Source organism: Oncorhynchus nerka, linkage group LG26 (assembly GCF_034236695.1).
Source record: "Oncorhynchus nerka isolate Pitt River linkage group LG26, Oner_Uvic_2.0, whole genome shotgun sequence".
Taxonomy (NCBI): domain Eukaryota; kingdom Metazoa; phylum Chordata; class Actinopteri; order Salmoniformes; family Salmonidae; genus Oncorhynchus; species Oncorhynchus nerka.
The window spans coordinates 13,134,255-13,276,516 of NC_088421.1; the positions used below are offsets into that span (position 1 = coordinate 13,134,255).

A 142,262-nucleotide genomic window follows, 5' to 3' on the forward strand; every position below is an offset into this window, starting at 1 on the left:
ACTGGCTGCAGTCTCAGAAGCCTGGCTGGAGCGAGGAGGCCTCCAACAGCTCCATCAAGGAGAACGGGAAGCAGATCCACATGCCCACAGACTATGCTGAGGAGATGGTAAGCAATCTCTGTTTTAACCACACCCAGATGGTTATATGACCTTCAACATGCTGTAAGTGACCACAAACCTTCAACATGCTAATATCATCTTGATGATATCTGTTATGCTAGACTGGCAACCACTGTTGGCTTTGTGGTAAGAACTGCAACAGTGACAGGCAGTGGCAGCAGCACATCACCTCAGAAAAACACAGAGAGAAAGTGTTTAACTCTGAAGACGATCAGAACTGCTGGCAGTATCGCTTCCCCACTGGCACCTTCAGAGTTTGCGAGAGGTAAGGTTTCTATGCTAATTCAATGTTTATTTAGGTCACTGGTGCCTAATTTGATTACTGGAAATGGTGTTCTTGGTGACTGACATTTCTGATACTGCATCCATTTCCACAGATACCTTAAAGGCACTTGCACAGAGGAGGAGTTGTGTAAACTGGCTCATGGAAACGAGGAACTAAAGGAATGGACGGAGCGCAGGCAGTTCCTTTTGATGAAACTGGCCAAAGCGAGAAAAGACCATCTTATAGCCCCAAATGACAATGACTTTGGCAAATATAGTTTTCTGCTTAAAGACATAAAGTAATGATTTGATGACAATGATTATGTTGGGATGCAATATATTTTGCAGTGTTAAGTAAAAGAGGTACAGGTTCAGGTAAGCCTTTGGGAGGCTCTAGTCTGTACCATTAAGAGGAGAGATGCAGATCACAGCTTGATTTTAATGGGAAGTACACAGTTGGCCATGTGCTCCAAATGATCATAGCGGTGTTCCTTTTATCACAGATAAAGAGATGCACCATTGCCTTTTACGTAACGTAGCAATCATTGACGCGTCACAAAGATTGCTTGTCATAAAATGGATTGATGTCCTGCTCAGAGAAGCCAAAGCAGGGGTAGACACCATCAGAACAGCTCTTATGTCGAAAGGTCACATAAAAAAAGGCTTGTTTTTGTATTTGAGTTTTTAAGAAAGGTTCCTTTTTGTTTTATATGATTCAGAAGTCTGAAGATTGGAATGTTTTGAAATGGAATTATACATCCTTTCAAAAATTATGTTCACGTAGGTCTTTTTCATTATTTCCATAATTTGTTGCATTTATGCCTGTTGGTTTTGGAATATGCCAACCAACCAAAATAAAATCTTGATTTCTTGTTGCAAGTATTGATTTTGTACTTGTTCATTAGGGTAGCAGCCTAAATGTAGGTTGACATTCTATGCAATGTGCTTAGTTGTCATGAAGTCTAAAATGAAAGACATTTTGCAAAGTTTAATCAATCAGCATGTGGTAGGATGGATACAATGGTTTGTGGAATGACAATAGTCGAGTTCCTGCCTGACGACATTGCAGATGCATGCCAGATCTTACAACTCCTGGATAGGTGTCAGCTAAACACAAAATGGGCCGTTCCTCTGCCCAGGCGTTGCTGACACCGGCCAGATCTTGCAACGCCTGGATAGGTATTTTACGTACCAGCTAACCACACACGATATATACAGAAGTATGGACACCCCTTCAAATTTGTGTATTTGACTATTTCAGCCACACCTGTAGCTGAGAGGTATGTAAAATCAAGCACAAAGCCATATTATCTACATAGGTAAACATTGGCAGTCTTACTGAAGAGCTCAGTGACTTTCAACGTGGCACTGTCATAGGATGCCACCTTTCCAACAAGTCAGTCAAATTTCTGTCCTGCTAGAGCTGCCCCAGTCCAACTAAGTGCTGTTATTGTGAAGTGGAAACGTCTAGGAGCAACAATGGCTCAGCCACAAAGTAGTAGGCCACACTAGCTCACAGAACAGGATCAACGAGTGCTGAAGATGATTTTCTTTAACGTGCTATCTTGCAACACTAACTACCAAGATTCCAAACGGCCTCTGGAAGCAATGTCAGCACAAGAACTGTTCGTCGGGAGCTTCATGAAATGGGTTTCCATGGCCGAGCAGCCGCACACAAGCCTAAGATCACCACGCACGATGCCAAGCATCAGAAGGAGTGGTGTAAAGCTCACCGCCATTGGACTCTGGAGCAGTGGAAACTTGTTCTCTGGAGAGATTAATCACATGTCACCACCTTAGAGTCCGACTGACAAATATGGGCTCGGCGGATCCCAGGAGAACACTCCCTGCCCAAAAACATAGTGCTAACTGTAAAGCTTGGTGGAGGAATAATGGTCTGTGGCTGTTTTCATGGTTCAGGTTAGGCCCCTTAGTTCCAGTGAAGGAAAATATTAATGCTACAGCATACAATGACATTCTAGGCAATTCTTTGCTTCCAACTTTGTGGCAACAGTTTGGGGAAGGCCCTTCCCTGTTTCAGCATGACATTGCCCTCATGCACAAAGCAATGTCCATGGTTTGTTGAGATTGGTGTGAAAGAACTTGACTGACCTGCACAGAGCCCTGATCTCAATCCCATCAAACACCTTTGGAATGAATTGTGAACCCTGACTGTGAGTCAGGCCTAGCATCAATGCCCGACCTCACTAATACACTTGTGGCTGAAGGGAAGCAAGTCCCCGCAGCAATGTTCCAACATCTAGTGGAAAGCCTTCACAGAAGAGAGGCTATTATAGCAGCAAAGGGGGGGACCAACTCCATATTAAAGCCCATGATTTTGGAATGAGATGTTCGACAAGCAGGTGTCCACATAATTTTGGTCATGTTGGTTGATGGCACCATTGGTTGATGCATGCCATGTCTGAGCAGGGGAATGAGACCCATGTAATATACAGTGCCTATAGAAAGTCTCTACACCCTCCTTGGATTTCTTCAAATTTATTGTATTACAAAGTGGGTTGAAAATGGATTTGTTTTTTTACTATGCTCTACATAAAATAATGCTGAGGAGAAATTCTAACATTTACAGATTAATGAAAAATAAAAAACAAATATACACTTCCGTTCAAAAGTTTGGGGTCAATTAGAAATGTCGTTGTTTTTAAAGAAAAGCAAAAAAAAGTGTCCATTTAAAATAGCATCAAATTGATCAGAAATACAGTGTAGACATTGTTGTGAGTGACTTTTGTAGCTGATTTTTAATGGAATATCTACATAGGTGTACAGAGGCCCATTATCGGCAACATTCACTCCTGTGTTCCAATGGCACATTGTGTCAGCTAATACGAGTTTATCAGTTTAAAACGGTAATTGATCATTAAATCAAATTTTAGTTGTCACAAGCGCCGAATACGACAGTGACCTTACAGTGAAATGCTTACTTACAAGCCCTTAACCAACAATGCAGTTTTAAGAAAATAGGGGGGGGCACCACACGGTCAGGTTTCTGACGACCTCCCTTATAGGCTGTCTCATCGTTGTCGGTGATCAGGCCTACCACTGTTGTGTCATCAGCAAACTTAATGATGGCGTTGGAGTTGTGCCTGGCCGTGCAGTCATGAGTGAACAGGGAGTATAGGAGGGTACTGAGCACGTACCTGTGTTGAGGATCAGCGTGGTGGATGTGTTGATACCTACCCTTACCACCTGGGGGTGGCCCGTCAGGAAGTCTAGGATCCAGTTGCAGAGGGAGGTGTTTAGTCCCAGGGTCTTAGCTTAGTGATGAGCTTTGAGGTCACTGGTGTTGAATGCTGAGGTGTAGTCAATGAATAGCATTCTCACATAGGTGTTCCTTTTGTCCAGGTGGGAAAGGGCAGTGTGGAGTGTAATAGAGATTGCGTCATCTTTGGATCTGTTGATGCGGTATGCAAATTGAAGTGGGTCTAGGGTTTCTGGGATAATGGTATTGTGAGCCATAACCAGCCTTTCAATGCATTTCATGGCTACAAAGTGCTACGGGTCAATAGTCATTTAGGCAGGTTACCTTAGTGTTATTGGGCACAGGGACTATGGTGGTCTGCTTGAAACATGTTGGTATTACAGACTCAGAGGTTGAAAATGTCAGTGAAGACACTTGCCAGTTAGTCAGTGCATGCTCGGAATACACGTCCTGGGAATCCATCAGGCCCAGCGGCCTTGTGAATGTTGACCTGTTTAAAGGTCTTAATCACACAGTCATCAGTACCAGCTGATGCTCTCATGCATGTTTCAATGTTACTTGCCTCGAAGTGCGCATAGAAGTTATTTAGCTCGTCTGGTAGGGTCCTGTCACTGGGCAGCTCTCAGTTATGCTTCCCTTTGTAGTCTGTAGTAGTTTGCAAGCTCTGCCACATCCAACGAGCGTCGGAACCGGTGTAGTACAATTCGATCTTAGTCCTGTATTGACGCTTTGCCTGTTTGATGGTTCGTCAGAGGGCATAACGGGATTTCTTATAAGCTTCCGGGTTAGAGTCCTGCTCCTTGAAAGTGGCAGCTCTACCCTTTTAGCTCGTTGCGAATGTTGCCTGTAATCCATGGCTTCTGGTTGGGGTATGTACGTACAGTCACTGTGGGGACGACGTCCTCGATGCACTTATTGATAAAGCTTGTGACTGATGTGGTGTTCTCCTCAATGCTATCGGAAGAATCCCGGAACATGTTCCAGTCTCTGATAGCAAAACAGTCCTGTAGTTCAGCATCTGCTTAATCTGACCACTTTTTTATAGACCGAGTCACAGGTGCTTCCTGCTTTCATTTTTGCTTGTAAGAAGTAATCAGGAGGACAGAGTTATGGTCAGATTTGCCAAATGGAGGGCAAGGGAGAGCTTTGTACGCGTCTCTGTGTGTGGAGTATAGGTGGTCCAGATTTTTTTCCCTCTGGTTGCACATTTCACATGCTGATAGAAATGTGTTAAAAGTGATTTAAGTTTCCCTGCATTAATGTCACCAGCCACCAGGAGCGCAACCACTGGATGAGTGTTTTCCTGTTTGCCTATGGCGGAATACAGCTCATTGAGTGCGGTTTTAGTTTTAACTTCGCTCTGTGGTGGTATGTAGACAGCTACGAAAAATACAGATTAAAACTCTAGGTAGATATTGTGGTCTACAGTTTATCATGAGATACTCTACCTCAGGAGGGAAAACTTTGAGACTTCCTTAGATATTGTGCTCCAGCTGTTGTTTACATAAATGCATAGGCACCCACCCTGTGTCTAACCAATGGTTGCTGTTCTGTCTTGTCGATCGTGTTTATGTTCTTAATGTCGTCGTTCAGCCACTAGTCGGTGCAACATAAGATATTACCGTTTTTAATGTCCCGTTGGTAGGATATAAACTCAGCAAAAAAGAAACCTCCTCTCACTGTCAACTGCGTATATTTTCAGCAAACTTAACATGTATGAACATAAAAAGATTAAACAACTGAGCCATAAACTGAACAAGTTCTACAGACATGTGACTAACAGAAATGGAATAATGTTAGTCTGAACAAAGGGGGGGGGGGGCAAATCAAAAGTAACAGTCAGTATCTGGTGTGGCCACCAGCTACATTAAGTACTGCAGTGCATCTCCTCCTCATGGACTGCACCAAATTTGCCAGTTCTTGCTGTGAGATGTTACCCGAACATTTCTAGGGGGAATGGCCCTAGCCCTCAACCTCCGATCCAACAGGTCTAGAAGGCCAGCATCCCAGAGTCGCCTCTTCACTGTTGAAGTTGAGACAGGTGTTTTGCGGGTACTATTTAATTAAGCTGCCAGTTGAGGACTTGTGAGGCGTCTGTTTCTCAAACTAGACACTAATATACTTGTCCTCTTGCTCAGTTGTGCACCGGTGCCTCCCACTCTTTCTATTCTGGTTAGAGCCAGTTTGGGCAGTTCTGTGAAGGGAGTAGTACATAGCGTTGTACGAGATCTTCAGTTTCTTGGCAATTTCTCGCCTTCATTTAATTTCTCAGAACAAGAATAGACTGACGAGTTTCAGAAGAAAGGTCTTTGTTTCTGGCCATTTTCAGCCTGTAATCAAACCGACAAATGCTGATGCTCCAGATACTCAACTAGTCTAAAGAAGGCCAGTTTTTTATTGCTTCTTTAATCAGGACAACAGTTTTAAGGTGTGCTAACATAATTGCAAAAGGGTTTTCTAGTGATAACTAGCCTTTTAAAATTAGAAACTTGGATTAGCTAATACAATGTGCCATTGGAACACAGGAGTGATGATTGCTGATAATGGGCCTCTGTACGCCTATGTAGATATTCTATAAAAAAAATCTGCCGTTTCCAGCTACAATAGTCATTTACAACAATAACAATGTCTACACTGTTTTTCTGTGTCCCCAAACTTTTGAACGGTAGTGCACATTTTAGATACAGTGCATTCAGAAAGTATTCAGACCCCTTGACTATTTCCACATTTTTTAACATTTCAGCCTTATTCTAAAACTTATTAAATATTTTATAAAAAATAAAAAAATAGAAACATGACATTTACATAAGAATTCAGACCCTTTACTCAGTACTTTGTTGAAGCACCTTTGGCAGCGATTACAGCCTCGAGTCTTCTTGGGTATGGCGCTGCAAGCTTGGCACACCTGTATTTGGGGAGTTTCTCCCATTCTTCTCTGTCAGGTTGGATGGGGAGTGTCACTGGACAGCAATTTTCAGGTCTCCAGAGATGTTCGATCGGGTTGGAGTCCGGGCCCTGGCTGGGCCACTGAAGGACATTCAGAGACTTGTCCCGAAGCCACTCCTGTGTTGTCTTGTCTATGTGCTTAAGGTCGATGTTATGTTGGAAGGTGAACCTTCGCCCCAGTCTGAGGTCCTGAGCGCTCTGGAGTAGGTTTTCATTAAGGATCTCTTTGTACTTTGCGCCAAGCGGGCTGTCGTGCCTTTTACTGAGGAAAAGCTTCTGTCTGGCCACTCTACCATAAAGGCCTGATTGGTGGAGTGCTGCAGAGATGGTTGTCCTTCTGGAAGGTTCTTCCATTTCCACAGAGGAACTCTGGAGCTCTGTCAGAGTGACCATCGAGTTCTTGGTCACCTCCCTGACCAAGACCCTTCTCTCCTGACTGCTCAGTTTGGCCAGGCGGCCAGCTATAGGAAGTGTCTGTGGTTCCAAACTTCTTCCATTTAAGAATGATGGCAGCCACTGTGTTCTTGGGGACCTTCAATGCTGCAGAAATATTTTGTTTTTTGATCTGATATGCACTTCTTCTTCTATGATATAATGGCAGTCAGCAAACCAATGTTAAAGGTGCATGCCCCCACCTTCTGTGCTGGAGTGTGGTCAATCACCATTTGCAACATTTCTAAATCGTCCTACCTTGCTTCCCCTCTGGAACGCTGCTGCTACTCTCTGTTATTATCTATGTATAGTCACTTTAATAACTCTACCCTTATGTACATATTACCTCAACACCAGTGCCCCCACACATTGACTCTGTACCGGTACCACCTGTATATAGCACTGCTATTGTTATTTACTGCTGCTCTTTAATAATTTGTTATTATTATCTCTTACTTTTTTTTTAGGTATTTTCTTAAAACTGCATTGTTGGTTAAGGGCTTGTAAGTAAGCATTTCACTGTAAGGTCACTGTCGTATTCGGCGCATGTGATAAATAACAATTGGTAGACTGTAAACTCTCCTTCCAGACTTACATTAAGCATCTTCAATCCAAAATTAAATCTAGAATCGGCTTCCTACTTCGCAACAAAGCATCCTTCCCTTATGTTGCCAAACATACCCTCGTAAAACTGACTATCCTACCGATCCTTGACTTCAGTGATGTCATTTACAAAACAGCCTCCAACATTCTACTCAGCAAATTGGATGCAGTCTATCACGGTGCCATCCGTTTTGTCTCCAAAGCCCCATATACTACCCGCCACTGCGACCTGTATGCTCTTGTTGGCTGGTCCTCGCTTCATATTCGTCGCCAAACCCACTGGCTCCAGGTCATCTATAAGTCTTTGCTAGGTAATGCCCCGCCTTATCTCAGCTCACTGGTCACCATAGCAGCACCCACCCGTAGCACGTGCTCCAGAAGGTATATTTCACTGGTCACCCCCAAAGCCAATTCCGCGTTTGGCCGCCTTTCCTTCCAGTTCTCTGCTGCCAATGACTGGAACGAATTGCAAAAATCACTGAAGATGGAGACTCATATCTCCCTCACTAACTTTCAGCATCAGTTGTCAGAGCAGCTTACAGATCATTGCACCTGTACATAGCCCATCTGTAAATAGGCCACCCAACTACCTCATGCCCATATTGTTATTTATTTTAATGACTTTTTTTTGCTCCTTTGCACCCCAGTATCTCTACTTGCACGTTCATCTTCTGCACATCTATCACTCCAGTGTTTAATTGCTCAATTGTAATTACTTCGCCACTTACAACCTGTTTATTGCCTTACCTCCCTAATATTACCTCATTTGCACACACTGTATATAGACTTTTCTATTGTGTTATTGACTGTACGTTTGTTTATTTCATGTGTAACTCTGTGTTGTTGTTTGTGTCGCACTGCTTTGCTTTATCTTGACCAGGTCACAGTTGTAAATGAGAACTTGTTCTCTATTGGCCTACCTGGTTAAATAAAGGTGAAATAATACAAAAAAATGTTTAACTCAGTACTTTCAGAAAATAAAAAATAGACCTACTAACTTCTAATAGACCCTCCCCTATCCCCATAATCTCTTCCAACCCTGTTCAACCTCAATGACCCTACACTTCAATATTTCCCTCTCTTCAACATACTTACAACAATTGAACAACAATTTAACCGCCACTGTTTAATTGACCATACACTCCAGACACCAACCATTCACATGTTTGCCAACCAGATGTAATGACGAGAGCAATTGAGCAAACACCACCTTCCTTCCTAATCTGACCTTTGAATCATGGTCCACCGACCTTTCTTTGGAGGGCATATAAATGCTGGCCCTTGTGCTCAGAGTCCCATCTCTTCTGACACACATCTATCAAAATGGCTCTGATCTTACATTTGGCCTCTCCTCTACCCAGTGGCACATTAATATCAATTATATCTCGTTTCAAAGCTCTTTTAGCTAACTGGTCTACAATTTCATCCCCTTCCACACCTGAATGGGAACGTGCTGGGACCCAGTAGAATCTCACAAATACACCCATTCTCTCAATTCTCCATAATAACATTAATACCTCCAATAGTAGGCCACTCCTATTAGATTTACCAGATGATAAACTATTCAATACAGACAGAAAATCTCTGACATACACTTTCAACTGTGGGACTTTAAATAGACAGGTGTGTGCTTTCCAAATCATGTCCAATCAATTGAATTTAGCACAGGTAGACTCCAATCAAGTTGTGGAAACATCTCAAGGGTTATCAATAGAAACAGAATGCACCTGAGCTCAATTTCAAGTCTCATAGCAAAGTGTCTGAATACTTATGTAAATAAGGTATTTCTGTTTTTTATTTGTAATAAATTGGTTAAACATTTCTACAACCCTGTTTTCACTGTGTCATCATGGGGTATTGTGTGTTGATTGATGAGAAATGTTTTATTTAATACATTTTAGAATAAGGCTGTAACGTAACAAAATGGAAAAAGTCAAAGGGACTGAATACTTTCCAAATTCACTGTAAATGTTCACCACCCTTAGTCAATACATTTTACCAACACCTTTGGCAGCGATTACAGCTTTGTGTCTTCTTGGTGAAGTCTAATAAGAGCTTTGCACACCTGTATTGTGCAATATTTGCCCATTATTATTTTTATTATTCTTGAATTCTTTGAATTCCCCTCCCAGTGTCTGGTGTAAAGCAGACTGAAGCAAGTTTCACTCTTAGGTTTTTACCTGTCCTTAGCTCCATCACTTTCGTTTCATTCTGAAAAAACTCAATTTCATATGGTATGTTACGAATTTCAATTCATACAATACGTTATGAATTTGCAAAACGTATATATATATATTTTAAGATGAATGAAAAATAAAAAAAACACCTTTATTAGATAAGTATTCACCACCCTTAGTCAATACATTTTTACAAACACCTTCGGCAGCAATTACAGCTTTGAGTCTTCTTGGTAAAGTCTCATATGAGCTTTGCACACCTGTATTGTGCAATATTTGCCCATTATTCTTTTTAAAGTTCTTCAAGCTCTGTCAAGGTGTTGGGGATCATGGCCAGACAGACATTTTCAAGTCTTGCCATTGATTATTCAGCAGATTTTAGTCACACCTGTAACTTGGCCACTCGGGTACATTCACTGTCTTCTTGGTAAGCAACTCCAGTGTAGATCTGGGTTTGTGTTGTAGGTTCTTGTCCTGCTGAAAGGTGAATTCCTCTCCCAGTGTCTGGTGTAAAGCAGACTGAAGCAGGTTTCCTTTTAGGATTTTGCCTGTGCTTAGCTCCACCCTGTTTTTTTTCATCCTGAAAAACTATTTAGTATGACATGTTACGATTTACAATTGATATGATATTTTACCATTTGCAAATTGTCAATATATTTGATGAATTTGCAAAATGTATAATATGTTACGAATTTGCAAAACTTGTGTTACCAATTCCAATTTGTTATGGATAACATTAGCTAGGTGGTTAATGTTAGCTAGGTGGCTAACGTTAGCTAGGGGTTAGGTTAAAGGGTTAAGGTTAGCTAAAAGAGTTAAGGTCAGGGGAAGGGTTAGATAACATGCTAAGTAATTGCAAAGTAGCTCGAAAGTAGTAGGTAGTTGCAAAGATGCTAATTAGTTAAAATTGTCCGTTATGAGATTCGAACACGCAACATTTTCGTTGCTAGACGTTCGCAGTACACAACCACACTCCTTTCGTGTTCGCCTTAAGTAACCTATCTTATGTAACTATGCCAAACATAACATCTCATACTAATTTGAGTGTCCCATATTTACATTTACTATGTAACGTCTAGTCTGAGACCAGTTTGCTGTAGCTTTTTTAAAATCACCAATGGCCTCATGGTGACATCCTTAAGCAGTTTCATTCCTGTCCTACAGCTCAGTTCAGAAGGACAACTGCATATTCGATGTGTCTGGGTGGTTTAGTACATCATCCACAGTATAATTATTAACTTGATCATGCTTAAAGATCTGTATTAAATGTCTGATTTGTTATTGTTACCCATCTACCAATCACTGCCCTTCTTTATGAGGCTTTTGAAAAGCTCCCTTTGTCCTTGAATCTGTGCTTGAAATTCAATACTTGTCCCAAGGGACCTTACAGATGTTTGTATCGGGGACAGAGGAAGGGGTAGTCATTCAGAAATCATGTCAAACCCTGTAATTTCACACACAAGTTATGTGATTCGTTAAGCCACATTTTACTTTGAACTAATTTAGGCTTGCCTAAACAAAGGGGATGAATACTTATGCAATTACTATATTTTAGTTATTTAATTTAGTAAACATGTGTAGAATTTTATTTTCACTGGCATTATCGATTACTTAATGTAGATTAATGACAAATTACAATTAAATCAACATTTGAAAAAAATTCAATGGGGTGTAGACTTTCTATAGGCACTGTAGTAGGCAGGTCCCCTGCTCAGATGTTGCATGCATCAACCAAAGGTTTCGTGCCACTTCATCGACTGTGTCATCGACTGACAGATTGCTGTAACATATGATGTTGTTAGCTGAAATGTAAAATACCTATTCAGGCGTTGTAGGATCTGGCATGTCAGCAATGCCTGGGCTGAGGAATGCGCCCTGTGTTTTGGGTAGGTACTAACTCTAAACTGCCTTCAGGCTATATGGGAGATGATGAATCATCTCTCTGCACTGGTATGACACTGTAGGCATTGAGCCTCCCAATTAAGTCTATGCATACTGCATATTACTTATGCAGGTGGTCATACTTTTAGTAGTACTTTTAGATGTATACTGTATTTCACAAGCTGCTGAACTCTCAAGACAGAAGTGGGGTCATCTCAAGTTTGTCAGCAAAACTTATTGGAACCAATACTATTACCATTTGTGTAATCATATAAAAATCTACAAATTGTCACATTATTATGATATTTCACCATCGTTTAAACAGCAATAAGAACAACTATCAACAATACATACACCTGTAAGGAATTAATCTAAAGGAATCATAAGACCTATGGACCGATATAACATTTAAAGTGGATTTGTATTTTTTAAAATGTAACCTTTATTTAGCAAGTCAAGAAATGATACAATGGTACATCAAATGACAAAGAGAACAATAGTCTTCACAATGTTATTTACATTTCATAATACTTTATAACATTGTTTCATCAAATATCAACCTACTCAGCTACCATAGAATCTGGCCATCGGGATTTCCTATATTGCAACTGAATATAGAAAATATGTCATTGGCTCTTGGTAGCTTCTTGGCAGGACTCCTCAACCCATGTCAGTTGTAGCAGCTACTCAGTGTTGTAGCTACAAATGAGGACACCTAGGTACGGACCTTGCCAACATTAAAAAAATATATAATAATCTATCATTTTTTTAGGAACAGTTGGGGTTTCAACTTACTGTTGAGAGTTAGAATAGTAAAATACACAAGGTGCAATTTCGAACTTGGTTGTGAATCAGCAGTTTCCCTCTTCTTACATGTCGCTCACTGACTGTCACTCAATTAGCCCATGGCAAAAAAACATTTTAGATTGTTAAATTAGTCTAGCCAGCTATCTAAATGTGTAGTAATCATGGCCAAATTTTTGCTGTTCCTCAAATAGTATTTTAGAGTGCGAACCTCACTAAAACTCAGACCCGGGACCTTGTTGTGCTTGTGAAATGTGATGGTTTATCAAAGAAGAATTGCCCTTTCAATGACTGGTTTTATTTCAGTGGTTATCTGTGCAACCACAGGAGAAAATAGATTATTTAGTAAGTAGCAGCGACAAACAGACATAAACTAGTGAATCACACTTTTTATCTTCGGGCAAATCTGGCATTAAGCAAATTATTAAAATGGCTATTAACTCACATTTGAATACTGAAGGTAAATAAAACCAAGTTCAACTATGCAAAACAAACAAACAAATTAAGCACATTTCAAATCATTTGAGCAACTTGATATTAAGTAAATGGTTTTGTCATCAATTTGTCATACATTCTTCCAACAAGCTCTAAAGAAGGTTTTGCCCACTCATTTGTTCAGAGCGCTGTCTACCGTCACAATTCAGTAGTGGATTGCTGAGGTAACAAAAACTATCAACATCAATCAGATGTACATTTTTGAGTTCAAAATATGTATACTTAAGAAACCTAACAATGAACTGTTCACAACCTCACATCCTGAGATCCACACAATGGAATGAGAAACAAAAATATCACATTTCCTCATAAGACATTGAGCTGCAGTCCGTTTATCATCCTTCAATGGCACGATGAAAGATGATGATCAGCAGGAAATGTGAATGAGGTGATCCTCTTGGTTAATATTAGGTGATGACACAGTTTCTTAATGACACAGTTAAGTGTGATTCTCAGTGCCGTTGTGGGCGAGCTTGGTTTTGTGCTCGACGTGAGGGCCCCTGGTGGAGTACTGTACCATCAGGAAGGGCTCCTTGGTCTCGCCCTCTCCTACAATACTCTCCTCATCTTCAGACTGGCCAATCCGCTGCAGGAGCAGGTAGCACCAACATCCGCAGATGAGAACACTGAGGGCAGCAACAGCAATGAGGATCACTACGATTGTCACCACCCCAGTAGTTGGGCTGTGGTCTGTGATGTACATGTTGCAACGGGAAGGTGACTCAGAGCATTGTGACAGAACAGGGTACTTGACAAGGACAGCGTGGTGTGATCCCTTGCTGATTTTGGTGTCTTACGGTACTGCTTGGGAGACCTGGGGGTCACAAAAAGCAAATTAGGTTGAATATTTAACTCACAAAAATAACAAAATAAACCCTGTGGTCAGTGCTTGTATCTGCACATCTGAATCTGTTTAATGAATTTTCGGCAGACATCTGCTGACTCAACCATAGACCTATGTAATAGGACTCAACACAGAATCTAACCTCCAAATCCACCATAGAAGCAAACGGCTTGAAATAATGTATTGATACAAAATTTAGTTGACAGCCTACCACCCTGTGATAGGTAATCATATATTGTCTATACGCCATATTCTGCATAACAGCGTATGCAATAATGAACTATGAACGGAACGCCCTTTATGCCATCAATGCTAACGCATGTTTCAACTCTGCACGTCGAATCATTGCTCAGTAATACACATTTATGTATGTACATGCATGATACATCGGGTCGGAAGGAGAATTAAGACGCACTAGATGAGATTCCTTACAATTCCATTAAGACAGACGACGCGATTGCGTGTCTTCATCAATGTGCTATGCAGCAACAGCCCTGCCTGTATCAACATATAAAAGCCATGGCTCTTCCTAAAGGAACCGATTTCATTCTAAAAAAATGCTAATGCGGTGTATTAAATACACTAGTAGCTACTCACGAAAGAACTGAACTTCAAGGCCCCTGTTTCAGTGCAGGAAAAGAGACCATGTGATGCACAATATATCGAAACAAATGTAATTTATGCTGTCAATCTCTATTTTAAAGCAACCGTAGTAGCTATATTATATTCATTGACATGTACGTTAAAAAATATATATCACTTGTTTGTCTATGGACACAATTTTGAAAAGTGAAATAGTTATAGCTCATAGATTTGCTGTGTTACCTTCTTGGTCTCATATCAGTCCTAGCTCAATGGTGTCATGCAAATACTGGTAGACGCTCCAGACGCCAAAATATCACGTGATACATACAGGCTGCTTGTTCATGGAAGATGGCTCGAGCTACTGTCAAAGTATTTTTATTATGAACACAAATACAAAAGGAACACAGAAATATACAAACAAGAGTACATAAACCTAACAGACTATTACATATCAAGATTAATTTTCAATTGTTAAATACTTTTATGGTGCGTAAATTGCTTCTTTTTTTTTTTTTTTCAAGAGAGAGATATATAGATCTGTTGTCTTAGGCCTAAATGCCTTTAGGATGAATGAATGAGTGGTTATGCTGCGGAAGAAGTCTTATTTCAGGATGTTTTGATTGAAATCCAGGCACCTTGGAGCGTTCCTAAGTCCATGGTTTTACAAGGGTGTCATTGATTGTATAGGCCCCATTTATTTTCATTCATCACATACAATTGTGTGCTTCTGTAGAATTCACTTAATGGCACTTTTTCAATGTGTATGCATGACATAAGCACAAATAAAATAGATAATGTTACTACCAAATGAGATCATTGTTCATTCTTTAATTTAAATTCTTTGTCTTTTGTTTGAGTTTGTGCTTTCTTGCCCGGACTAGCTTTTTTCCAATCATAATCCTCCTCCAGCTCTTCTGACATGTTTAGTGTAATATATGCATATATTATAAACTGGGTGGTTCGAGCACTGAATGCTGACAGTATACTTAGCCATGGTATATTGACCATATACCAGACCCCCTCGTGCCTTATTGCTTAATTATAGCCTATCATAAACAGTGTTAGGCTATAATATGTGCATATAATGCACTTTCTATCAAAAACGGTGATGGGCACGTACTTCTAGGCTATGATCCATTACCTTTGGCAATGAAATATAGAAACCGCTCAAAACCAGTAGCAATATTTAAATTTTGATAAAAATAAATGAAAACAAACAGGCATTGATATCAACATAATGCTTATGCTTCTTTCTACGTGAGTGTTTGCTGAAGGTCTTCCACCTCCAACTTCCACATTTTTCTGTGAATCGCAGCACGTTCAGAAAGGTCTGCCATCTTTACCGCGCGAATGACAGGTTCTGGAGATAGGGCCTGGATCATCCCCATCACCATGACATAATTACCTGTGTAAAATCAGGGCGTAACAAATCAAAGGTTTTGTTAAATGTTGTACATATTTTAGCTGCAGCTAGAAGGAAAATAAAAGTGCATCTCACCCTGAAGTAGGCATGGGTTGCCCTTGGGAATGTTGTTGACGCCATTGACAACGAATGTCCCCGTCTCATCCAAAAGAAGAACCGTGTTGTGATCGGACCTAACTTCCAGTATTGTCCCTTGCATCCAAACCACAGAGACTACAAGTGCGGTATTTTTCAATTGTCCCAGTCTTTTTATATTAAATTCGAGCTTGCCATTCAATCGGCTATCTTTTCCCTCTCGGAGTTGGCTGGAAAGAACTTTGATAGGAGGACTTTTCTTCTTTTCGCCTGAAATGTGTCCTGAGTCCATGCCATATGCGAGTGAAACCTTTCAAACGAGTTAGTTCCAAAAAATATTTCGTGTGACCTTTGACGTAATTGTGACCAATTTCCGGGATGTTGATTTCAACATTTGTCTTTTGGGTATTGTTTATATATAGACTTGTGTTCCCCCATGTACTTGTTAAATCGATTTGTCGTTAATAATAAAAATACAATAAAATATTTGAACATTTCAAAATAAAAGCACACGTGGTGCTAACACTGGGTATTATCAAAGATTATAACGTGGGTGGTTTGAGCCCTGAATTCTGATTGGCTGAAAGCCATGGTATGGCAGAATGTATACCACTGATATGACAAAACATTTAGTTCTACTGCTCTAATTATACCACACATATTCGTGCATTATTGCTTAATTATACATGACAATGGGAGTCGTTTTTCACAAAGCGACACAGAGGGCTGTCTAGCTCCCGCCTATCATTTCTTTGGATTGGTGGATACATTTCCATGAGGATTGTTGACGTAAACCTCCTGTATTCATTGGATATACTGCTACTAGCCTCATACAAGGAATATGCATAGCTATCTCGAGATAACTCCTATGTGTTTTTTTTCTCAAAGTTGACGGGATGTCACCTGTCCTACTTATATCAGTACACTCCTAACAATTTAAGAAAGTTATATTCGACCAAATAAACCTCACGTAGAAAACAAGCCATTATTTTTTGTTGTTGAACAAATTCGACCATCTCATTGACCTCCATACAAACCTCCTTGCATGGTGGGCGAAACAACGAAAAAACGCCACCAGCTGCAGGGAGAAAGATTTTCCACCGAGTCGGGCCTCTTTTTCTCTGGTATTTTCATTTGCTGATGATGGGCATAGGGAACACACGTTTTTGTCGTACCCATTTGATTTCTTTGATCCTGATTGACCCATGCAGTTTCTTAGGCCTATCACTATTGTGGACCATCAACTGAACAAATTAAAACCATGTTCCGTAAATAATAATAACATTGACGAGCAAATATAAAACTAGAAAATCAAATTGGACGCTTTTTCATTTGAATTGAAAAGTCACATCTTTCTCCCTTTCTTTGAGAAAAGCATTTCTGGCAGATTAAAGTGGCCCTTCTTAGTAAAACCCACAACAGAACACCCTCATATTAATCTGTATTTCTTTCCCATTCCCAACATACAAAATTAAATAAACAAAAAAGTATATATATTTATATATATATATATAAAATGTAGTAGTTGATAAATAACCTACAGTAGTTATATTAATATTAATGATTAACCAATAGAAAATACAATTGGAGCAATGGAGTTGATAAAACACTATATATTATATGGGATATTTATTGCATACTGCACTCATTTGGCTGTCAAATATAATGTCAGCTTTAATGTCTTCTTTAAAAATAGATTACAAAAATAGATGTAATATTAAGACGTGATATGATAATTATGCAATTTGGTCTAAATTATAATGCTTCTCTTGCAATATTATAATCTACATTTGCACTGCAATGAACAAGAGACCAAACAGGAAAAGCAGAGGAGCTGGATATGTGCCTCTGCTCTGGCCTAAAAGATAAGGAGAGAGAGAACAGAATAACAAAGTTAAGTTTTGCATGTCTTCTGTCATTACTGTTACTTTCTGTTCCCCAACACATTCCTATACATTATAAATATAATTATGTTTATGGTACATTACAGATAACTAATGTCCCTCTTTGAAACGAAATGATTTGTAAACTTTCTAATGGAATCACATTTTAAAATGGATTTAGCGCATGCGAAGCATGCTAACCATGAATGTAACATTTGACACCTTACTGGAAGTTGTATTTTTGATGGTGGTGGCAGTATTTGTTGTCATGGGGGTGGTGTTTGAATCCACCCTTCCTCCGGTCAGACTGATACCCAGCTTGTCAAGCTCAGACTGTAACTGCTTTGACACCCAGTTCTGCATTACAGTGGTATTCTCAAAGGTTTTCAGTCTATTTAGGTTGGAGCCGAGGAGTCCAGACACTTCACTCACACTACGAGCCTATTTAGAGGCAGAGAATTACAGAAAAGAATGATAGATGACAATGAATATGAGTCATTGCCATCACAGGTTATTGATGAATGGTATGGTTACGGGAATGAGCACATACCTGGACAGCAGCTGAATCCAAACCAATAAAAGTGTTGATGTCCATGCTAATATTCACCCTAGACAGACTCCGTATGTAGGTGATAATGGCACCTCCTAAAAAAGGGTTACGAACATGGTGAGAATGAGGTCTGGGGTGGCACAAGTGTTCTCTAATGTCACAGCCCGAGTGAACTAAATCTTTTAAATCACATTTATTACAGGATATCCAAGAAACCATTGTCTTTATGTATGTATGAAGAAAAGGGAAACCTTACCCAGGTATGTCTGGTAGGATGTTAGCTGATCTGCAGTGGCGCAGGTTTGGATGAAGTTGATTGGAAAGGCGATCTCAGCTACTGCAAAGAATGCCTTCTTATGTGCTGAGGAACAGCTAGTGATTTCCAGAGCATCTGCATCTCTGTTGTGTTCAGAAGGCACAAGAAAAACACTAACTATGAACACTCAAACAAAAAAAGCATATGAAAATGGTCCAACATTTTAAGGGGCGTTTAGGCCTGGATACTCTGTTGAGGTTAACCACTGCAAGAGCACAACAAAGATAAATGTGAACTGGAGTGACTCGACCACAAGGTGTCTCTCTCACACAGCAAGATCTGTCGATGATCTTACCGGAGACTGTCATTTCTGATGCCTTGCAACACACTGAGGTCCAGTGCGCACAGGTTAGGCCCTCCAATTGAATTCAATTCAGAGGCTCCAAGCAAATTGCCAGCACTTAAGAACTTGGTGACAATAACTTTGGCCTGAAATTGAGAAAGGAAGATGAAAGATACATTTAAATCAAAAAGCCAAAAAGCCAACTCGTTAAAATCTACCAAATGCACATCTTTTAGAAGCAAAATGTTTATCATGTTTTTTTAACACCATTTAAAGACATTGTTGGTGTAAAGTTAAATATCCCTACTTTGTCGGAGTCCCATTCTCCATTGCCATTGTCCATCAGTGCTGCTAGTGTGTCCACTGTAGTGATGTTCCACTTGTTAATCTGCTCCATGGAAGCCACGCGAGACACTGACCCAAGCACCTGAACCTGCTGGTCTGAGAGGCCTTTGGGGTACGCCTAGTGGACAAGACCACACCATAAAGAGCTGTTACTGAATGACCACCTCTTGGCAACCTGTGAGTTTGAAATCTGTTGTGATTTCCTGTTTTGTGTCAGTAAAGTTCTATACCTGGCGTAGCTTCTCCAAAATGACCTTTTGCATGTCATCATCATCTACCTTCTCAGTCAGGCTGGCCAGTTTGTCCATTACTACTTGGGCGCTCAGACAGTGGAATGCGTTATTGCTTATGGTCACTTGAGTAATGTTGCCAAGGGAGTCTGGACATGCATTTACTAAATAGACAAGTATTGAAAAGAAATGTGATCATTCATGTCATAAAGGAGCCTCCACTATTAAAACCACAGAACAGCTATATTGACCTGATATTATTTAAACCTACCAGTGCTTCGTTTGGATCTCAAAGACATGGTGCATTATTTGAACAGCTTCTTCATTTTCCTCTTCATTGTCTTGTTTGTACATAGTCTTTTCATGAATTTCTTCAGGAACTTGCTTTTATTCCACTGTTTCCGTCAAAAGAGAACACATTAAGAAATAAGAAACGCATATAAGGTAAATGAGAGCTTTTCAAATTGAGATGGGTAACAATCTCAAATGATGTCACTCAAATGATGTCATTCAAAAGATAGGGGAGCTTCCTGCCACCCAGGGCCTGTATACTAGGCGGTGTCAGACAAAGGCCCCAAAAAGACTCAAGCTACCCAAGTCATAGACTGTTCTTTCTGCTACCGCACGGCAAGCGGTACCAGAGAGCCAAGTCTAGGTCCAAAAGACTCCTTACCAGCTTCTACCCCCAAGCCATAAGACAGCTGAACAATTAATCAAATGGCCACCCTGACAACACTGCTGATACTTGCTGTTTATTATCTATGCATAGTCACTTTACCCCTACCTACATGTACAAATTACCTTGACTAACCTGTACCCCCGCACATTGACTCGGTAGAGGTACCCCAAATATATATATTTTATGGTTATTTTGTGTTAATTTTTTATTTTATTCATTTCTTTAGTTATTTAGTAAATATTTTCTGAACTCTATTTTCTTAAAACTGCATTATTGGTTAAGGGCTTGTAAGTAAGCATTTCACAGTAAGGTCTACACCTGTTGTATTCTAGAGAGTTTTTCCTAGCCACCATGCTTCTACACCTGCATTGCTTGCTGTTTGGGGTTTTAGGCTGGGTTTCTGTACAGCACCTTGTGACATCAGCCGATGTAAGATGGGCTTTAAAAATAAATGTGATTAATTGATTTGATATTCGACGCATGTTACAAATACAATTTGATTTGAATCCAACATATTGTCAAAGTGCTATGCAATTGTCATGTATAGTATACCGTGCTGATGTGTTTCCAGAAGTTCTCTGTCAAGTACAGTGGAAGAATGTCAAGCTGCTCTAGTTTTTTCAGTCCATGTGCTTGGGTTTCTGAACAGACTGATTAAGAAAAAATCTATAGACAAAAATGCATTCATTCTTCATTTTTTTGTGTATCTACACGAATACAAATCAGCACAGCTCCAATATCAGCAATGTGACATACCCATATGTGGTGTTGCCACTGCAGATACCAGTCTCCATAGCTGTAATCTGCTGATCGGAGAAGTCATTGCAGTTCTTTAGTTTCTCCAGGATGTAAGAGTCAGCGCTCTGAATGTAGTCCTCATCCAGAGCACATGCCATGTTGCCCAGGACCTCGACATTATCTCGACTGAGCTGTGTCCCTTTGATGTTCTGGAATAAATCAAATGTCGTCATTATCACTGCTTTTAAACATTCAGCCAGAAACTTGTGTCTTTCATCTTGAATACATAACTCACCAGGCACTTTTTGGCATTGTTCAGTAGATCAACCTTTCTTCCATCCAACGTGCCGGACAGGACGGAGAAGTCTGCTCGTCCTGTTTCAATGAAGTAGGATCTGCAGTCGGTCTGTTGCATGTTGGTGTAGCTGGAGAAAGATACAAACAGTTTACATTGTCTTTATGGTTCATTTAGAAGGCATTTTCATTTGGTTATGTCAGCGTAAAAAAATAACAGTAAATAGTTCATCTAACATTAGTTACCTTCATTTACAATTTATTTTACAATGTCAGTGACATGACCAACTTACCTGTAATACAACAACATATCTGATGGATAGTTGACAAAATCTTGAGGACTTTCACCTTGATGTTGTTCCACATGCAAGTTAGTTTTAAAACAAAATGTTACTTTCTCATATGTCTGTAAAATAAGCTCCTTGAAAACAGAGAAACATATTCAATATGTATTCAGTTACTGGGTTTCCAGTAACTACGGTCATTCTTGTGTTGAGAGAATACATGCTTGGATTCATGTAGCCATGAAAAATAAATAAAAACAGTTATAATTCGTACAGGCACATTAACAATGTAATCTGGAGGCCTGGCTACCGGTTTTGATTGGCCCTTTAGTTTATGTAGAAAAAGTTGTATTTTTAATATTCACCGGTGTCTCCTTGAGAACCACCTTTCTTCGACCGGCCCTACGTCTGCAAGCTCTGATGAGAGGTTTAATTCTTGTTTTGGTGAAAGTCTGGACACGACAGCAAATGAATCCTTGAAGCACGTACTCAGAAAGGCTACAAAGAAATCAATGCAGTACATTCATTCGAGTTAATACAGGAACTATAAATGTCATCATAACCAATTTTTGTTCAAGTACACAATAAAAATGTATCCCCATGTGAAAATGATACATGTATGATTTCTGCTCAGCTATTGGTCAGGACCAACATTCTCTAAACACTGTTACACTTACTCATCAGGCTCATCCAATCCATTTGCTACTGTATCAAAGAACAGCACAGCCTATAAATGAAACAGAGAGAAACAGAGGTGCAGACACATTTATTGATGTATAATACACATGTTCACCACTGTATAATCGTGTAAATTTTGAAGGTCTACACAGCTTTTGAATACTACAATCCCCTCAATACCTGCTGAGGTTTCCATTTTTTCTTGTTGATGTTCAGAGCAGTGAGTTTGATTTCCAGTTGTTGGGAAATTCAGTAGATTGCTGGGAATGTCAGTTGCCATTTCATCTGGGACATTGACTATCAGTTCCGTTGGTTTCATGTCGACTGTGATGATCTGAATAAGTCATACAAAAACATGTCAAACTTTTAAAATTAATACTGTTATTATGATTGATTACCTTAGATTTTTTCATAACACATTTAAATGAGGCGTGTAGAAATATTGGGAGGGAAATTCATAACGCCTACTTCACATCAGTTAGTCTAGCTACTGTAAGTACATACCTTATTAACATAGATCTGCTGTACAATTGTTGGAGCAGTCAGCATGTTGGTAACACATTTTGGGTAGGCGGATGTTGTCAGAACCTGCTGCTCGGGTATTGCGGTTAGTGTTTGGGTTGGAAGACCTCCCACTAAAGAGCCCAGGTTTATTAGACTGTCGGTTTTGTTTATCTGAAGAAAGAGAACATTAAATTATGAAATATCCTCTACATTGGAAGTAGAGAGGATGGAATGGTTTAAAGCATGAATCATGGTTGTGAATGATGCTCACAACCAATAGGCCACTAGCAATAAACCTATTAAGAAGTGAATCAACTGGAAGTTTTGGGTGATGAGAATCTGTATGATGGACAAGGACTGTCCCAAGTTCCATCCAGAAACACTACTCAGAGTACTCAGGGATTGTAAAATCACACTGGGCGGGGCTTTAGTGATCTGTCCAGTGGTCAGACTTGTGACCTGCGGGCCCAGGGCCGTGATTGATTCCGGACTTTGATCCCGGACGAATTTGGATATTCGATGCCAGTGCGGACGAAATCTGGAAGTAAATGACATCAGCGAAGATTAGGTAACAGTATCACTTAACCAATCAATGGATTATGATCACATGGAAATAATGGCTCATACTGATCCTGATGGTGCTCACCTCTGAGTCCACGTTAGTACAGGGTTGGTTCAGGTTGCCCAGGACAACCACACTCTCTGACTCATTGAGCTTAGAGTAAGCTGAAGCTGGGACAAAACATTGTAAGTGTGGTGGAAGCCTAAAGATATGGGAATAAAACAAAAATATGAAATAAAACACTGAGTAACACTATCTTGGATTAGAATGCCATGCCCAACTTCCCCATAGCGTCATTCAGATTCAATGTAGACTGTTGTCTGTTATCATACCCTTGACATAAATGCAAGAAATAAAGTAAGTTAGTAACATAAAACTAATTATTTTAGTGGCTACTGTTCAAAACTCACTGCAGTGGGAGGAAGTTGGAGTTCTGCAGGAAGATAAGCTCAGTAAAGCGTTTAGTCAGATTTTGAGGAGCTCCGGCGAAATTGAACAACTCAATGTTGACAGGGTTCACGGCAAATAGTTGTAGCTGTAAAAAACAAACAAAAAGATCAACCTTTGGTTATATATGTTTGGTAATATATGATGCCCCTTCATCAAACAGGCAGGTGGATGGGCTTACCGTTGACTCTGAGCCAAATGTGTTGAAGTCTTCAATAGTCACAAAGGTGATGAACACACCAATGTAGTTAAGGAACCAGGCGGTGGAGTTGAGATTTGGGTCAGAGGGACTATAACACTTGGGTGCTGCTGAACCTACAAGTCAGAAATCAATAAATATGTGTTTGATGTGAGAAATCATATACGCTGCCGTTGTATGCAGCTTTAATAAAAGGCATACATCCTTGAGGAATATCTGTCATGAAGCAGAATTTATGCATATTCTTTGGTAACAGACCTTATGTTGAAAAATATCCATTCATGCAATGTGTAAAGTGCAACGATAAATATATGTATAATGTAAACTGGAGTAATCAGCAGTTAGTACTAAAACACTCACTTCCTGTGTTGAGGTAGGTCTTTATGGTGCTGTACGCATCATCTTGAGTTATGGCTGAGCCATTGAAAGTGAGCTTGGATCCCAGTAGATACACACTGTCAAAACCACAGCAGACAGTCGTCAACCTTTTCTTCCTTTTATTCACTTTAAATGATGTAGATATATCTGTGTAATAGCATCAGCAAATGTAAGGTATTTCCAGTGTGGTAGCTTACAGTCTCCTGAAGGGTAAGCAGGAGGCGTTGAGTGTGTCAGAGGACTGGAGCAGGTTTCTGTTGAGGAACTTCAGGTAGTTCCTCAGTCTGTTGTCAAACCAGCGGTCAACCTCAGCCTTGTCATCAGTGGCCAGAGCCAAAGGCCAGACGCAGGGCAGGACTGGACTCTTCACATCATCCGGAAGATTCTCATACAGACAGATAATGATCAAAGTCAAAGGACTGAGAATGCACCATTTAACAGAGTTTTTTCTTTCAGTAAATCCTAAAGGGATACTCAGTGAGTGCTTGAAAATGGTGACCACAATCAGCAGTGTGTGTCCTTATGGTTTCCAGAACTCTGGAGTTATTTTGTTTTTTGTAGTTTCGGAAGATTGTGCAGAGATTAGTCTGCACAATCTTCCTGAGGATGGTGCTGAGCTCTGAGGGATGCATGGTGTTGAGCAGCTGGAAACACAGATAGCATAGGATACACAGTGACTCGAGGCCAGAACACACTTTCCAAAAGTTGAAGTGCAGCTGAAACAAGTTCAATGTACTGTACCTCAGATTCCCGCTGTGGTGGAATAAGGGAGAGGAAGTTGGTCAACTTTGGGAATGTAAAGTTGAGGAAAGATTGTCTCAGGAACATGAAGAAGCTGTCGTTCCTATAGCAATGTAGTGGAGTTGATTCTGCGAACAATGAGATAAGGTAAGTTAATTTGTTCCTCATTTGGTCCAGCATTAAGCCCAAAACTGCAGCCCTCAGACCATGGTATATAAAACCCATTATTCTATATTATCATGTATTTAGGGAGAATTATAGAGAGAAGGATCATGAGAAGTAAAGTGAGATACTACTACTGTTACTGGTAACTCGTACTTTGTTGAGGAAAGATCTACTTGCTACGATTGTAATATGTTGTTATATCACCCAGCTGTCTGGAAAGATTCACCCATTTTAAATGTTAGATGATTTGTCTGCATCTCTTGAACTTTGTTTATTCATTCCTGGGGTCATTTCATGTTTCATGTGCATCTGAGCTATTGCCGTTCAAGCAGGCAAACATACAGCTGGTATGATGAGTTTTGCATGATATGATGACATAAAAAAGTACATAATTTTCCTTAGAAATATAGTGAAGTAAAAGTAAAGTACAGTTACCCCAAAAAAACAACTTAAGTAGTACTTTCAAGTATTTTTACTTAGTACTTCACACCACTGGAGATGATGACTAGGTGAATACCTCTGAGAGGGATGATTATTTGATGCTGGCCAACAGCCTGTGTGCCGTTGGACAGTGATGGTAGGATAGAGTTCAGCAATGCCACTCTGTAGATGACAGAAACCAGAAAGAGCACCCATTGATATGCATTGTCAAGCACAACTAAGAGCAGTAATGTACTGTACACGAAGGTCAGTTGTAAACATGCATCACATTATTAGAAATGATTAGTGTTTCTATAATACACTGTGCTGATCTTACGTTTCTTGGCTGGTGTTGCAGTCTCTGTGTCTGACGATGTTGAAGAGGGGGGGCCACATGCTCCTCTGTTAGATTTGGTAAAAGTGGGCGGAGTCTCTGGCCCAACCACACCAGCACCTCAGGGTCTTTGATGGAGGGATCTGATAGGTTGGCATTGTCAAACACCTGCTGGAGCAGCACCTGACGCACATCCACCGGAAGGTGAAGACCCTGAAGGACAGAAACACATGTGGTGATTGTACTAAGCAAAGGTATATAGGAAATAAGGCAATGGTATAAGAATTGACCATGGACATCAATCATCCATACCTCAACAGCTGGAGAAACGATGTCAAAGAACTCGTCCAGATCTCTGGGAAGCACATGAATCAGTATCATGTGGACATCTCCAAGGTTTCTGAGCTGACCAGGGGTGGAGGCCACCTCCCCCAGCTGTCTGGGGCTCAGCATAGGCAGGACATCCATCTACACAGTGGAATAAGAACATGGATTCAAACTGGTTACAAATGACTATTGGATGAATCCGTAAGTTCAAACGGTCAAAATCATGAACTAGTACCAACCACTGAGAAGTTTCCATGCAGTCGTTTGAGTTCTTCTAGGGGCGCAAAACCAACAAACAGCCCAAAGTACTTTTTAAGCCAGTCAGCGCTGTTGTTGGAGTGGTTGACACAGTTGGGGTCTGAAATAATAAAAAATATTTTCAAAGGTTGGAGAAATATAGCAGTCTTTCTATCCTAACTGATTACAATTCCTTTGTCCTCAACATGCTTAGTAAAATTACATTTTCAGGTATCCTTGATATTACAGAATTATTTAAATGTACCTTCAGTGTCATTGAGCTCAATGAAATCAGTGTAAATCAAAGCTGTCTTTGTCTGTCCATAGCTGAGTAAGCAGGGTTAGGGTTAGCTGGTTGATGACCTAGAGCTTCCACTCTGCGAAGGCAAAGACACCACATTGAAGTACTAGATCAAGTGAGGGCAAATAGTCAACCACATGGAAATAAAATGTATGTTTTCACATACAAAATCTGGTAGGTCCCACAAGTGAAGTTCTTGGTGCTAAGACAGGACAGGAACTCTCTGGAGGCTTGCAGGAGGAAGGGTTGGGGATTCCTCAGGAACCACTTGCGGGTGTTTTTCCTAACCACCGTGCTTCTACTCCTGCATTGCTTGCTGTTTGAGGTTTTAGGCTGGGTTTCAGTACAGCACTTTGAGATATCAGCTGATGTAAGAAGGGCTATATAAATAAATGTGATTTTGATTTGAATAATAACCCATTGAGAGGCCAGCAAAACGTCACTAAAATTATTAGAGAATACCAAAGGGTGATGATCTTTACTGGAAACTTGGAGCCACCTGGGTTAAAGGTCTTTCTCTAGCCATGTCGATGTCAAAAAAATGACTTATTATTCATAGTCTGGAAACGGAAGTATTATTATAACCACTGTAACCATTGTAATATTATCATTATAACATTCACAATTGTAAGTATGTCAAGTACAATGTTTAAATTGATGGTTCTCTGACAACTCCAAGAGATGGTTGCAATATGATATGTTTTTTTATTGCCAGACAACACTGATATGCTCTTATAAGCTGGTTGCTTAATTTACATTTAGTTCAGTATCTGCTCAGTTGATGACCTTATTACTGGCAAAGGTATAACCAGTTAATATCACTACAACGTCAGTCCCAAACAACTTATTTCCGTTATTTGCTTTTAAAGTGTCTGTATATTTTTTGCAGATTTGAAAAAATATACATTTTTAGGCTTTGGAAATTTGAATGGACATTGGCAAATGCAAAGCAAACTTGGACTTCATATGCTTTTCAGTGTTTGTAATATTTATGAAATACTTTAAATAAAATGATGTATTTGAAAGTTGCAGTTACTGGTTCTTATCTGTATATAAATACATTAAGGCCTTTGCATTTCTGAAAAATTATACCCACGGCAGATGATATTGCTATCAACAAGAAATGTAAAAGTGTGACATTGTGGCCCTCTCCTGTAGGAACAGCATAGTGCATCTAAACCAGGGAAGGGCCCTCGGATCAAATTTATTTATTTTTAACTCAGTAGGTGTCTCAAGTTGCTGTTGCAAGCTAGAATGGTAGAATACACTTAAGGTGCAATTTCAAAATTTGGTTGAGCATTAGCAGTTTTTCTCTTGCTATGTCAGTCACTGATTGTCCCTCACATAGCCCATTTCTAACATTTTTTAGATTGGTAAATTAGTCTAGTGGCCAGCTACATTATCTGAACTTAGTAATAATGGTCGATTTACCGTCCGGGAGGCCCCCATTGATTTTGTTAGTCAGTCTCACTCAGTTATAATTTTAAAAACATTTCTCTGTCCACCCTATGGCAAAATGTGTAGAATTACAGGACATTAGCTGTAAAACAGCAAGTTTAACTCTTTGCCCCATTGCAAAATTTGTAGAATTATATTAAAATGTGTTATATAATTGCAAGATCTTGTCTCTGAAATATGACAGAATGTGTAGAATTGCAGCAAACTTGCTTTATAACAGCAACATTTTCTCTATACCCCATGGCAAAATGTGTCATATCCGCTGTCAAGAGGGAGGCTGCTAATGTGGTGGTGGGGGGAGGGGAATCACGAGCAACTGCGGCCCCTCATGATGAGTTCAGATTTTTTGTGGCCCCCATCAGTTGCCCATCCCTGATCTAAACCATGTGATTATACTAATTCCCTTTGCATGTGACAGAGGTCTCATGATAGAATGACACTGGATTGCAGTAATGCTCAATGTCTGGCCTGATGCTGAATAGAAACATATTCTGAATCATCTGTGAGACTATTCCACACCATACCACAGCACACTCTTCTTTTTAAATAATCAACAGAAATCCCCCCTCAACTATAAATGATGATTGTAAATAGCAAAACTTACATGAGTAAGTTTCTTACTACTTTAAGTTATATAGTGATCTACTTCTGCTGAGGGACTCTTCTTAAATTCCATTAGATGTTTAAATAATTTCTGTTAACATGAACATTTATCATGACTACAAGTAAAAACCAATATCTTGAGACCTTTAGAAACTGTGTTCAACTTTGGCAAGTTTGCTTGTGTTGATCCATAGAATAAATAAACATAGGCTACCACATACTAGTCCAGCTTTTTTCTTTTTTTCCTTAAATACAATTTATTACTTTAAGAATAACTGAAAAATGCATCAGCAATCTCTGTACATTTAGTTTTATTGTTTTCCCTTGGGTTTGCTCAATTTTTTATGATGAACTGGGCTGAGGAATATGATGATGCCTCATAGTGCACTTGAAACCCCAAATAATATGATTAGTCCATTGGCATCCTTCAGTTTGCTTCTCTAATATGCTTCAATGTTAAGTTCCTTAGGACTCCTTGTTGTCTCCAGATCCCCATTTTCATATGTTTCTGTTCTAGATCACAGTTTTTCCACTGTCAGTAATAGAGGCACATTAGAAATACTGCCACTTTCCAAGGACTGTGTCTTTGATTGCATCAACAAACTGAATTGGCACCCAGTAGACCCAATACTGAGAGGCTTCTGTTGGACCCAACTGAAACGCCTAGGAAAGTGAATGAGAGAAAATGAATTGCACCATAAATGACAGTAAGATAGCTACTTTTGATAAAATACAAAGTAATGTATGTGTTTATGGAAAAAAACATACATTACATCAACTGTCAATCTGGCTTGTGCAGTTTGTAGTAAGGAAACGTGTTACCATCATGTGATAATCCTCATGGCCTTCAATGGGTTCAGTCACCACATGTTTGATGGAGCCCATTGGGATTTTCTCTGTCCTCTCTGTAGGAGAATGTACACAGATAAGGGTGAGTGCCATAACACTGTTTTACTTATACACAATCCAACTAAACCAAGGGGGCATCTCACCCTTAGTTCCAATCCACAGTTGATCTTGTTCCAGTTTGAAGGTGAGACGAACTTTTCCACCAGATTTGTTGTACATTCCGGCTAAAGGCACTGTTGGTAAGCGTTCCTGTGTAACAAATGAGAGATCACTTGCTGGTCATTAGTGGAAGAACATTCACAACGACCCATCTCCAAGCTCCTGAACGTGATACAGTGTTCCAGTGGAAATATCTGTGAGAAAAATATATAAACAGGATAATATACACCGAGTATACAAAACATTAGGAATACCTGCTTTTTCCATGACACAGACTGACCAGGTGAATCCATGTGAAAGCTATGATCCCTTAATGATGTCACTTGTTAAATCCACTTCATTCAGTGTAGATGAAAGGGAGGAGACAGGTTAAAGAAGGATTTTTATGCCTTGAGACAATTGAGAAATGGATTGTGTATGTGTGCCATTCAGAGGGTGAATAGGGAAGACAAAATATTTAAGTGCCTTTGAATGGGGTATGGTAGTAGGTGCCAGGCACACCGGTTTGTGTAAAGAACTGCAACGCTGCTGGGGTTTTCAATCAGTTTCCCATGTGTATCAAGAATATTCCACTACCCAAAGGACATCTAGCCAACTTGACACAACTGTGGGAATCATTGGAGTCAACATGGGCCAGACACCTTGTAGAGTCCATGCCCCAAAGAATTGAGGCTGTTCTGGGGGCAAGGGATGGGGGGCTGCAACAATATTAAGAAGGTGTTCCTAATGCTTGGTATACTCAGTGTAAAACAACCATTAAAAGCATATTTTCCCAACCATCATTCGGGTTTTGTTGAAAATACTCACCTTTGTTCCTTTAACAGATGGCATTATGTCCTCTGGTTTGCCTTTGTCCAACACCTTTCTGTGTTGCTGAAATTCAATACATTATTATAAGTTCACAGTTGAATAAAAAACATCATAACCTGTGACCATACCTTGGGCAAAGAAGTTGTTTATTTACAAATATGAAACTCAAAGACGTTGAAAAGTCCTACTTTTTGCCGACACAAAGGTTCCTTTTTGTTTTCTTCAGATTTAACTTCCTGCTGAATAACCTCTTTTGGAGTATTTACAGCTAGTACATCATTTATTGTAGATCCAACCACCATTATTTTTGCACCATTTGTAACTTTAATTTCACGTAGTGTCTTATCTTCTGGTAGCAGTCCCTTGTACATCACTTTCTGCATAGCAGGTGGAAGACCTATTAACATAGAGGGAGAGAGAAAAATAGAGAGTGGTTGAGAGACATTAATCAACACTGTGACTGTTATACATATCCAAGTAGTTAGTACGCAAGCCTAAACAACTACTTACCAGTGAGTGAATGGATTCGCTCTTTCAGTTTGGCTCCAGTGCCATCTAAAGGAATCTTGAGATCATACTTATTCTTGTTCCAAATAATCTTTAGATCTACCATCTCCTTTCCTTCATCACTGTCATCTCCATTGCTGACAGTGGGGTCCTGAGTTGAAGAGCTTTCCCCGGCATTATCTGTCCGAGACACAGTTTCCGATACTTCAGCATTTCCTTCGCCAATATTTTCACACAGTGGTTGTGGCTCTTTCAACGTGGCTTCAGTTTCCATTACGACTTCTTCATTTCCTATGAAAGGATAGTGAAAGGCATAGTTTAGCTGAGAATTCTCAACTCCACAAGAATTATCAGTCAGGCACAGCTTTGTCAACACTCAATGTTTGGGAATAGTTTGTCACATTAGGTCATCTCAGCCAAGTAATAACTAGCAAGTATGGCTTCATGCAGCTCGTTTGTTATGACAAAGCAGCTGCAAGCAACTGGCTGGTTGACCTATTTGGTATTCTGTGGGTCGTTTAGCTACGTTAGCTAAATCTGACATCTCACGTGGCTGTTAGCGAGTTACTGTAGCTTATTTGCAAATAGCGCTAACTACCTAGTCATGCTAGCTAAGTTAGCTGACACATCCAAGCTACATTTTCAGTCAGATAAGAGTTGGCTAGCTAGTTAACATAACTTGATAGCTTATAAATGCCTAATATAGTTAAGGCTGATAGCTACAAAATAACATAGCGATAGCTACAACTATTACACGTGTCCTAGGTTTCTAGAATCAAATTACAACTTATGTAACAGTAGCTCTAGTTATTTTGGCTATGTAACAAAATCGAAAGAGCTAACGTTATCTAGCTAAATATGGTTGGCTAGCAGCTAGCCAGTGACCAGGATAACCGGGCGAACCTTGGATTATGAAGAAAATAGGATTTCAAATCCAATTGACATGTTCAATTTGCACCAACACCATAAATACGATTAAATTCCTAAATTAATGATTTGAAAATTGATAAATTGCGCCGCATAGATTTGTGGCAAGCATAGCATTATATTTTCTTCAATACCTACCATCCTGGGTCGCCATGATGATTGTGTACAATATGAAGTGAGACTGCTGGGAAACGGACGCGCTGACGTGTATTGGTCCTACGGGCTTCCATTGCCTGTAAAAGCGTTTGATAAATCTCAACTGTTTGCTTGGTTTCTAATGAAAGTCATTTGGCAGTTGTCCCCCCCACAACAACGACATAAAGCTTGGTCGTATTATATTCGATCACGAGAAACTTCGCTAGCTAGCTATTAGATACATAGCCTACTAACTACAACAATCTACCAAATGTGCTAATGGTAGGGTTATGCTGAATTGGCTCGTGCTGATAACTTATTGACAGAGAGAGCGTGAAGAAGAAAAGTTACCATATGTATTTTTGAAGAAGAGTAGCCGAAAAGTGCTTGTCCAACAACGGCGTGGGTGTCTAGTTAGATTCTATGCTTTTTGTATTTGCTTAGCCATCTCAGAAATGTCTGGTCGACGCAAGAAGTGTAACTGTTGGAATAATCTTATCTCATTGCATTGAGTGCTGTGTAGCGATCTGGGACATCTACCAAGAGGTGGTGCAAGAATAATATAATCATGGCAGACCTCAGGATTTACAACGTTGTCATTCTGGGACTAGGATTTCTGTTCATTTTCACTGCTTTCACCACCTGTGGAAACATTGAAGTAAGTCAAAGAACACACTTTCACTTGTGTGACCTAAACCGAAGTCGTTGCCTAGGCAAACTATATTGACTGGTAATTTGTTTTGTTTGCTAGAGTCAATATCACTGGAGAAAATTCACACCTACCCAATGATATTTCAGATACCAGCAACTTCCTAACTAGCTAATTTATCTGAAATTGACAGCTGTTTGACCTCTCCCCTTCAAATGACCTGTTATGTAGGCTACATACTCGAATTAATCAGAAATATAATACATGTTGTCATTTGACATGTCTGTAATATATTGACTGATCAGTTGTTTTGTTTGCTAAATAGTCAATTTCACTTGAGACAATGGACTGTTACCCATTGATAACTGCTATCTAAATTTGGTAGCTGTTTGATATCTTAAAAGTGGTTACATTAGACATGTTATAATTGTTTATCATTCATGGTACATCAATATTTATATATTTCTTAATTCCATTCTGTTACTTTTAGATCTGTGTGAAATGTTAGGTATCACTGCACTGCTGGAGTTATTAACGCAAGCATTTCGCAACACCCGCAATAACATCTGCTAAATATGTGAATGCGACCAATAAAAATGGATTTGAATTGTTGTCATTTTGCAGTCATGCTTTGCTTTTTTCAAGTCCATTGACTTTGACTCTCAAGTTTAAGAACTTTTACCCCATGATAAATTGCATCAGTTTATTTTCTTGTGCATCTTCCAGCTCACATGATGTCCTCAGCAGTCTTGTCAGTGGTGCATTGTTGGAGGAGTCCTGGGTCAGGCGCATCTTGTGTTTCCAATTTCTTCATCAGTCAATAGATTGTCATGCCAAAGGAATTACTCAAATGAATACATGTAAACGTCAATCTCCACAGGGCACGTAGGTAGTGGTGGCAGCAATATTTGAGAACATATTTTCTATGTTCATATGATTCACATTAATATCCCATTTCTTCTCTATTTTAAAGCAAACCATAGTTAAAAGCCTGGACAATGATACCTTCACTGGAAGTGGTTATCACAGGTGAGTTGGATGGTGTTACCATAGGCAACATATTGGAAAACCACATTATCTCAGCAAAATGAGTGGGGGAGATAATGTGCATCTTTCAGAATCATTGACCCTTATACCAGACACTAAACTTTTTTCTCTGTACTGTTTTCTTTCTGTCCTTGTACAACAGCCTTGGAATCATCTATGGAATTTTTTCATTTTCAAATTTGTTAGCTCCAACTGTTGTTGCAATAATTGGACCACAGTTTACAATGTTTTTCAGTGGAATTCTTTACAGGTGAGTATCATGAATTCTAAAGGAATTACACCCCCCCCATTCATTTTCTATTTGCAGGTCAGTAGTTGGTTGATATTTCTGTCTGAAGTAGTTGTCTAGTTATAACAAGGTCACGTCCTGTTGTTTGTTATGGTTCCATTCTTTTCCATAGTGGTTACATAGCTGTATTCATCACCCCATCAACATGGTCCTTTTACTTCACCTCAGTACTAATCGGCATAGGAGCAGCCAGTAAGTCCGGTTTCATGGGATCTCTCCTTTGTTCCCTCTGCTATCTGGTTAACATTACTACAGAATCTACAGAATCCTTCACATCATTTCATATTGGCACAAATTACATTGAACTGTCATGATTTACATGACAGTTTGGTATAAAGTCATATACACTATATTACAAAGGACTTGTATGTGGACACCCCTTCAAATTAGTAGATCTGTCTTTTCAGCCACACCCGTTGCTGACAGGTGTATAAAATCGAGCACACAGCCATGCAGTCTCCATAGCGAAACATTGGCAATAGAATCATCTTACTGAAGAGCTCAGTGACTTTCAACGTGGCACCGTCATAGGATTCCACATAGTTTGTCAAATGTCTGCCCTGCTAAAGCTGCCCCGGTCAACTGTAAGTGCTGTTATTGTGAAGTGGAAATGTCTAGGAGAAACAACTGCTGAGCCGTGAAGTGGTAGGACACACAAGCTCACAGAACGTGGCTGCCAAGTGCTGGAGCACGTAGTGCATAAAATCATCTGTCCTTGCTTGCAACACCTGGTAGCAACATCAGCACAATAACTGTTCGTCGGGAGCTTCATGAAATGGGTTTCCATGGCCGAGCAGCTGCACACAGGCCTAAGATCACCATGTGCAATGCCAAGTGTCGGCTGGAGTGGTGTAAAGCTCGCTGCCATTGGACTCTGGAGCAGTGGAAACGAGTTCTCTGGAGTGATTAATCACACGTCACCATATGACAATCTGACGGACTAATCTGGGTTTGGCGGATGCCTGGAGAACACTACCTGCCCGAATGCATAGTGTAAAGTTTGGTGGAGGAGGAATAATGGTCTGGGGCTGTTTTTCATGTTTCTGACTATAGACCCTTGAAGAGAAATCTTAACGCTACATCATACAATGACATTTCTGTGCCTCCAACTTTATGGCAACAGTTTGGGGAAGGCACTTTCCTATTTCAGCATGACAATTCCCCAGTGCACAAAGCGAGGTCCATACAGAAATGGTTTGTTGAGATCGGTGTGGAAGAACTTGACTGGCCTGCACAGAGCCCTGACCTCAACCGCAATGAACACCTTTGGGATGAATTGGAATGCTGACTGTGAGCCAGGCCTAATTGCGCCAAACCTCACTCTTGTGGCTGAATGGAAGCAAGTCCCTGCAGCAATGTCCCAACATCTAGTGGAAAGCCTTCATAGAGGAGTGGAGGCTGTTATAGCAGCAAAGGAAGGACCAACTCCCTTTTAATGCCCGTGATTTTGGAATGAAATGTTCGAAGAGTAGGTGTCCACATACTTCTGGTCATGTAGTGTATATTTCACCTCTTTGTGCATATGCCTAATCCAATCCAAAATTCTCTACATGCCTCTGGAGTCTGCTATTCTCTTATGCATGCCATTCATTCCTAACACATTTGTAAACTGAGTTGGACCCATTTTTCTGCTGTCGGAATAATGATTTGTAAGTTGTAAGTGGATCAAATGCCATAGTAATTACACAGTATTATAAACTGTTATCAATATGGGTACGGCAGATCAAATCAAGAAGGAGCACATGACCTGCATGCATGGTAAAGAGTATTGAGTCTGTCTTGTCAGTTGCTGAGCTTTGGACAAAGGTTACCATGGTTATGATGTCTGAAATGGAGCTTGTTAATGATTTACATAAAAGGGAAATGCCGGGGTTATGTTCATTATCTCTGATCGCAAGCAAAGCAAACATTTTACAAATGGGAGAGCTAAATGAGAATTCTTAGAGCAGATGAACCAAATAGTTTGATAATGTTAGTTTGTGCCAAATAAAATAGACACATTTTCCCTGAATAGTTCCCCCCGATAATGCATTTTGATCAATTCAAATGTCATCAAATAGCAACCATCTCTATTCATTACATCTGCAGTTCCTAATCAGCCTCTCTCACTCTTTGTTTGTATCCCTTTCATCAGTGCTTTGGACAGCTCAAGGACACTTCCTTGTGGAGAACTCTGATGCTTCCACCATCAATAGGAACACAGGGATGTTTTGGGCCCTTTTACAGTGCAGGTATATTAATAGTATATTTTAATGGTAGGCTACATAATAATGGCAGTAATTTCCATTATTTGGCGACCTAGAGCAGAAGGTGTAATTGTAACACATTTTTTCTTTTTCAGCATGTTATTTGGCAATCTGTACATTTATTTTGATTGGAATGGAAAGATGGAAATATCAGGTATGTGCATGTGAAGATCATCCAATGGAAAAATATGGAGAAAAGAGAGCTGACATTAATGAAAACTTGCAATTGCATCTTTGTTTTCATTAAGGATATGACTCATACGTCCTTCCAATGTTGCTGCCCTACTTAGTAATGGTGTGTGTTCTCTGTTTGACACTGTTTCTTTTGTTCTTGATGTCCCTCTCAGATAGGAGCAGAAAGACTATCTTTATTGGTCTGCTGGTTACCTCAGTGCTGGGAACACTCAGCTTCCTGGCTCTGAGAAAGACTCTTCCACCAGAGGAGGAGATGCTCAATGAGGAGGAAGGCCAGCCTTTGCTCTCATCTCGCATGATGTTAGTTTCCTAATTAACTGACAGTACTCTCTCACTGTACCCTTATTTCAATGGGAATCTATGGCACTGCGTTTGGTGTCTCTGTTTTAAATGATGGTTATTCATTCTGCTATGAATTTGAATATCACAGTATTGAAAATAAATAATGTATTTGTCTTGCTAATTTGACCATTTTCCATCTTAATGTTTGGCAGGTATAAGCAAAGAGCCAACTCTGCAGTACAAGATGCAAAGTCAGAATTCAGTAAGTCAATGTAGCTTCACAGGCACATTTGTTATTATACAATCAATCATTGATCTATTCCTTTGGGTTAAAGGGCACCTCCGTTACCTTGCTTATGTTGTTTCACTGTTTTACTATCCTGTTAGTCATCTAAAGCAATTTCTTGTGTGTTTCCTTCTCTTCAGAGACAATCCTGCAACTGCTCAAAACCAAAACCATATTGCTTCTGAGCTGTTGCATGGCATACAGTGGTAAGTAGATTGTACTGCACAACCAAAAGTCCAGACATTTCCCTCAGAGGAATAGTGTTTTTACCAGTGTGTTGTCATCGTAGGTCTGGAGCTATCTTTCTACAGTGGTGTGTATGGGACATGTATCGGGGCAACAACAGAGTTTGGAGCGGCAGCTAAAGGCTTGATTGGGATCTCTGGAATCGTGTTGGGGATTGGAGAGATAGTTGGTAGGTTTGTGTTGCCCAGTGTAACTTTTACCCATCACTCTTATGTTGCTGTTAGAATCTAACAAGGAACTAGTTTGACAGTAATCTGATGTGATTTGTCAGGTGGAGGAGTCTTTGGACTAGTATGTAAGAATAACCGCTTCAGACGGACATCTGTGGTCTTCCTGGGGATGGTCGTCCATTTTGTCGCCTTCTACTTGATCTACCTCAACATCCCAGATGATGCCCCTGTGGTTTTAAAAACTAGCACACTGAACAAGCCATATCTGACACCAAGGTATTGCTTTAATATAAACAAAACAATAAAAGCAGGGCTGTATATCGTTTTTATATTAATCAGAAATCATGTCAGTTGAAAATGACCTGTAGTAACCCCCTCACAGTTGAGCGTCTCCTATCTGTTTCCTAGTATCTCTATCGCATTGCTCTGTAGTTTCCTGCTTGGGCTCGGTGACAGCTGTTTCAACACTCAACTGTACAGCATCTTGGGGTGTGTTTATGCTGAGCAAAGCGCGCCTGCTTTTGCCATCTTCAAATTCATCCAGGTAACCCCCGAGAGAGCATGATACAGCTGATCGTTTACTAAAACATATGTACCAGCAACTGATACTGTGGTGCGCTGGGTGTAGTTCATTGCTGTATAGTTGATTAATAACTTATGGCTGTTTAGGTCGATGTACACTACCGGTCAAAAGTTTTAGAACACCTACTCATTCAAGGTTTTTTTTTTGTGTGACTATTTTCTACATTAGAATAATAGAGACTATTTTCTATTAGTAGAATAATAGAGAAGGAATCTCAACTATGAAATAATACATATGGAATCATGTAAACTCAGCGAAAAAGAAACATCCATTTTTCAGGACCCTATCTTTCAAAGATAATTTGTAAAAACGCAAATACTTCACAGATCTTCATTGTAAAGGGTTTAAACACTGTTTCCCATGCTTGTTCAATGAACTATAAACAATTACTGAACATGCACCTGTGGAGCAGTTGTTAAGACACTAACAGCTTGCAGACGGTAGGTAATTAAGGTCACAGTTATGAAAACTTAGGACACTAAAGAGGCCTTTCTACTGACTCTGAAAAACACAAAAAGAAAGATGCCCATGGTCCCTGCTCATCTGCGTGAACGTGCTTTAGGCATGTTGCAAGGAGGCACGAGGACTGCAGATGTGGCCGGGTAAATACATTGCAATGTCCGTACTGTGAGATGCCTAAGACAGCGCTACAGGGAGACAGGGAGACAGAACGGACAGCTGATCATCCTCGCAGTGGCAGACCACGTGTAACAACACCTGCACAGGATCGGTACATCCAAACATCACACCTGCGGGAGAGGCACAGGATGACAACAACTGCCCGAGTTACACCAGGAACGCATAATCCCTCCATCAGTGCTCGGACTGTTCGAGGGCTTGTAGGCCTGTTGTAAGTCAGGTCCTCACCGGACATCACCGGCAACAACGTCGCCTAAGGGCACAAATCCACCATCGCTGGACCAGACAAGACTGGCAAAAAGTGCTCTTCACTGACGAGTCGCGGTTTTGTCTCACCAGGGGTGATGGTTGGATACGCGTTTATCGTCGGAGGAATAAGCGTTACACCGAGGCCTGTACTCTGGAGCGAGATCAATTTGGAGATGGAGGGTCCGTCATGGTCTGGGACCATGTGTCACAGCATCATCGGACTGAGCCTGTTGTCATTGCAGGCAATCTCAACTCTGTGTGTTACAGGGAAGACATCCTCCCTTATGTGGTACCTTTCCTGCAGGCTCCTCCTGACATGACCCTCCAGCATGACAATGCCACCAACCATACTGCTCATTTTATGCGTGATTTCCTGTAAGACAGGAATGTCAGTTTCTGCCATGGCCAGTGAAGAGCCCGGATCTCAATCCTATTGAGCATGTCTGGGACCTGTTAGATCGGAGGTTGAAGGCTAGGGCCATTCCCCCCAGAAATGTCCAGGAACTTACAGGTGCCTTGGTGGAAGAGTGGGGTAACATCTCACAGCAAGAACTGGCAAATCTGGTGCAGTCCATGAGGATGAGATGCATTGCAGTGCCTAATGCAGCTGGTTGCCACACCAGATACTGACTGTTACTTTTGATTTTGACCCCACCTTTGTTCAGGGACACATTATTCCATTTCTGTTAGTCACATGTCTGGAACTTGTTAAGTTTATGTCTCAGTTGTTGAATTTTGTTATGTTCTTACACATGTTAAGTTTGCTGAAAATTAACACAGTTGACAGTGAGAGGACGTTTCTTTTTTGCTGAGTTTAGTAACCAAAAAAGTGTTAAACAAATCAACATATATATTCAAATAGCCACCCTTTGCATTAATGACAGCTTTGCACACACTTGGCATTCTCTCAACTAGCTTCATGAGGTAGTCACCTGGAATGCATTTCAAATAACAGGTTTGTCTTCTTAAATGTTAATTTGTGGAATTTCTTTCCTTCTTAATGTGTTTGAGCCAATCAGTTGTGTTGTGACAAGGTAGGGGGGTATACAGAAGATAGCTCTATTAGGTAAAAGACCATGTCCATATTATGGAAAGAACAGCTCAAAAGAGAAACTACTGTCCATCATTACTTTAAGACATGAAGGTCAGTCAATACGGAACATTTCAAGAACTTTGAAAGTTGCTTCAACTGCAGTCGCAACAACCATCAAGCACTATGATGAAACTGGCTCTCATGAGGACCGCCACAGGAACTTAAGAGCCAGAGTTACCTCTGCTGCAGAGGATAAGTTCATTAGAGTTACCAGCCTCAGAAATTGCAGCCCAAATAAATGCTTCAGAGTTCAAGTAACAGACACCTCAACATCAACAGTTCAGAGGAGACTGTGAATCAGGCCTTCATGGTCGAATTGCTGCGAAGAAAGGACACTAAAGGACACCAAGAATAAGAAGAGACTTGCTTGGGCCAAGAAACATGAGCAATGGACATTAGACCAGTGAGAATTTGTCCTTTGGTCTGGTCCAAATTGGAGATTGTTGGTTCCAACAGCCGTGTCTTTGTGAGACGCAGGTGGGTGAACAGATGATCTCCGCATGAGTGTTTCCCATCGTAAAGCATGGAGGTGGAGGTGTTATGGTGTGGGTGAACAGATGATCTCCGCATGAGTGTTTCCCATCGTAAAGCATGGAGGTGGAGGTGTTATGGTGTGGGTGAACAGATGATCTCTGCATGAGTGTTTCCCATCATAAAGCATGGAGGTGGAGATGTTATGGTGTGGGTGAACAGATGATCTCCGCATGAGTGTTTCCCATCATAAAGCATGGAGGTGGAGGAGTTATGGTGTGGGGGTGCTTTGCTGGTTACACTGTCTGTGATTTATTATTTAACCAGCATGGCTACCACAGCATTCTGCAGCGGTACACCATTCCATCTGGTTTGCGCTTAGTCCAACTATCATTGGTCTTTCAACAGGACAATGACCCAACACACTTCCAGGCTGTGTAAGTGCTATTCTACCAAGAAGGAGAGTGATAAAGTGCTACATCAGATGACCTGGCCTGCACAATCCCCCGACCTCAACCCAATTGAGATGGTTTGGGATGAGTCAACCCGCAGAGTGAAGGAAAAGCAGCCAACAAGTGCTCAGCATATGTGAGAACTCCTTCAAGACTGTTGGAAAAGCATTCCAGCTGGTTGAGAGAATGCCAAGAGTGTGCCAAGCTGTCACCAGGGAAAGGGTGGCTAGTTGAAGAATGAATATTGTCAAATATAAAATATATTTTGATTTGTTTAACACTCTTTTGGTTACACACATTCCATATGTGTTATTTCATAGTTTTGATGTCTTCACTATTATTCTACAATGTAGAAAATAGTAAAAATAAAGAAAACCCCTTTTGAATGAGTAGGTGTTCTAAAACTTTTGACCGGTAGTGTATCCCTTGTGTGGTTATACTGCAAGAATAACTAGAGTGAAGGACGATTGAAGGCCTTCTTGTGTCGGTCTATTTAGCCACTCAAACATGCATTATTGTTATTTTATAGCTGTAGGTACCAATTAGTTTATTACATTAGTGTTCTGTAAGAACTCACAATCTAAGACACAATTCATACATTACTGTGACAGAGTAGTAACACAAAGTCAACTCTTTGTATGACTTTCAACAAGTTTTTGTTTTCTTCTTTCCTTTGCCAGTCCATTTTTGCAGCAGTTGCCTTCTTCTACAGTGGCTACTTGCTGTTGACATGGCAACTGCTCATTATGGTCACCCTGGGTTTCACTGGAACACTCTGCTTCTTCATGGTGGAAAGAATACAGAACTTCTCTGTAGACCTACAACAAGAGCATTAGGGCCCATCATTTCAACACGGGCACAGTCAAATGACTTACATTTCTTGGTTTTTTAACAGGAAAGATATTTTGCACCTTCAATATCTTAGCTTTAACTTATCTTGCACAATACACTAATTATAACATGAGTAAATGTAATTTTTGTAAAAACTTTTCCAATAGGATTGTGTATGTATAATATAAGACGTAACCACTCACCTGATGTATTGGCTGTCTTTATGCATTGCTCTCAGGGTTGTTATTTAAGATAGTCTCATTGTTGCAAATTCTGTGGTAGTGTTATAATACATCATACATTTCATAACGTGATGGAATTGTTTTTAGATGTTTGTTAGAATTTAAGATGCATACTAAACAGAAGAAATGTTAATATTGAGGCTTATATAATGATCTTACTGTTTCAGAAAATATGTTATTAGTGACAAAAACACGCTAGCTATAGTATGTACGGGAAACGATATTGATGTATACCTCTAAATTTAATGCTGTGCTGAAATGTGTATAGATAGACAAAATTGTTCAAATTTAGTCAATGACAATTCTCAACATCCACCATGCCAAAGCTTACAAGAGCTTATCCAGTGATTTAACAAAAAAAACAATATTGCCTTGTAATAATACAATTACTGTACAACTTATTTTCAGTGCCCATAGCATGTAGTAGAGTAGTTAAAAAAATACATAACATTTATGGTATCCTTTTACTTCCATTTCATTATATTTTACATTTTACACTTCAAAATGTTGTCAGTCATGCATACTAAGTGCCTGTTAATGTTTTGGTTGCTTGTATCTGTTTATAAAGACTTTGAAAAAACAAAATTGGTTAAAGTAACCTATTTGCCGTATGAGTCCTCTGTGGCAACGAGAAGGTACAAACACAATCTGATTTTTAAACATTTTAAACCAACAGGTGCGCTAACTTGTGCTTCTTCGGTTAGTTTCTCCCAAAGTGTTGGTAGACGTCACTGGGCAAGTGCAACACTTTCATTTTTACTGGGAATTGAAGTTCTAGATTGCACATTCATTATCAGAGGTTATTGTGTGGGACAACAACGTGCAATACACATTATGCTCAGGAGATGGTGCTAAAATACAACTGTAGGCATCAATTTAGATCAGAATGAAGGAAACATTAACGTTGATCATACAATAAAAAGCAATCTAATTCAACTCACATTTCAACTATTCCTTTCTAAAGACTGTCAGGTTGCACCTATACTGTTGCGGATCTCATTTTCTTATATGCAGGAAACGGATATGTTAACTCAGTCCAAGCAGAGACATTTGCATCCTCATGATAATGCACTTCTCTTTTTTCCCACCATGGCAATAGATTGCGTGTGCTGTTTTCGATTGCAAGTTCTTTCTGATACTGTACGTCATATAAAATGTGTGAAACATACAATGGTGGAAAAAGTACTGAATTGAGTAAAAGTAAAGATTCCTTAATATAAAATGACTCAAGTGAGTCACCCAGAAAAATCCTACTTGAGTAAAAGTAAAAAGTAGAATTTTGGTTTTAAACATACCAAAAGTAAATGTCATTTCTAAAATGTATTTAGGTATCAAAAATAAAAAAAATAAAAGTATAACTGTCACGCCTTGGTCATTGTATTTTGTGTTTTTGTTATATGTTTGGGTAGGCCAGGGTGTGACATGGGTTTATATGTTGTTTTCGTATTGGGGTTTGTATAGTTGGGATCGCGGCTGTTTAGGGGTGTGTCTAGTTATGCTTGGCTGCCTGAGGCGGTTCTCAATCAGAGTCAGGTGCTTGTCGTTGTCTCTGATTGAGAACCGTATTTAGACAGCCTCAGTTTCGCTTTGTATTTTGTGGGTGTTTGTTCCTGTCTCTGTGTTGTAGTCACCAGATAGGCTGTAATTAGTTTCACGTTCTGTTTGTTGTTTTGTATTCTGAGTTATTTCATGTACCGCAGTTCATTCATTAAAGTCATGAGTAACCAACACGCTGCATTTCGGTCCGACTCTCTTTCCACAAACGAAGAACGCCGTTACAGAAACACCCACCACTCACGGACCGAGCAGCGTGTGAACTGGCAGGATCTAAAGGAGGACGTTATGGACAGCAGAAGCATGGATTATACTACGTGGGAAGAAATCGACAGGTGGGCGGCCGACCCAGAGCGAGTGCAGGAGCCCGCCTGGGATTCCCTACAGCAATGCGAAGAGGGCTATAGACGAATGGAGTCGAAAAGGAAAGCACGGCGGCGCAGAGCGAAAACCGAAAGTAACGGGGGAGAGCGCAGAGAGAGAGTGGCTGAGTCAGGAGTCAGACCTGAGCCTACTCTCCCTGTTAATTGTGAGGAGCAGCAATATAAAGACTTCTGGTCTTGGGAGAGGATCTTAGACGGAAAAGGACCCTGGGCGCAGCCGGGAGAATATCGCCGTCCCAAGGAAGAGGCAGCCGGAGATAGGAGCCGACGATACGAGGGAACACGGTTGGCAAGGAAGCCCGTAAAGCAACCCCAAAAAATTATTGGGGGGCGGGGGGGCTAGAAGGGAGAATAGTTATGCCAGGTAGGAAACCTGCGCATACTCCCTGTGCTCACCGTTGGGCTAGAGAGACCGGGCAGGCACCGTGTTATGCTATGGAGCGCACGGTGTTTCCAGTGCGGGTGCAGAGCCAGGTGCGGCACATACCAGCCCTTCCTATTGGCAGGGCTAGAGTGGGCATCGAGCCAGGTAAGCTTGGGCAGGCTCGGTGCTCAAGAGCTCCAGTGCGCCTGCACGGTCCGGTCTATCCAGAGCCACCTCCACACACCAGTCCTCCGGTAGCAGCTCCCCGCACCAGGCTTCCTGTGCGTGTCCTCGATCAAATACCACCAGTTCCAGCACCACGCACCAGGCCTTCAGTGCGCCTCGCCTGTTCAACACAGCCAGAGCCTTCCTTCCCTCCTACGCTGTTGGAGTCTCCCGCCTGTTCAGCGCAGCCAGAGCCTGTATCCTCTCCTGCGCTGCCGGAGCCTCCTGCCTGTTCGGAGCAGCCTGGGCTGCCAGTCTGCAGAGATCTGTCAGTCTGCCAAGTGCTGTCAGTCGGCATGAAGCAGTCAGAGCTGTCAGTCTGCCCAGCGCCGCCAGTGCTCCCCGTCTGCCCAGCGCTGCCAGTGCTCCCAGTCTGCCCAGCGTCGCCAGTGCTCCCAGTCTGCCCAGCGTCGCCAGTGCTCCCAGGATCCGCCAGGATCCGCCAGAAGTGCCAGGATCCGCCAGAAGTGCCAGTCTGCCAGGATCCGCCAGAAGTGCCAGGATCCGCCAGAAGTGCCAGGATCCGCCAGAAGTGCCAGTCTGCCAGGAGCCGCCAGAAGTGCCAGTCTGCCAGGATCTGCCGGTCTGCAGAGAGCTGTCAGCCTGCATGGAGCTGTCAGTCTGCATAGAGCAGCTAGATCCGCCAGTCAGCCATGATCTTCTAGATCGGCCAGACAATCAGTCTCTTCCAGTTCGGCCTGCCAGCCAGGAGTTACCGGAGCCTACTACCTGCCTGAGCTTCATCTATGTACTGGGCGTCCTCTCAGTGCTGGGCGTCCCCTCAGTCCCGGGCTGCCCCTCAGTCCCGGGCTGCCCCTCAGTCCCGGGCTGCCCCTCAGTCCCGGGCTGCCCCTCAGTCCCGGGCTGCCCCTCTGTCCCGGGCTGCCCCTCTGTCCCGGGCTGCCCCTCTGTCCCGGGCTGCTCCTCAGTTATGTGGGGATCTGGGTGAGGACTATTAGGCCATGGTCGGCGGAGAAGGTGGATGATCCCAGGACGCGAAGGGGAGGAACTAGGACATTAATGGAGTGGGGTCCACGTCCCGAGCCAGAACCGCCACCATGGACAGACGCCCACCCGGACCCTCCCTATGCTCTTGAGGTGCGTCCGGGAGTCCGCACCTTAGGGGGGGGGTTCTGTCACGCCTTGGTCATTGTATTTTGTGTTTTTGTTATATGTTTGGGTAGGCCAGGGTGTGACATGGGTTTATGTTTTCGTATTGGGGTTTGTATAGTTGGGTTCGCGGCTGTTTAGGGGTGTGTCTAGTTATGCTTGGCTGCCTGAGGCGGTTCTCAATCAGAGTCAGGTGCTTGTCGTTGTCTCTGATTGAGAACCATATTTAGACAGCCTCAGTTTCGCTTTGTATTTTGTGGGTGTTTGTTCCTGTCTCTGTGTTGTAGTCACCAGATAGGCTGTAATTAGTTTCACGTTCTGTTTGTTGTTTTGTATTCTGAGTTATTTCATGTACCGCAGTTCATTCATTAAAGTCATGAGTAACCAACACGCTGCATTTCGGTCCGACTCTCTTTCCACAAACGAAGAACGCCGTTACAATAACCATTTCAAATTCCTTATATTATGCAAACCAGACGGCACTATTTTCTTGCTTTTTAAATTTACAGTTAGCCAGGGGCACACTCCAACACTCAGACAAGTATTTGTGTTTAGTGAGTCCGCCAGATCAGAGGCAGTAGGGATGACCAGGTATTTTCTCTTTAAGCGGTGAATTAGACAATGTTCCTGTCCTGCTAAGCATTCAAAATGTAACTTTTGGGTGTCAGGGAAAATGTATGGAGTAGAAAATACATTATTTTCTTTAGGAATGTGGTGGAGTAAAAGTTGACAAAAATATAAATAGTAAACTACAGATACCTCAAACGACATAAGTAGTACTTTAAAGTATTTTTACTTAAGTACTTTACACCACTGGGTACATATTAAAGGTGATGCGGACTTTCAGCCGAAAATATTTTCCATTACAAATGCTCACCTTCAAATGCATCTATGTCCAACATTTTATTACACTTGCAACAATTTAGATAGAAAGCCAAAAAGAACCGGATAAAAGGGATTTCATTGTTAGTACTCCATAAAAGTGATGTATATTTTCTCCCTCTAAAAAGGACATTTTAACGTTGATCACTGGCAGGAAGATGTGACATCACTGCAGTTAATTTGTTTTCCAAGCAAGGTTCAAGAGCAGGGCCCATAAATCATAGAGGTGGATGACGACCTTAGAGAAGCACTGGACCAGTGAGGGCGCCATAGGTCCCGCAGTACTTCACAGGTAATTGAGTATTGATTGCATTATAATCAGAATCCTTTGTGCTATTATTTTGTCAATTGTGCAACTTGATGCTTTGCATACAAACATAAAGAAGAATGTGGTATAAGTCCTGAAATGTACATGACCTATTGGAATCTACAAGCGCTCCCCTGGTATTTCTAACACTAACTGGACCGAAGCTTAACGTGCCTGCAACACAGAGAAGTACATAGGTATTTGAGCTATTAAATGGCAATAACAGAAAGTGATGCCCATGACATAACTCAATAAATTCACATTTTCAAGACAACCTTTGAGAGCTGCCTTTTAATCCTCAATAAAATTCAATTTTTCAATCCGGTGAAAAGTCATTTCCATCACTTGCATTTCCTGTCCAAAGCATTCGAAGTATGACGTAGCTGTGAAAATGGCCTTTCACCATCCCCTCCGGTGTCTCCACACTTCTATCTTGGCATTTGTTCAAAACGAGCCGGTCATAAAACCACCACAATACCGTGAAAGAAATTATGCTGAATGCCTCAGTCATTCCAACGGTATACTATTGTTGATGGTTAAACTGTGGCAAACTCCTCACAATTTTCTGCATGATAAACCATCGCTCTGTGTGTCACTAGTCAGGTAATCTTTATTCAAGCTTCACCAGCTCCCACAGAGATGAAGCGAAGCGGCCATGTTCTTAGGAAACTATGCAGTATTTTGTTTTTTTATGTATTATTTCTTACACTGTTACCCCAGGAAATCTGAAGTCTTATTACATACAGCTGGGAGATACTATTGGATATAAGAGCAACGTCAACTTACCAACATTATGACCAGAAATACTACTTTTCCCGAAGCATATCCTCTGTTTGGTCTACCACCCAGGACAATGGATTGGATCCCAGCAGGCGACCCAAAACAAAGGCGCCGCAGAAGGGGCAGACGGAGCCAGGCTCCGTAGATGGGCACATCGCCCACCTCTCCCGAGTGTACTACTTGCCAATGTCCAGTCTCTTGACAACAAGGTAGACGAAATCTGAGCACGGGTTGCCTACCAGAGAGACATCAGAGACTGTAACATTCTTTGTTTCACAAAACATGGCTCACTTGGGATACGTTATCAGAGTCGGTACAGCCACCTGGTTTCTTCACGCATCGCACCGACAGAAACAAACATCTCTCTGGTAAGAAGAAGAAGGGGGTGTATGCCTTATGATTAACGAGACGTGGTGTGATCATATCAACATACAGGAACTCAAGTCCCTTTGTTCACCTGACCTGGAATTCCTCACAATCAAATGCCGACCGCATTATCTACCAAGAGAATTCTCTTCGACTATAATCACAGTCGTGTATATACCCCCCAAGCAGACACCTCAATGGCCCTGAAAGAGCTTAATTGGACTCTATGTAAACTGGAAACCACATATCCTGAGGCTACATTTATTGTAGCTGGGGATTTTAACAAGGCTAATCTGAAAACAAGGCTCCCTAAATTGTTCCAGCATATCGAATGTGCGACCCGGGCCGGCAAAATCCTGGATCATTGTTACTCTATTTCCACGACGCATACAAAGCCCTCCCTCGCCCTCCTTTCGGCCAATCTGACCACGACTCCATTTTGTTGCTCCCAGCCTATAGAAAGAAACTAAAACAGGAAACGCCCGTGCTCAGGTCTGTTCAACGCTGGTCCAACCAATCTGATTCCACGCTTCAAGATTGCTTCAATCACATGGACTGGGATATGTTCTGGATAGCGTCGAACAACAACATTGATGTATACGCTGATTTGGTGAGCGAGTTTATTAGCAAGTGCATCGGGGATGTTGTACCCACGCCGAATATTAAATCCTTCCCCAACCAGAAACCATCGATTGATGGCAGCATTTGCTCAAAACTGAAAGTGCGAACCACTGCTTTTAATCAGGGCAAGGCGACCGGAAACATGACCGAATACATACAGTGTACATATTCCCTCCGCAAGGCAATCAAACAAGCTAAGCATCAGTATAGAGAAAAAGTAGAGTCGCAATTCAACAGCTCAGACACGAGATGTATGTGTCAGGGTCTACAGTCAATCACGGATTACAAAAAGAAAACCAGCCCTGTCGTGGAAATTGATGTCTTACTCCCAGACAAACTAAACAACTTCTTTGCTCGCTTTGAGGACAACACAATGCCACTGACACGGCCCGCTACCAAAACCTGCGGGCTCTCTTTAACCGCAGCCAACGTGAGTAAAACATTTAAACGTGTTAACCCTTGCAAGGCTGCCCAGACGGCATCCCTAGCCGCGTCCTCAGGGCATGCGCAGACCAGCTGGCTGGTGTGTTTAGGACATATTCAATCAATCCCTATCCCAGTCTGCTGTTTCCACATGCTTCAAGAGGACCACCATTGTTCCTGTTCCCAAGAAAGCTAAGGTAACTGAGCTAAACTACTACCGCCACGTAGCACTCACTTCCGTCATGAAGTGCTTTGAGAGAGTAGTCAAGGATCATATCACCTCCACCCTACCTGACACCCTAGACCCACTCCAATTTGCTTACCGCCCAAATAGGTCCACAGACGACGCAATTGCAATCAGACTGAACACTGCCCTAGCCCATCTGGACAAGAGGAATACCTATGTAAGAATGCTGTTCATCGATTACAGTTCAGCATTTAACACCATAGTACCCTCCAAACTCGTCATTAAGCTCGAGACCCTGTGTCTCGACCCCACCCTGTGCAACTGGATCCTGGACTTTCTGACGGGCCGCCCCCAGGTGGTGAAGGTAGGAAACAACATCTCCAAGATCCAGAGATCTTCTGTTGAATCTGACAATTAATATTAATGGTTGTACAGTCGTCTCAAATAAAACTGTGAAGGACCTTGGCGTTACTTTGGACCCTGATCTCTCTTTTGACGAACATATCAAGACTGTTTCAAGGACAGCTTTTTTCCATCTACGTAACATTGCAAAAATCAGAAACTTTCTGTCCAAAAATGATGCAGAAAAATGAATCCATGCTTTTGTTACTTCTAGGTTAAACTACTGCAATGCTCTACTTTCTGTCAGCCTGGATAAAGCACTAAATTAACTTCAGTTAGTGCTACATTTTAATTATTTATTTTATTTATTTCACCTTTATTTAACCATGTAGGCAAGTTGAGAACAAGTTCTCATTTACAATTGCGACCTGGCCAAGATAAAGCAAAGCAGTTCGACACATACAACAACACAGAGTTACAAATGGAGTAAAACAAACATACAGTCAATAATACAGTAGAAACAAGTCTATATATGATGTGAGCAAATGAGGTGAGATAAGGGAGGTAAAGGCAAAAAATGGGCATGGTGGCGAAGTAAATACAATATAGCAAGTAAAACACTGGAATGGTAGATTTGCAGTGTAAGAATGTGCAAAGTAGAAATAAAATAAAGGGGTGCAAAGGAGCAAAATAAATAAATACAGTAGGGAAAGAGGTAGTTGTTTGGGCTGAATTATAGGTGGGCTATGTACAGGTGCAGTAATCTGTGAGCTGCTCTGACAGCTGGTGCTTAAAGCTAGTGAGGGAGATAAGTGTTTCCAGTTTCAGAGATTTTTGTAGTTCTTTCCAGTCATTGGCAGCAGAGAACTGGAAGGAGAGGCGGCTAAAGAAAGAATTGGTTTTGGGGGTGACCAGAGAGATATACCTGCTGGAGTGTGTGCTACAGGTGGGTGATGCTATGGTGACCAGCGAGCTGAGATAATGGGGGACTTTACCTAGCAGGGTCTTGTAGATGACATGGAGCCAGTGGGTTTGGCGACGAGTATGAAGCGAGGGCCAGCCAACGAGAGCGTACAGGTCGCAATGGTGGGTAGTATATGGGGCTTTGGTGACAAAACGGATGGCACTGTGATAGACTGCATCCAATTTGTTGAGTAGGGTATTGGAGGCAATTTTGTAAATGACATCGCCGAAGTTGAGGATTGGTAGGATGGTCAGTTTTACAAGGGTATGTTTGGCAGCATGAGTGAAGGAGGCTTTGTTGCGAAATAGAAAGCCGATTCTAGATTTGATTTTTGATTGGCAATGTTTGATATGAGTCTGGAAGGTAGAAGGTTCGAAGTTCCTCGGCGTACACATCACGGACAAACTGAAATGGTCCACCCACATAGACAGCGTGGTGAAGAAGGCGCAACAGCACCTCTTCAACCTCGGGAGGCTGAAGAAATTTGGCTTGTCACCAAAAATACTCACAAACTTTTACAGATGCATCCCTTCAGGCTGTATTATCGCCTGGTACGGCAACTGCTCCGCCCACAACAGTAAGGCTCTCCAGAGGGTAGTGAGGTCTGCACAACGCATCAACAACCACCCGAGCCACTGCCTGTTCACCCCGCTATCATCCAGAAGGTGAGGTCAGTACAGGTGCATCAAAGCTGGGACCGAACTGAAAAAAAGCTTCTATCTCAAGGCCATCAGACTGTAAAACAGCCATTACTAACATTGAGTGGCTGCTGCCAACATACTGACTCAAATCTCTAGCCACTTTAATAATAAAAAATGGGATGTAATAAATGTATCACTAGTCACTTTAAACAATGCCACTTTATATAATGTTTACATATCCTACATTACTCATCTCATATGTATATACTGTACTCTATACCATCTACTGCATCTAGCCCATGCCGTTCGGCCATTGCTCTTCCATATATTTATATGTACATATTCTTATTCATTCCTTTGTTGTTGTGAAAATGTTATATTACTTGTTAGATATTACTGCATGGTCGGAACTAGAAGCACAAGCATTTCGCTACACTCGCATTAACATCTGCTAACCATGTATGTGACCAATAAAATTTGATTTGAAAGCGCTTTGAAGGGAAAAAAGTCTTTATGTTTTCTACCATAAACACTACAAAACATGAACTTCATCCTCAGAAAATAACCCTAAACAAAGACAATTTTTTTGTTGAACCTGATTCGCAACACATCTATGACATCAGAGGCTGGCTCTACTTTCTGGGAGTGTATTTCCATAGAAGCTGGAAGCGCAGAATAAGGAAGTAGGCCTACCACTTTTTTCATCAGATATTCAACCTCAATGTTTGCATGAGGCTTGTACTGTTAACACTATTTAGCCTATCAAACATCAGATGCAATGAAACTGTCTGACTATTTTACTATTTTGGGAAGCCATTCGAAGAGAAGTCACTTTCAGAGGCTGGAGAATAGTTTGACGACCTTGATGTTTAATCAAGATGTTATTGCTCAGTATTTCAACTGAAGTACACATCCTTATTTTTTTACATCCCAGATGATGAACAACATGCTTCAGACAGATGAGGAAAAGACAAGACATGTTATATCTCTTCAACAATTAACTGTTTGCAGTTTCCCCACACACACACACATGTTTATTTACAGAAGCTGTACATCCAAAATTTGGAATATTTATGGACTTGAGGATACAGCATTTTCATGGCAGAATGGTATTCAAACTGTCTGTATACTATAGAAAAAAACATATATATGAGCTCAAGTCCCCAAAATAAAAAAAATTGTAAAAGAAGTGCAAAAGTGTCTACCGTAGAATCACACACAATGATAAGAGCTGTCATTGTCTATTTGCATGGCTTGGTCTGAACAGAAAGCAGTAAGAAAGGGATTTCCGGGTATCGGATATTGTCCTCCCTGTGAGTTGGACAGGACATTTAGAGGTATGTTCCTCATGGAGCTTTGAGGGATCTCAGTCTCCAAACACTTGTTCAGCAGTTTGTCTGAAACCCACTGATCTGGGCTATTTTGTCCCAGGCTCTGTAAAGTCTGATAATCGACGTCACTCGGGGGGAGGCAGCATCCAGGGCCAGGCAGGCCGTGGTAACATGGATTCACATCGTAAATCAGTGGCTCGCTACTGTCCACATCCTGGAAACCCTTAAGTGGCAGTGGCACATCCATGAAGGCATCAGTTCCTCTCTTATTGTCCTTACCGACCGCCTCACTGAAGCTCTGATATCCAGCAACGACACTGATAACATTGTGAGGTTCGGACACATTGCTGTCATTAGAGCCATAGATCAGACTGGTGTCCTCTGCTGACGTGGTAGTCTCTGAATCATCACTGGTGCCATCACACGGGTGATATGAAAACTCGGTTTGCAAGACGGGTGTACAGTTAGTGGACAAGTTAAGGTCTTGTTGACCAGTACCAAGAAACAGCTGTGGATGGGCATTTTTCAACACTTCAGCCTCACCAGAATGGTAGGAGGAGTTACAAAAGAGCAGAGGCTGCTTAGGAAATGAGGATGTCTTGCTTGTTGTTAACTCTTGAATGGAGTTGAGGGGCACTGAGGGGGAGTAGGTAATATTGTTGTAACAAGACGACCCACAAGAGCCTCCAGACTCACTCATAAAATGAAGAGGATTGTAGTCAGATGAACACACACCAATGTCTCTATTTGGCTCAGGGCAGTTCATTTGTGTGCCATCATCTGTCATAGGAGGGGCTAAGAGCAATGACTGAGGATTCTCGTCCAAAGGAACAAGGCTGGGAAAGACTTTGCTCAGGGCCTCTTGAAGATGGCTAATGATCTGCACATTACTAGGTTCAGGGCTCATGGGACATGTGTGGGCATAACCCAGGGAAGATGATGAGTCAAGCTCTGAGCCACTACCTCTTCCACTGCTCCCATCTACTATTGAGGGGTTTGTCCTGTAGGGAAAAGACAAGCGGGCAACTTTCAGTGAATTAAAGCTTATTTTCATTGCAAGGACTTGACTGCCCACGCGAATAGGACTGAACCCGAAGACATGTTTATAGTGCATCTATAAGCTCACCATGTTTTTCCTTCAGTGTCCATTTTTGAAGAATCAACATAGATGGAGGATAAAGGTATTTTGGGAGGAGACAATACCTGTGGTGGAGAACAAACATCACTAAATGCAAATACACAAATGGAAGGAATTACAGTATGAAAGTAATGAAGGTTTACAGTTTATTTAAACATAGAATATTTAAGCAATAAGGCCTGAGGAGGTTTGGTAAATGGCCAATATACCACGGCTAAGGGCTGTTCTGTTCTGCACAACGCAACGCAGAGTGCCTGGACAAAGCCCGTAGCTGTGGTATGTTGGCCATATAGCTCAAACCACTGAGGTGCCTTATTGCTATTCTAAACTAGTTACGAATGTAACTATTCTAAAATAGTTTATTTATTTATTGTCATACCCATGGTATACAGTCTGATATACCACGGCTTTCAGACAATCAGAATTCAGGGCTCAAACCACACAGTTTATAATTGGAGATAGAGCCTCACCTTAGGCACTCCTGGAACCATATACAAAAGGTCTGGGTTTGAACATTTAGGAATATTATCCCACAACTTGGTTTTGAGTCTGCAGAGGGGGGAAATAGAACGATTTGAAAGCCTATAGGGCCCATATGAAGCTGTATGATAACAAATGTTTGTGGAAACAGACATACTGTCACCTACAGACATGTCAGGACAACTTACCTAACACTGCACCAAAACAAAGCACTTGTGATGATGATAACAGCAATGCAACTGAAAACAATGACAATCTGGAGTACTTTCCGAGATGATGCAGCTGTGGAGCAGAGAAGAATATACAATGAGCTACAAGGTGAAAGTGAAATTAAGGTTTGAAAACCCATGGATGATAAATCTCATTTATTCACTTACGGTTGGTGAATTCCAACTCTTCACTCCAGTCACTGAAACGGCTGCTCATGTCAGTATAGGTTCTGACCTTCAGAGCATAAATGGTGTTTGGCTCCAAGTCTCTGCCAAGTAATTCATGGGAAGTTGTTGAGTCATTTTTGGACACCTGTCGGAACAAAGGAAAGGGCTAGAGGGAATGTTGTCATTGTGATGTGACAGCGAATGGGGGAATGCTGTATATCACCCTCCTTTACCTCATATGTTTCTCCTTTCTTTCTGTAGCTCAATTCGGCAATCAAGTCCTGAGAAAACGGTGCATCATCAGGGTAGTTTGTCTTCCATTTGACCAGGAAATTCCCATTTTCTGTTGGTTTCACCTTTTGGACGGTGGGGGTTTTGGGTTTTACTGTATAGGACAATGACAGGGATGGTTTGACATATCAATCAAATAAACAATGGTTTCATTTCATGCAATATTCTTTATAACAGTAATTCATTTTCAAATAGCAAACTGCATATGTAGATGCAACTCACTGCTGCATTTGATACAGAGGATTTTGGAATTTAGACGCTTCCCAGAATTCCAAAGTGTTGCATTAAACTCCTCCCCAATAACAAGGACCATTGGATCAATAGAGCATCCACATTTGAAAACATCATTGGACCTCTCCTTTTCCTTGAAAGTACAATCATTCTGGCCTCTGGGAAATAAGTTGAATATTAATGCAGATTTGAAATTAAATAGGACTTCTTGGTGAGATTAACATTGACAATAGAAAAACTTAAACAATCATAAACGTACTTATTTTGCGAGCCCAATAATTCCAATGTCATGTAGTATTCAGCACACTTAGACTTGTCAGTTGTAAAATGACAAACCATACTTTTGTCATAATCGTTGAAGCATTGAAGATTTCCGTCACTCATTGCTACAAGTAATTAACAAACAAAAAGCTTGTCAAATGTTAACCACGATCAGGCAAAAATACTGCGGTTAAATCTACTTACATGTTTATAGGCTATAATACAAAAGACTGCTTACCATCATCAGCTATCAAAGTCCCAAAGTTTGTGAATATAATAATCAATAGAAACATTGTTGCTGAATACTTTAGAGTAAACCACACAGTATAATTCAATCTGAAATCGGAAAGAGAAAATGTTTCATGTTAGTGGTTAAATTCCTGCACATTAAAATAGGCTACACGTAGGCTAAATGTGAAGAAGTGACTATTTAATTCAGTAATACGGTTTTTGTGGGTCTGCAGTTGTTGCTTTTGTTAATAGACCTAACTTTCCCACTAGATTCCCTTGATTACATAGAGATATAGCAAATCGAAAGTCACTCACCCACACAATGATATATTATAATTTTGAGGAAGTACTCATTTTTTTTTTAAATAACAAAGAAAAAACAATGAATCTATAAAACAGTATATAGTCTTCATACGATCTACAGTGGTAACAATCATTTGTCACTTTACACAAATAGAAAGAGTTGCTGTTTTGACAACTACGAATTGCTTACTGGAAATTACAAATCCAATAGGACACACCTTTCATGGGAAGTTCGCCCCCCTTCCTTATATGACCATGTCGCACGCACGTACGCTTTGTTTTTGTTTTATGGTTGATTACCAACTTCGAATTCCATCAATGACATCTTAATAATATTGCAATCTTTTTGCAACTTGATCTATTCCCGGGAAGTCCGGTTTCAGATAAAGACAGGGAACACCGAGCCACATAGTTTCCAATCTAAACCATAGCTACTGTACTATGTTTGCCTTTTTGCTTGAGACGCTTTTGGTCTACCAGTCCGCTTGGGGGCGGTAGCACCTTGGCTTCAAGATGGTTTTCCAGAAACACCGTAAACTTAACTACAGAGGAAGAGGTAGATCCGTGCAAGCAGTGATGCCAATTTAGCAATTTTGTTGCTAGATTTAGCAAGTTTTCAGAGTAAGCTGGCAACTTTTTTTTTCAAACAGCACCTAGCAACAAATTATGCCACTTTTAAAAATGTATTTGGAACTTTTAGAAACGTGACTCAAACGCTAAAATACATTTTCCCTCTAAATGACACAAAAACGATTTCTCTCTGTCACAACAAACGTGCCAAAAGTGCATTGTGAGGAACGTCAGCAGCAGGCTTTCAGCTCGTGCACAGCAGCAGGACAGCAGCAATTTCAGCAAATTGCAAATCGTTTTTGGCTGACTGCAGCAGCAGTAGTTTGCGTTCGACAAGACAAACCCAATGAATATAGTTGTTCACAAATGTTTGATCTTGAACAGAACTTACAACATCAATCAACATGTCTCAATCAAAATTGTACAGCCAGAAGTACAGAAAAGAGGGAGTCTGTACCTGAATTTAAAGGGTGGCTGAAGCCAGTAATTGGGGATGATTGTTGGGCATACTGTGCATACTGCAAATGAGATATGCTTGCAAAAATGTATGACATCAAAAAACGTTGTTTTTACAGCAAATGATATAAATAAATCAAAACCGTACAACCCATTTACATTTAAGTCATTTAGCAGACGCTCTTATCCAGAGCGACTTACAAATTGGTGCGTTCACCTTAAGACATCCAGTGGAACAGCCACTTTACAATAGTGCATCTAAATCTTTTAAGGGGGGTGAGAAGGATTACTTTATCCTATCCTAGGTATTCCTGAAAGAGGTGGGGTTTCAGGTGTCTCCGGAAGGTGGTGATTGACTCCGCTGTCCTGGCGTCGTGAGGGAGTTTGTTCCACCATTGGGGGGCCAGAGCAGCGAACAGTTTTGACTGGGCTGCGCGGGAACTGTACTTCCTCAGTGGTAGGGAGGCGAGCAGGCCAGAGGTGGATGAACGCAGTGCCCTTGTTTGGGTGTAGGGCCTGATCAGAGCCTGGAGGTACTGAGGTGCCGTTCCCCTCACAGCTCCGTAGGCAAGCACCATGGTCTTGTAGCGGATGCGAGCTTCAACTGGAAGCGAGCGGAGGAGCGGGGTGACGTGAGAGAACTTGGGAAGGTTGAACACCAGACGGGCTGCGGCGTTCTGGATGAGTTGTAGGGGTTTAATGGCACAGGCAGGGAGACCAGCCAACAGCGAGTTGCAGTAATCCAGACGGGAGATGACAAGTGCCTGGATTAGGACCTGCGCTGCTTCCTGTGTGAGGCAGGGTCGTACTCTGCGGATGTTGTAGAGCATGAACCTACAAGAACGGGCCACCGCCATGATGTTAGTTGAGAACGACAGGGTGTTGTCCAGGATCACGCCAAGGTTCTTAGCGCTCTGGGAGGAGGACACAATGGAGTTGTCAACCGTGATGGCGAGATCATGGAACGGAACCCCACAACGCAATCTACATTATCACAGTTGGTTAACAAAGTGGATAACTGCAAAAGAGCAGAAGCTACTATGGCAATGGCCATGGCCATTGCGGAGCATTGTTCGCTGCTAGCATGCGACCATTTAGGTATGGCTTGCAAAGATGCCTTTTCAGATTCTGTGGCAGCAACAAACTTCCAAATGCACTGCACCAAGTGTACAGAAATGATTAGGGGAGTACTGGCTCCTTATTTTCTCAAAAGAGTAACATCAGATGTGGGGGATGAGAAGTTCAGTCTCCTTTTGGATGAGTCCACTGATGTCAGTGTCTCGAAATACCTGGGTGTGGTGATTCGGTATTTCAATGCTAAAAAAGATCTGGCAATGCCAAATCAATAGCAAAGGCGGTAGTTTAGTTTCTTGAGAAGTGTAACCTTAAAAAAGAGAATCTTCAGGGTATTGGCACTGATAATGCGTCTGTGATGACTGAGGTGCACAACAGGGTGCACAAGATTTTAAAGGAAGTATTCATCCTCTGTGTGTGCCATTCTTTACAATTGGCTGTCAGTGCAGCATCCAAAGAAACCACCCCTAGGAATGTTGAGTACATAATCAGGGAAACCTACAACTGCTTTTCGATTTCCCGAAAACGGTGCAAGGTGTACAAAGCAGTGTATGCCACCATTAATTGTGGCCAGAAATCCGTGCAGATCACCAAAGTGTGTGCCACACGTTGGCTATTGATTGAGCCTCCGGTAACTCGTATATTGAGCCAGTGGGAAGAACTGAAACTCCACTTTGAGTTGACCAAGGCCAGTGAGCATTGCTACATGGAGGATGTGCTCCACTCCATGTACATAGACAAGACGAACTATGTCTGTCTACCTGACATTCTTGTAATTAATCCTGTCCGACGTACAAGTTGCAGTGAAGTCATTTGAGAGAGAGCAAACAGATCCTGTCAAGCTTTTGGACAATCTGGTACACCTCTTAACATCAATTTTTTGCAGAGTAGTCAACCATGTGGCAAAAATTGATGTCCTGAAGGATGCCATTGATGGACATCTCAGTCCATCACCATACCTTGGGTACCTTTTCGAGAGCACGGTGTACCAACTCAGTCTTGCGCCAGAGGACAAAAAGGTCATTCGGAGACAGTGCATCAACTACATTGTTGCTTTAAGCAAGGAGCTGCAAGCAAGGCTCCCAGACAACCTTGAAGCCTTGTGAAACATGGCCTTGTTCAGTGTTAAGGAAATGCTAAAGCACAATAAAGGCACCACTGAAATTATTAAAGTAGCTGAGCTACTGGGATACCAGCCCCAAACAATTGATAAAATTGTTTCCCAATGGAGATACATCCATCTGTTTAGGTGGGACTCAACTGAAAATACAGTCGAGTTTTGGAGTGAAGTCAGTAACTACACGGACTCTTCCGGGTCAAATCCATTTGAAGAACTGTGCAAAGCTACACTTGCTGCCCTCTCCTTGCCACACTCAAATGCGGAGGTTGAACGGCTGTTCAGTCAAATGAGTGTGGTCAAGTCAGTTAAGAAATAGAATGTCACTGCACACTCTCAACTTCATACTCCTGATGCGGTATGGACTGAAGCTGGCTGATGATACCTGTTACCAGCATAAACTACCAAGTGAAGTTCTGCAGCAGTTTGGCACCACAGCAGCGTACAGCCTTAAGGCCACTCCATCCTCTACTGCTGATTCCAGTTCCGTGACAATGCAGTTGGATAGTGAAGATGAAGAGGATTTGCTTGCCAATCTATGATTCATCATATTTACAGTACGTATGCAAGGAGTGGACTTTCTGGAACCGGCGAAGACACACAGCTGATGGTGGCAGTGTGTACTGCAGTGTGTGTGAGAACAGTGGCAATATCTGGAGGAAACCATTGAGCAGCTAGCCAGCCAAGCAGCACAGCAACCTGGAGAGAGCTGGAGAGAGATGCCTAGCGCGCACGTCATTATTTGAGTTAAGTCGCTTGTTCAATAAGATAGCATATATACCATGTTATTAGCTTGTACCTATAATTGTTGATCAGTTAGGTAGCATGTTAACTAACTACCAATACACTGCTTAAAACTATATTTGTTCAGAATGTGTAGGTTTACTTGTTAAAAAGAAAATAAATCAAATGTAATTGTTCAATAATTCAATGTGTTGTGTTTAAAAATAAAAATATGTGATCATATAAAATGTGTTGTGTTTATATTACTTTTATAAATACAAAATATATGATAATAAACAAACAAATCTAAACTAACAAATGTCAAATCATATTTTTCATCGAGATGGCCAGTTAATTTCAGTAAAGTTATTGTGTATGTTACGTTATTACGTAATGACATCACAACGTCATTTAGCAACTTTTAGCAATAAATCGATCCGCCTCTAGCAGCTTCCCTTGAAAATTAGTTGGCAACACTGCGTGCAAGTCTCACGTACAACTCGCGTAAACAAAGCTAGCTAGCTAACTTTTGACAGAATTAGAAGCAGTGATGCTAACTTAGCAATTTTGTTGCTAGATTTAGCAACTTTTCAGACTACCCTGGCAACAAATTGAGCTACTTTCAAAAATGTATTTTGAACATTTAGCAACTTTTGAAAAGTGACTAAAATGCACGCATTTGCCCTCTAAACGACACAAAAACGATTTTCTCTGTCACACTCAGTCACAACACATGTGCCTGGCTGCAAAAGTGCGTTGTGAGTGAGTCAGCAGCAGGCGCTCAGCTCGTGCACATGCAACAGCAGGCCAGCAAGAGCTGATGCAATTAAAGAACCTTAGAGAAAAAGAGATGATGAGCAAGCTTGACAGTTTTCTAAAGAAAGATAATATATCTGAAGAAGAGGAGTCTGTATTCAAGTCTTTACAACTAGAATTAGAACAGCTTTACACGGATCTGACAAAGGGTGCCTTTGTAAGGTCAAGAACAAAATGGATTGAAGAGGGGGAAAGAAACACTAGTTACTTTTTTGCACTTGAAAAGAGAAACTACAAAAGGAAATGTATAACTGCACTCAAAATTAACAATGTTTTATGCAAAGATCCCATTACAATATCATCATTTGTCAATTCCTTTTATGAAAACCTTTACAGTTCTCAATTTCAGGAAGATGGCTGTGAAAGCTACATTTTCCACTTTTCAGAATAATGTCCCTGTAATTGAGGATGATTTCCACTCAATTTGCGATTCACCTGTGTCAATTGAAGAATTAGAGAGGCTCTGAATTCAATGAAGAAAGGGAAATCACCTGGCCCTGACGGCCTGTCAGTTGAATTCTATAGACAGTTTTGGGAGTTACTAGAAGACCCAATTTTTAATGTTTCAAGATTGCATTAAAATTGGGGAAATGGTCTCCACTATGAAACAGGGCCTTATTTCATTGATTCCGAAGCCCGATAAAGACCCTTCTCTCATTGACAATTGGAGACCAATTACTTTATTATATATTTTTGGTTTATGCCAAAAGATTAAAGAAAGGAATAGATACCATTATAAATGAGACTCAGACAGGATTTATGAAGGGCAGTCACATAAGCTCTAACATTCGTTTAGTCTTGGACCTTATAGATTATTCAGATGCAATTGACTCAGATGCGGTTGTCTTATTGTTTTACTTCTGTAAAGCCTTTGACACAATTGAACATTCATTTCTCTTTAGGTCTCTTAAACTTTTTGGATTTGGTGAATATTTTATCAAAGTAATTTGCATGTTTTACAAAATATATAAATAGTTCTGTGTTACTAAACCTTAATACTTCAAAAAGATTCAGTATCAACAGAAGTGTACGATAGGGATGCCCAATTTCACAATTTTATTCATTTTGGTGGTGGAACTTCTATCTCTAGATATTCTGAATAATGCAAATTTGTATGGCTTAACCATTTTTAACAAAGAAATCAAAATTTCCCAACTGGCAGATGATACTATCCTTTCTTAAGAGACAAAGACCAGGTCGCCCATGCCCTTAATGCTATAACTGCATTTTCTATTGCATCAGGATTAAAACTGAATGTTTCCAAATGTGAAATCTCATCTTTATTTGACTCTGATGATAAAAAAATATTAATGTAAAGGACTGTGTTAAATATTTAGGAATACATCTGTCAAAAAACACTTAGTCAGACAACATTTGAAGTTCTCTCCTAAAATTTAGAGAACCAACAATATATTTAATAATTGGCAACAAAGAGATCTTTCTATACTTGGGAGAGTACTTCTGTCCAAGGCAGAGGAGAGGGTCTGTCTCATTTTGTGTACCCCTCATTAACGTTAAGTGTAAATCCTGCTACTTGTAAAGAGATCAATGAGACCTTTCTTGACTTCATCTGGAAAATAAGTCTCACAAACTAAAAAAGTCAGTCCTTTCTAACAAAAGAGCTGAACGCGGTCTAGAAGTGTTGGATTTTCTTTCAAGATAAACTGGTTTAAAAGATGTTTGATCAATACTGATTCAATATGCTATTTCATTCCAAATAATGTGTTTAATAAGTTGGGAGGTCTTCAATATTTACTGAAATGTAATTATATTCCTGAAATTGGCTAAATTGGCCTTAATGGCCTGGAAAATATGTTACCTGCACAATTTTTCCCAACATAAAGCTCTTTTGTGGAATAATTCAGACATAACTGTAAGGAATAAGTCATTGTTCTACCCCAGCTAGCATGAGAGGAATATTGACTTTGTTCTTGATGTTTTCAACAACAAGGGTAATATTCTTACATATGAACAATTTATAACATTGAAAGAGTTTCCAATACCTTTCAGAGAGTTTATTTCTGTGATCAAAGCCGTTCCCGGTGGTCTAACTACACTAATGAAAACTCATCTTAGCTTTGGTAATGATCACAAAGTGTATCCAGAACTCAGATTGGAAGGCGTGGGCTTACTTCAGAGAGCTTGTTGTAATAAATATATAAGACAAATTCTTCATTCACAAAACCAACTTACACCGAGAGGAAAGTTTTTCTGGAACATGCTTATTCCTGACACTGTCTGGAAAAATGCATGGTTAAGGCCTTACAAATATTGTATACTAAACAAAGTTAAGGAAGTGCACTTCAAAATTGTATGTAATTCTATGATATCCACATTTGTGGCTATTGATGATATCTGCATTTTCTGTGAAAAAAACAACAACTTTTACTTTGATGGCAAACTTCAAATTCGACTATTGTGCCTAATCCTTATTATGGCTAGCTTCACAACACATAACCCGGTCCAGTCAAGCCTCACTAGCCAGAATTGAAGCTAGCTGGCTGCTTATAACGTTACCTGTGGGCATCAGGGTTAATTAAGTAGATGGCTAGCTATTTATTTTAATGAACTGAAGTTCAATTTCAATAGGCGAACAACAAGCTATAAGCTACAAGCTATAACTTACAAGGATTCCCAAATCATTGCTAAGAATAATGAAAATGACTGCAGTTTCTACTGCTGGTTGTATTGGTGCTAGCTAGGTACCAAGGTAAAGCTAGCTACCCCAGAAGTTTCGGTGGAACAAACGATGCTTTATTACCAGCGCGGTATTGTAAACACATAGTTTGTGGCCTGTATTTGCTTGTTTGCAGACTTTTTTGTACAGATTTGACAGTGCTACTGTGTCTTTTTTGACACGCAAAAACCCAAACGGCATTCCATAGTCTGTATGTTGTGAAGCTAATAGCAGTGATGCTATTATTGTGTAACTCCGGGAGGGCAACATCTGAAAAAATAGCACACTTGGTAGTGTGTACCGGTGCTCGACCAGTCGGCAAAAGCCAACATCACCCACGACAGAGAACGGTTGATTGTCAAGGGAAATTAATTCCATTATCTTGAATTTAATGGATTTCGCCTTTGAGTTGTCTCGCTGAAATGTTTTTACTCTTTCAAATGACTGCTTGATCCACACAGCAGACATTGTGGGCTAGGTTAGGAATGTTGTGTTGAACGTGTAGCGCAACATTTTAGGTGGCATCATTATGTCATGTACCTACGTTATATAGGTATGCACGGTAGTTTTGACATCGTTTTTTAACATCGGCGTTGAACAAGACATCGGGCCGATACCTATGTTGGCATTTTTAGCTAATATCGTCCGATTCCGATATGTTTACCGATATATCGCGCATGCCTACTAACAACCCCAATATAACCATGTTTATATGCACACAGTATTCCGGATAGTAGCTCATATCCCAGTATTATTCTGGATAAGCTCTTTACATGCACCTTTGCTATCCCGCTCAAGAGTATCCCTGTAACCATAAATATTCCTCCTTTAAATTCATGAGCTCCACTCTTAACTTGATTATCTCAATTTTATTAAGTTACTTTCTAGGGGAGCAATTCTGGGAAGTGTGGCAACTACTTCAATCATTCTTTCAGGCAGTTTAAATGGAAAGCTGTTTGTCCATAATTTGTGCCTGTGGTTCATTAGGTTGTTAAATTAGAATAGTACTGCCTTATTTGAATAAATTATGGACATTACCTCATCTCTGAGTATCTGCAGGAATAATTTGGGAACAATTAAATATACTAATTTGAAAAAGCATACCCTATCAAATTAAATGGGTAACAACTCCATATTTTATATGCAGTAGGAAATGAGCATACACTAACTGCTCCTTCATTTAATTTAGTAATGAGTAGAAGCAAGTGCCAATCATGCAGGTAGCTTGGCATTCAATGTGTGCCATAATCACATTCAAGTGTTGATAGATTGAACACAACTGGCTTTCCTTTGTCATGGATATGAGGTGGGATACTTTTAATTATGTAAAATAGCCATAGTGATAGGCTATTTTCCTCTACTCAAGTTAATTGAGTTCAGCAAACTTCCCATAATTCTTCAATATGAATCGCCGTTGTAAGTTGTGAACTATGTAAATTGAGACTTGTTTCCAACCGTATTCCTTTTTGAATTACCATTGTCACTTAACCATGAATTCGTTTATAGAGTAAGGTGTTTTTAAAGCCATTTGGTGGGTGAGGCTGAGAGGGCTGAAGCAATGAAAGGACAGACATGTTAATGATTGTTTAAGAAGAAAATAACATTCAGACCTAAGTTACAACATATGTGAGCACAGGACTTGCATTTTACAAGACCACTGCAATAACCAAAATTCTGACCAAAAACAACCTGAATCTGGATCCCTCATCGTGGGTCATGACCACCAGAAGCTCACAGAAAAGCTGAGCTCCAAAGAACGCACGTAATGCCAGTGCTTGACTGGGATGAACAAGACCTCCCCAGGCTGCAACACACACTCTAGGTAGGGAGCCTTCACAAACTCTGGGAATCGCACCACGTCTGGACTTTCCACCTCCACCTGCATTAAAGAAAGCTTTGTGTTTAAATGGCAAACACTTGACTAATTTCTCCCATTCAAAGTATGCAGCACTAACAGTTTAGGTAGATCATTTATATGCTAGATTGTTTTTAAGATCATAGACCTGGTGCATGAAGAGATTTAAAATTGAATTTTAACCTGACTAGTGTTGTGTAGGAGCTGCAATTGGTGAGGGTAGAGTTTCTCGGTGTCCTCAGGGGAATACAGACGAATGTACTTTCTCCCAACCACCTGTTACAAAATATGGGACCATGCAGTCACCAAATTATGATTGCCAAAATACAGGATCACATCTCTGGCAGGGTCCAAATTGCTGTGAGTCTGATCCTACTTGCTGGATGTGATAGACTCACCTGAGCCAGGAAGTTCTGTTGAGGATCTTGATGAAGGGGGGACACTGTACCTCCTGGCCCAAACCAAGCGTTTATTGTGATGTCATCTTCATCTCCCTCACCAAGACAACAGTAGTCAGGGATACGGATGTCGTCTTTAAGCTCGGGGACCTTGGAGAAGAGTACATTGAACAAAATAGTGTTTTTGTAAATGAAAAACATGTATGCTTTAAATGTAATTTGTACAATACAAAAATGGAGGCAAGGATTATAGAAGCCCATATCCTACATTTCCAGTAAAATATACATTTATTGTATTTTAGTCTTATAGTGAACAAAAATAACCACAACAATTTCAATGATTTTACTAAGTTACAGATCATTAAAGGAAATCAGGCAATTGAAAAATTCATTAGGACCTAATCTATGGATTTCACATGACTGGCAGGGGCACATCCATGGGTGGGGAGCAAGGCCCAGCTAACCAGAATGAGTTTTTCCCACTAAAGGGCTTTATTACAGACAGAAATACTCCTCAGTTTCATCAGCAATCCTGGTGGCCGGTATCACAAAGCCTAAAACGACATTGGAGGCGGCTAATGGTACAGAAATTAACATTAAATTCTCTGGTAACAGCTCTGGTGGAAATACCTGCATTCAGCATGCCAAATGCATGTTTCCTCAAAACTTGAGACATCTGTGGCATTGTGCTGTGTGACAAAACTGCACATTTTAGAGTGACCATTTGTCCCCAGCACAAGGTGCACCTGTGTAATGATTATGCTGTTAATCAGCTTCTTGATATGCCACATCTGTCAGGTGGATGGATTATCTTTGCAAAGTATAAATAATCACTAAGAGGGATGTAAACAAATTGCTGCACGACATTCGAGAGAAATATGTTCTTTGTGCATGTGAAACATTTCTGGGATATTGTATTTCAGCTCATGAAACCATCGCTTTACGTGTTGTGTTTATATTTTTGTTCAGTATATATCAACACTGACATCCTCACCCAAATGTGTTATGTAAAAAAACAGAACAGGGAAATGACCAACCTGATCAAATAGCTGGTGCTGAGCAAGATATCCCAAACTTGATGCTTCCTAAAGTGAGAGAGAGAGCGGGAATAGGCATTGAGTGAAGAGCATCTATCCTTGGCTAATTCTTGGGGTAATATTTTTCATGAGGAAGTACTTACTTTCACAACAATATAGCGATCGATGAATTCATTGACCGTAAGGAGCGTCTGTGACCATTCCTCATCAGTATATCTTGAGCCCACTTCAACAGGTACAGTCCGACAACCAGCAACAGTTTGCAGGTATTCTATGCTTTGCAAAGGGAAAAAACAAAATCAACAGAGGTGTCTAGGGGACTATAAGAAGGTAAGGGCAAGGGACTAGAGAAGGACACAAAATAAAGAAAAAGGTACCTCCAAGGGTGATTTTTGAAGGCTGGCCAGTGATCTATGATACCCTCTAATATGACTGGCTTTTGGGGATCCAAGTAATCTTTCTTGAAACTCTCCAATGATGGACAGTGTATCCTTGGCACTGCCAGAGCCTGCTTGACAACGGGAACTGACACACAGTCAACCTTCATTTTCTGTTGAGAAGAGAATTTAACATAGCATAAACTAACACAGTTTGACTTGAAGAACAAGCAATATGCAAAGCAAAATAAAATAGCCTAGTAGCCTTTAAGAAAATTATGAGAAAGAACAAAAGGGATATGACACAGGCTCACATTGACTGGTTAGAAAGCAACAGGCCACAACATACACAGTATAAGATATGAAATCCACCTTGGCACTAACTCCTTCACTACGATTCTCCTCATTGGAGTGCCTCTTCCCGATATCATTTTGCAGGATCCTTACAAAGGTTTGTAAAATATTGTCCATGATGGCTGCCCCCATGAGCAGGCCCAAGTCACATGTCCGTATGGCCTCCTGCACTGTAGCTGATGAGGCATCATCACGGCATAGGGCAGCTACTTTGAACAGGCAGCCATATGAATACAAACACCTCCACTCCTTGTCCACATCACGCCATGTTCCTGTGTTGAGCTTCTCCCAGGAAAAGTCCAAGATGATCTGAGCGTTTTGCCTCCATCGACTGCTCCTGGTGTACAGCTGCTGCCTGCAACGTTTCAGCACATCCACCACACTGGGCTCAACTTTTTCACTGAAGTCAAGTGGAAATTCTGCCTCCGTCACAGGCAAAGCAGCAGAGATAGCTGACCACAGTTCCGCCATAGGCTAGTGCTGTGGAATAGAGACAATTGTTAGACCCAATCAAAATGGTAGTGTACAATCCATCTGGTCTGAAAACCACTAACGTTATAACCATACACTTAGTTAGCTGGGGGCTGCCTACCTGCAAAACCTTTGCTACCTGTTAACTCTAATGAATACACAAGACTTCTATTAAAACCACCATTTTCCATATAATTCCTCACGTGTGATATGTCAGTGAATTAAATTTGAAAGACAGAGGTTTTCAGGGAGCGAGTGCGGTAAGAGCAAGAAACAAAGACCCCTATCCCCAAATATTGTTAGAGTGGATCAGATATCTAATGAAATACTGTACGGCTCTTCCACAAACAAACGTATCATCACTGGTCACGTGTTATCTTTAATACCCCGACAATGATATTATAACATGTGGACAAATAAATAGTAAACGCTCTAATAATTTAGATAATGCACAAAACACGTTTAGCTACCGTTATTGACATATGTAGATGTTGGTGTTGCAATAAAATAGCTCCGTGTAGAAAACGAATACATTATTTATGTACCTTGTCGACGTGATGATAGGGTTCGATCATGCAAACAGTAATATCACATTGTTTTGCACGTAGCATAGTTTTCGTAAAAAACAACAACGTTATTAAGCGAAATACATCTATCCTGTCAGCTCCCCTTGCTCCAGTCTGAAGAGTTGACAGTTTGATCTAGCCTCCAGCTGTGCTGACGTCTAGCTCCAGGAGCGGCTTGTGACATAGTAGCCCTGCAGCCGCCAAATGGCGCTGTTATTCTTTATGTATTTTGTAATTTGCTATTGGCTAACCTAATTTAGCAGGTTTAGAAAATATCTAAAAAAGACTGAGCGGACTCATTCGTTTTTACGGGGAAACTACTATACTGTAATTTACCCCAGATTCTCCCATCACCGATAGAACACTGGTTAGTTATAATTATAAACTGGGTGGTTCGAGCCCTGAATGCTGAGTGGCTGACAACTGTGGTATATCAGATCGTATACCACAGGTATGACAAAACATTTATTTTTACTGCTCTAATTACGTTGGTAACCAGTTTATAATAGCAATAAGGCACCTCTGGGTTTTGTGGTATTTGGTCAATATACCACGGCTAAGAACGTGCTTAAGAACAGCCCTTATAGTCATGGTATATTGGCCATATACAACCTCGTGTCTTATTGCTTAAATATATTTGACTGTATCCCTGGTGGTGATGCACGTGCGGGTTGAATATAGAGAAAAAAAATGCATTAAAAAAATCCATAAATGTATCATTCTTGTGCAATTCATGTCTAGGGCCTTCATTTTTTTCTCCTTTATTTTTATCTGGCATTAGTGCTTAAGCTCAAGTTTTAGGGCGTAACTGCAGGCAATCGCCAAATACACAGCAATTGCCAAATGCTATTGGGAACTTGGGCACAAATAGTTAACATCCATCCAATGAGGCAAAAAGGAAAATGTCCGAGTTTAATTCAATAAGAGAAATGCTACAAAATGGAGAGTTGAAAATAAAGAGACGGGCGTGCCAGAACAATGGTATATGTGATGACTGTAAGGCACTTTTCAAATTCCACAGTCACAAGCAACCTTGTCTCAGATTATTTCATATCATTCTGTACGTAAATCTGACATTCTCCAATTAGTATGACATGTTACGTTTTGTATTGTATGTATTATTTTGTGGATGTCTGTTATCCATTTCGTATGAAATTATTATCATATCATTATTATCATATCATATTATTATCATTATATTAGTTATCCTCTTAAGAATTACAATTCTTATTATATGTTACAAATTTGTAAAGTAGCTAAAAAGTAGTAACTTGTTGCAAAGTTGCTAAAATGCTAAAGTTGTCAGTGATGAGATTCGAACTCGCAACCTTTGAGTTTCTAGATGTTCGCATTAGGGGAAGGGTTAGCTAACATGCTAAGTAATTGCAAAGTAGCTAAAAAGTAGAAAGTAGTTGCAAAGTTGCTAAAGTTGTCTGTGATGAGATTGGAACTTGAAACCATTGGTGGTGGAAGAAACGGGTACAAAAGTATCTATATCCACAGTACAACGAGTCCTATATCGACATAACCTGAAAGGCCACTCAGCAAGGAAGAAGCCACTGCACCAAAACCGCCATAAAAAAGACAGACTACGGATTGCAACTGCAGATGGGGACAAACATCGTACTTTTTGGAGAAATGTCCTCTGGTCTGATGAAACAAGAATATAACTGTTTGGCCATAACAACCATAATTTTGTTAGGAGGAAAAAGGGGGATGCTTGCAAGCAAAGAACACCATCCCAACCGTGAAGCACGGGGGTGGCAGCATCCCATTGTGGGGGTGTTTTGCTACAAGAGGGACTGGTGCACTTCACAAAATACTTGGCATCCTGAGGATGGAAAATGATGTGGATATATTGAAGCAACATCTCAAGACATCATCAGGAAGTTATAGCTTGGTTTCAAATGGGTCTTCCAAATGGACAATGACCCCAAGCATACTTCCAAAGTTGTGGCAAAATGGTTTAAGGACATCAAAGTCAAGACATTGGAGTGGCCATCACAAAGCCCTGACCTCAATCATATAGAACATTTGTGGGCAGAGTTGAAAAAGCGTGTGCGGACGAGGAGGCCTACAAACCTTTGTCAGGAGGAATGGGCTAAAAACTTATTGTGGGAAGCTTGTGGAAGGCTACCGGAAACATTTGACCCAAGGCAATGCTACCAAATACTAATTGAATGTATGTAAACTTCTGACCTACTGGGAATGTGATGAAATAAATAAAATCTTAAATAAATCATTCTCTATATTATTATTCTGACATTTAACATTCTTAAAATAAAGTGGTGATCCTAACTGACCTAAGACTGGGATTTTTACTAGGATTCAATGTCAGGAATTGTGAAAAACTGTGTTGCATTAACGCACTGAATGTAGGTAAGAAGTCAAACGCAGGAGAGCAGAGATGTCAATAGCTTATATTTTAATAAGGGCAAGTCCAAAAAAACGATACAGTACAACGCCCAAGACAATGGGAACTAACAGTCCCGTAAGGCGTAAAAACACACGCACGCACGCGAAATACACTGAGGAAAGCCTCCACTAGCAACAAGAAAATAATCCCGCACAAACCTAAGCGGGTAAACAGGGGTAAATATAAACACAGAAATGAAAGCAAATGAAAACCAGGTGTGAATGAACCAAAGACAAAACAAACGGAAAAGGAAACACGGATTGGTGATGGCTAGTAGGCCGGCGACCCCGACCGCTGAGCACCGCCAGAACAGGGAGAGGAACCACCTTCGGTGGAAGTCGTGACAAACTGAGTTTAAACGTATTTGGCTAAGGTGTATGTAAACTTCTGACTTCAACTGTAGGTTTAAATCATATTCTTATTCTGAAGCAAAAAATACCTGACAATGACTTGTGGAGAAGGAGATGAAGGACTGCGGAATGTCATGGAAAAACCATCCCCATAAAAGGCAGTTAGGCTCTTGTGGAAGCCTTATATTCTACATAGGAACGAAAATGATTACGTTTTTAAAAAGTAAGTAGGGTCGTTCAACAAAAAGAGTGCCTTTTGTGTCCCTTTGATATTTTAAGTAGAAATCGTGCACCAATATATAATTTTAAAAGCATGTTATATTACATTTTTTCACATGAATAAAGGCTTGTTAAAGTGCCAAAATGCAACATTCTGACACGTCCCTCCTTCAACCCATTACTTCTAGGAAGGTTTTAACGCACTTAATCACAAACTTTCTCCAAATTTCACCATCATTGTAAAGTCCTAGTTATTTGATTGCTTTTTTGACAGTCATTTCTGAAGACGAGGAGCATCCATGCATGGGATTTCTTTTGGGATTTGAAATTGAATTAATTTAGCATTACTTTACATGCCATTTAATTCCATGCAATAATAATATAATTGTATATTAATAATCCTTCATTTCAAGTGTCATAGTTTGCAAATAATAGCATGGATGACAGTGAAAAATGGAAGGATTTCCCTTTACAAAAACTGAACTTCATGAAAGAAATGTCCTGTTGGTGACATCTTGTCACAGTACACCCACACTGTGTAAACCCAGTCAACCCGTCACTTTCTTACCCAGTCACACCTGCTCACGACCTCCCAGAGCTCTAGCCTCACAAGATCAATCTATCAATGTCGCATCGATTTTATTTGGACTGTTGCAGCCAGGCTTGATTTGGCTGGATAACCTGCACAAACTGTAGCATGCTCAGTGGACTGGAGCAAATTGAAAATAGTTTAACACCGTAAACACTTTTGTTAGATAATTGATTATACATTGTCTGGTTTTACCAGACTGTTTAGGAAATGAATAGCCCAACATTTCATTGGTGACTGGTTTAGGGGAAACGCCAGTCATAGCATTGCCCAAGTTCACAGGAGGCTTCTGAAGGGAAGACTGCACATAATAATGGCTGGAATGGAGCGAATGAAATGGCATCAAACACATGGAAACCATGTATTTGATACCATTACACCTCTTCCGCTCCAGCCATTACCACGACCCTGTCCTCCCCAATTAAGGTGCCACCAACCTCCTGTGCCCAGGTTATATGACCTGCTACTAAAATAGAACCATTGTCAGTGTTTATTCAATACATGCTTTACTTTACTCCACCCGGAAATTACTATACAATTTCCAAAGTGAAATGAATAGAACTTTGTGTGGTTCATGTCTTCATTGTTTGTGATGGCTAATGATCTGCAGATTAGATAAATGTTGATGTCATACTCTATTCACAAGGGAAGTGTGAGACAAATACACAATATTGTTTTGATCTAATGATGTGCATAAATGCTTCAAGTACAAAGTACATGATAAGACAACGCAGAAAAATATGATGCAGATTAGATCAATTCCCCTCTACCCCACTGCTATTATTTTCCAATTAACATCAGAGACTGTAGTCAACAGACCCATGCTTAAAGATGTCCTCCAGTGAGTTTTGAACTTTTTCTGTTGAAAAGTGAGATAGTATACAGTAAAGTACACACACTAAAGGTTAAAAACAATGAGAAAACCAATGTTTTTTTTAGACAAACTTCAGGGAGCAGGGCATTCAAAGAGTTGGTTTGATGGTCAGATGTGATGTCGTCGGCCTCACCCCTTCCTTAAGGACCAGTAGGGAAGCAATAGAGAACATGCTATAGAATATGCTATTTCATCAAACTCCCTCGATCAATGCCCATAAAGTCTATTTTAAGTGGTATGGAGCAGCACAAAATTCAACAAATATTGACAACACAATAGGGAGGATAGTCTCAGCTTGGCTCATCCATTTACAGCCAATAAACTAGAACATTTGTTTAGTCCTTAATTTAGTGGTAATTCCTCCCTTGGTGATTAGTCTGAGTATTAGATGGAAATGGGCCAGCTGCCTGAGACTGGCGATGGGAATGCAGTTAGATGATCTGTGAAGGATTGTGTGTGTGTGAGGAGGCCAGGAGGATAGTTTCACAGCTCTATTGAAAAGACATGCTAAATGAGAGTGGGGTCTCATTATGGTGGAAAGGGCACCAGATGACAAGAAAATCAAACAATCTAATATTAGTGTCGAGTAAAAGCTTGAATGTAGTGATGTAGAAAAGATTAGATTGTAGAAAAGAAGTGTGTTAGAGAGCCTCCCCTCCCCGTGTATCCTCAAGCTGAACTTCAACACACCTGCTGAGACGACCTTGATCTATATATGTGCCAAAGTCCTGTCGTTTCAAAAGCACAGCAATTGAATCAATCATAATGATAAACACGTTAACAATATTGAAAGGACAAGACACTCCATCAATAATTTTGGACACACTGACAAACAGAACATACAGCTCTATCCCGGCAACTCTATGGGGCCTCTAGCTGTAAGCTCTATCCTGGCAACTCTATGGGGCCTGTAGCTGTAAGCTCTATCCGGGCAACTCTATGGGGCCTGTAGCTGTAGGCTCTATCCTGGAAACTCTATGGGGCCTGTAGCTGTTAGCTCTATCCCGGCAACTCTATAGGGCCTGTAGCTGTAGGCTCTTTCCCGTTAACTCTATGGGGCCTGCAGCTGTAGGCTCTATCCCGGCAACTCTATGGGGCCTGTAGCAGTAAGCTCTATCCTGGTAACTCTATTGGGCCTGTAGCTGTAGGCAGAATCCTTGTGGAGATACAGAACACTTTCAACCTGTGTGTTAGAAGTCCTTCTCCATGGCACTCTGTGTTTTTGAAAGAGAAAGCTTGTGCTTCAGGGTGTGTTGCACAGCGTGATTTCATCCACAGAATCATCTCATTGGTTTGACATGCTGGATGAAAGTCTCACCCATTGGAATTGATGGTGAAGTCATTAGTACGTGAAATGCTGAACAATTTGTTTTCACTTCCCTCTATCACTCTTTCATTACATTTACATTACATTTAAGTCATTAAGCAGACGCTCTTATCCAGAGCGACTTACAAATTGCTTGCTTACAATTGCTTGCTAAACAGGCTGAAGATAAATACAACAATACCTATTTGGATGCAAATGCAATGCGTATTTTTGCATCAATTTTCTTCAGACATGATTTATTTCATGCTCTGATTATTATAATATATATAAAATAATTCATGGTAGAGAACAACACAAGTTATTATACCAAATGGGGGATCATCCCAGCAGGTGCTCCAACATTAAATATACACTATATATACAAAGTAAGTGGACACCTGTTACAGACAGGTTTATAAAATTGAGCACACAGCCATGCAATCTCCATAGACAAACATTGACAGTAGAATGGTCTTATTGAAGAGCTCACTGACTTTCAATGTGGCACCGTCACAGGATGCCACCTTTCCAACAAGTTAGTTTGTAAAATTTCTGCCCTGCTTGAGCTGCCCCGGTCAAATGTAAGTGCTGTTATTGTGAAGTGGAAACGTCTAGGAGAAACAACTGCTGAGCCGTGAAGTGGTATGACACACAAGATCACCGAACGTGACCGCCGAGTGCTGAAGCACGTAGTCCATTAAAAGTATTCTGTCCTTGCTTGCAACACTCACTACCGAGTTCCAAACTCTGGTAGCAAAATCAGCACAAGAACTGAGATTCGGGAGCTTCATGAAATGGGTTTCCATGGCCAAGCAGCTGCACACAAGCCTAAGATCACCATATGCAATGCCAAGTGTCGGCTGGAGGGGTGTAAAGCTCGCTGCCATTGGACTCTGGAGCAGTGGAAATAAGTTCTCTGGAGTGATTAATCACACGTCACCATCTGGCAGTCTGACGGACTAATCTGGATTTGGCGGATCCCGGGAGAACACTACCTGCCCGAATGCATAGTGTAAAGTTTGTTGGAGGAGGAATAAAGGTCTAGGGCTGTTTTTCATGTTTCTGGCTAGACCCTTTACTTGAAGAGAAATCTTAACGCTACATCATACAATGACATTCTAGGCAATTCTGTGCCTCCAATTTTGTGGCAGCAGTTTGGGGAAAGCACTTTCCTATTTCAGCATGACAATGCCCCGGTGCACAAAGCGAGGTCCATACAGAAATGGTTTGTTGAGATCGGTGTGGAAGAACTTGACTAGCCTGCACAGAGCCCTCAACCGCAATGAACACCTTTGGGATGAATTGGAATGCTGACTGTGAGCCAGGCCTAACTGCGCCCAACCTCACTCTTGTGGCTGAATGGAAGCAAGTCCCCGCAACAATTACATTTACATTTAAGTCATTTAGCAGACGCTCTTATCCAGAGCGACTTACAACAATGTCCCAACATCTAGTGGAAAGCCTTCCCAGAAGAGTGGAGGCTGTTATAGCAGCAAAGGAAGGACCAACTCCATATTAATGCCCATGATTTTAGAATTAAATGTTCGACGAGTAGGTGTCCACATACTTTTGGTCACGTAGTGTATATTTCACCTCTTTGTGCATATGCCTAATCCAATCCAAAATTCTCTACATGCCTCTGGAGTCTGCTATTCTCTTATGCATGCCATTCATTCCTAACACATTTGTAAACTGAGTTGTACTAATTTTTTTGCTGTCGGAATAATGATTTGTAAGTTGTAAGTGGATCAAATGCCATAGTAATTACACAGTATTATAAACTGTTATCAATATGGGTACGGCAGATCAAATCAAGAAGGAGCACATGACCTGCATGCATGGTAAAGAGTATTGAGTCTGTCTTGTGAGTTGCTGAGCTTTGGACAAAAGTTACCATGGTTATGATGTCTGAAATGGAGCTTGTTAATGATTTACATAAAAGGGAAATGCCGGGGTTATGTTCATTATCTCTGATCGCAAGCAAAGCAAACATTTTACAAACGGGAGAGCTAAATGAGAATTCTTAGAGCAGATGAACCAAATTGTTTGATCATTTTAGTTTGTGCCAAGTAAAATAGACACATTTTCCCTGAATAGTTCCCCCCGATAATGCATTTTGATCAATTCAAATGTCATCAAATAGCAACCATCTCTATTCATTACATGTGCAGTTCCTAATCAGCCTCTCTCACTCTTTGTTTGTATCCCTTTCATCAGTGCTTTGGACAGCTCAAGGACACTTCCTTGTGGAGAACTCTGATGCTTCCACCATCAATAGGAACACAGGGATGTTTTGGGCCCTTTTACAGTGCAGGTATATTAATAGTATATATTAATGGTAGGCTACGTAATAATGGCAGTCATTTCAATTATTTGGTGACCTAGAGCAGAAGGTGTAATTGTAACACATTGTTTTCTTTTTCAGCATGTTATTTGGCAATCTGTCACGGCCGTCTTCCAGGAAGGAATAAGTGGACTAAAGCGCAGAGTGGTGAGCGTACATTACTTTATTTCTAATGTCGCCAACAAAACAATACGACCGTGAGGCTTAAGAGGGCTATAGTGCCACTGACAAAGTCAACTTCCCAAAAATAACAAAGGGGAAAAGGCTGCCTAAGTATGATTCCCAATCAGAGACAACTAAAGACAGCTGTCCCTGATTGAGAACCATACCCGGCCAAAACAAAGAACTAAAGAACATAAATCAAATCAAATCAAATGTATTTATATAGCCCTTCGTATATCAGCTGATATCTCAAAGTGCTGTACAGAAACCCAGCCTAAAACCCCAAACAGCAAGCAATGCAGGTGTAGAAGCACGGTGGCTAGGAAAAACTCCCTAGAAAGGCCAAAACCTAGGAAGAAACCTAGAGAGGAACCAGGCTATGTGGGGTGGCCAGTCCTCTTCTGGCTGTGCCGGGTGGAGATTATAACAGAACATGGCCAAGATGTTCAAATGTTCATAAATGACCAGCATGGTCAATAATAATAAGGCAGAACAATTGAAACTGGAGCAGCAGCACGGCCAGGTGGACTGGGGACAGCAAGGAGTCATCATGTCAGGTAGTCCTGGGGCATGGTCCTAGGGCTCAGGTCCTCCGAGAGAGAGAGAGAAAGAGAGAATTAGAGAGAGCACATGAGGGGTGGCCAGTCCTCTTCTGGCTGTGCCGGGTGGAGATTATAACAGAACATGGCCAAGATGTTCAAATGTTCATAAATGACCAGGATGACTAACATAGAATACAGAACATAGAATGCGCACCCAAATCACACCCTGACCAAACCAAAATAGAGACAAAAAAAGGCTCTCTCAGGTCAGGGCATGACACAATCTTTACATATATTTTGAGTGGAATGGAAGGATAGAAATATCAGGTATGTGCATGTGAAGATCATCCAATGGGAAAATAGAGCTAACATGAATGAAAACTTGCAATTGCATCTTTGTTTTCATTAAGGATATGACTCATACGTCCTTCCAATGTTGTTTCCCTACTTAGTAATGATGTGTGTTCTCTGTTTGACACTGTTTCCTTTGTTCTTGATGTCCCTCTCAGATAGGAGCAGAAAGACTATCTTTATAGGTCTGTGTTACTGTAATTTAATTATGCCAATGTGTTTTCATTAATTGAAAACCCTTAATCTATTTTATGAGAATTTGTAAGATTCTTGTTTGCATAAAATAGACGGAGACCAGCCATTTCAATAATAGGTAACAGAATTTATTCTCGGAGCGCGCTGCCACGTTACCACGAGCAACAGTTTATATACAATAACATGACGTCATTTCATTGCTTAACAGAAACCCCTCCTCTCGACAGGGACAAAGTGAGGTGAAAAGTTCATTCTACCTTACTAACTTACTAACACACTCCCAACTTTTGACCCCTCAACATTATCGATCACCACTTAGCTGACAGTTCTAATTAACAGAAAACCTAGGAATGCACTCACTGTCTTATCCAAAAACCCCAGAGCTCAGTTTCGTCGGTTCAACCATAGGTTAACGACCTTATCTGTTTACACAGTCCACTTCTTTCTTCCTAGTTGGAATGGTGTTCATTAACTTTAATTACTCCTTGTCTGTGTCACACAATCCCATTTTATGAACTCATATTGTTAATCAGATATAATAAAACAGAGTATAAGTTTACTTAGTTACAGTTCTATTTGAAATGGGGATATTGTTTATTCATTTATTCATAATAATTCTAACAGTCTGCTGGTTACCTCAGTGCAGGGAACACTCAGCTTCCTGGCTCTGAGAAAGACTCTTCCACCAGAGGAGGAGATGCTCAATAAGGAGGAAGGCCAGCCTTTGCTCTCATCTCGCATGATGTTAGTTTCCTAATTAATTGACAGTACTCTCTCACTGTACCCTTATTTCAATGGGAATCTATGGCACTGCGTTTGGTGTCTCTGTTTTAAATGATGGTTATTCATTCTGCTATGAATTTGAATATCACAGTATTGAAAATAAATATTGTTTGTCTTGCTAATTTGATAATTTTCCATCTTAATGTTTGGCAGGTATAAGCAAAGAGCGGCAGTACAAGATGCAAAGTCAGAATTCAGTAAGTTAATGTAGCTTCACAGGCACATTTGTTATTACACAATCAATCATTGATCTATTCCTTTGGGTTAAAGGGCACCTCCGTTACCTTGCTTATGTTGTTTCACTGTTTTACTATCCTGTTAGTCATCTAAAGCAATTCCTTGTGTGTTTCCTTCTCTTCAGAGACAATCCTGCAACTGCTCAAAACCAAAACCATATTGCTTCTGAGCTGTTGCACCACCACTAACATTGAGTGGCTGCTGCCAACACACTGACTCAACTCCAGCCACATTAATAATGGGAATTGATGGAAATTGATGTAAAATATATCACTAGCCACTTTAAACAATGCTACTTAATATAATGTTTACATACCCTACATTACTCATCTCATATGTATATGTATATACTGTACTCTATATCATCTACTGCATCTTTATGTAATACATGTATCAGTAGCCACTTTAAACTATGCCACTTTGTTTACATACCCTACATTACTCATCTCATATGTATATACTGTACTCGATACCATCTACTGCATCTTGCCTATGCCGTTCTGTACCATCACTCATTCATATATCTTTATGTACATATTCTTTATCCCTTTACACTTATGTGCATAAGGTAGTAGTTTTGGAATTGTTAGGTTAGATTACTCGTTGGTTATCACTGCATTGTCGGAACTAGAAGCACAAGCATTTCGCTACGCTCGCATTAACATCTGCAAACCATGTGTATGTGACAAATACATTTTATTTTATTTTATTTGAATTAATGAACATGCACTTGTGGAGTAGTTGTTAAGACACTAACAGCTTGCAGACGGTAGGCAATTATGGTCACAGTTATGAAAACTTAGGACACTAAAGAGGTCTTTCTACTGACTCTGAAAAACACCAAAAGAAAGATGCCCATGGTCACTGCTCATCTGCGTGAACGTGCTTTAGGCATGCTGCAAGGAGGCATGAGGACTGCAGATGTGGCCAGGTAAATAAATTGCAATGTCCGTACTGTGAGATGCCTAAGACAGCACTACAGGGAGACTAGACGGACAGCTGATCATCCTCGCAGTGGCAGACCACGTGTAACAATACCTGCACAGGATCGGTACATCCGAACATCATACCTGCGGGACAGGCACAGGATGACAACAACAACTGCCCGAGTTACACCAGGAACGCATAATCCCTCCATCAGTGCTCAGACTGTCCGCAATAGGCTGAGAGAGGCCGGACTGAGGGCTTGTAGGCCTGTTGTAGGCAGGTCCTCACCATACATTTGGAGATGGAGGGTCTGTCATGGTCTGGGGCGGTGTGTCACAGCATCATCGGACTGAGCTTGTTGTCATTGCAGGCAATCTCAACGCTGTGCGTTACAGGTAAGACATTCTCCTCCCTCATGTGGTATCCTTCCTGCAGGCTCATCCTGACATGATCCTCCAGCATGACAATGCCACCAGCCATACTGCTTATTCTGTGCGTGATTACCTGCAAGACAGGAATGTCAGTTTCTGCTATGGCCAGTGAAGAGCCCGGATCTCAATCCCATTGAACATGTCTGGGACCTGTTGGATCGGAGGGTGAGGGCTAGGGCCATTCCTCACAGAAATGTCCGGGACCTTGCAGGTGCCGTGGTGGAAGAGTGGGGTATCATCTCACAGCAAGAACTGGCAAATCTGGTGCAGTCCATGATGAGGAGATGGCCGCCTCGCTTCGTGTTCCTAGGAAACTATGCAGTATTTTGTTTTTTTATGTGTTATTTCTTATAATGTTACCCCAGAAAATCTTAGGTTTTATTACATACAGTCGGGAGGAACTATTGGATATAATAGCAACGTCAACTCACCAACATTACAACCAGGAATACGACTTTCCCGAAGGGGATCCTTGTGCTTGGCCTACCACGCCGTAGAAGGGGCAGACGGAGCGGTCTACTACTCCCCAATGTCCAGTCTCTTGACAACAAGGTAGACAAAATCCGAGCACGGGTAGCATTCCAGAGAGAGACTGTAACGTTCTTTGTTTCACGGAAACATGGCTCACTCAAGACACGCTATCTGAGTTGGTACAGCCACCTGGTTTCTTCACGCATCGCGCCGACAGAAACAAGCAGCTCTCTGGTAAGAAGAAGGGCAGGGGTGTATGCCTTATGATTAACGAGACGTGGTGTGATCATAACGACATACAGGAACTCAAGTCCTTTTTTTCACTTGACTCAGAATTCCACACATAATGCCGACCGCATTATCTACCAAGAGATTTCTCTTCGATCATAATCACAGTCGTGTATATCCCCCCCAAGCAGACACATCGACGGCCCTGAAAGAACTTCATTGGACTCTTTGTAAACTGGAAATTACATATCATGAGGCTGCATTTATTGTAGCTGGGGATTTTAACAAGGCTAATCAGAAAACAAGGCTCCCCAAATTCTATCAGCATATCGATTGTGCTGACTAGGGCTGCCAAAACACTAGATCACTGTTATTCTAACTTCCGCGATGTATATAAGGCCCTCCCCCACCCTCTCTTCGGAAAAGCTGACCACGACTCCATTCTGTTGCTCCCAGCCTATAAACAGAAACTAAAGCAGATTCCAAAGTGGAGTCGCAATTCAACGGCTCAGACACGAGAGGTATGTGGCAGGGTCTACAGTCAATCACGTACTACAAAAGAAAAACCAGGCCTCCCAGGTGGCGCAGTGGTCTAGGGCACTGCATCGCAGCGCTAGCTTTGCCACCAGAGACTCTGGGTTCGCACCCAGGCTCTGTTGCAGCCGGCCACGACCGGGAGGTCCATGGGGTGACGCACAATTGGCCTAGCGTCGTCCGGGTTGGGGATATCCTTGTCTCTTCGCACACCGGTGACTCCTGTGGCTGGCTGGGTGCAGTGCGCGCTAACCATGTTAGCCAGGTGTTTCCTCCAACACATTGGTGCGGCTGGCTTCCGGGTTGGAGGCATGCTGTGTTAAGAAGCAGTGCGGCTTGGTTGGGTTGTGTTTTGGAGGACGCATGGCTTTCGACCTTCCCGTACGGGAGTTGTAGCAATAAGACAAGATAGGAATTACTAACAATTGGATACCACGAAATTGGGGAGAAAAGGAGGTAAAAAAAAACAAAAAAACAGCCCCGTTGTGGACCACGATGCCTTGCTCCTAGACAGACTAAACAACTTTTTTTGCTCGCTTTGAGGACAACACAGTGCCACTGACATGGCTCGCGACCAAAACCTGCATCTTGCCTATGCCGTTCGGGCATCACTCATTCATGTATTTTTATGTACATATTCGTATGAATTCCTTTACACTTGTGTGTATAAGGTAGTTGTTGTGAAATTGTTAGGTTATATTACTTGTTAGATTCTACTGCATGGTCGGAACTAGAAGCACAAGCATTTCGCTACACTCGCATTAACATCTGCTAACCATGTGCATGTGACAAATACATTTGATTTGATTTGCATTACTTAATGCAGCTGGTGGCCACACCAGATACTGACTGTTACTTTTGAATTTGACCCCACCTTTGTTCAGGGACACATTATTCATGGCAACTGCTCATTATGGTCATCCTGGGTTTCACTGGAACACTCTGCTTCTTCATGGTGGAAAGAATACAGAACTTCTCTATAGACCTACAACAAGAGCATTAGGACCCATCATTTCAACACTGGCACAGTCATGTATTTCAGACTTACATTTCTAGGTTTTTTAACAAGAAAGATACTTTGCACCTTCAATGTCTTAGCTTTAACTTATCTTGCACAACACACTAATTATAACTAACGATATTGATGTATACCGGAAAATGTTATGCTGTGTGTATAGATAGACTAAATTTGAACAATTTTGTCTATGACAATTCTCAACATCCACCATGCCAAAGCTTACAGGGGTTATCCAGTGATTAAAAAAAAAACAATATTGCCTTGTAATAATACAATTACTGTACAACTTATTTTCAGTGCCCATAGCATTGTAGTAGAATAGTTTTAAAAATACATCTATATGCATTAACATTTATGGTATCCTTTTACTTCCATTTTTTAATTGTTTTAATTTGACATTTTACACTTCAAAATCTTGTCAGCCATGCATACTAAGAGCCTGTTAATGTTTTGGTTGCTTGTATCTGTTAAATTAAGCAAATTTCTATTTTTCTAAATTTCTATTTAAAAAAAAATGGTTCAAGTAACTTATTTGCCGTATGAGTCCTCTGTGGCAACGAGAAGGTACAAACACAATCTGATTTTTAAACATTTTAAACCAACAGGTGCGCTAACTTGTGCTTCTTCGGTTAGTGTCTCCCAAAGTTTTGGTAGACGTCACTGGGCAAGTGCAACACTTTCATTTTGACTGGGAATTGAAGTTCTAGATTGCACATTCAAAATCAGAGGTTATTGTGTGGGACAACAAACATGCAATACACATTATGCTCAGGAGATGGGGGTAAAATACAACTGTAGGCATCAATTTAGATCAGAATGAAGGAAACATTAACGTTGATCATACAATAAAAAGCACTCTAATTAAACTCACATTTCAACGATTCCTTTCTAAAGACTGTCAGGTTGCACCTATACTGTTGCGGATCTCATTTTCTTATATGCAGGAAACGGATATGTTAACTCAGTCCAAAGCAGAGACATTTGCATCCTCATGATAATGCACTTCTCTTTTTTTCCCACCATGGCAATAGATTGCGTGTGCTGTTTTCGATTGCGAGTTATTTCTGGTACTGCACATTATATAAAATGTGTGATACATACATTGGTGGAAAAAGTACTGAATTGTCATACTTGAGTAAAAGTAAAGATTCCTTAATATAAAATGACTCAAGTGAGTCACCCAGTAAAATCCTACTTGAGTAAAAGTAGAAAGTAATTTGGTTTTAAATATACTTAATAAGTATCAAAAGTAAATGCAATTTCTAAAATGTATTTAGGTATCAAAAATAAAAGTATAACCATTTCAAATTCCTTATATTATGCAAACCAGACGGCACGATTTTCTTGCTTTCTAAATTTACGGTTAGCCAGGGGCACACTCCAACACTCAGACAAAATTTATAAACAAAGCATTTGTGTTTAGTGAGTCCGCCAGATCAGGTGCAGTAGGGATGACCAGGTATTTTCTCTTTAAGCCCGTGAATTAGACAATGTTCCTGTCCTGCTAAGCATTCAAAATGTAATGAGTACTTTTGGGTGTCATGGAAAATGTAGGGAGTAGAAAATACAATATTTTCTTTAGGAATGTAGTGGAGTAAAAGTTGACAAAAATATAAATAGTAAACTACAGATGCCTCAAAAAACTACTTAAGTGTAGTACTTTAAGTAAAAATACTTTAAGTACTTTACACCACTGGGTACATATTAAAGGTGATGCAGACTTTCAGCCTAAAATATTTTCCATTACAAATGCTCACCTTCAAATGCATTTTATGTCCAACATTTTATTACTATTAATTTAGATAGAAAGCCAAAAAGAACCGGATAAAAGGGATTTCATTGTAAGTACTCCATAAAAGTGATGTATATTTTCTCCCTCTAAAAATGACATTTTAACGTTGATCACTGGCAGGAAGATGTGACATCACTGCAGTTAATTTGTTTTCCAAGCAAGGTTCAAGAGCAGGGCCCATAAATCATAGAGGTGGATGACGACCTTAGAGAAGCACTGGACCAGTGAGGGCATCATAGGTCCCGCAGTACTTCACAGGTAATTGAGTATTGATTGCATTATAATCAGAATCCTAAAGTGATCTTCCTTTTTGCTATTTTCTAGTCAATTGTGCAACTTGATGCTTTGCATACAAACATTAAGAGGAATGTGTGGTATAAGTCCTGTAATGTACCTTACCTATTGGAATCTACAAGCGCTCCCCTGGTATTTCTAACACTAACTGGACCAAAGCTTAACGTGCCTGCAACACAGAGAAGTACATAGGTATTTGTGGTATTAAATGGCAATAACAGAAGGTGATGCCCATGACATAATAACTCAATAAATTCACATTTTCAAGACAACCTTTGAGCTGCCTTTTAATCCTCAACAAAATTCAATTTTGCAATGAAGTCCGCGAAAATGAATTTCCATCACTTGCATTGCCTGTCCAAAGCATTCGAAGTATGACATAGCTGTGAATGCCACCATGTATTCCTGCATGCTTGCTCAATATAAGCATGACAAGTTGGCATAGCAGACCTGTGGCTCTGTGAAAATGGCCTTTCACCATCCCCTCAGGTGTCTCCACACTTCTATCTTGGCCTTTGTTCAAAAACAGCCTGTCACAAAATCGCCACAATACCATGAAAGAAATTATGCTGAATGCCTCAGTCATTCCAATCGTATACTATTATTGATGGTTAAACTGTGGCAAACGCCTCTCAATAGTCTGCATGATAAACCATCGCTATATGTGTCACTAGTCAGGTAATCTTTATTCAAGCTTCACCAGTTAAGCGAAGAGCTTTGAAGGGAAAAAAGTGTTTTTGTTTTCTACAATAAACACTACAAACATGAACTACATCCTCAGAAAATAACCCTAAACAAATGTTTTTTTTGTTGATTAACCTGATTCGCAACACATCTATGACATCAGAGGCTGGCTCTACTTTCTGGGCGTGTATTTCCAAGGAAGCTGCAATGTACTTGTTTCAAGGAACAGCGCAGAATAAGGAAGTAGGCCTACCACTTTTTTCATCAGAAATCCAACCTCAATGTTTGCATGTGGCTTGTACTGTTAACACTATTTAGCCTATCAAACATCAGATGCAATGAAACTGTCTGACTATTTTACTATTTTGGGAAGCCATTCGAAGAGAAGTCACTTTCAGAGGCTGGAGAATAGTTTGATGACCTTGATGTTTAATCAAGATGTTATTGCTCAGTATTTCAACTGAAGTACTGATGCTTCAGACAAATGAGGAAAAGACAAGACATGTTATATCTCTTCAACAATTAACTGCTGCAGTTTCCCCACACACACATGTTTATTTACAGAAGCTGTACATCCAAAATGTGGAACTTTTCTGGACTTGAGGCTACAGCATTTTCATGGCAGAATGGTATTCAAACTGTTTGTATACTATAGAAAAAAACATATATATGAGCTCAAGTCCCCAAAATAAAAGAAATTGTAAAGTGCAAAAGTGTCTACCGTAGAATCACACACAATGATAAGAGCTGTCATTGTCTATTTGCATGGCTTGGTCTGAACAGAAAGCAGTAAGAAAGGAATTTCCAGGTATCGGATATTGTCCTCCCTGTTTGGACAGGACATTTAGAGGTATGTTCCTCATGGAGCTTTGAGGGATCTCAGTCTCCAAACACTTGTTCAGCAGTTTGTCTGAAACCCACTGATCTGGGCTATTTTGTCCCAGGCTCTGTAAAGTCTGATAATTGACGTCACTCGGGGGGAGGCAGCATCCAGGGTCAAGCAGGCCGTGGTAACATGGATTCACATCGTAAATCAGTGGCTCGCTACTGTCCACATCCTGGAAACCCTTAAGTGGCAGTGGCACATCCATGAAGGCATCAGTTCCTCTCTTATTGTCCTTACCGACCGCCTCACTGAAGCTCTGATATCCAGCAACGACACTGATAACATTGTGAGGTTCGGACACATTGCTGTCATTAGAGCCATAGATCAGACTGGTGTCCTCTGCTGACGTGGTAGTCTCTGAATCATCACTGGTGCCATCACACGGGTGATATGAAAACTCGGTTTGCAAGAGGGGTGCACAGTTAGTGGACAAGTTAAGGTCTTGTTGACCAGTACCAAGAAACAGCTGTGGATGGGCATTTTTCAACACTTCAGCCTCACCAGAATGGTAGGAGGAGTTACAAAAGAGCAGAGGCTGCTTAGGAAATGAGGATGTCTTGCTTGTTGTTAACTCTTGAATGGAGTTGAGGGGCACTGAGGGGGAGTAGGTAATATTGTTGTAACAAGACGACCCACAAGAGCCTCCAGACTCACTCATGAAATGAAGAGGATTGTAGTCAGATGAACACACACCAATGTCTCTATTTGGCTCAGGGCAGTTCATTTGTGTACCATCATCTGTCATAGGAGGGGCTAAGAGCAATGACTGAGGATTCTCGTCCAAAGGAACAAGGCTGGGAAAGACTTTGCTCAGGGCCTCTTGAAGATGGCTAATGATCTGCACATTACTAGGTTCAGGGCTCATGGGACATGTGTGGGCATAACCCAGGGAAGATGATGAGTCAAGCTCTGAGCCACTACCTCTTCCACTGCTCCCATCTACTATTGAGGGGTTTGTCCTGTAGGGAAAAGACAAGCGGGCAACTTTCAATGAATTAAAGCTTATTTCCATTACAAGGACTTGACTGCCCACGCGAATAGGACTGAACCCGAAGACACCTTTTCATTTTGCTATGTTTATAGTGCATCTATAAGCTCACCTTGTTTTTCCTTCAGTGTCCATTTTTGAAGAATCAACATAGATGGAGGATAAAGGTATTTTGGGAGGAGACAATACCTGTGGTGGAGAACAAACATCACTAAATGCAAATACACAAATGGAAGGAATTGCAGTATGAAAGTAATGAAGGCTTACAGTTTATTTAAACATAGACTATTTAAGCAATAAGTCTTAAGAAATAAATAAATGGCCAAGGTTTAATAAATAAATAAACGGCCAATATACCACGGCTAAGGGCTTTTCTTCTGCACAACGCAACGCGGAGTGACTGGACAAAGCCCTTAGCTGTGGTATATTGGCCATATAGCACAAACCACTGAGGTGCTTTATTGCTATTCTAAACTAGTTATGAATGTAACTATTCTAAAAAAAAAATGTTTTATTGTGTCATATCCATTGTATATGGTCGGATATTCTATGGCTTTCAGACAATCAGAATTCAGGGCTCAAACCACACAGTTTATAATTGGAGATGGAGGCTCACCTTAGGCACTCCTGGAACCATATACAAAAGGTCTGGGTTTGAACATTTAGGAATATTATCCCACCACTTGGTTTTGAGTCTGCAGAGGGGGGAAATAGAACGATTTGAAAGCCTATAGGGCCCATATGAAGCTGTATGATAACAAATGTTTGTGGAAACAGACATACTGTCACCTACAGACATGTCAGGACAACTTACCTAACACTGCACCAAAATAAAGCACTTGTGATGATGATAACAGCAATGCAACTGAAAACAATGGCAATCTGGAGTACTTTCCGAGATGATGCAGCTGTGGAGCAGAGAAGAATATACAATGAGCTACAAGGTGAAAGTGAAATTAAGGTTTGAAAACCCATGGATGATAAATCTAATTTAGTCACTTACGGTTGGTGAATTCCAACTCTTCACTCCAGTCACTGAAACGGCCGTTCCTGTCAGTATAAGTTCTGACCTTCAGAGCATAAATGGTGTTTGGCTCCAAGTCTCTGCCAAGTAATTCATGGGAAGTTGTTGAGTCATTTTTGGACACCTGTCGGAACAAAGGAAAGGGCTAGAGGGAATGTTGTCATTGTGATGTGACAGCGAACGGGGGAATGCTGTATATCACCCTCCTTTACCTCATCTGTTTCTCCTTTCTTTCTGTAGCTCAATTCGGCCATCAAGTCCTGAGAAAACGGTGCATCATCAGGGTAGTTTGTCTTCCATTTGACCAGGAAATTCCCATTTTCTGTTGGTTTCACCTTTTGGACGGTGGGGGTTTTGGGTTTTACTGTATAGGGCAATGACAGGGATGGTTTGACATATCAATCAATTAAACAATGGTTTCATTTCATGCAATATTCTTTATAACAGTAATTCATTTTCAAATAGCAAACTGCATATGTAGATGCAACTCACTGCTGCATTTGATACAGAGGATTTTGGAATTTAGACGCTTCCCAGAATTCCAAAGTGTTGCATTAAACTCCTCCCCAATAACAAGGACCATTGGATCAATAGAGCATCCACATTTGAAAACATCATTGGACCTCTCCTTTTCCTTGAAAGTACAATCATTCTGGCCTCTGGGAAATAAGTTGAATATTAATGCAGATTTGAAATTAAATAGGACTTCTTGGTGAGATTAACATTGACAATAGAAAAACTTAAACAATCATAAACGTACTTATTTTGCGAGCCCAATAATTCCAATGTCATGTAGTATTCAGCACACTTAGACTTGTCAGTTGTAAAATGACAAACCATACTTTTGTCATAATCGTTGAAGCATTGAAGATTTCCGTCACTCATTGCTACAAGTAATTAACAAACAAAAAGCTTGTCAAATGTTAACCACGATCAGGCAAAAATACTGCGGTTAAATCTACTTACATGTTTATAGGCTATAATACAAAAGACTGCTTACCATCATCAGCTATCAAAGTCCCAAAGTTTGTGAATATAATAATCAATAGAAACATTGTTGCTGAATACTTTAGAGTAAACCACACAGTATAATTCAATCTGAAATCGGAAAGAGAAAATGTTTCATGTTAGTGGTTAAATTCCTGCACATTAAAATAGGCTACACGTAGGCTAAATGTGAAGAAGTGACTATTTAATTCAGTAATACGGTTTTTTGTGGGTCTGCAGTTGTTGCTTTTGTTAATAGACCTAACTTTCCCACTAGATTCCCTTGATTACATAGAGATATAGCAAATCGAAAGTCACTCACCCACACAATGATATATTATAATTTTGAGGAAGTACTCATTTTTTTTTTAAATAACAAAGAAAAAACAATGAATCTATAAAACAGTATATAGTCTTCATACGATCTACAGTGGTAACAATCATTTGTCACTTTACACAAATAGAAAGAGTTGCTGTTTTGACAACTACGAATTGCTTACTGGAAATTACAAATCCAATAGGACACACCTTTCATGGGAAGTTCGCCCCCCTTCCTTATATGACCATGTCGCACGCACGTACGCTTTGTTTTTGTTTTATGGTTGATTACCAACTTCGAATTCCATCAATGACATCTTAATAATATTGCAATCTTTTTGCAACTTGATCTATTCCCGGGAAGTCCGGTTTCAGATAAAGACAGGGAACACCGAGCCACATAGTTTCCAATCTAAACCATAGCTACTGTACTATGTTTGCCTTTTTGCTTGAGACGCTTTTGGTCTACCAGTCCGCTTGGGGGCGGTAGCACCTTGGCTTCAAGATGGTTTTCCAGAAACACCGTAAACTTAACTACAGAGGAAGAGGTAGACTCGTGCATGCCTCACGTACAACCCGCGTAAACAAAGGCTAGCTAGCTAACTTTTTACAGAAGTAAAAGGAACCATCATTAACAAAACAGAGCAACGACTGACTTGCCTGGTGAGTGGGGATGCTGTTGTTTGAAGTTTAATATATGTCTTGTATTATATATATATTGTTTTTGCTATACGCTGTGCTGGTCTATTTTGTCCGGAACATTTGCTGACATGTTGTTACTGTTGGTTGCCTAACAATAACTGACTAGCCAAATCAAAGTTTATTGGTCGCGTTGCCTTACACAGTAGCAGATGTTATCGTGGATGCAGCGAAATGCTTGTGTTACTAGCGCCTAACCGTCAAACAAAAAATGTCAAACCACTAACTTTACACAAATAATGAAAAATAAGAAATCACTCATTTCAGAACATCTCCAGACAGTTGGCTAACAATTAATGATCCAAATAAAATGTATTTGTCACATTCACATGGTTAGCAGATGTTAATGCGAGTGTAGCGAAATGCTTGTGCTTCTAGTTCCGACCACAATAAGGATTAGCCACAATAGTGGATTTTGCGGTTGGCTTTCAAAATAAAAGTATGGCATAATTCTACTATTTATATTAATTTGCATCACTGTCAATGACATACTTTTATTTTGAAGGCATACTTCAAATTCCACTATTGTGCCCAATCCTTATTGTGGCTAGCCTCACTAGCCAGATGAAGCTAGCTGGCTGCTTATAACGTTAGCTGTGGGCAACAGTGTTAAGAAGCTGGCTAGCTATTTATTTTCATGAACTGAGGTTCAATTTCAATAGGCAGACAACAAGTGGAAACCTAGCTATTACTTACAAGGATTCCCAAATCATTGCTAAGAATAATGAAAATGACTGCAGTTTCTACTGGTCATTGTTTTCAGGCTGGTTGTATTGGTGCTAGCTAGGTACCAAGCTAAATCTAGCTACACCAGAAGTTTCGGTCAAACAAATTATGCTTTATTACCAACGCGGTATTGTAAACACATCGTTCGTGGCCGGTGTTTGCTTGATTGCAGACTTTTTTGTACAGCTTTGACAGTGCTACTGTGTCTTTTCTTTGACACACACAGACCCAAACAACATTCCATATTCTGTATGTTGTGAAGCTAATAGCAGTGATGCTATTATTGTGTAACTTCTGGAGGGCAACATCTGAAAAATAGCGCACTTGGTAGTGTGTACTGGTGCTCGACCAGTCGGCAAAAGTCAACATCACCCACGACAGAGCGGTTGATTGTCAAGGGCAATGAATTCCATTATCTTGGATTTAATGGATTTCGCCTTTGAGTCGTCTCGCTGAAATGTTTTTTACTCTTTCAAATGACTGCTTGATCCACACAACAGACATTGTGGGCTAGGTTAGGAATGCTGTGTTGCACGTGTAGCGCAACATTTTAGTTGGCGTCATTACGTCATGTACTGTTAGAATTGCGTCAATTGGAATCTGGTATCAGGATAAATATGGCAATGAGTCACCGATTGTAATACTATGTATTTTTTTATTAGCTAAGCAATAAGTGGTACATGCAATTTTCGTCCCACCTCGCAGGGCAAAAACAGAGAACTGACTTGTTCCTGACAAAGATATTATAATATACCCTGATGACAGTAGTTCCGGCTTCCGAGCCGGCCTGTCAGAGTAGAGACTGGGCGTGGTTTAAACTTGCTCAGCCTATTGCAGGCGCTCAGGCGGGTCCCCGCCTCTTGTCGCTTCTGTTGATAGATGTAACGGTTGCTGTGAAGAACAGCCATGCGCTCATGCTCGATACCGTTATCTCGCACCTGGCTCCTGTTCTCTAACAAAAGACCGCTTGTTCTGCAACCCCATGCTCTGAATGTGCCCCCCTCCCCAACTCATTGCACAGTTCCTGTCTTCTGTAGTTTTCCATCACGAGAAAGGGCCATGGCCCTGAAACTGTTAACAATGTTTCAAGTCAGCTATGTTGCATAACACATACATAGATCCACACAAGCCAACAGCAGATAATATTCAATTATATATATGGTAATGGGCTATAGTTGCATAACACAGAAACCTCATAGTACCTACTATAGGTATGCACGGTAGCTTTGACATCGTTTTTTAACATCGGCGTTGAACAAGACATCGGGCCGATACCTATGTTGGCATTTTTAGCTAATATCGTCCGATTCCGATATGTTTACCGATATATCGCGCATGCCTACTAACAACCCCAATATAACCATGTTTATATGCACACAGTATTCCGGATAGTAGCTCATATCCCAGTATTATTCTGGATAAGCTCTTTACATGCACCTTTGATATCCCGCTCAAGAGTATCCCTGTAACCATGAATATTCCTCCTTTAAATTCATAAGAATTAAATGGAATTGTAACTGATATGGACACTGACTGTATGCCTACAACCTCTCACATGTACTAGAGCTTAATATATTATAACTCAGGCAGAATTATGAATTTCTTAAGATGGAAAAACACATTTTTATTTTGTCTAGGGAACAGGAGTGGACAAATGATTTATTTCTTGAAGCATCTCTTGAGAAAATAGCAATGCATGTGTAATGTGATTTCTTTGACATTGTTATGCAAGCAGACAGTATTTTAATGTGTCAGCTAAATAGAATTATTATGGTGGATGGAACTGTGCAGGTAGGGTGCTTTTTGAAGTGATTTGTTTGACAATCAGATGAAAACGTCACAAAACTATGGGGTCAATTTCACGCCATATGTATTGAATTAAAATTAAATAAATCATGAACATGAAAAATAAAGTAGAGAATGTAAACCTATTTTCGGGGATGGGTGTTGAAATCAAAAACCAAACAATTGAAAGCAAAATGTATAGAATTCTAAACAAAAATAAGATGTCAAACGCAAAACCCCAAAACTTGTAAGCAAATAATTTTACCGCGAGAGCAAAACTCTGACAAATGATATTTTTTAAAATTTGAAAACGAATGCAAAAATCTTTGTTAAAATTTCCCAGCAACCAATCCTATTGAATACATTTTGCCTACACTCTTGCCTGCATGTACTACCTTTTTGTTAAGCTACTCGTACCTTTGCTTTCAATGTCTGTTTCTTTGCTTTCACTGCCAGTCTTTTCAATTGCGAGTTTTGGCATTATTTTTCCATGAAGGGCGGGGTTTAGAGGGAGGCATAGACAATGAGTCTCCATTGGTCCGCTAGTTTTGGAGTGACGGTTCGTCTTAACCAAATCAATGATTTGATGTGTCACTGGCTCTACAATTCTATACATTTTGCTTTCAATTGTTTGGTTTTTGATTTTAACATCCATTATTTCACCCGTCCTCAAAAATATGTTTACATTCTCAACTTTATTTTTCATTTTCATTTTTTATTTTGAATTCAATACATATGGCGTGAAATTGACCCCATACACAACACCCATGATATGCAAAACTGAGCTGCAAAAAACAACAGTAAACGGGATAAGATGTTTACATGCCACAGTATCCCATCTAAAATCAGCTTATCCCAAGCATCTTATCCAGGGTTTGTCATGGATATAGGTGCGCATGTTATTGTGGTCTTTGTAATCAATATGCAATCTATGCATTCAGTGCCTTCGGAAAGTATTCAGACCCCTTGACTTTTTCCACATTTTGTTACTTTACAGCCTTATTCTAAAATGGATTAAATAAATACAAATCCTCAGCAATCGACATACAATACGTCATATTGACAAATCAAAAACAGGGTTTTAGAAATTTGAGCAAATGTATTAAAAATAAAAAAACAAATATTCAGACCCTTTGCTATGAGATGTGAAATTGATCGTAGGTGCATCCTGTTTCCTTTGATCATCCTTGAGATGTTTCTGAGCAATCGGGGGAGAAGGGCCTTGGTCAGGGAGGTGAACAAGAAACCGATGGCCACTCTGAGACAGCGCTAGAGTTCCTCTGTGGAGATGGGAGAACCTTCCAGAAGGACAACCATCTCTGCAGCACTTCACCAATCAGGTGGAAGCCACTCCTCAGTAAAAGGCCTACCACAGCCTGCTTAGAGTTCGCCAAAAGGCACCTAAAGACACTCAGACCATGAGAAACATTCCCTGGGCTGATGAAACCAAGATTGAACTCTTTGGCCTGAATGCCAAGCGTCACACATGTTGTATTCGGCGCATGTGACAAATACAATTTGATTTGATGCTGTAATCGCTGCCAAAGTTGTTTCAACAAAGTACTGAGAAAAGGGTCTGAATACTTATGTAAATGTGATTTCAGTTATTTTAAAAATTTAATTAGCAAAAATTTCTAGACCTGTTTTTGCTTTGTCATTATGGGGTTATTGGGTGTATTTAATCTATTTTGTAATAAGGCTGTAACCTAACAAAGTGGACATTGATAACCATCTAGATGTCATCTTGATACATACATAGTCTACTACTCAATAGGAAGGGCATGAACGGCAACAACACCGGGACACAGTGCCCTTCGCTCCTGCTTAACAAGCACTACTGTCCGGCAACGGCATGGGAAGTAGCTACCTAGTAGCCAATATCAGGGTGATAGTCACAGTAAGTACACACATACAACCCATGAAGCAACAGTACACCCATCATCAATCATAAAAATAAAAATAAACTGTCTTCAGTTTAACTGAATGTAAAATTATTTGTTTAAAACAGTGAAATCCGACTCACGACTCATCCTCTGGCTTCAAAACAAAAGTCCAAACTCTCACGGTACTGTAGCTCAAATGTACGGTAGTGGCGTAGTAAGAAACAAAAAATAAATAAACGACACTGCTCAATTAAAACTGTCTGACAACAGAGTTTCTAAACCATGCTCTTCTGTCTTTGGTGTAACCTATAGCAGAGTGCTTTCCACACGCCCACTCCTTTCCTTTCGACACACCCACTCTCCCATACTCCGGTCACCATATTGCGTTCCAGCTACCTCCTTCTCGCAACGTTTGATGTGTTTGTGAGTATCGGTGTGTGTGTGTGTGAGATCTATATACACAACTGAGTGTACAGAACATTAGGAACACCTGCTCTTTCCATTACATAGACTGGCCAGGTGAATCCAGGTGGAAGCTATGATCCCTTGTTAAAGGTGTTCCTAATATTTTGTACAGCCAGTGTGAGTACAGGAGTCTGCGTGTGTATGAGGTGTTTGTGTGAGTTGCGTTGTCTATTACTACCTGAGAGCTACACACAAACCCTGAGCGAGCTAGCTAACATTATTGTTTGACAGCTAGAGATAACTATATTGAACAAAAATATAAATATTTGACTGAATTACACTTCATATAAGGAAATCAGTCAATTGAAATATATTCATTAGGCCCTAATCTAATGGATTTCACATGACTGGGAATAGACGTGCATCTTTTGGCGTGGATCAGAAAACCGGTCAGTATCTGGTGTGACCACCATTTGCCTCATGCAGTGTGACACATCATCTTCGCATAAAGTTAATCAGGCTGTTGATTGTGGAATGTTGTCCCACTCTTCAATGGCTGTGCGAAGTTGTTGGATATTGGCGGGAACTGGAACACGCTGTTGTAGATGTCTATCCTGAGCATCCCAAACATGCTCAACAGGTGACATGTCTGGTGAGTATGCAGGCCATGGATGAACTGGGACATTTCCAGCTTCCAGAAATACAGATTCTTGCGACATGGGGCTGTGCGTTATCACGATGAAACATGAGGCAATGGATGAATGGCATGACAATGGGCCTCAGGATCTCATCACTGTATCTCTGTGCATTCAAATTGCCATTGATAAAAATCCAATTGTGTTTGTTGTCAGTAGCTTATGCCTGTGCATACCATAACCCACAATGGAGCACTCTGTTCATAACGTTGACAGCTCGCCCACACGATGCCGTACACGTGGTCTGCAGTTGTAAGGCCGGTTGGCCGTAATGCCAAATTCTCTAAAACGATGTTGGAAGTGGCTTATGGTACACAAATTAACATTTACATTCTTTGGCAAAAGCTCAGGTGGACATTCCGGCAGTCAGGATCCCAATTGCACGCTCCCTCAGAACTTGAGACATCTGTGGCATTGTGTTCTGACAAACGACATATTTTAGAACGGTATATTATTGTCCCCAGCACAAGGTGCACCTGTGTAATGATCATGCTGTTTAATCCGCTTCTTGATGTCACACTTGTCAGTTGGATTGTCTTGGCAAAGGAGAAATGCTCACTAACAGGGATGTGAACAAGTTTCGGCACAACATTTGAGAGAAATAAGCTTTGTGCGTATGGAACATTTCTGGGATATTTTATTTCAGCTCATGAAACATGGGACCGACACTTTGCATGTTGCGTTTATATTTTTGTTCAGTGTAGCTAACCACTTTCATCTGTGAGCTAACGTCAGCCTGTAATGCAAAGAGGCAAATTGGCTTGTCGATGTGTGTGCCCAAGCACTAGCAATTATTGGTCAACCACATTGTGTGGGGTCCAATGGAATCTCACACCCTCAAGTACTGCTTATCCAAAATCGTTGTTGAATGTTTTCTAGGGCTTTCCTTGCACCATGTCTCGACCACTGGGAGAAAGCCATAAAAGGTTCCTGCAAACTATGATGGTCAATGGGATCATTGATGGTGCCAAGGCAAGGGCTCTCCACCGGCATTGCTGTGAGACACACGGTGGTAAGAACAGCATAGCTGCGTACTATTTTTGCCCCCAGTCCTCTACTCTTAATTTTCTGTATGGTAAACCCTTAAACTCAAAGGTCCAGTTTTCTAGACACAATAGAGATTCTATATTGTAAGTGCCTTTAAGTCCAGGAATAGGCTTAATCTAGGTCTGAGAAACTGGCCAAAAATATTTTTGTTGAGGGCCATTCACATGTACCCCTTTTTATACAGCACACTATGCTCATGATAAACTCGATGAATTCATCGAGGTTATCAATGCCCAGCTGCAGCCCATGTTCATGCAGATCAGAAAAGGGATGTCTGAAGAGGATGGTCTTCAGTACCATGCTTTGGTCAGTGACACTAATCAAATTCATTCACAAAGCTCTTTTACTACTACCATCATGAACTGCTCTAATTTTCCCTGTTGACATCTTCTCCTGTCCAGGTGAACATGGCTGAAACTGATGTGACCAGGATGTCAACTGATTATGCAGACAACGAGTTGGAATTATTTCGAAAAACAGTGAGTATGCTGTTTTTAGTCAATTGTAAATGACTGACAATAAGACTTAAGAATGAAATAAAATTTGAATATCTCTGTAATAACTGGCATGTTCTTATTTTTGTATCTGTTTTTTAGATGGACCTAATTGTGGACTCTGACAATGGAACCGCCTCTTCCACGGACATTCTTAACTGTGCCGACAGCCTCCAGACAAAGAAGCTAAAGAAAAGAGAAACGGAACATGTACTGAACAGGCTTGTTCAGGATAAGTGGCTGAATGAGGTGCTGTCTCTGAAGACAGATTCTATGCATGCAGTTATTGCTTCTTGAGCCACTGATTGACTTGCAATCTGTGTTTGTCTTTTCTTCAGAAAAATGGAGACTACTCTCTCTCCACTCGATGTATAATGGAGATGGAGCAATATATTCGGATGTTGTATCAAGACCAGGTCAAGGTCTGCCATATCTGTCACAATGTGGCCTTGCAGGTAAAGTGATACAATTTAAATTTAAATTGCAGTAAATAAGTTGCATCTTATGTATTCCTCCTGCTAACTAAATTGGACCCCATGTCAAATCCATATTGGTGTAACATCTGCTTTTTTGTCAGATTCCCAAACTCACTTTTCTCAGTCCTCTGCTCTCTGTTCAAACTTGCTAGAAGGTAGAATGTTTAATGTTGCATGTCTAATGTTGCATGTCTAATGTCTGTTTTGTTGGATATGCTTCTCATGAATGGTGTAGTTGCTACTCAAAATATGTTGCCTGAATTTAAATGGGATTGACACCACTGATATAGCCTGGCTTTCTAGGCAATGCATTTGGTTTCATGCATCATTTTTGTAATAATCTGGTCTTTTTACCTCTCAGTGCCAGATGTGTGAAAATCCTACATGTGGCATCAAAATCCACACCCCTTGTGTCGCCAGATACTTCAAAGGAAGGACTGATCCACGATGCCCTGCCTGTGAGGACTTCTGGCCACATGAGATCCCAGGTAATAATGTTGCGCTGATCAAAGAATTGCAACACAAGTGGTACCATGATAGTCTATACAATCTACCATAGTTTGTATAATGGTCTGTGTATACATATCACTTTCATCTGTTTCGACTCAAGACGAAGAAAAAACATATTTACCTATCTAGTCATTCATATAATTTCATTTTCCCTTCTCTATAGATGTGTATAGACCTCCGTCCTCTCAGAGTGAGACTCAGTCAGCAGCCAAAGAGAACACGGCCCCCACCCCCACTCCTCGGTCTACAGCTCAGACCCGGAGGACCAGGAGGTCATAACCTCACGGATGTATGTATAGCTGTCAGAACTTTCAGTGCAATGTCTCCTGTGAGCTCCACTCTTAACTTGATTATCTCAATTTTATTAAGTTACTTTCTAGGGGAGCAATTCTGGGAAGTGTGGCAACTACTTCAATCATTCTTTCAGGCAGTTTAAATGGAAAGATGTTTGTCCATAATTTGTGCCTGTGGTTCATTAGGATGTTAAATTAGAATAGTACTGCCTTATTTGAATACATTATGGACATTACCTCATCTTTGAGTATCTGCAGGAATAATTTGGGAACAATTAAATATGCTAATTTGAAAAAGCATACCCTATCAGATTAAATGGGTAACAACTCCATATTTTATATGCAGTAGGAAATGAGCATACACTAACTGCTCCTTCATTTAATTTAGTAATGAGTAGAAGCAAGTGCCAATCATGCAGGTAGCTTGGCATTCAATGTGTGCCATAATCACATTCAAGTGTTGATAGATTGAACACAACTGGCTTTCCTTTGTCATGGATATGAGGTGGGATACTTTTAATTATGTAAAATAGCCATAGTGATAGGCTATTGTCCTCTACTCAAGTTAATTGAGTTCAGCAAATTTCCCATAATTCTTCAACATGAATCACCGTTGTGAACTATGTAAATTGAGACTTGTTTCCAACCGTATTCCTTTTTGAATTACCATTGTCACTTGACCATGAATTTGTTTATAGAATAAGGTGTTTTTAAAGCCATTTGGTGGGCGAGGCTAAGACGGCTGAAGCAATGAAAGGACAGACATGTTAATGATTGTTTAAGAAGAAAATAACATTCAGACCTAAGTCACAACATACGTGAGCACAGGACTTGCATTTTACAAGACCACTGCAATAACCAAAATTCTGACTAAAAACAACCTGAATCTGGATCCCTCATCATGGGTCATGACCACCAGAAGCTCACAGAAAAGCTGAGCTCCAAAGAACGCACGTAATGCCAGTGCTTGACTGGGATGAACAATACCTCCCCAGGCTGCAACACACACTCTAGGTAGGGAGCCTTCACAAACTCTGGGAATCGCACCACGTCTGGACTTTCCACCTCCACCTGCATTAAAGAAAGCTTTGTGTTTAAATGGCAAACACTTGACTAATTTCTCCCATTCAAAGTGTGCAGCACTAACAGTTTAGGTAGATCATTTATATGCTAGATTGTTTTTAAGATCATAGACCTGGTGCATGGAGAGATTTCAAATGGAATTTTAACCTGACTAGTGTTGTGTAGGAGCTGCAATTGGTGAGGGTAGAGTTTCTCGGTGTCAGGGGAATACAGTCGAATGTACTTTCTCCCAACCACTTGTTACAAAATAGGGGACCATGCAGTCACCAAATTATGATTGCCAAAATACAGTATCACACATATCTCTGGCAGGGTCCAAATTGCTTTGAGTCTGATCCTACTTGCTGGATGTGTTAGACTCACCTGAGCCAGGAAGTTGTGTTGAGGATCTTGATGAAGGGGGGGACACTGTACCTCCTGGCCCAAACCAAGCATTGATTGTGATGTCATCTTCATCACCAAGACAACAGTAGTCAGGGATATGGATGTCATCTTTAAGCTTGGCGACCTTGGAGAAGAGTACATTGAACAAAAGTGTTTTTGTAACTGAAAAACTTGTATGCTTTAAATGTCATTTGTACAATACAAAAATGGAGGCAAGCATTATAGAAGCATGTATCCTACATTTCCAGTAAAATATACATTTGTTGTATTTTAGTCTTATAGTGAACAAAAATAACCACAACAATTTCAAAGATTTTACTAAGTTACAGATCATATAAGGAAGGAAATCAGTCAATTGAAAAATTCATTAGGCCCTAATCTATGGATTTCACATGACTGGCAGGGGCGCAAGGCCCAGCTAGCCAGTTTTTCCCCACTAAAGGGATTTATTCCAGACAAACACTCTTCAGTTTCATCAGCTGTCCTGGTGGCCGGTATCACAAAGTCTAAAACGACGTTGGAGGCGGCTAATGGTACAGAAATTAACATTAAATTATCTGGCAACAGCTCTGGTGGACATACCCGCATTCAGCATGCCAATTGCATGTTTCCTCAAAACGTGAGACATCGGCGGCATTGTGTTGTATGACAAACCTGCACATTTTAGAGTGACCCTTTGTCCCCAGCACAAGGTGCACCTGTGTAATGATTATGCTGTTTAATAAGCTTCTTGATATGCCACATCTGTCAAGTGGATGGATTATATTGGCAAAGTATAACTAATAACTAAGAGGGATGTAAACAAATTGCTGCACAACATTTGAGAGAAATATGTTCTTTGTGCATGTGAAACATTTCTGGGATATTGTATTTCAGCTCATGAAACCATCGCTTTACGTGTTGTGTTTATATTTTTGTTCAGTATATATCAACACTGACATCCTCACACAAATGTGTTATGTAAAAGAACAGAACAGTGAAATGACCAACCTGATCAAATAGCTGGTGCTGAGCAAGATATCCCAAACTTCATGCGTCCTAAAGTGAGAGAGAGAGCGGGAATAGGCATTGAGTGAAGAGCATCTATCCTTGGCTAATTCTTGGGGTAAAATTTTTCATGAGGAAGTACTTACTTTCACAACAATATAGCGATCGATGAATTCATTGACCGTAAGGAGTGTCTGTGACCATTCCTCATCAGTATATCTTGAGCCCACTTCAACAGGTACAGTCCGACAACCAGCAACAGTTTGCAGGTATTCTATGCTTTGCAAAGGGAAAAAACAAAATCAACAGAGGTGTCTAGGGGACTATGAGAAGGTAAGGGCAAGGGACTAGAGAAGGACACAAAATAAAGAAAAAGGTACCTCCAAGGGTGATTTTTGAAGGCTGGCCAGTGATCTATGATACCCTCTAATATGACTGGCTTTTGGGGATCCAAGTAATCTTTCTTGAAACTCTCCAATGATGGACAGTGTATCCTTGGTATTGCCAGAACCTGCTTGACCACTGACACAGTCAACCTTCATTTTCTGTTGAGAAAATAGAATTTAACATAGCATAAAATAACACACAGTTTGACTTGAAGAACAAGCAATATGCAAAGCTAAATAAAATAGCCTAGTAGCCTTTAAGAAAATTATGAGAAAGAACAAAAGGGATATGACACAGGCTCACATTGACTGGTTAGAAAGCAACAGGCCACAACATACACAGTATAAGATATGAAATCCACCTTGGCACTAACTCCTTCACTGGGATTCTACTCATTGGAGTCCCTCTTCCCGATATCATTTTGCAGGATCTGTGAAATTTTGTCCATGATGGCTGCCCCCATGAGCAGGCCCAAGTCACATGTCCGTATGGCCTCCTGCACTGTAGCTGATGAGGCATCATCACGGCATAGGGCAGCTACTTTGAACAGGCAGCCATATGAATACAAACACCTCCACTCCTTGTCCACATCACGCCATGTTCCTGTGTTGAGCTTCTCCCAGGAAAAGGCCAAGATTATCTGAGCGTTTTGCCTCCATCGACCGCTCCCGGTGTACAGCTGCTGCCTGCAACGTTTCAGCACATCCACCACACTGGGCTCAACTTTTTCACTGAAGTCAAGTGGAAAATCTGCCTCTGTCACAGGCAAAGCAGCAGAGATAGCTGACCACAGTTCTGCCATAGACTAGTGCTGTGGAAATAGAGACAATTGTTAGACCCAATCAAAATGGTACAGTGCACAATCCATCTGGTCTGAAACCCACTAATGTTATAACCATACACTTAGTTAGCTGGGGGCTGCCTACCTGCAAAACATTTTCCACCTGTTAACTCTAATGAATACACAAGACTTCTATTAAAACCACAATTTTCCATATAATTCCTCACCTGTGATATGTCAGTGAATTAAATTTGAAAGACAGAGGTTTTCAGGGAGCGAGTGCGGTAAGAGCAAGAAACAAAGACCCCTATACCCAAATATTGTTAGAGTGGATCAGATATCTAATGAAATACTGTATGGCTCGTCCACAAGCAAACGTATAATCACTGGGCACATGTTCTCTTTAATACCCCGACAATAAGATTATAACATGTGGACAAATAAATGGTAAACACATAATGCCCAAAACACTTGCAGTTATCGACATATGTAGATGTTGGTGTTGCAAAAAAATACTTCCGTGTAGAAAACGAATACATTATTTATGTTCCTTGTCGACGTGATGATAGGGTTCGATCATGCAAACAGTAATATCACATTATTTTGCACGAAGCACATTTTTCGTAAAAACAACAACGAAATACATCTATCCTGCCAGCTCCCCTTGCTCCAGTCTGAAGAGTTGACAGTTTGATCTAGCCTCAAGCTGTGCTGACGTCTAGCTCCAGTAGCGGCTAGTGACATAGTAGCCCTGCAGCCGCCAAATGGCGCTGTTATTCTTTATATATTTTGTCATTTGCTATTGGCTAACCTAATTTAGCAGGGTTAGAAAATATCTAAAAAGACGCCTGAGCGTCTTCGTTCGTTTTGACGGGGAAACTAAATTTAGGTTGAAAATACTGTAATTTGCCCCAGATTCTCCATCACGATAGAACAATGTTTAGTTATAATTATAAACTGCGTGGTTCGAGCCCTGAATGCTGAGTGGCTGACAACTGTGGTATATCAGACCGTATACCACGGGTATGAAAAAACATTTATTTTTTACTGCTCTAATTACGTAGGTAACCAGTTTATAATAGCGATAAGGCACCACTGGGTTTTGACTGTGCGGGTTAAATAAAGAGAAAACAATGCATACATTTAAAAAAAAATTTTTTTTATCATTCTTGTGCAATTCATGTCTAGGGCTTTCATTTTTTTCGCCTTTATTTTTTATCTGGCATTAGTGCTTAAACTCAAGTTTTAGGGCGTAACTGTTGGCAATCGCCAAATGCACAGTAATTGCCAAATGCTTTTGGGAACTTGGGCACAAATAGTTAATGTCCATCCAATGATGCAAAAAGGAAAATGTCCGAGTTTAATTCAATAAGAGAAATGCTACAAAATGGAGAGTTGAAAATGAAGAGAAGGGCGTGCCAGAACAATGGTATATGTTATGACTGTAAGGCACTATACAAATTCAACAGTCAAAAGCAACCTTGTCTCAGATTATTTCGTATCATTCTGTACGTAAATCTGACATTCTCCAATTAGTATGACATGTTACATTTCTTATTGTATGTATTAATTTGTGGATGTCATCCATTTCATTTGATATGTTTATCCTATTAAGAATTACAATTTGTATTATATGTTACAAATTTGAAAAGCAGCTAAAAAGTAGTAAGTAGTTGCTAAAATGCTAAAGTTGTCAGTGATGAGATTGGAACACGCACACTTTGAGTTTCTAGATGTTCACATTAGGGGAAGTGTTAGCTAACAGTAGTTGCAAAATAGCTAAAAAGTAGTAGGTAGTTGCTAAAGTTGTCTGTGATGAGATTGGAACTTGAAACCATTGGGTTGCTAGATGTTTGCGTTGATGAGATTCGAACTCCATGCCTTTGGGTTGCTAGACGTTCGTATAATATGCCCCCTTTTTCATTCCATCGATGTGGGCTAGGCTATAACATCGTATCTGATGAGCAAGGGTTTATTTAGTCTTCTAGGGCAACAAGTAATGACAGATGAGAAGCTGCATTTAATTAGAGACAAGTTTATTAACAAATAGCCTACCAAAATGTTGTGGTCTGCGGTTGTGAGGCCAACTGGATGTACCGCCAAATTTTCTAAAACAACGTATCTAAAATGACGTTGGAGGTGTTTTATGGTGGAGAAATTAACACTAAATTCTCTGGCAACAGCTCCGGTGGACATTCCTACAGTAAGCGTGCCAATTGCATGCTCCCACAAAACTTCAGACATTTGTGGCATTGTGTTGTGTGACAAAACTACACATATTAGAATAGCATTTTACTGTCTCCAGCACAAAGTGCACCTGTGAAATGATCATGCTGTTTAATCAGCTTCTTGATATGCCACACCTGTCTGGTGGATGGATTATCTTGGCAAAGGAGAATTGCTCACTAACAGGGATGTAAACACATTTGTACACAAAAGCTTTTTGTACATATGGACAATTTCTGGGTCATTAAAGGTTGGAGTGGAAGTCATTAACCTGTTGCCTCTACTTGGGACGCTTGCGTCCCAACTAGAGCTCTGGAAATGCAAATGCGCTACGCTAAATGCTAATAGTATTAGTTAAAACTCAAAAGTTCATTAAAATACACATGCAGGGTATCAAATTAAAGCTACACTCGTTGTGAATCCAGGCAACAAGTCCGATTTTTAAAATGCTTTTCGGCGACAGCATGAGAAGCTATTATCTGATAGCATGCACCAATACACTACAACAGAAAAGCACAGCAGGGGACGTAAACAAAATAATTAGCATTTCGGCGTTACACAAACCGCACAATAAAATAGAAAACAGTCATTACCTTTCACCATCTTCTTTGTTGGCACTCCTAGATGTCCCATAAACACTATTGGGTCTTTATTTCGATTAAATCGGGCCATATAAAGCCAAGATATCGTTATATGTAGACTGTGTGATAAATGAAAAAAACAGCGATTTCACAACGTAACGTCATTTTTTAAAATTCAAAAAGTAGACGATAAACTTTCACAAAACACTTCGAAATACGTTTGTAATGCTACTTTAGGTATTAGTAAACGTTAATAAGCGATAAAAATCATCCGTAGGTGATGTAAATATCATTAGCTGTCGTCTTGGAAAAAATTTCAGGAGAGAGCTCTTCCGGAATGATCTGGGCGGAGACCGGAGGTAAGCGGTGCCCCTCTTTCGGTTCAACCAAGAATCAAAGATGATTAAATTCACAAGACTCTCGACAACACGGGGATGCTGTGGGAGTTGAATGCTCGGTCTTATCTAATTCGGCTCACTGTTAACAATTGCTGGAAGTGGCGCAAGGATATTTATTTCCATTTTCTGTGATCAGGTTTTCCTGCGCTTTCCGATGTAACGCACGTTATGTAATAGCCACAGTCGTGATTTAACCAGTTTTAAAAACGTCCGAGGGTTTCCTATCCACACATTCTAACCATATGAACGTACTATATTCCTGGCATGAGTAGCAGGGCGCTGAAATGTTGCGCGATTTTTAACAAAATGTTCAAAAAAGTAGAGGGTCGACTGAAGAGGTTAAAACTAGTTTTTCAAACACTCCACACATTTCTTGTTAACAAACTATATTTTTCGCAAGTCGGTTAGGGCATCTACTTTGTACATGACACAAGTAATTATTTCAACAATTGTTGACAGACAGATAATTTAACTTAAAATTCACTGTATCACAATTCCAGTGGGTCAGACCTTTACATACACTAAGTTGACTGTGCCTTTATACAGTTTGGAAAATTCCAGAAAATGATGTCATGGCTTTAGCTTCTGATAGGCTAATTGACATCATTTGAGTCAATTGGAGGTGTACATGTGGAAGTATTTCAAGGTCTACCTACAAATGCAGTGCCTTTTTGCTTGACATCATGGGAAAATCAAAAGAAATCAGCCAAGACCTCAGAAGAGAAATTGTAGACATCCAAAGGTCTGGTTCATCATTAGGAGCAATTTCCAAAGGCCTGAAGGTACCACTTTCATCGGTACAAACAATAGTAAGTATAAACACCATGGGACTACGCAGCCGTCATACCGCTCAGGAAGGAGACACATTCTGTCTCCTAGAGATGAACGTACTTTGGTGTAAAAAGTGCAAATCAATCCCAGAACAACAGCAAAGGACCTTTTGAAGATGCTGGAGGAAACGGGTACAAAAGTATTTATATCCACAGTAAAACGAGTCCTTTATCGACATAACCTGAAAGGCCGCTTAGCAAGGAAGAATCCACTGCTTCAAAACCGCCATAAATAAGCCAGACTCCGGTTTGCATCTGCACATGGGGACAAAGATCGTGTTTTTTGGAGAAATGTCCTCTGGTCTGATGAAACAAAAATATAACTGTTTGGCCATGATGACCATCATTATGCTTGGAGGAAAAAGGAGGATGCTTGCAAGCAGAAGAACACCATCCCAACCATGAAGCACGGGGTGGCAGCATCATGTTGTGGGAGTGCTTTGCTGCAGGAGGGACTGGTGCACTTCACAAAATAGATGGCATCATGAGGTAGGAAAGTTATGTGGATGTATTGAAGCAACATCTCAAGACATCATCAGGAAATTAAAGCTTGGTTTCAATTGGGTCTTCCAAATGGACAATGACCCCAAGCATACTTCCAAAGTTGTGGCAAAATGGCTTAAGGACAACAAAGTCAAGGTATTGGATTGGCCATCACAAAGCCCTGACCTCAATCCCTTAGAACATTTGTGGGCAGAATTGAAAAAGCATGTGTGAGCAAGGAGGCCTACAAACCTGACTCAGTTACACCGGCTCTGTCAGGAGGAATGTGCCAAAAACGTATTGTGGGAAGCTTGTGGAAGGCTCCCGAATACGTTTGATCCAAGGCAATGCTACCACATACTAATGGAATGTATGTAAACGTCTGACCCACTGGGAATGCGATGAAAGAAGTAAAATCTGAAATAAATCATTCTCTCTTCTATTATTCTGACATTTCACATTCTTAAAATAAAGTGGTGATCATAACTGACCTAAAACAGGGATTTTTACTAGGATTCAATGTCAGGAATTGTGAAAAACTGTGTTGCATTACGCACTGAATGTAGGTAAGGAGTCAAACGCAGGAGAGCAGAGATGTCAGTAGCGTATATATTTTAATAAGGGCAAGTCCAAAAAAAACTGTACAGTACAATACCCCAAAACAACGCCCAAGACAATGGGAACTAACAGTACTCCCATAAAGCGCAAAAACACAACGCACCTTACTATAGCGAAATACACTGAGGAAAGCCTCCACGAGCAACAAGAAAATAATCCTGCACAAACCTAAGCGGGTAAACAGGGGTAAATATACACACAGAAATTAAAGCAAATGAAAACAAGGTGTGAATGAACCAAAGACAAAACAAACGGAAAAGGAAACGACCCCGACCTCTGAGCACCGCCAGAACAGGGAGAGGAACCACCTTCGGTGGATGTCGTGACAAACTGAGTTTAAACGTATTTGGCTAAGGTGTATGTAAACTTCTGACTTCAACTGTAGGTTTAAATCATATTCTTATTCTGAAGCAAAAGATACCTGACAATGACCTGTGGAGAAGGAGATGAAGGACTGAGGAATGTCATGGAAAAAAAATCCCCATAAAAGGCAGTTAGGCTCTTGTGGAAGCCTTATATTCTACATAGTAACGAAAATGATTACGTTTTTAAAAAGTAAGTAGGGTCGTTCAACAGAAAGAGTGCCTTTTGTGTCCCTTTGATATTTTAAGTAGAAATCGTGCACCAATATATCATTTTAAAAGCATGTTATATGACATTTTTTCACATGAATAAAGGCTTGCTAAAGTGCCAAAATTCAGCATTCTGACACGTCCCTCCTTCAACCCATTACTTCTAGGAAGGTTTTAACGCACTTAATCACAAACTTTTCCAAATTTCACCATCATTGTAAAGCCCTGGTTATTTTTTTTTGCTTTTTTGACAGTCATTTCTGAAGACGAGGAGCATCCATGCATTACTTTACATGCCATTTAATTCCATGCAATAGTAATACCATTGTAAATTAATAATCCTTAATTTCAAGTGTCATAGTTTGCAAATAATAGCATGGATGACAGTGAAAAATGGAAGGTTTTCCCTTTACAAAAACTGAACTTCATGAAAGAAATGTCCTGTTGGTGACATCTTGTCACAGTACACCCACACTGTGTAAACCCAGTCAACCCGTGGCTCTCTTACCCAGTCACATCTGCTCATGACCTCCCAGAGCTCTAGCCTCACAAGATCAATCTATCAATGTCGCATCGATTTTATTTGGACTGTTGCAGCCAGGCTTGATTTGGCTGGATAACCTGCACAAACTGTAGCATGCTCAGTGGACTGGAGCAAATTGAAAATAGTTTAACACCGTAAACACTTTTGTTAGATAATTGATTATACATTGTCTGGTTTTACCAGACTGTTTAGGAAATGAATAGCCCAACATTTCATTGGTGACTGGTTTAGGGGAAACGCCAGTCATGGCATTGCCCAAGTTCACAGGAGGCTTCTGAAGGGAAGACTGCACATAATAATGGCTGGAATGGAGCGAATGAAATGGCATCAAACACATGGAAACCATGTATTTGATACCATTACACCTCTTCCGCTCCAGCCATTACCATGACCCTGTCCTCCCCAATTAAGGTGCCACCAACCTCCTGTGCCCAGGTTATAAGACCTGCTGGTCAGATGTGATGTCGTCGGCCTCACCCCTTCCTTAAGGACCGGTAGGGAAGCAAGAGAGAACAAAAGAGTACCCCCCCCCCTGTGCTGTGTTATGTCATACTTGGACATCCTTTTGTTAAGTAAATCAGGTTTTAAATGAGGTGAAAATTAGAATGGAGGACGACTTTAAGCACAGTGTATTTCCTCAGAATATGCTATTTCATCAAACTCCCTCGATCAATGCCCATAAAGTCTATTTTAAGTGGTATGGAGCAGCACAAAATTCAACAAATATTGACAACACAATAGGGAGGATAGCCTCAGCTTGGCTCATCCATTTACAGCCTCCAATAAACTAGAACATTTGTTTAGTCCTTAATTTAGTGGTAATTCCTCCCTTGGCGATTAGTCTGACTATTAGATGGAAATGGGCCAGCTGCCTGAGACTGGCGATGGGAATGCAGTTAGATGATCTGTGAAGGATTGTGTGTGTGTGAGGAGGCCAGGAGGATAGTTTCACAGCTCTATTGAAAAGACATGCTAAATGAGAGTGGGGTCTCATTATGGTGGAAAGGGCACCAGATGACAAGAAAATCAAACAATCTAATATTAGTAGAGTAAAAGCTCTAATGTAGTGATGCACATTGTAGAAAAGAAGTGTGTTAGAGAGCCTCCCCTCCCCCTGTGTCCTCAAGCTGAACTTTAACACACCTGCTGAGACGACCTTGATCTATATATGTGCCAAAGTCCTGTTGTTTCAAAAGCTCAGCGATTGAGTCAATCATAATGATAAACATGTTAACAATATTGAAAGGACAAGACACTCCATCAATAATTTTGGACACACTGACAAACAGAACATACAGCTCTATCCCGGCAACTCTATGGGGCCTGTAGCTGTAAGCTCTATCCTGGAAACTCTATGGGGCCTGTGGCTGTGAGCTCTCTCCTGGCAACTCTATGGGGCCTGTAGCTGTGAGCTCTCTCCTGGCAACTCTATGGGGCCTGTAGCTGTGAGCTCTCTCCTGGCAACTCTATGGGGCCTGTAGCTGTGAGCTCTCTCCTGGCAACTCTATGGGGCCTGTAGCTGTGAGCTCTCTCCTGGCAACTCTATGGAGCCTGTAGCTGTAAGCTCTATCCTGGCAACTCTATGGGGCCTGTAGCTGTAAGCTCTATCCCGGCAACTCTATGGGGCCTGTAGCTGTGAGCTCTCTCCTGGCAACTCTATGGGGCCTGTAGCTGTGAGCTCTCTCCTGGCAACTCTATGGGGCCTGTAGCTGTGAGCTCTCTCCTGGCAACTCTATGGGGCCTGTAGCTGTAAGCTCTATCCTGGCAACTCTATGGGGCCTGTAGCTGTAGGCTACAGCAGCACCCACCCGTAGCATGTGCTCCAGCAGGTATATCTCACTTGTCACCACCCAAGCCAATTCCTTCTTTGGCCGCCTTTACTTCCAGTTCTCTGCTGCCAATGACTGGAACGAACTGCAAAAATCTCTGAAGCTGGAGACTCATATCTCCTTCACCAGCTTTAAGCACCAGCTGTCAGAGCAGCTCACAGATCACTGCACCTGTACATAGCCCATCCAACTACCTCATCCCCATACTGTATTTATTTATTTATCTTGCTCCTTTGCAACCCAGTATCTACTTGCACATTCATATTCTGCACATCAATTACTCCAGTGTTTAATTGGTATATTGTAATTACTTTGCCACCATGGCCTATTTATTCCATGTGTAACTCTATGTTGTTGTTTGTGTCGCACTGCTTTGCTTGATCTTGGCCAGGTCGCAGTTGTAAATGAGAACTTGTTGTCAACTAGCCTACCTGGTTAAATAAAGGTGAAATAAATCAAATAAATAAATATAATTTAGCACTAACTGAAGTTAATTTAGTGCTTTATCCAGGCAGTCGGAAAGTAGAGCATTGCAGTAGTCTAACCTAGAAGTAACAAAAGCATGGATTAATTTTTCGGCATCATTTTTGGACAGAAAGTTTCTGATTTTTGCAATGTTACGTCGATGGAAAAAAGCTGTCCTTGAAACAGTCTTGATATGTTCGTCAAAAGAGAGATCAGTGTCCAAAGTAACGTCGAGGTCCTTCACAGTTTTATTTGAGACGACTGTACAACCATTAAGATTAATTGTCAGATTCAACAGAAGATCTCTGGATCAGCGGGGTGATGTTGGAGATGTTGTTTCCTACCTTCACCACCTGGGGGCGGCCCGTCAGAAAGTCCAGGATCCAGTTACACAGGGTGGGGTCGAGACACAGGGTCTCGAGCTTAATGACGAGTTTGGAGGGTACTATGGTGTTAAATGCTGAGCTGTAAATAAATACATAAATAAAAAACACTATGGGGCCTGTAGTTGTAAGCTCTATCCTGGTAACTCTATGGGGCCTGTAGCTGTAGGCTCTATCCTGGTAACTCTACGGGGCCTGTAGCTGTAGGCAGAATCCTTGTGGAGATACAGAACACTTTCAACCTGTGTGTTAAAAGTCCTTCTCCATGGCACTGTGTGTCTTTGAAAGAGAAATCTTGTGCTTCAGGGTGTGTGTTGCACAGCGTGATTTCATCCACAGAATCATCTCATTGGTTTGACATGCTGGATGAAAGTCTCACCCATGGGAATTGATGGTGAAGTCATTAGTACGTGAAATGCTGAACAATTTGTTTTCACTTCCCTCTATCACTCTTTCATTACAATTGCTTGCTAAACAGGCTGAAGATAAATACAACAATACCTATTTGGATGCAATAGCAATGCATATTTTTGCATCCATTTTCTTCAGACATGATTTCTTTCATGCTCTGATTATTATAATATGTATAAAATAATTCATGGTAGAGAACAACACAATGTATTATACCAAATGGGGGATCATCCCAGCAGGTGCTCCAACATTAAATATACACAATATATACAAAAGTCTGTGCACCCCTTCAAATGAGTGAATGTGGCTATTTCAGCCACATCCGTTACTGACAGGTTTATAATATCGAGCACACAGCCATGCAATCTCCATAGACAAACATTGGCAGTAGAATGGCCTTACTGAAGAGCTCACTGACTTTCAATGTGGCACCGTCATAGGATGCCACCTTTCCAACAAGTCAGTTCATCAAATTTCTGCTCTGCTAGAGCTGCCCCAGTCAACTGTAAGAGCTGTTATTGTGAAGTTACAAGGTCTAAGAGCAACAACGGCTCAGCCTCAAAGTGGTAGGCTACACAAGTTCACAGAACAGGACCACCGAGTGCTGAGGCGCGTAGCGAGTAAAAATCATCTGTCCTCGGTTTCAACACTCACTACCGAGTTCCAAACTGTCTCTGGAAGCAACGTCAGCACAGTAACTGTTTGTCTGGAGCTTCATGAAATGGGTTTCTATGGACGAGCAGTCGCACACAAGCCTAAGATCACCATGCGCAATGCCAAGCGTCGGCTGGAGGGGTGTTTAGCTCGCAGCCATTGGACTCTGGAGCAGTGGAAATGGGTTCTCTGGAGTGATGAATCACGCCTCACCATGTAGCAGTCTGACGAATGAATCTGGGTTTGGCGGATGTCAGGAGAACACTAGTTGCCTGAATGCATAGTGCCAACTATAAAGTTTTGTGGAGGATGAATAAAGGTCTGGGGCTGTTTTTCATGGTTCGGGCTAGGCCCCTTAATTCCAGTGAAGGTAAATTTGAACGCTACAGCATACAATAACATTCTAGGCGATTCTGTGCAGTTTGGGGAAGGTGCCTTCCTGTTTCAGCATGACAATGCCCCTGTGCACAAAACGATATCCATACAGAGATCGGAGTGGAAGAACTTGACTGGCTTGCACAGTGCCCTGACCTCAACCCCATCGAACACCTTTGGGATGAATTGGAATGCCAAATGTGAGCCAGGCCTAATCGCCCAACATTGGTGCCCGACCTCACTAATGCTAGTGGAAAGCCTTCCATGAAGAGTGGAGGCTGTTATAGCAGCAAAGGGGTGACCAACTCCATATCAATACCCTGATTTTAGAATGAGATGTTCAACAAGCAGGCGTCCACATACATTTGTTCATGTAGTGTACAGTAGCTGTGTGAGATTGATATTTGATTGGTATCTTTGTATGTGTTCGGCTAATGAAAAAAGCTACAAAATAATTATAGGCATGTCTCTTTGATCTGATCCGAGGATCTTTGAGTTCTCAGATCCCATTATAATATGGTTTTGGGAAATCTGAACAAACACAAGAGGAAATCTCCTGTCACAGACCTCAAAATAATCTATAGACACAGCGCTATTGTTACCTGTCAGACACCCCATGAAATTCAAATAATCTCAGAGCAAACCGTGGAGCTGTTCCCGTATGTAAAGCAGATGGAAAACAAGGCAGCCAGTTCTTCTAAGAATCACAAGGGACTGCAAAATGTTTCACACATTTCTATTCACTAGCTCGCTATGTAAACAGCCTGAATTCTGGGAGCTCACTCCATTGTTCATGCGTTTCCCCACCCTCCAGGTTTTGTGGGGGCATTCCAATGCACCACAGGTTTGTTTGGAAAAACAAACAAAAATAGTGACTTCTTCTGACTTCTTCTGAGTTATAGGCTACATTTTATTCTCAACAAATCAAGGATAGCATATTTCCCATACCCTATTCCACATTTCCCACTTTTTATTTCCAAAGATGTGAAAGTCTCAGATATTAGCTGCTATCAGCTGCTGGGTAGCCAACATGATATCATAGGAAAATGTCCTACTGGCACATTTGAAAAAAAAGTTAATGTCACAGTAGGTGACGTTTTTCTCAGTACATTGCAATCAATGGGAAAAGATGAGTGTCACAGCGTTGACGCTTTTCTTTTTTATCTCGTCTCTCTCTCTCTACCGCCTCTTTATCTCCCTCCCTCCCTCCCTCCCTCCCTCCCTCCCTCCTGCTCTTCTCTTCTTCCTCCTCTCTCCCACCTCTGTCTGTCTGTTGACTCTTCCATTCCTCCTCTCTCTCTCTCCCCTCTTCACCCTCTCCCTCTGTCTGTCCCCCCACTTACGACACCCCTCCTCTCGCTCTCACCCCTCCATTCTCTCTCCCTCCTTCTTTCCCTCCCTCCACTTACAACCTCTCTCTCCTTCCCCTCCCCCTCCATTTTCTGTCCCTCCTTCTTTCCCTGCCTCCCCCCTTCTCTTCTTATCTCTCCCTCTCCCTCCTCTCTCCTACAGACAGACAGGTAGACACAGACAGACAGGCAGGCAGACACAGACAGTTTCAACATTTCAAGTAAATCAAAAATAAAATGTGACAAATATCCTCTTTTGAATTCATTCAATAATTCATAACAAGGCTCTTAGCTTCTATAACTGCTTTTAAAAAAAAGAAGCTTTTGGGTTGATTGACTTCAAATGTTATATGCCGGATCATGACAGTCCCCCGGTCACAAATATGTAAAATGTTGGAAAATTAAACCTTTTTTACTCTCTGAAACCACCCCTATGACCCCCAATTAAGTCATTTCCTGTAAACAGACAGACATACAGGCAGACACAGACAGGCAGGCAATTAGACAGGTAGTTTCAAGTTTCAAGTCAATACATTTTTGGGGGACCAACATCCTCATCAAAATTCATTCAAGAATTCATAACAAGGTTCTTGGTTTCTGTGAAGGAGGGATGGAGGTGAAGGAGGGTGAGGAAGAGAGAGGAGGGAGGGAGGGAGGGAGGGAGAAAAAGAGAGAGGAGGGTGTCATCTCTGATGCATTTCTTTATGCGTCCATATTGTGATACTAGTCTTTCCCCATTGAATGCATTGTATTAAATTAGTCATCAACACTGTGACAATCATCTTTTCTTATTGACATAAGCGTCAACACTGACACTCCTCTTTTCCCATTGACTGCAATTTATTGACATACGATTCAATTGGTTGACACTCATCTTTTCCCATTGAACCCAATGTATTGAGATAAACGTCAACCCTCTGACACTCGTTTTTTTCCCAATTGACTGCAATTTATTGAGAAAAACGTCAGCTACGGTGACATTTGACTTTTGCAAAAAAAGTGCCATGACATTTTCAGGCTGATAATGGGCTGGGGTAGCACGGTCAAAGTCCCTGTGTGAGTCCCTGCATCATTGGAACATGATGAGGAAACATACATTTGGCCTCAGATGGGCATGCAGTGAGAGTGTGTGTGTGTATTATTGCATGAGGTGCTGTGGGAGAGACATGGCTCACACTGTGATGTAGATGCCATGTTTGTTTATCTCTGGGTCTGTCCGAGGTAGGGGTGTCCCTGCAGGAGAGAGCGATGTATTATTCAGACGTGTCTCACTCTGTGGGGGTGAGGGGTGTGTACTGTATGTGTGGGAAGGGAGGGGGAGGGGGGTGTGAGTGCAGTGAATGCCAGAGGCCCAGCAATGCTATTTCTCCCCAGGCTGTCAATGCTGACATCACCTGCTGGCCGTTTTACAACGTCCTTTTCGGCAGGGGTCTCTGACCTTCTCCTGGTTCATGTAGTAGAGAGAGGGCTGAGAGATCTCAATGTGTCTGTTATGCCCAGGGACTCGTTAGCTGGTGTCACTCAACAACATGCACTGCTTATCTATTCTGGATCAACACTTTTTGATAAACAACCTCCGAGCTCTAATGCAATATTTGTTTGAACACTGACCAATAGCACTGACACTGACATTAAATGAAAGTGGCAATGTGTTTCAGGGTGTCCTTTTGTTGTGGTGATTTTCCTTTGAATCTATTGGTGGGATTGACTATTGGCTCTCTTGGACTAACTTGGGTTGGACAGAATATTCTCAAACATTTAGTGGCAGTTAGGACACTCCGAAGTAGTGTAAAACCATAATTTATAGTTTCCTCTAGTGTCTCTCTACCAGCTGTGGAAAGCAACTTGGGGTAGAAAAAGACCTCCCAGAAAACCCCAACTGTAATTACATTTACATAATCTTGTCATAGATTATTATCATCATAATCCTCAAGATTACAGTCAACCAAGTGACCTTGCTACTAGCACTATAGCACCCCATTTCAAATCCCATACATTGACTTTGTAATGAACAGTCCCTTTAGCGTGTTAGCTGCCACCATAGAGCCGGAAAGTATTACAGACAATTGCTGGACTCACTGTAGGTTAATCCCTGCAACACTAGGCTTGTCTCTCCATTGCAGCAGCAGCATTAGCAGCATAAGCGCTGCTGGTGACATTATGAGGGATGCCAGGACCCCAGCCAGCCAGGGCACCAGGGCAGCGTGGAGCGTGACTGTCAACAGAACATTCCCAGAGGCCTGCAACACTAAACTACCAAGGCCCCATCGCAGGGATGAAATCACCCCCCCATTACACTGCTGGCTCTCTGAAAAAAAATAAGGGAATGAATAAACCCTGCGGTGGTGTTGCCGTGGATCAGAATCCAATTAAACACTGTTTAGCTCTAAACAAGCTGCCAGTCTTAGCCTGTTGACTCATGAAATGAATGTATTATTTTGCTAAAAAGAAACAGAAAACACAGTGTTACCTCAGGCAGCAACCAATCAAACTGACATGGGAGCATACCTGGATGATGTAAATGTCAAATTGTACGTTGCCGATTGGGTTGTCAAAGAGACAACACAATATAGCGTTGATAAGTCTGTTCCTGGCAAAATTGAAAACTGTGGGCTAGTATGAAGTTTATATTTCTTTAGGCTCAGAGCAAATGCAGTACAACAATGTATTGGCTCAGGGAAGCAACTCCCCAGGGGGCTGTGTTCTACTCCCTAGCTGCCATGTCAATATAACTACTGACCACTGCAGTATCTCTAAGCATCACAAAGACAATTTATGCAATGCATCAAGCCGTTTGAGGTTAAGGGTTCCTCCTACGCTTCATGGATACTCTTAATGGACATTTGTAAATGCCTTGAAGATGTAACAAATGAGAGGTATAAAGTTAAATGTCCTGTGAAATCCTGAGAAGGCTTAAAACAAGCAGGTATTTCGCTTTCCGAACATGAGGAAATTATCTTGGGTACAGCCAGCCCTTATCTCAAAGTGACCACAGGACCACATCAAAAGCTTGTTCATTTACAGATGCTGCCACTTCTCAGCTGCGGTGGCAGAAATGACTGAACTGTCCCTGGGGTCATTGAGAAGACACACTTCCGCCAGTTTGGCATGCCTCCACACTGTAGAGCAGAGCTGTAGTGCTGTTGCTCAGCTCAATCCAGGCAGGTGCTCAGTTCCCGTGGCCTAATGTGAGACACCACAGTGCAGGCAGTCCGTCTAAACCACTTTGGATCAACTTAATGCAACCAGGTGTGGCCCCACAGTAGGGGCTCAGGTGACACCTGCTACTTCCCTTTAATTAGACCTAAAACAGCTGTTTCAGGGTAGACAGAGAGGGAAATCGTCCCATGTCTCTCTATAGCCTGAATCAGTGGTTTGAATGATCAAATATAGGTGGCATCTGTACGTCGCTAATGGTGTTAGAGAAGCAAAAAGCCAATGAGCCAATGACACGAAAGCCAATGGGGCGGTATTGCAGGTTAGTCCTTGTCAATAGGATTATTCAGTGTATTCAATATTTTTGCCAAAGAGAAATTGATTTCTCTTTCTAACAAGGACGTATAGAGAGATAGAACATGATGTTTTTGTGGCTGCTTGTCTTACTGGATATGATGAATGTTTTTAGACAGCTGTCTGTGGGGGGGGGGGAGTGGGCATGGCCCTCCTGGCAATTGGCTAGCGAGGCCTGAAGGGAGGGAAATGGAAGGAGTGGCAGGATTCACCTACTCATTCTAACAGCAGGACATATCCACAAGGGACAGTTAGTGTTGAGTGGTAGGGAAAGTTTAAGCTGGCTTTGATGTTACTCATATAATAGGCATAGTATATATGAAGAGTGGGCTCCATCTAGCATTCTGATTTTCTTTGGTTTATCAGAGCGAGAAAAAAGAGAATGTGACATACTGTATGTGTGCAAACAAAAACATTTTATAATGTGGAATGTGTTTAGTTCCGTTTGTAAATACAAAGTGGTTCAATAGTGCACTCTTAAGCCATCGTTCCTCTGGAAAGAGACAACCAAAACCCTAAAATCGAAACAAAAGGAAAATGAAATCGAGACCTAGATCCAGCCAACAGTAAACATTCTAATAAAGTTGATGACATTGATGAGATGGTCTCTCTCTCATCATATATCAGAATAATGGACTGTGGATAGCAGATACAATTAGATATTCTTTATTATATCTTAATTAATAAAGTAATGATTCGATTATGGAACGTTCACTCAACCAGGGATACAAATTGACTCCCGTTCGTGGAGACACTTTCATTGAAATGAGGAGCCTCTTGTTTTATAGACCTCAGAATGGTAGGGACCTCCTGTGTGAGGATTATGTTGACACATGTTCAGATTCCCTCCCTACCGTTCTATTGGTGTATTGGGATGATAAGGCATTTGTATAGTTGATCATCTGGATATAGAATACCTCCTATACATGATGGAATAAGACACACTGTGCATTACATCTTGAGTGTTATTCTGTCAGTTTGTTTCAAAGGAACCTCATGGTTTTGTCTCAAAATTCTCAGTACCAGCATTTTTTTTAAACAAATTCTTTCAAGTAATTTCCCACCATTTCCAAATGGTATTTCACACTATATGAGGCTTATTTTCCAGTAGAGGGCAGTAGTGTGGCAGCAAACTGCTAGTCATCCCATGTGTGTCTACTGGACTATTACTGCTAAGCGCATTAGTAAGGAAAAACCAAAGAAAGTTTTTAAAATCATGTTTAGATCGCTTTTTTGTGTTTATTGACTATGTCACATGCTATATGGAGAAACATGCTCTTTATATAAGTTCCCAGCACATTGTTGTGACCCTATTTGGCATCAAAAGTATACTGATCTTGGTTCCATGAAGGACTCTGAGCAGCTGGAAACAGCTGTTTTGAAAGCAACACAAAGTGAATGTTCACATTGATAAGAGGATTTATTCCATTTTGAATACGAGGTCGGACAGCTAATTGTCCTGGGGTCCATTCAGAATTTAACTGATTGTTTGAGGTGATAGTATATCAGCACAGACAAATAGAAGCTCCCTTTTAAATTCTGAGAGCTTATTTTGACTGCAGTACATTCTTCTCAAGATGACTACCGCAACAGAAACCCAAAGTAGTCTGCAAGTGTTGCTTTTATCTATATAGAATGATCCTAGTGTGTATTGAAAAACACACTTCCTTGTGTTCACCTGAGAATACGAATGGCTTTGGGCAGCTTGTGAACAAACAAAACCTTCAGGATGTGTGGGAGGAAGTGTGACCTTGAGACTTGGGCCTAGTCTCAAACTAGGTCAGCAGTCACCTTTGCTTGTGAAGAGGAGTCTATTCTTCGCTCCAGTACCAGTACAATCTAATGCCCTGGGTGGATGCATCCGCACAGTCCTCTCTGCACTCGTGGGAGGGTAAACGTTCACACTTGTTTTCTGTGGGAGCAGGAGATTGATAATTTCTCTGGCACCTGTGACCTGCCTCTGTTTCTGCCACCACCAACTGACAGATCATTTCAGAGGGGAAAGAGGAGGATATATAGTGGCAGAAGAGTGTCTAGCTTTCAGTTGGAACCGTGTGCGGTACTGTAGGTGCTGGACTTCAATCGTTCAAGGCTGTGCAGAACCCCGACAAGTGTATGCCATCGCTTGCTATTGATTTAGGAGATCTAAAGAGTAGCTTGATGATTTCTACTCTATCCTCGCTTAGCAATGAGCCTCCCCCTCATTGCCACTCTGCTCACTTTTAAGCCTGTTTGACAGTGACGCTTCCTGACTTTAAGAACATAATTTGCATCCATTTTATTGCCATTACAATATATCATTACCATACACCTGTCATGCCACTAGATCATTATTAAAATAATTAGCATAAAAGCACCTTTTGTTATTTTTCTTTGCCAGAGAGAGGTGCTTTAACGTGCATTGGACAAAACAGAGTAGTCATTTATTTCAAATGTCTTTAATCTCTCTCCCCCATACTTCCTTGATCAGTGAGTGCTCATATGGGATGGCATTGAACATAAAAGATTTTGCTCAGGCCCTCTGACTTCATGAGGCCTTTGATCTTCACATTACAGTCAGATGTTTGCATGAGGATCCTTTGATTATCCTCTGTTTTCACTTGTTCTCATAATATTGCATTCTGGACGACTCCATCTTAACACGATACAAACAAATGACAAAACAAATCACGTTTTTAAAGTAAAGACCAACATGTAAAAAGGCACAAATGCTCTTACACCATATGTGTGGATTTTCCTCTGTAACACAAATAGTGTCCCCACAGGACTCTAAATAATAGAGCTGCCTCTGTGGTAACCTTGGAAACTGAAGGTGTTATGAAAATTGTTTTAAATCTAGTCTTCCATATTATAGATTTTGATCATTTCCTGTTGTGAAAAATGGCATTTGGACAGTAATAATGAATCAGTCAGACTAAGAACTTCCTGCTTTTGCTTTCTTTCCCCCTACTTTTTTTTTAACCAAAAACGACAAAACATTGGATGTTCCCTCCTAGATCTACAAGACCGTATGTTTTACCAGTCCATATAAACAACCAGTCCATTATAAAAAAGTGGAGATGAAAGAACATGCGTTTGTCATATTAGCCTACATGGCTAATTCTGCAACAAATATTGTGCAAATCGTAGACAGTCTCTGGAAAAAGAGGGAAAGTCATAAATTATGGTGAAGACACATAATTGAACTGGCTGAATAACTGCAGTTGCCCAAAAGCTTCTTACACTTCCTCTGAAATCAAAGCCCAAACCATTTAATTATTTTCTTCTGTCTACTTTAGTGGAGAGTAGCCTCGGGCAGTCACACGGCAAGGCTGTCTGTCCATTGAAACATTTAATTGAGATTGTATTTTGACATTGGTGATGTAACTGGTTCACCAATGGAGACAGCTTCATTCTCAAACAAAGGGTTCTATAAAGCACAAGGAGTTATTATGTAACACTGTACTGATTACAGAACATTATTAATGTCATTCATTAAACCTTGTATCCTAAGTGTATCTATTTAAAAAAAAAAATTTTTTAACCTTTGTTTGTATCCCCCAGGGCAATTAAACTGATTCCAGAGCCGGACCCAAAACACAGCTGGCAGAGGAGAGGTACTCGGAGTGGACTTCTAGTCCAACTCAGGAGTGCGCGCACACCGCCGACCGCTTCCGAGTACATTACTCGCTAATGTTCAGTCTCTGGATAATAAAGTTGATGAGCTCAGGGCGAGGATTTCCTACCAGAGAGACATCATGGATTGTAACATACTCTATTTGACTGAAATAAGGCTCTCTCAGGATATACTGTCTGAGTCCGTACAGTTAGTTGGGTTCTCAGTTCACCGTGCAGACAGGAATAAATATCTCTCCAGGAAGAAGGGTGGGGGTATATGTTTTATGATTTACTTCTCATGGTGTGATTGTGATAACATACAGGAACTCAAGTCCCTTTGTTCACCTGACCTAGAATACCTCACAATCAAATACTAGTTAAGGATCATATCACCTCTACCTTACCTGACACCCTAGACCCACTTCAATTTGCTTACCACCCCAATAGATTCACAGACGATGCAATCGCACTGCACACTGCCCTATCCCATCTGGACAAGAGGAATACCTATGTAAGAATGTTGTTCATTGACTATAGCTCAGCATTCAACACCATAGTACCCTCCAAGCTTATCATTAAGCAGACGACACAACAGTAGTGTTGTGGAGGCTGAAGAAATTTGTCTTGGCACCTAAAACCCTACAAACTTTTACAGATGCACAATTGAGAGCATACTGTCAGGTCACAGCCTGGTATGGCAACTTCACCAGCACAGACAAATAGAAAAATCTGGAGAGCCCGCAACGGCAGGGCTCTCCAGAGGGTGGTGCTGTCTGCCCAATGCATCACCGTGGGCAAACTACATGCCCCCCAGGACACCTACAGCATCCAATGTCACAGGAAGGCAAAAAAGATCAAGGACAACAACCACCCGAGCCACTACCTGTTCACCCCGCTATCATCCAGAAGGTGAGGTCAGTACAGGTGCATCAAAACTGGGACAGAGAGACTGAAAAACAGCTTCTATCGCAAGGCCATCAGATTGTTAAATAGCCATCACTAGCACATTAGAGGCTACTGCCATATATACAGTTGAAGTCAGAAGTTTACATACACCTCAGCCAAATACATTTAAACTCAGTTTTTCCACAATTCTTGACATTTAATCCTAGTAAAAATTCCCTGTCTTCGGTCAGTTAGGATCACCACTTTATTTTCAGAATGTGAAATGTCACAATAATAGTAGAGAGAATCATTTATTCAGATTTTATTTCTTTCATCACATTCCTAGTCGGTTAGAAGTTTACATACACTCAAATAGTATTTGGTAGAATTGCCTTTAAATTGTTTAACTTGGGTCAAACATTTCGGGTAGCCTTCCACAAGCTTCCCACAATAAGTTGGGTGAATTTTGGCCCATTTCTCCTGACAGAGCTGGTGTACCTGAGTCATGTTTGTCGGCCTCCTTGCTCGCACACGCTTTTTCAGTTCTGCCCACAAATCTTCTATAGGATTGAGGTCAGGGCTTTGTGATGGCCACTCCAATAGCTTGACTTTGTTGTCCTTAAGCCATTTTGCCACAACTTTGGAAGTATGCTTGTGGTCATTGTCCATTTGGAAGACCCAATTGCGACCAAGCTTTAACTTCCTGACTGACGTCTTGAGATGTTGCTCCAATATATCCACATAAATTCCCCCCTCATGATGCCATCTATTTTGTGAAGTCCCCCAGTCCCTCCTGCAGCAAAGCACCCCCACAACATGATGCTGCCAACCCTGTGCTTAACGGTTGGGATGGTGTTCTTCACCTAAAAACCCTCCCCTTTTTCCTCCAGAACAATTGATGGTACTGTCAGGTCAAACAGTTCTATTCTTGTTTCATCAGACCAGAGGACATTTCTCCAAAAAGTACGATGTTCGTCCCCATCTGCAGTTGCAAACCGTAGTCTAGCTTTTTTATGCCGGTTTTGGAGCAGTGGCTTCTTCCTTGCTGAGCGGCCTTTCAGGTTATGTCGATATAGGACTCGTTTTACTGTGGATATAGAAACTTTTGTACCTGTTTCCTCCAGTATCTTCACAAGGTCCTTTGCTGTTGTTCTGGGATTGATTTGCACTTTTCGCACCAAAGTACGTTCATCTCTAGGAGACAGAACGCATCTCCTTCCTGAGTGGTGTGACGGCTGCGTGGTCCTATCGTGTTTATACTTGCATACTATTGTTTGTACAGATGAACGTGGTACCTTTAGGCATTTGGAAATTTGCTCCCAACGATTAACCAGACTTGTGGAGGTCTACAATTTTTCTTCTGAGGTCTTGGCTGATTTCTATTGATTTCCCCATGATGTCAAGCATAGAGGCACTGAGTTTTAAGGGAGGCCTTGAAACACATCCACAGATACACCTCCAATTTACTCAAAGGATGTCAATTAGCCTATCAGAATCTTCTAAAGCCATGACATAATTTTCTGGAATTTTCCAAGCTGTTTAAAGGCACAGTCAACTTAGTGTATGTTAACTTCTGACCCACTGGAATTGTGATACCGTGAGTTATAAGTGAAATTATCTGTCTGTAAACAATTGTTGGAAAAATGACTTGTGTCATGCACAAAGTATATGTCCTAACCGACGTGCCAAAGCTATAGTTTGTTCACAAGAATTTGTGGAGTGGTTGAAAAATGAGTTTTAATGACTCCAACCTAAGTGTATGTAAATTAATTGTACATAGGCTTGAAATCACTGGCCACATTAATAATAGAACGCTAGTCACTTTAATAATGTTTACATATTTTGCATTACTCATCTCATATGTATATACTGTATTCTATCCTACTCTACTGTATCGTAGTCTATGCTGCTCTGACACTGCTCACCCAAATATTTATATATTCTTAATTCCATTCCTTTACTTTAAATTTGTGTGTATTGTTGTGAAATTGTTAGACATTACTTGTTAGATATTACGGCACTGTTGGAGAAAAACAAGCATTTAGGTACATACGCAATAACATCTGCTAAACACGTGTATGTGACAAATAACATTTGATTTGATGTCACCCTGTCACCAGTAGAACCAGATGAACCACATGGGTGTAAACAAAATGCCCATGCTTTCTGTCCTACCAGATCTGTGACGAGGATGTTCTAGCTACTGTATCCCTCTGCCCTCAGACTCTTGTTGGATATAGCTGTCCAGTTTATCAGGTGCCAGGCTTCCATGACCGTTATGATTGAGCACCTAAGTTAATTACAATTAGCCATTTGCTTTAGCCCATCTCTACCCGATAGAGCAGATCTAGTCTCACGTGGAAGTTAGCCGTCCGATGTGATCGAGAGACTCATTGGGAGAGGGAGACTAAAGCAGACCCAGAAATTTGGACCGGACGCACATTTGAGTGCCCCCGGACTGTCCATTTACTTTGTGCTGTTATAATTTATGCTGCATTGTTCAAGCATTGTTCACATGGCCTATGCTTCCATCACTAGGGGGCAAAGTAGTAAGTAAATTATCAGCATGTTTTGAACAATATATTTTTGAAACAGCAAATTGTACATATTTCCTGCACTTTTATGAGCATTTCAAACATAATCCATGAATTACATAATATTTAGATTTAGATTTCTTTTAAACAATCACAAGTCAGGCACCGCCCCTAATGCCCGAATGGGCGGGTCGCCGCTGGCAGAAAGGAGCATGTGTGAAATTACAAAAATATTTCAAGTCATACCCCTCAAGCTATTTTTCAATGCAGTCAATGTCTTTTCTTCCAGACACAGGCAAGAGGGGAAAAAACAACACTTTGATTTACAGTGCATGACTTGAACAGTTCCCTATCTGAACAATCTGCAGGGCCCATCTCAGTATGTGCCACAGACCACTGTCTTTAAACCACTGTGACAGCACATCTCAACAAGAAACAAGTCTCTATTCTGTCTCCAACATGTCAGATCATCTTATCAAAGGCAAAGTCACTCTTTGAAAGGCTGCGAAAATGAGAGAGACTAGTAGGATTAAAATAATTCATGTTGGACAAATTTGAAAGATAAAAGACTCCATCTCCAAGCCTACCAGTAAAAACTACTACTAATCATTATCATTACTACTGCTACTTACACAGTTAATGACACGTAATGGGACTGTTCAACTGCTCAACCTTTACGTAACACAGTCTTAACCATAGCTCACAGTCTTCCTCACCTTATTCTAATACGACTAATAAAGAGATTCCTGGAGCCAAATGTCCCCGTTCAGTAGTCCCATTGCGACAGTGCTACCAGTGGAGTTGGTTGCTGTAGCTCACAGCACCCACAGCAGCAATAGCAGTCTCCCTCAGCCTCTCCTCCCTATCCTCCACAACCTCCTCAGGCCTCACAATGTTGTCAAACTTTTCATTCGCTATCACGTACACGAGGGCATGATTACTGTGCTACCTGTGTGATACAGACATTTCCTCCGTGGTGTAGGTTCCCTTCATTAAAGCACAGCCATACATCTTCCCTGTGTCGTGGTGGTGTACAGAGAGTGCAGCCAGCCTCCATCCAGGGGAGCATACAGACATACACACTGTATCATTTTTGGCAACCTATTAACACTGGGCTCACCTTTTTAATTCTGATTTAGAGGGAGAAGTGAGGAGTTGGGCGGAGGTGCTGATAATACAACCCTTGGCCTGGAGCCCGCTGAACAAAAGAGTCGACGGAGACCGGCTCTCCTCCAAGAGACACATGAATCATCAATGACAAGGCTCCTCCCTCCTGGTGTTGCCGTCATGAATTATCTACCTTTGTAAAGGCCTTGATCAATTAGTCATTTGTTCAACTGTGGCCCACAATTAACGCATACGATTCCCAATGCTGCTAGTTCCTAACATGTTGTGCATTACTTGATGCTGCCAATGAAAGGATCAGATCGCCACTAGGACTCGCATCCGATATGGGGTTGCTTTGTCAAGGGATTCATCTGAAACTATGCGGTGCCTGTGAAGGTGGTGGTTGGGAAAGCATCTCTCTCTGATGTGCTCAGGAATGCTGTTAGAGAATTGATTTTTTTTTTTTAATTCAGAGAGTGGGTGCCAATCACTTGAATTGGCAACTATAGATACCAGGTTTCTGAACAGAATTTGAAAGGGGAAGCGGAGGGGGCTAAAAGAAGATGTCTCTCCTTCGTTCAAGCTGAATACTGATTGGTGTAGGGATGTGTGTTTGGCCACAGTGCTCCGCAGCAGCATGCAGCTTCCCGGAGCCCACTCCAAGCACACTGATGCGTGCATCAGGGGGGACTCTAGTACGTGAGGCTTGCTGTAATTGGAGCAATCTGTTCCCTCATCCTGGAACTGCTGGGGCTTCCAGGGCTGTTTATGTGTTTGGAGTCCTAACCCCATGCAAGATGTCCTCCGTTTCCCCCAGATCCATTAGCAGACAGTGTGGTGTCAGACCTGTTGTCCGAGGAGGCTCCAACCTCTGCTCCGGCAGCACATGCTCCCTGCTGTACCTGGTTGGTCGCACGTTGACATCTTCACTTACCAACACCTCCGGAAGATTGTCTGCTTCTCTTATTGAGAGATATTTGAGCTGACACCATCTCTGTGCTCTCTCCCCCTCCTAGTTTTACTGTAATTTACAGTGTGCACCTAGCATTTAAATGTACCTGTGTATTAGTGTTACTGACTGCCTCACATTACTTTCAGATATGCTTTTGTAATATGGACTTGATATTGGTCAATGATTTGTGATGTTGTTGACAGCCTTTTCTCGTAGACAACAAGTGCAGGGTAAAAGGTGTTAATTATTACGCAAATAAGACTTACAGTATATGGCAATATCATCTAGACTCAGGAGGACAGCGTGTGTGAAACATTTCACTTGACACGATTTCAAGTAAACTGTAGATTTGCATTTTTGCCCAGTAAGGTTAAATTACGACCATATTGTGCTGACATGTTATAATATTTCATATCCTGGTTTTACTGACCATAGAACTCACTGATCTCACTTTTGAATAGCTGTCACATTATTACGCTATGTTGAAAGATTTCTTCTGAATTCTATTGCACATTTAATCTAGCTAAGATAAATATTGTCCAAACTGTTGGTCTGGTCTTTATTATCGAGAGTAAAGTCTTAAAGCAGGAGATGTCCTAAGAGTATAATGAGTCATAACCTACATCAGCCATTTCCAAGCCTGGGTGATTTACATCAGTCTTATATGTTTGATTTTACTGTCACATGCTTGACAGGCACTCAGTCCAGCAGTAGAGTGACAGCGTGTGAGAGAGAAAGAGGGGGGGGGGGGAAGGAGGAGTCTGAAACAGGTCTCAGGTGATCTCTACAGGAGTCTTAACCCATGTAATAGAGCAGGGCCATGCTCTCTCAACTGGAAATCAGCATACATAAATAGCCACTTAAATCCTCACATTAATATCAAAGTGGATGGTTTCCCATCAACGCGGCTAGGGCAGATGCATGACATTTTCTGGCTCATTTAAACCCTTTTTTCTTCCTTTTTCTTCTCCAAATTAGACATGCTTTGTTGAAGGAGTCATGTCCTCAGAGGGAGGGATTAGTGTCGTGGGTCTCGTTTGAAGTGGGCCGCTGAAAAGAGGTGTGCTCATGTTGTGAAAAAAAAAAATCCATCTGTCTATTTAAGGTCTTCGATTGTTATTTGTCTCTCTGAAGGGACTTCACTGCAATTTGTGGTAAATGCTATTTACCCAGACTTTACTACCTCAAAGACAAGGCCATCATAATATTCACCCAGAATTACCATGAGCAATGAATGAACAGAAATCTATGCCCTTACATCCCACCATCAATGACAGCGGGAGGACAGCGCCTCATCAAATCCATTTAATTGGATCAAATGACATAGTCAGTAATTATTTAGATATTTCCCATATCTTGTAATAGGACCTCCAGAGCTACTGGGGTGTTGTGATGCTGTGGTACAGTGTGACAATATAGATTACAGACATGCAACTACTGAGCAAATGTAGGGAGTGCTATGAATGGCTATGTGCCACCAGGACAATGTGGCACTGTGTGAAAAAGAAACAAGTAGGGCACAGCTCTCTGTGCCAGGCAGCGCTAAGCAGCATTAAGGACAGTGGCAGGGGTGAAGGACATGTACCAAAGAGGTGTGCTTCACTGGTCATCACTCACACTTACCCCCATGACAAGAAGCTATGGCAAGGCTACTTATCTAGTGCACCCCATAGAGAAAAACCCTCCCCTAATGTCCTGGAGAATTACCAACCCTGAGAGTAGGATAAACACCTTTGTCTCCTTAGAGGGCTGTAAGAGTTTGGGTTTTATGCCAAGCAATTGGTTAGATTGTTAAAATTGCTACATTGTTGTATTCTTGTTTGAATTCATTATGCACTATTGCCTGTTTCTTAGACCAATTCGGGAGAGTAATGCAGGAAATATAACCTTTTTATTAGAGCAGTACATTGTAAGGATGTGAGGTGTCTGAGATGGCCTCTAATTCTTTGTTGTCTACTTTTTGCAAAACTATTCAAAGTAATGTGAGAATTGGAAGTTACAGTATTCCTTGTCAGGTTACAGGAGTTGACGAATCCTTATTTTGTGTGGTTCAATATTATAATTTATCCTCCGATCAGTCAAAGAGCAATCCCATTAATGTAATGTGCTGAAACATTCATCCCTCACATGTAACGTGAATGACAATGACTGTAAAAAGAAAGGACACATAGACAGATTTGAATCTCAGTATGAGTATTTGTGTTTTATAATCTATCTCATCTGAGAACATAAGTGCCAATGCCCAAATTTATCAGTACTTATGTAGTGTACATTTACTGATATCAATCACTTTTTAAATCATAGAGCTTGTTTCACCCTGCTGTGCAAACATGGAACTGTCTCTAAAATACAACAATACCCCCATTCAACAAAAGGGTCATGAATACTGTGTTATAATGTATATGTTTCAAAATAATTTACTGGTGCATCAGTACCATTCATTATCTGATAGCAGTGAAACGATAACAGTAGCTAGCCCATCATGAAAAATGTCACAGAATTCATTCAATGTTTTAGAGAACATGAATATCGCTGCCCTAAATTCTTTGTTCAACTGAAACAACCATATTTTCTGCAGCACACACAGTTTTATGTCCAGATGAATTTCACTCAACAAAATCACCTTCTGCCAGAATAACCAACTAAATGAAATTGGATATTTAACCTTTCCCCCAGATAAATTCTGAAAAGGGAAAAGGTACTACTCTTCGGCTTTGGCCAAGAACCATTTCCAGTTATCATAAGACAATGGTTGATGCAGCACAATAAGTTATGACATTCCCTTATAAAACGTGACACATTGCAGCGGAGTGGAGGTGATTGGTTCACCCAATATGACCCTCCAGATCATGGTTTCATTAGCGTTAACAAAATGTTCCCCACCATCAAGGGTAAGCACCCAGCGAGCACAATTGGTTCTTTGGAAGTTGTGGGAACACATGTTTTTGGTTTCACATTGCTTTTGGGAATGAAGCCATACGTTTCCTGCCCAGTAAAACAGATGCACAAATTTAGCCTGTTTTGTGAATGTTTATTTTTAAGTTCTAGGGAGATCTGAGAATGTTTTACTCTGGTTCCTTGAAAGTTTCCACGGGAAGTTTTATTAACGCTTTGAGAACAAAAATTATAGCTTATTTGGAGTTTTTTTAATAACTTCTTTAACACTTCCACATAATGTTTCATAAAGGCTTTTAATAACACTGCTAGATTATTTTGGGTTAACTTTTTTTAAACTCCAAGCACAGATACTGTAGGACACATACACTACCGTTCAAAAGTTTGGGGTCACTTAGAAATGTCATTGTTCTTGAAAGAACATTTTGTCCATTAAAATAACATGAAATTGATCAGAAATACAGTGTAGAGGACTATTGTAGCTGGAAACGGCAGATGTTTTCTGGAATATCTACATAGGCATACAGAGGCCCATTATCAGCAACCATCACTCCTGTGTTCCAATGGCACGTTGTGTTAGCTAATCCAAGTTTATAATTTTAAAAGGCTAATTGATCATTAGAAAACCCTTTTGCAATTATGTTAGCCAGCTGAAAACTGTTGTGCTGATTAGAGAAGCAATAAAACTGGCTTTCTTTAGACTAGTTGAGTATCTGGAGCATCAGCATTTGTGGGTTCAATTACAGGCTCAAAACGGCCAGAAACAAATAACTTTCTTCTGAAACTCGTCAGCCTATTCTTGTTCTGAGAAATGAAGGTTATTCCATGTGAGAAGTTGCCAAGAAACAGAAGATCTCGTACAAAGCTGTGTACTACTCCCTTCACAGAACAGCGCAAACTGGCCCTAACCAGAATAGAAAGAGGAGTGGGAGGCCCCGGTGCACAACTGAGCAAGAGGACAAGTACATTAGAGTGTCTAGTTTGAGAAACAGATGCCTCACAAGTCCTCAACTGGCAGCTTCATTAAATAGTACTCGCAAAACACCAGTCTCAACTTCAACAGTGAAGAGGCGACTCCCAATGCTGGCCTTCTATGAAATCAAATCCAATTTTATTTGTCACATGCGCCGAATACAACAAGTGTAGACTTTACCATGAAATGCTTACTTTACAAGCCCTCAACCAACAGTGCAGTTCAAGAAGAAGAAAATATTTACCAAGTAGACAAAAATAAAAAGTAATAATAAAAGTAACACAATAAGAATAAGAATAACGAGACTATATACAGGGGCACCGGTACCGAATCAGTGTGCGGAGGTACAGGCTAGTTGAGGTAATCTGTACATGTAGGTGGAGGCGAAGTGACAATGCATAGTTAACAAACAAACAGTGAGTGTACAAAAGGCAGGAGGGGGGGGGGGGGGGGTTAATGTAAATAGTCCAGTGGCGATTTGATGAATTGTTCAGCAGTCTTATGGCTCGGGGGTAGAAGCTGTTGAGGACCCTTTTGGTCCTAGACTTGGCGCTCCGGTATTGCTTGCCGTGCGGTCGCAGAGAAAACAGTCTATGGTGACTGGAGTCTGACAATTTTATGGGCTTTCCTCTGACATCACCTATTATATACAGTGAGAGAAAAAAGTATTTGATCCCCTGCTGATTTGGCACGTTTGCCACTGACAAAGACATGATCAGTTTATAATTTTAATGGTGAGAGACAGAATAACAACAACAAAAAATCCAGAAAAGCGCATGTCAAAAATGTTATAAATTGATTTGCATTTTAATGAGGGAAATAAGTATTTGACCCTTCTGCAAAACATGACTTAGTACTTGGTGGCAAAACCCTTGTTGGCAATCACAGAGGTCAGACGTTTCTTGTAGTTGGCCACCAGGTTTGCACACATCTCAGGAGGGATTTTGTCCCACTCCTCTTTGCAGATCTTCTCCAAGTCATTGTCAAGTTTAGTCCTTAGCTTAGTGATGAGCTTCGTGGGCCCTATGGTGTTGAACACTGAGCTGTAGTCAATGAACAGCATTCTCACATAGGCGTGGGTCTAGGGTGTCCGGGAGGATGCTGTTGATGTGAGCCATGACCAGCCTTTCAAAGCACTTCATGGCTACCGAGTGCCATGGGGCGGTAATAATTTAGGCAGGTTACCTTCTCTTCCTTGGGTACAGGGACTATGGGGGTCTGCTTGAAACATGTAGGTATTACAGACTCGGTCAGGGAGAGGTTGAAAATGTCAGTGAAGACACTTGCCAGTTGGTCCGTGCATGTTTTGAGTACACGTCTTAGTAATCCGTCTGGCCCAGCGGCTTTGTGAATGTTGACCTGTTTAAAGGTTTTGTTCACATCAGCTGCCGAGAGCGTCACACAGTCATCCAGAATAGCTGGTGCTCTCGTGCATACTTCAGTGTTGCTTGCCTCGAAGCGAGCATAAAAAGCATTTAGCTCGTCTGGTAGGCTCGCGTCACCAGGCAGCTCGCGTCTGGGTTTCCCTTTGTAGTCCGTAATAGTTTTCAAACCCTGTCACATCCGACGAGCGTCGGAGCCAGTGTAGTAGGATTCATTCTTAATCCTGTATTGACGCTTTGCTTGTTTGATGGTTCGTCTGAGGGCATAGTGGGATTTATTATAAGCATCTGGATTAGTCTCCCGCTCCTTGAAAGCAGCTCTAGCCTTTAGCTCGATGTGGATGTTGCCCGTAATCCATGGCTTCTGGTTGGGATATGTACGTACACTGTGGGGATGACATCATCGATGCACTTATTGAGTAAGCCGATGACTGAGGTGGTGTATTCCTAAATGCCATTGGATGAATCCCGGAACATATCCCAGTCTGTGCTAGCAAAACAGTCCTGTAGTGTAGCATCCACGTCATCTGACTAATTCCGTATTGAGCGAGTCACTGGTACTTCCTGCTTTAGTTTTTACTTGTAAGCAGGAATCAAGAGTATAGAATTATGGTCCGATTTGCCAAATGGAGGGCGGAGGAGAGCTTTATATGCATCTCTGTGTGTGGAGCAAAGGTGGTCTCGTAATTTTTTCCCCCTGGTTGCACATGTGACATGCTAGTAAAAATTTGGTAAAACTGATTTAAAGTCGCCGGCCATGTGGAGCGCCGCTTCTGGCTGAGCATCTTCTTTGCTTATGGCCTTATAGAGTTGGTTGAGAGTGGTCTTAGTGCCAGCTTCGTTTTGTGGTGGTAGATAGATGGCTATGAATAATACAAATGAGAACTCTCTTGGTAGATAGTGCGGTCTATAGCTTATTATAAGTTACACTATCTCAGGCGAGCAATTCCTTGAGACTTCTTTAATATTATACATCGTGCACCAGCTGTTATTGACAAAAAGACACACACCCCACCCCTCGTCTTACCGTTTCTGTTCTGCCAGTGCATGGAAAATCCCGCTAGCTCTATATTGTCCGTATCTTCGTTCAGCCACGTCTCGGTGAAACATAAGATGTTACCGTTTTTAATGTTCCATTGGTAGGATAATCTTAATCGTAGGTCATCCATTTTATTGTCCAATGATTGCACGTTAGCGAGAAGAACGGAAGGCAGAGGGAGTTTACTCACGAAAGGCGAGGCGTGGATCAGGGCCTGTTCCAGTGAAAGCAGGATATCCTTCCAGTCCGCGGTGAGTAATCGCTTTTCTGATGTCCAGAAGTTATTTTCGGTCATAAGAGACGGTAGCAGCAACATTACATACACAATAAGTACAAAAAATAACACTAAATGCAAAAAAAATAACAAAATAGCAAAATTGGTTGGGAGAATGTAAAACGTCAGCCATGTTCTTCGGCGCCATCTTTAAACCTAGGCAGAGTTCCTCTGTCCAGTGTCGGTGTTCTTTTGCCCATCTTAATCTTTTATTTTTATTGGCCAGTCTGAAATATGTATTTTTCTTTGCAACTCTGCCTAGCAGGCCAGCAACCCGGAGTTGCCTCTTCACTGTTGAACATGACTTTAAATAGAACCATGTGGGAACCTTTTGGATATGTTATGCTGAAGTTCCCACAGAAGAATGCTGTTTTCTTATGCTCTATTAACTATTTGAGGACAGTCCCAATGTCAAACCAGATAGAGAACCCTCCTAGAACATTACCAAAATTCAAATGAAATTTAACCATGTTTGAACTTTTAGGAAATGTTCTATTAAAGTAATGAAACATTTCCTTAAATGTGCTGAGAATGTTCCAAAGCCAAGCAACTATCCTGCACCATTCCCAGAATGTTGTGTGATGGGTGATTGCACATAACCATAGGACAACCACACTCGCAGCAAGCTCTAAGAAACAAATGGTTCTCAGAACGTTATGCATTAGCTGGGCAGAGATTAAGGGACTGGCCCTCACTGTCAACTTCACTTTACTGTGTGTGTGTGGCTATGTGTGCGTGTATGAGTGTATATTTGTGTGCTGTTTGGTGTTTCCACCAATGAGGGGTTGATTTTCCCTAGTCAATGTGTGTCAGTGAAAGTGGAGTTTATTCTGTGTCAGACTTCTATAAGCAGGGCTTGCCAGTGTCACAATTGCTAGGGGAAAGCTATTATGCCTTGGACTGGAGCTGAGAAACTATTCAAAACAATAGTAACAGCATGTGAACGGCAGATAAACCACAGTCAGAAGCAATGAAAAATGTCCCTTGTAAATTGGAAGAATTTTCCAAGGGAGGCTGCAGCTGGATTTATGTCTTCAAGTATGGTCCTTGACCCAATGGTGTCTTCTTCTTACAGCTGCAGGGCCTACCCAGAGTGCATTAGGAGGGTTGGACTCAGGAGAGTCTCCAAAGTGCATCAGAGCACTTTCTAATTACTGCAGTATAAAACCCGTAACAGAACCACCGTGACTTAAACCTCCCCAGAACAGTCTGTCGTTTATACTACCCTCGTTTCACAAGGACAAAGGAACAATAACATTGATGCTTCACGTTTTAATATGAACTCGTTCCAGGCAGATTTGATCTATATTGCTGTAAAGCAAAAACATAACAACTCCAAATACAAACATACAGTATACCATGCTTGTACCTTTGGTGTCATGATTATATATGAATTAAAGTTCATTATTTTGGGTTGGGGTTGTCCGTCAGCTTTGTGTTCTGAAACCATGACACCCTTTGAAGTTTCAAAAGCAATGATATTTATTATATATATATATATATATTTATTAATATTTATAATATTTATTATTATTGACATTCAGGCCAGCCCAGGTTGGCGCATTAGCTACAGGTCACAGAGCCCTAACAGTCAACATGAATAATGACACAGGACACCATCTGGGGGACTTTGAAGCTTCACATTAGTCTGTGATTAACACTGGAGGTATGACGAGGGTCACTAAGCAAATCCAAATTACAGTACACAACTGTACGTGCATTCATTAGATACACATGTATTCAAATTGTGCAATATAAAAAGCTGTCACTCACTCAGCCGTATGTAAATCATTTTAACACAACAGCATATACTCCCTGACTACACCTAGAATGTACATAAATTACCAGAAAGATGTACTGTATATGAATATTACAGGTTTTACCAATAATCCCATTGCATTAATGTTCATGAGTTGGAAAAGTCATTTTTACAAACATAATGAATGCATCATAAATCTCACATACTGCTGTCAAATGATATTGACATGCCACCTTTGTGTCTAATGGAGAGGCAGACATAGCAGAGCATTGCATTAGTATGTTCTGGGCACTGCGTCCCACTGCTCTTCAACTGCACAGCTCTGCTCTGCTCTACCTGAGGCTGTCATCTCCCAGTGATTGGGAAGCCTCTCCAGCCTGAGTCCCTGTGTGTCTTCAGATTGTAAGAGCACGGAGTACTCTTTCCAACCTCTGTAAGCAGCTGCTTGGGGGAGGAGAGACCTTGGAGATGCCTGATGTAATGAAGCCCGCAGACAAGTGTTGCTTCTCAGAAACCCAATGTCCTTGAGAACACGATGCACTGCTTTTGTTTTAAGTGATTCGGGATGGGAGAGAACAGTCATGGCAACATTACCAGGAAAAACACAGAGAATGGAACATGATGAAAATAAGCAGATTACATTTGATAATGCCATGTGAGTTTGTGATTACCATGTTTTCCCCAAGTTTTCGCTGCAATTTTATATACTTGTTTGGAAAACATATGAAGCAGAATACCAAACTGCCGTAGTTTCACATATTCCAATATGTTCTATGTTATTTGTAGGTTGCACATCAAAGCTCTTATTTCCTCTATTATACCATACCACCAGTCACATTCTGTTAAAGGTCCACAAAGCACACATGTCCCTGGGTTGCTCGTCTTTTCATTTCGCTGCAACAAACACTCAAACTGGACAGTTTTATCTCAATCTCTTCATTCACAGACTCAATCATGGACTCTCTTACTGACAGTTGTGGCTGCTTTGCGTGATGTATTGTTGTCTCTACCTTCTTGCCCTTTGTGTTGTTGTCTGTGCCCAATAATGTTTGTACCATGTTTTGTGCTGCTACCATGTTGTGCTGCTGCCATGTTATGTTGCTACCATGTTATTTTCATGTTGTGTTGCTACCATGCTGTGTTGTCATGTGTTTTGCCACCTTGCTATGTTGTTGTCTTAGGTCTCTCTTTATGAAGTGTTGTGGTGTCTCTTGTCGTGATGTGTGTTTTGTCCTATATTTGTATTTTAATTGTAATTTTATTTATACACTGCCTTTCGTCCCCGCAGGAGGCCTTTTGCCTTTTGGTAGACCGTAAATAAGAATTTGTGAATTGCATACACAATGGTTTAAACAAAACACACACACATGCACAAAATTATATACACACATCATATGTAATTTGATTGAAGGTACATGACAATAGGAAACACATTTGTTCACCACGTATCACTCTAGCCTGCCCTGCGTTAGAACAGAGTTTGGCATGTCACAAGTGCAGGATGTGAACTTAAATTAAGCTTTTCAATTTCTTCACCACCTTAAACTAGAACATTTCTTAGAATTTGAAGTTGAAGTTTTTTCCTGATCATCGTCCTTCATTTCCTGCTTCTAAATCATAATCTCATTCAGACCCTCCTCTCTGACACATTGTTCCTCAACATATCCCAGGAAGAAAAGGGTCAGCTCCCGTGCAGCTCTGGCAGCCAGTGTACTATACACCCTGTCTGCAATGACAGAGGACAGAGCCGGGAGAGAATAATGCAAACTTAATTACCGTTAGCTATTAACTAAGCCCAACTCAGCTCAGCCTCCTTCTAATTGTCATGACAGCTAAAACTTTTTTGTCTTCCGTTTGTCTGAAGCTTAGAAAGACCCCCAACTCTGTAGCTGTAACTGGTGTGAATGGGGTGATATGGGCGTCTTCGATGACTGTGGCATGGTGGCTTAAGTTTCCCCCCTGTCTGTTCAACATGAATAATTGTGGTGGAATTTGAGCATGCTGATCATGAAATGTGTAAGGCTAATCCAATCATTTCCAGTAAAGGGTGTAGAAATTGGGGATCTGAGAAAGACACTAAACCCGAGAAGGAGGACTTCACATGTTGTGGAAAAATAGCTAAAGGAAAGTGTTTGATGTCTTTAATTTAATAATGTGTCACCCTTGTATGAAAGAGTTACAAGTTTGTCATAATTTGCTCAAAATCATTTGCATACATTTCAAGCTTCTTTTGTTGGAAATGCATATCAAATTTGCTCCCTCTCAGTCGATGTGACAACGTTCATTTGATAAATGAGGATGAAATATGCTCATGTCTCATGTAAAGTATAGTCTCTACTCTTCTCAAGCGGTTGAGTAGACAATCCAAGGTGTTGTATGCATTGTGTTACACAGATAGTATGACCCCGTCAGTCTAAGGACTAGTGCGGCATAGGAGTGACACCACCTGTCACAAGACAAAGTGACAATTTCTTACTTCTAAGAAGTTATTACAGGCAGTGTGACAATTATTTGTCTTTATAGTGATTCAACAACAGGATGTAGTCTATCTATTGCTGTCTAGTGAGTAGAGGTGTATCTAGTTGTCATAAAAAGGTCACCATATTCACTGGACTCTGGGGTCTCTGCCGATTAAGAAGATCACATCTTTGTTTAGTTTCTCAAAGGAAGTGAAGAAAGATGATTAAATAGTTGTTTTTCATCCTTGGAGTCTGATCTCTTCACAACAAGGTATTTTACAGAATGAATCAGCATTCTGCCAACATACACAGACGATTATTCGTAAAGGGAGAGACCATTTTCCCCTTAAAAAATACCAACTCTTGTCACCTTGTCTATTTCATTCAAATGTGAAATGTTTTCCATTGCCTTTGTTAAGTCTTCATTACCTTCTAACCACATGGATATGAGCTCGGGATGGGCTATTATGTATTTTCATTGAGTTGAATTACAATAGAATAGCCATATATAGTTATATTTTCTTATTCGGTAAACCCGAAATGGCATCATTGTGGCGCTTCAACTTTTCATCCATCATTAAGGCAACAGATGAAGCTGAAGTCCACTTCATCCAGCAAAGAGTTCAAAGCATCTGACAATTTGACAGAAAGGCAGTGAGGCACATTCAAGATCTAAGACAAATGAGGCATTAAGTATCGTTTCAGATCTTAGAATTAACAGAGCAACTGCAAAAATATTTTTAATAATTATTAATTGAATGAAGCTATGGTAACTGACTGTCAAACATCGGTTGCCATAGCAAACATCCTTTGAAGTATGCATATTAAAACATGCAAGGTCAAGATGCCATCCACTAACCCTATTTAGTGATGATCAGGAAAACTTTTTGTTACTTGAAAAATAAGGTGACACATCTGTACTTTTACCAAATTCAGTTACGATTTAACTTCTCTGGGGTGCCGCTCTCTACTAATTTCATATTCTAATCTGGTTAATCAGATTCGAAGTGATATAGAGGTAAATTAGATTTGTAGTTACTGGCATGCATATATGTAATTACATAATCATATGGATAGGAACTTGCCATTGTACTGGGAAGTGTGTTAGAGGAGATTGAGAAACTATGTACATCATGTATTAATATAATGTAGACTGGTGTTGATGTTTTGTTTCTTCATTCTCATTTAGATGGCTGAATAAACCAGGCCTGAACTAGACAAGTAGGTCAGCGACCAGGCGATGATGGACCAGGCATTTTGTTGTGGAAGATTTCTCTCTTACAAAGTATTGTCAAAACTGAAGAGAATACAAAATTAACATATCACGATTTGTTTTCAGCAGTGGAATACTTTTTTGTTGTGGAAGACTTCTCTCTTCATTGGAATACACAGACAGTATGAACATTTATCCAATTCAAGACCGATGACCATATTTGATTTGACCAGTTTAATTAATGACACATTACTATTGATTTAATTCATTTCCTGACCAATATCCCTCAACATCAGCTGATGCAAATTAATTTCTCCATCTAGATTACTATCACTCTTTTTTTCAGGGCACACGACGATTCCAACACCATGAGGTCATTGCACTCCTCTATAACTGCACTCAGGAGAACTTACACAGCCGAGGAGGAAAAAACATATAGTGTAGCCATTCATTTGCCATCTTCAAAAAAGGGCATCAGCGATCTGTGAAATCACTTTGTTCGTTTAAGATGGTTGCACATTCTGTCCATTTATGTCTGATAATGACTTAGATTATGTGCCTCTCCCTCTCTGCTTGCCTACTTTTGGCACTTGCAGTAAGTCAGACTGGAGCATCCCCATATCCCCACTTCCTGACGAAAACCTTGAACAGCCTCAGCCTCATACTAATCAAAAGAACATATTAAAGAATGGGAAGTTCCAGTAATTCCAGGCTCTGGGTAAGCGAGCCACAGTTTGTATGCTGCGATCCATGAAATAATATGTCAATAGGATAGCAGAAAACATGTGATGTCCCTCCCACCGATTCATTTTTTTATCGTCAGTCTTCAGTTCTGCCCATGTGGTTTTATTGCTCATTGGGAAGTCTCTGGCACTGTCGCTACAGTCTCTATTTTGCCACTGATGTTTCATGAGGAATGCTGTACATTCCTGTAATTAGCAAGCCTTTGAATGGAATCCTTCATTCCTGCTGTGTAGATGTGCTTATAACAGTTCCAGTTCCATTATATGTATTACTCCACGTATATTGATTGAAGGCAGATGCTGAGAGGGGGATGGAGGTTGAATATACTTCCATGGGGGGGATTTCTGATTGAACGTTAGTGTGAGTCCTATTTACCAGTCTAATAGCCTCTATCATGTGCTGCATATAGCAATTTAAAACCAATGCAGTCCCCATCAATTGAAGTCCACAGCAAGCTGATCTCCCTATTTAACAGAGGATCTCTTGTGAGAGGTTTACTGATTTCGCCATTGTGAATTATTTCTTTTAAATAAACATATTCCTATTCCACCATACTGGGTATTAACACCTTACATCATGCAGCTGTGGATGCTCCTCAACATGACCCTATCCTTTATGGTTGAACCAGACTCACAAAACATCATGCTCATTTTGGTGGGTAACTTCAAGTTCAATAATGCAGTCAGTTCAATATTTACATGTACATGTTGGCCATGGAAGTCATTACATTACAATGCGTGAAATGATTAAAGCAACTGTATAACTAAAATAATTTCAGTATGATCCACTTAAATTATCATCCGTTTAATTACTAAGATAAATTAATACTGTCAGCACAGGAAACGTAATTTATTGTCTTTCGGTAACTTTTGTGCCTTCAGAAAGGATTCACACCCCTTTACTTATTCCATATTTTGTTGTTTTACAGCCTGAATTTAAAATGTAATCAACGTTTAGATGTGTTTTTCACGGGCCTACACACAATACCCCATACTGTCAAAGTGGAATTATTTTTTTCGACATTTTTACAAATTGATTAAAAATGAAAAGCTGAAATGTCTGGAGTGAATAAGTATTCAACACCTTTGTTAAATCAAATCAAATCAAATCCAATCAAATTTTATTTGTCACATACATGGTTAGCAGATGTTAATGCGAGTGTAGCGAAATGCTTGTGCTTCTAGTTCCGACAATGCAGTAATAACCAACGAGTAATTTAACCAAACAATTTCACAACTACCTTATACACACAAGTGTAACGGGATGAAGAATATGTACATAAAAATATATGAATGAGTGATGGTACAGAACGGCATAGAAAAGATGCAGTAGATGGTATCGTGTACAGTATATGCATATGAGATGAGTAATGTAGGGTATGTAAACTTATAAAAGTGGCATTGTTTAAAGTGGCTAGGGATACATGTATTACATAAAGATGGTGGCAGGGCGGCAGGGTAGCCTAGTGGTTAGAGCGTTGGACTAGTAACCGGAAGGTTGCAAGTTCAAACCCCTGAGCTGAGGGGGGAGAATCTGTCGTTCTGCCCCTGAACAGGCAATTAACCCACTGTTCCTAGGCCGTCATTGAAAATAAGAATTTGTTCTTAACTGACTTGCCTAGTTAAATAAAGGTAAAATAAATAAAAATGGCAAGATGCAGTAGATGGTATAGAGTACAGTATATACATATGAGATGAGTAATGTAGGATATGTAAACATTATATTAAGTGGCATTGTTTGAAGTGGCTAGTAATACATTTTTCATCAATTTTTACATTATTAATGTGGCCAGAGTTGAGTCAGTATGTTGGCAGCAGCCACTCAATGTTAGTGGTGACTGATTAACAGTCTGATGGCCTTGAGATGGAAGCCATCAGACTGTACCCAGGTGCACAGGGCGGGGTCGAGACCCAGGGTCTCGAGCATGATGACGAGTTTGGAGGGTACTATGGTGTAAGAATGCTGAGCTGTAGTCGATGAACAGCATTCTCACATAGGTATTCCTCTTGTCCAGATGGGTTAGGGCAGTGTGCAGTGTGGTTGAGATTGTGTCGTCTGTGGACCTATTTGGGAGGTAAGAGGCAAATTGTAGTGGGTCTAGGGTGTCAGGTAGGGTGGAGGTGATATGGTCCTTGACTAGTCTCTCAAAGCACTTCATGATGACGGAAGTGAGTGCTACGGGGCGGTAGTCGTTTAGCTCAGTTACCTTAGCTTTCTTGGGAAAAGGAACAATAGTGGCCCTCTTGAAGCATGTGGGAACAGCAGACTGGGATAAGGATTGATTGAATATGTCCGTAAACACACCAGCCAGCTGGTCTGCGCATGCTCTGAGGACGAGACTAGGGATGCCGTCTGGGCCTGCAGCCTTGCGAGGGTTAACACGTTTAAATGTTTTACTCATGTCGGCTGCAGTGAAGGAGAGTCTGCAGGTTTTGGTAGCGGGCCGTGTCAGTGGCACTGTATTGTCCTCAAAGCGAGCAAAGAAGTTGTTTAGTCTGTCTGGGAGCAAGACATCGTGGTCCACGACGGGGCTGGTTTTCTTTTTGTAATTTGTGATTGACTGTAGACCTTGCCACATACCTCTTGTGTCTGAGCCGTTGAATTGCGACTCTACTTTGTCTCTATACTGACGCTTAGCTTGTTTGATTACCTTGCGGAGGGAATAGCTACACTGTATTTGGTCATGTTTCCGGTCACCTTGCCATGATTAAAAGCAGTGGTTCATGCTTTCAGTTTCGTGTGAATGCTGCTATCAATCCACGGTTTCTGGTTTGGGAATGTTTTGATAGTTGCTATGGGTACAACATCGCCGAAGCACTTGTTAATAAACTCGCTCACCGAATCAGCGTATTCATCAATGTTGTTGTTTGACGCAATGCGGAACATATCCCAGTCCACATGATAGAAGCAATCTTGAAGCGTGGAATCAGATTGGTCGGACCAGCGTTGAACAGACCTGAGCGCGGGAGCTTCCTGTTTTAGTTTCTGTCTATAGGCTGGAAGCAACAAAATGGAGTCGTGGTCAGCTCTTCCGAAAGGAGGGCGAGGGAGGGCCTAATATGCATTGCGGAAGTTAGAATAACAATGATCCAGGGTTTTACCAGCCCTGGTTGCACAATCGATATGCTGATAGAATTTAGGGAGTCTTGTTTTCAGATTAGCCTTGTTAAA

General features: G+C 40.9%; 9 protein-coding genes, 1 long non-coding RNA gene and 1 pseudogene across 23 annotated transcripts in view; 3 read left to right on the forward strand and 8 right to left on the reverse strand.

Annotated features, from left to right (window-relative positions):
* LOC115110323 (zinc finger CCCH domain-containing protein 7A-like) overlaps positions 1–1,263 on the forward strand; it is a 10,446-nt gene extending 9,183 nt beyond the window's left edge. The window contains 3 exon segments of the mRNA XM_029635885.2: positions 1–107; positions 222–385; positions 498–1,263. The exon segment at positions 1–107 is cut by the window's left edge and continues 27 nt beyond it. Coding sequence (XP_029491745.2) covers positions 1–107; positions 222–385; positions 498–687 — 461 coding nt within the window. The 3' untranslated portion in view covers positions 688–1,263.
* Positions 1,264–12,729: 11,466 nt separating this feature from the next.
* Positions 12,730–15,617, reverse strand: LOC115110325 (stannin-like). Of its 2 annotated transcripts, none has more exons than XM_065010109.1 (2): positions 14,612–15,617; positions 12,730–13,756 (listed from the first exon to the last, which is right to left on the reverse strand). In XM_065010109.1, exon 2 carries the CDS (start codon positions 13,643–13,645, stop codon positions 13,382–13,384), a length of 264 nt encoding a protein of 87 aa, XP_064866181.1. In that variant the 5' UTR covers positions 13,646–13,756; positions 14,612–15,617; the 3' UTR covers positions 12,730–13,381. The 2 variants fall into 2 exon arrangements, with proteins under 2 accessions (XP_064866181.1, XP_064866182.1); XM_065010110.1 differs by lacking the exon at positions 14,612–15,617 and adding an exon at positions 14,384–14,587.
* A 1,852-nt stretch (positions 15,618–17,469) lies between these two features.
* On the reverse strand, positions 17,470–23,081 carry LOC115109877 (mesothelin-like protein). Of its 2 annotated transcripts, XM_065010111.1 has the most exons (14): positions 22,654–23,081; positions 22,330–22,483; positions 22,149–22,198; positions 21,837–21,969; positions 21,189–21,318; positions 20,912–21,102; positions 19,748–19,871; positions 19,477–19,640; positions 19,209–19,364; positions 18,914–19,047; positions 18,559–18,701; positions 18,303–18,397; positions 17,980–18,193; positions 17,470–17,727 (listed from the first exon to the last, which is right to left on the reverse strand). In XM_065010111.1, the coding sequence occupies exons 7-14, from the start codon at positions 19,773–19,775 to the stop codon at positions 17,654–17,656; spliced, it is 1,008 nt and encodes a 335-aa protein (XP_064866183.1). In that variant the 5' UTR covers positions 19,776–19,871; positions 20,912–21,102; positions 21,189–21,318; positions 21,837–21,969; positions 22,149–22,198; positions 22,330–22,483; positions 22,654–23,081; the 3' UTR covers positions 17,470–17,653. The 2 variants fall into 2 exon arrangements, with proteins under 2 accessions (XP_064866183.1, XP_064866184.1); XM_065010112.1 differs by lacking the exons at positions 21,837–21,969; positions 22,149–22,198; positions 22,330–22,483; positions 22,654–23,081 and adding an exon at positions 21,481–21,691.
* A 1,590-nt stretch (positions 23,082–24,671) lies between these two features.
* Positions 24,672–26,094, reverse strand: LOC135564659 (uncharacterized). Its single transcript, XR_010461186.1, has 3 exons — positions 25,903–26,094; positions 25,663–25,748; positions 24,672–25,108 (listed from the first exon to the last, which is right to left on the reverse strand). It is a non-coding gene; the product is annotated as an uncharacterized LOC135564659 (long non-coding RNA).
* A 3,025-nt stretch (positions 26,095–29,119) lies between these two features.
* On the reverse strand, positions 29,120–32,651 carry LOC115110327 (ubiquitin domain-containing protein UBFD1-like). 4 transcript variants are annotated; one of them, XM_029635893.2, is made up of 7 exons: positions 32,564–32,651; positions 31,154–31,441; positions 30,832–31,040; positions 30,641–30,706; positions 29,818–29,923; positions 29,648–29,730; positions 29,120–29,488 (listed from the first exon to the last, which is right to left on the reverse strand). In XM_029635893.2, the coding sequence occupies exons 2-7, from the start codon at positions 31,422–31,424 to the stop codon at positions 29,378–29,380; spliced, it is 846 nt and encodes a 281-aa protein (XP_029491753.2). In that variant the 5' UTR covers positions 31,425–31,441; positions 32,564–32,651; the 3' UTR covers positions 29,120–29,377. The 4 variants fall into 4 exon arrangements, with proteins under 4 accessions (XP_029491753.2, XP_029491751.2, XP_029491752.2 ...); XM_029635891.2 differs by lacking the exon at positions 32,564–32,651 and adding an exon at positions 32,216–32,317; XM_029635892.2 differs by lacking the exon at positions 32,564–32,651 and adding an exon at positions 32,212–32,233.
* A 110-nt stretch (positions 32,652–32,761) lies between these two features.
* On the forward strand, positions 32,762–46,208 carry LOC115110326 (UNC93-like protein MFSD11). The gene is made up of 13 exons (XM_029635888.2): positions 32,762–32,870; positions 33,835–33,890; positions 34,051–34,158; positions 34,310–34,389; positions 36,332–36,428; positions 36,539–36,597; positions 36,791–36,938; positions 37,133–37,182; positions 37,347–37,412; positions 37,496–37,621; positions 37,724–37,898; positions 38,031–38,166; positions 41,790–46,208. The coding sequence occupies exons 1-13, from the start codon at positions 32,781–32,783 to the stop codon at positions 41,943–41,945; spliced, it is 1,347 nt and encodes a 448-aa protein (XP_029491748.2). The 5' UTR covers positions 32,762–32,780; the 3' UTR covers positions 41,946–46,208.
* A 5,970-nt stretch (positions 46,209–52,178) lies between these two features.
* LOC115110328 (uncharacterized) lies at positions 52,179–56,898 on the reverse strand. 3 transcript variants are annotated; one of them, XM_029635895.2, is made up of 10 exons: positions 56,193–56,898; positions 55,679–55,776; positions 55,439–55,565; positions 55,171–55,337; positions 54,891–55,042; positions 54,658–54,802; positions 54,469–54,562; positions 54,271–54,349; positions 53,789–53,865; positions 52,179–53,663 (listed from the first exon to the last, which is right to left on the reverse strand). In XM_029635895.2, exons 2-10 carry the CDS (start codon positions 55,731–55,733, stop codon positions 52,544–52,546), a joined length of 2,016 nt encoding a protein of 671 aa, XP_029491755.1. In that variant the 5' UTR covers positions 55,734–55,776; positions 56,193–56,898; the 3' UTR covers positions 52,179–52,543. The 3 variants fall into 3 exon arrangements, with proteins under 3 accessions (XP_029491755.1, XP_029491754.1, XP_064866186.1); XM_029635894.2 differs by lacking the exon at positions 56,193–56,898 and adding an exon at positions 55,987–56,183; XM_065010114.1 differs by lacking the exons at positions 55,439–55,565; positions 56,193–56,898 and having other exon boundaries at positions 55,679–55,980.
* An 8,078-nt stretch (positions 56,899–64,976) lies between these two features.
* On the reverse strand, positions 64,977–68,643 carry LOC115110329 (lysine-specific demethylase 8). 3 transcript variants are annotated; one of them, XM_029635897.2, is made up of 8 exons: positions 68,445–68,643; positions 67,447–67,908; positions 67,075–67,247; positions 66,841–66,973; positions 66,698–66,745; positions 65,661–65,810; positions 65,446–65,538; positions 64,977–65,286 (listed from the first exon to the last, which is right to left on the reverse strand). In XM_029635897.2, exons 2-8 carry the CDS (start codon positions 67,897–67,899, stop codon positions 65,122–65,124), a joined length of 1,215 nt encoding a protein of 404 aa, XP_029491757.1. In that variant the 5' UTR covers positions 67,900–67,908; positions 68,445–68,643; the 3' UTR covers positions 64,977–65,121. The 3 variants fall into 3 exon arrangements, with proteins under 3 accessions (XP_029491757.1, XP_029491760.1, XP_029491759.1); XM_029635900.2 differs by lacking the exon at positions 68,445–68,643 and adding an exon at positions 68,370–68,407; XM_029635899.1 differs by lacking the exon at positions 68,445–68,643 and adding an exon at positions 68,021–68,363.
* Positions 68,644–85,619: 16,976 nt separating this feature from the next.
* LOC115110330 (uncharacterized) lies at positions 85,620–89,819 on the reverse strand. 3 transcript variants are annotated; one of them, XM_029635902.2, is made up of 10 exons: positions 89,626–89,819; positions 89,111–89,208; positions 88,871–88,997; positions 88,603–88,769; positions 88,323–88,474; positions 88,090–88,234; positions 87,901–87,994; positions 87,703–87,781; positions 87,199–87,275; positions 85,620–87,057 (listed from the first exon to the last, which is right to left on the reverse strand). In XM_029635902.2, exons 2-10 carry the CDS (start codon positions 89,163–89,165, stop codon positions 85,941–85,943), a joined length of 2,013 nt encoding a protein of 670 aa, XP_029491762.1. In that variant the 5' UTR covers positions 89,166–89,208; positions 89,626–89,819; the 3' UTR covers positions 85,620–85,940. The 3 variants fall into 3 exon arrangements, with proteins under 3 accessions (XP_029491762.1, XP_029491761.1, XP_029491763.1); XM_029635901.2 differs by lacking the exon at positions 89,626–89,819 and adding an exon at positions 89,420–89,612; XM_029635903.2 differs by lacking the exons at positions 88,871–88,997; positions 89,626–89,819 and having other exon boundaries at positions 89,111–89,310.
* Positions 89,820–89,971: 152 nt separating this feature from the next.
* On the forward strand, positions 89,972–121,132 carry LOC115110331 (non-structural maintenance of chromosomes element 1 homolog). 3 transcript variants are annotated; one of them, XM_029635905.2, is made up of 9 exons: positions 89,972–90,078; positions 96,488–96,620; positions 96,840–96,961; positions 97,057–97,134; positions 97,252–97,398; positions 97,488–97,604; positions 97,987–98,113; positions 98,299–98,424; positions 120,822–121,132. In XM_029635905.2, exons 2-8 carry the CDS (start codon positions 96,503–96,505, stop codon positions 98,412–98,414), a joined length of 825 nt encoding a protein of 274 aa, XP_029491765.1. In that variant the 5' UTR covers positions 89,972–90,078; positions 96,488–96,502; the 3' UTR covers positions 98,415–98,424; positions 120,822–121,132. The 3 variants fall into 3 exon arrangements, with proteins under 3 accessions (XP_029491765.1, XP_029491766.1, XP_064866187.1); XM_029635906.2 differs by lacking the exons at positions 89,972–90,078; positions 120,822–121,132 and adding an exon at positions 101,697–101,717 and having other exon boundaries at positions 96,503–96,620; XM_065010115.1 differs by lacking the exons at positions 89,972–90,078; positions 120,822–121,132 and having other exon boundaries at positions 96,503–96,620; positions 98,299–99,527.
* LOC115110332 (lysine-specific demethylase 8-like) lies at positions 99,097–102,764 on the reverse strand (annotated as a pseudogene).
* Positions 121,133–142,262: the final 21,130 nt, after the last annotated feature.

Excerpts from the sequence above, each read along its gene's own strand:
- LOC115110325 (XM_065010109.1), bottom strand. The coding sequence starts at position 13,645 with ATGTACATCACAGACCACAGCCCAACTACTGGGGTGGTGACAATCGTA.
- LOC115109877 (XM_065010111.1), bottom strand. The coding sequence starts at position 19,775 with ATGTCTTTGAGATCCAAACGAAGCACTG. Across the intron at positions 18,702-18,913 it reads ATCAGAAATGACAGTCTCCG|AGATGCAGATGCTCTGGAAA; the intron begins GTAAGATCATCG and ends TGAACACAACAG. Across the intron at positions 18,194-18,302 it reads TGGATTCAGCTGCTGTCCAG|GCTCGTAGTGTGAGTGAAGT; the intron begins GTATGTGCTCAT and ends GCCTCTAAATAG.
- LOC115110327 (XM_029635891.2), bottom strand. Across the intron at positions 30,707-30,831 it reads AACCTTTGTGTCGGCAAAAA|CAACACAGAAAGGTGTTGGA; the intron begins GTAGGACTTTTC and ends ATTGAATTTCAG. Across the intron at positions 29,731-29,817 it reads ACTGTGGATTGGAACTAAGG|AGAGGACAGAGAAAATCCCA; the intron begins GTGAGATGCCCC and ends ATTCTCCTACAG.
- LOC115110326 (XM_029635888.2), top strand. The coding sequence starts at position 32,781 with ATGGCAGACCTCAGGATTTACAACGTTGTCATTCTGGGACTAGGATTT. Across the intron at positions 36,939-37,132 it reads TTGCTCTCATCTCGCATGAT|GTATAAGCAAAGAGCCAACT; the intron begins GTTAGTTTCCTA and ends AATGTTTGGCAG. Across the intron at positions 37,622-37,723 it reads GGGGATTGGAGAGATAGTTG|GTGGAGGAGTCTTTGGACTA; the intron begins GTAGGTTTGTGT and ends GTGATTTGTCAG.
- LOC115110328 (XM_029635895.2), bottom strand. The coding sequence starts at position 55,733 with ATGTTTCTATTGATTATTATATTCACAAACTTTGGGACTTTGATAGCT. Across the intron at positions 54,803-54,890 it reads AGAAAGGAGAAACATATGAG|GTGTCCAAAAATGACTCAAC; the intron begins GTAAAGGAGGGT and ends TTGTTCCGACAG. Across the intron at positions 54,563-54,657 it reads AGAGTTGGAATTCACCAACC|CTGCATCATCTCGGAAAGTA; the intron begins GTAAGTGAATAA and ends TCTGCTCCACAG.
- LOC115110329 (XM_029635897.2), bottom strand. The coding sequence starts at position 67,899 with ATGGCGGAACTGTGGTCAGCTATCTCTGCTGCTTTGCCTGTGACGGAG. Across the intron at positions 66,974-67,074 it reads TTCAAAAATCACCCTTGGAG|CATAGAATACCTGCAAACTG; the intron begins GTACCTTTTTCT and ends CCCTTTGCAAAG. Across the intron at positions 65,539-65,660 it reads AACAGAACTTCCTGGCTCAG|GTGGTTGGGAGAAAGTACAT; the intron begins GTGAGTCTATCA and ends ATTTTGTAACAG.
- LOC115110330 (XM_029635902.2), bottom strand. The coding sequence starts at position 89,165 with ATGTTTCTATTGATTATTATATTCACAAACTTTGGGACTTTGATAGCT. Across the intron at positions 88,770-88,870 it reads TTATTGGGCTCGCAAAATAA|AGGCCAGAATGATTGTACTT; the intron begins GTACGTTTATGA and ends CTTATTTCCCAG. Across the intron at positions 88,235-88,322 it reads AGAAAGGAGAAACAGATGAG|GTGTCCAAAAATGACTCAAC; the intron begins GTAAAGGAGGGT and ends TTGTTCCGACAG.
- LOC115110331 (XM_029635905.2), top strand. The coding sequence starts at position 96,503 with ATGTCTCGACCACTGGGAGAAAGCCATAAAAGGTTCCTGCAAACTATG. Across the intron at positions 96,621-96,839 it reads TTGCTGTGAGACACACGGTG|CACACTATGCTCATGATAAA; the intron begins GTAAGAACAGCA and ends CTTTTTATACAG. Across the intron at positions 97,135-97,251 it reads TGGAATTATTTCGAAAAACA|ATGGACCTAATTGTGGACTC; the intron begins GTGAGTATGCTG and ends TCTGTTTTTTAG.